General features: G+C 49.9%; 3 protein-coding genes across 4 annotated transcripts in view; 2 read left to right on the top strand and 1 right to left on the bottom strand.

Annotated features, from left to right (window-relative positions):
* Positions 1-23,629: 23,629 nt before the first annotated feature.
* Positions 23,630-105,170, top strand: SLC38A3 (solute carrier family 38 member 3). Of its 2 annotated transcripts, none has more exons than XM_040358771.1 (16): positions 23,630-23,733; positions 64,758-64,857; positions 66,180-66,258; positions 67,503-67,618; positions 77,544-77,617; positions 77,872-77,964; positions 79,898-79,979; positions 84,755-84,837; positions 87,185-87,243; positions 89,449-89,622; positions 91,221-91,300; positions 96,144-96,244; positions 97,794-97,918; positions 100,666-100,810; positions 100,958-101,061; positions 104,296-105,170. In XM_040358771.1, the coding sequence occupies exons 2-16, from the start codon at positions 64,769-64,771 to the stop codon at positions 104,398-104,400; spliced, it is 1,509 nt and encodes a 502-aa protein (XP_040214705.1). In that variant the 5' UTR covers positions 23,630-23,733; positions 64,758-64,768; the 3' UTR covers positions 104,401-105,170. The 2 variants fall into 2 exon arrangements, with proteins under 2 accessions (XP_040214705.1, XP_040214707.1); XM_040358773.1 differs by lacking the exon at positions 23,630-23,733 and adding an exon at positions 56,293-56,360.
* LOC120945940 (mucin-2-like) lies at positions 53,630-55,324 on the bottom strand. Its single transcript, XM_040360527.1, has one exon. It carries the CDS (start codon positions 55,322-55,324, stop codon positions 53,630-53,632), a length of 1,695 nt encoding a protein of 564 aa, XP_040216461.1.
* Positions 105,171-108,459: 3,289 nt separating the features above from the next.
* Positions 108,460-124,399, top strand: part of LOC120945933 (extensin-3-like) — a 38,069-nt gene continuing 22,129 nt past the window's right edge. Inside the window, exon 1 of the mRNA XM_040360516.1 lies at positions 108,460-108,573. Coding sequence (XP_040216450.1) covers positions 108,460-108,573 — 114 coding nt within the window. The remainder of the gene's footprint in view (positions 108,574-124,399) is intronic.

Below are 124,399 nucleotides of genomic sequence, written 5' to 3'. Positions count from 1 at the left end.
GGGCCCCACCGGCTGCCCAGCAACCCCAGTAAAAAATTGTGGAAAGTGACGGGTTAGAACTGCCCATGCCCAGTTTGCGGAAATCACAGAGAAGATCCGGTCCTCCACGAGTGCTGATGTAAGGGGGGAGTGAATGCAAAAATGTAAGGGGGCACTGATATAAAGGTTCCCCCTCCTATATTAGTGACCCCCCTTACCTTAGTGTATTTACTCTACGGAAGGTGGTCTCTGGTCACCAGAGTGCCCCTCACATCAGAGTTCCCCTTTATATCAGAGTCTGCAGGATTCCCCCTTACAATGCAAGGGGGAACTCAGTCTGCGGACCCTGATGTAAGTGGGAAAGAGAAAGCAGTGGACTCTGATATAAGGTGGTCTCTGGTCACCAGAGCCCCCCTCCACATCAGAGTTCCCCCCCTTAGCTCATGATCTGCAGCATTCCCCTTTACATAAGAGTTCCCTTTCATGGTAAGGGGGAATCCTGCAGACTCTGATGTAAGAGGAAACTCTGTGCTGGCTGGGTTATAGTTACCTGACCTTCATGTCAATGAAGACATTTTTTTTTTTACTTTTGTTTAACTTAAACACATTGCTAATAGCACTAGCTATATGTTTATAGTTTAAATACTGACATTTGCATTGTTCGGCACTGAAAACTGAAATTTTAGGTACTTTTTTTGCAGTGGCAGTAAAAAATGTGGTTCTGCCAGTAAATTTTATGATTTTTGTCAGTAAATTCTCGTGCATGATTGTGTAGACAGGGCCCCAGTGCACTGTATTGCCCGGGGGCCTATAATGCTCTTAAGATGACACTGGGTGTGGGTGTGTATACTGTGTGTGTGTGGGTGTATACAGGTGTGGGTGTGTATACTGTATGTGTGTGGGTGTATACAGTACTGTGTCCTCCCATCTTTCATCAATACACAGAATTTTCAAATCACAAACTTTATAAGACTTTCTATACAATGAACAAATATCATCGGTATTTCCAATGTCCTCCTCTCTATTTCTGAGATGGGAAAGAGGGACACAATGTAGCAACAAAGGATGTAGGGAAGGGCAGGCGCAGGCCCCTCCCACATCCCCAATTTTATGGACCGCGAAGAGGTAGAATGCAAAAAATGATTGCTTGTCAACCCGGGTGACAGTTCACTGAGACGCACGGTGGCTGTACTTACTCTTTACACTAGATGGCAGCAGAGAACCTACACATTATTTTGCAGGCAACATTTAAAACAAGCGCAGAACATAGAACAAGGTGTGCTCATGTATTATATAGTTCCGACATATACCGCAGCGCTGTACAGAGAACACTAAGCCAGTCACATCCGTCTCCGTACCCGGGGAGCTTACACTCTAATGTCCCCCCCCCACAGTCTCACACTATTATTATTATTATTATTATTATATATAGCTCTGACATATACCGCAGCGCCAGGGCCGCCATCAGGAATTATGGGGCCCCTTACACAGCTTCAGGCATGGGCCCTCCTGGAGCAGAGAACCTGGGGGCCCTTTACAAAAAAAGAAGAAATAAAGAAAAATATATATAAAAAAAAGGGGGGTTGCCATCTGGGGCCCTTTAATAAAAAATAAATAAATAATATATATATATATATATATATATATATATATAAAAAATCAAAAAATAAAAATATATATAAAAAAAAGATTTTTTTTTTTATTAAAAAAAAAGGGGGGTTGTTATCCGGGGCCCTGGGGACCTCCGAACCCCTAAAAAAAAAAAAATTGTCCCTTTAATAAAAAATAAAATAAAAATATATTAAAAAAATATATATATTTTTTTATGAAAAATAAATAAAAAAAGGGGGGGGGGTTGCCATCCGGGGCCCCTGGGGACCTCCGAACCCCTAAAAAAAATAAAAAATTGGTCCTTTAATAAAAAATAAAATAAAAATTTATTAAAAAAAAATATATATTTTTTATAAAAAATAAATAAAAAAGGGGGGGGTTGCCATATGGGGCCCTGTGGGCCTCCGGGCCCCTTACAGGCGTACTGCCTGTACCCCCCTGATGGCGGCCCTGCGCAGCGCTGTACAGAGAACACTGAGCCAGTCCTATCAGTCTCTGTACCAAAAGAGCTTACACTCTAATGTCCCCCCTCCCCCACAGTCACGCACTATTATTATACATATATATAGATCTGACATATACCGCAGTGCTGTACAGAGATCACTGACCAGGCTGGTACCTGCACTGTCTATACTGGTGGGAAGATCTTTGCCCTCCATGGTGTGGTCTTGGCACTCGGCGCCCCCCGGTGAGTTGCCCTCCATGGTGTGGTCTTGGCAGTCGGCGCCCCCCGGTGAGTTGCCCTCCATGGTGTGGTCTTGGCACTCAGGGCCCCCCAGTGAGTTGCCCCCCATGGTGTGGTCTTGGCACTCGGCGCCCCCCCCCCGATGAGTTGCCCTCCATGGTGTGGTCTTGGCACTCGGCGCCCCCCGGTGAGTTGCCCTCCATGGCGTGGTCTTGGCACTCGGCGCCCCCCGGTGAGTTGCCCCTCATGGTGTGGTCTTGGCACTCGGCGCCCCCCGGTGAGTTGCCCTCCATGGTGTGGTCTTGGCACTCGGCGCCCCCCGGTGAGTTGCCCCCCATGGTGTGGTCTTGGCACTCGGCGCCCCCCGGTGAGTTGCCCTCCATGGTGTGGTCTTGGCACTCGGCGCCCCCCGGTGAGTTGCCCTCCATGGTGTGGTCTTGGCACTCGGCGCCCCCCCGGTGAGTTGCCCTCCATGGTGTGGTCTTGGCACTCGGCGCCCCCCCCGGTGAGTTGCCCTCCATGGTGTGGTCTTGGCACGCGGCGCCCCCCCGGTGAGTTGCCCTCCATGGTGTGGTCTTGGCACTCAGGGCCCCCCCGGTGAGTTGCCCTCCATGGTGTGGTCTTGGCACTCGGCGCCCCCCCGGTGAGTTGCCCTCCATGGCGTGGTCTTGGCACTCGGCGCCCCCCCCGGTGAGTTGCCCTCCATGGCGTGGTCTTGGCACTCGGCGCCCCCCGGTGAGTTGCCCTCCATGGTGTGGTCTTGGCACTCGGCGCCCCCCGGTGAGTTGCCCTCCATGGTGTGGTCTTGGCACTCGGCGCCCCCCGGTGAGTTGCCCTCCATGGTGTGGTCTTGGCACTCGGCGCCCCCCCGGTGAGTTGCCCTCCATGGTGTGGTCTTGGCACTCGGCGCCCCCCCCGGTGAGTTGCCCTCCATGGCGTGGTCTTGGCACTCGGCGCCCCCCCCCCGGTGAGTTGCCCTCTATATCACCCGGCAAACAGCTTATGGGATAAAATATCTCAGTGAGCCTGAAAATCCCCCATCAGCACTCAGAGTGATAATTAGAAGATTTGCTGTAATTATTGCTTTAGGACTGGCTGAGCTCCGCCCCCTGGTGAGGTCACAGTGGGGGTTTTGCTCTTTCTATGTCACAAATATACATTACAAGTCATCAGAGCGTAAAGAGTGCAACGCAGCACCAGAGGGTGCGAAGGTCCTTGAGATCGGGGTCCCCCACCGGGACTGCTCCGCCCTCTATGATCACACACTGTACCTCCTTTACTGATCGTATCAAACCCAGATATTACCTTGTAAAAATAGCAGTGACATCATCACTCTGCTGTACATAGCCTGAGCAGAGAGCAGAGCTTTGGGAGGGGCTCAGAAGGGGCCCAGAAGTCTCCTCCCACTACAGAAGGGGCGGAGACAAGACCAGTCATCCTGCACAAGGAGAGAGAGAGAGCAGAGAAGGCTCCACCCACTACAGAAAACTACAGGAGGGGGCGGAGACAAAACCAGGGGCCCTGTACAAGGAGAGAGAGCAGAGCTGTGGGCGGGTCCCAGAAGGCTCCACCCACTACAGAAAACTAAATGAGGGGGCGGAGACAAAACCAGGGGCCCTGTACAAGGAGAGAGAGAGAGCAGAGCTGTGGGTGGGGCCCAGAAGGCTCCTCCCACTACAGAAAACTACAGGAGGGGCGGAGACAAGACCAGTGGCCCTACACAAGGAGACAGAGCAGAGCTGTGGGCGGAGCCCAGAAGGCTCCTCCCTCTACAGAAAATTACAGGAGGGGGCGGAGACAAGACCAGCCCCCTGCACAAGAAGAGAGAGAGCAGCAGTGGGCTTATCACAGAATTCAGCTGTAAAAAAACAATAACAAATATTCAAATGTTTTATATACAAATGTATTATGTCTGGTCGAACGTTCTTAGGGTATTTTCTCTTAGGATCGAATGTTCTTGGGGTATTTTTCTCTCCTAGTTGAACGTTCTTAGGGTATTTTCTCTTAGGATAGAATGTTCTTTGGGTATTCTGTTTTCTAATTGAATATTTTTTTAGGATATTTTCTTTTAGGATCGAATGTTCTAGGGGTATTTCCTTTCCTGATTGAATGTTCTGGTGCTATTTTCCCTTAGGATCGAATGTTCTTGGTGTATTTTCTCTCCCGAGTGAATGTTCTTGGTGTATTTTCTCTTAAGATCGAATGTTCCCTGGGTATTTTCTCTCCTGACTGAATGTGTTATGGGTATCCTCTCTTAGGATCGAATATTCTTGGGGGTATTTTCTTTCCTGATTGAATGTTCTTGGGGGATATTTTCTCTTAGGACTGAATGTTCCCCATGTTTATGATTGAATGTGGGTATTATTTCTCTAAAGGAATCTTCTTAGGGGATTATCTCTACTAATCAAATGTTCTCATGGGATTTTCTCATCTGATCGAATGTTCTTATGGGATTTTCTCATTTGATCGAATGTTCTTAAGTTAGTTTCTCTTCTGATCGAATGTTCTTATGGGATTTTCTCATTTGATCGAATGTTCTTAGGTTAGTTTCTCTTCTGATCGAATGTTCTTTGGGGATTTTTTCATCTGATCGAATGGTCTTAGGTAAGTTTCTCTTCTGATCGAATGTTTTTAGGTTAGTTTCTCTTCTGATCGAATGTTCTTAGTGGATTTCCTCATGTGATCGAATGTTCTTAGGTCAGTTTCTCTTTCTGATCGAATGTTCTTAGAATATGTTGCTCCCTGGAGAATACAATAACCTGTATAAAGTCACCGCAGTCTAATAACATTCGATCTGACAACAATGAAACAAACGATACAAAGAAGTAACATTTGGCGGTGATAGTGACACATTATTTGCAGATCGCCCCCTCTGGGCGTCACGTGGAAATCATTACAGTAGGAAAGTTATTCGCTGTGTTTGTGGGAGGGGCAGTTTGTGGGGGGCAGTTTACATACTACCCCCCCCCCCCCCGCTGGGAACTCGGCCATGAGAATCCGGCTTCATATCCAGATCTGGAAGGTGACATGGGAGGCTGTGCCAGGTCAGGGACACGGTGTGATCAGCCAATCAGAGTGCAGGATTGAGGGGAGTGCAGGGGGCCAGGACAGTGCACGGGACAAGGGGGAGGGGATGGGGGGGGACAAGGGGGAGGGGCCACAATGTATATCAACACACTCAGTATTTATAGACAGGGAGTGTAAACCTGCGAGTGACAAGGACACCTCAATGGCCTCATAAACAGAGAGCGCCATGTGACTCCGCCCCCCCCGCCGCCCAAACATGTGACTGTCACACCCAACCAAGGGTTAACAGTGCGATAACCTGGAAGAGACCAGGTGAGAGGGGGGGGGGGGGAGTGGGAAAAACGCGCGCCTGCCGAGAGGGACGAAAATTTCAAGAGATTCGGGAAATTTCGCCAACATTTTATAAAAAAAATGCATGAAGGCCGCGCTCACACCTGTGGGGGGGGGCGCTTCCGAAACGCGTGCAGCCGCAGAAAAAGGCGCGCTTGAGAAACTGCACTGCAGCAAAGCCCGCGTCACACTTGGCGGTGGCCAAGACGTCGGTCGCTGACGCGCGTTTTGGTTGCGTCGGCTAATTCGCCGAAACGCTCAGTGGGAAAAAAAGAGCTGTTTACAGAGCTCAATAGCTGAAGCTCAGTTTACACACACACAGCTGAACAAGTCATATGAATACATCAGAGGCTCAGCAGCACATGTGGGCGTTACCTATGCAAATACAGCATAGCCTAGGAACGCCCACTCCCTCCAGACTGACACCCTCCCATCAAGGCAATTTTATATTTGCATAACTCCTCCCACTGCTTGCATTAGGGCTGAGCAGCCCCTCCCCCCAGCCATGATCTGCCTGCTTTGCAAATATCAAAATGCCCTGATTGGGGGGGGGGGGGGGAATCGTCAATCTGAAGGAGTGGGCATTCCTTCGCAGATTGTATTTGCATGGGCAATGCCCATATGTGGAGCTGAGCCTCGGTCATGATACCAGCAGTGGGCTGGCTCTTGGGAGGAGTTATGCAAGCAGTGGGCTGGCTCTTGGGAGGAGTTATGCAAGCAGTGGGCTGGCACTTGGGAGGAGTTATGCAAGCAGTGGGCTGGCTCTTGGGAGGAGTTATGCAAGCAGTGGGCTGGCTCTTGGGAGGAGTTATGCAAGCAGTGGGCTGGCTCTTGGGAGGAGTTATGCAAGCAGTGGGCTGGCTCTTGGGAGGAGTTATGCAAGCAGTGGGCTGGCTCTTGGGAGGAGTTATGCAAGCAGTGGGCTGGCTCTTGGGAGGGGTTATGCAAGCAGCGGGCACTTGGGAGGGGTTATGCAAGCAGTGGGCTGGCTCTTGGGAGGAGTTATGCAAGCAGTGGGCTGGCTCTTGGGAGGAGTTATGCAAGCAGTGGGCTGGCACTTGGGAGGAGTTATGCAAGCAGTGGGCTGGCTCTTGGGAGGAGTTATGCAAGCAGTGGGCTGGCTCTTGGGAGGAGTTATGCAAGCAGTGGGCTGGCTCTTGGGAGGAGTTATGCAAGCAGTGGGCTGGCTCTTGGGAGGAGTTATGCAAGCAGTGGGCTGGCTCTTGGGAGGGGTTATGCAAGCAGCGGGCACTTGGGAGGGGTTATGCAAGCAGTGGGCTGGCTCTTGGGAGGAGTTATGCAAGCAGTGGGCTGGCTCTTGGGAGGGGTTATGCAAGCAGTGGGCTGGCTCTTGGGAGGAGTTATGCAAGCAGTGGGCTGGCTCTTGGGAGGGGTTATGCAAGCAGCGGGCTGGCACTTGGGAGGGGTTATGCAAGCAGCGGGCTGGCTCTTGGGAGGGGTTATGCAAGCAGCGGGCACTTGGGAGGGGTTATGCAAGCAGCGGGCTGGCTCTTGGGAGGGGTTATGCAAGCAGCGGGCTGGCACTTGGGAGGGGATATGCAAGCAGCGGGCTGGCTCTTGGGAGGAGTTATGCAAGCAGTGGGCTGGCTCTTGGGAGGAATTATGCAAGCAGTGGGCTGGCTCTTGGGAGGAGTTATGCAAGCAGCGGGCTGGCTCTTGGGAGGTGTTATACAAGCAGTGGGCTGGCTCTTGGGAGGAGTTATGCAAGCAGCGGGCTGGCACTTGGGAGGAGTTATGCAAGCAGCGGGCTGGCACTTGGGAGGAGTTATGCAAGCAGCGGGCTGGCTCTTGGGAGGAATTATGCAAGCAGCGGGCTGGCACTTGGGAGGGGTTATGCAAGCAGTGGGCTGGCACTTGGGAGGGGTTATGTAAACAGCGGGCTGGCTCTTGGGAGGAGTTATACAAGCAACGGGCTGGCACTTGGGAGGGGTTATGCAAGCAGTGGGCTGGCTCTTGGGAGGAGATATGCAAGCAGTGGGCTGGCTCTTGGGAGGAGTTATACAAGCAGTGGGCTACCACTTGGGAGGGGTTATGTAAGCAGTGGGCTAGCTCTTGGGAGGAGTTATGCAAGCAGTGGGCTGGCTCTTGGGAGGGGTTATGCAAGCAGCGGGCACTTGGGAGGGGTTATGTAAGCAGTGGGCTGGCTCTTGGGAGGAGTTATGCAAGCAGCGGGCTGGCTCTTGGGAGGAGTTATGCAAGTAGTGGGCTGGCTCTTGGGAGGAGTTATACAAGCAGCGGGCTGGCACTTGGGAGGGGTTATGCAAGCAGTGGGCTGGCACTTGGGAGGAGTTATGTAAGCAGTGGGCTGGCTCTTGGGAGGAGTTATACAAGCAGCGGGCTGGCACTTGGGAGGGGTTATGCAAGCAGTGGGCTGGCACTTGGGAGGGGTTATGCAAGCAGTGGGCTGGCTCTTGGGAGGAGTTATGCAAGCAGTGGGCTGGCTCTTGGGAGGAGTTATGCAAATAGCAAATTGCTTTGATGGGAGGGGTGTCTATCTTAAGGAGTGGGCGGTTCTAGGCAGGCTGTAGTTGCAAGCGATGCCCACATGTGATGCCAAACCTTCATGATCGACAGAACTGAAATCCTATGAATGGAAGAGGCGGGGCCAGGGACAGTCAGGCTGGTGGAGGAAAGGGCTAGATGATGCCGGACGTCCTCCAGCCAGGAAACCGTATACACTCTCCAGGTCTCTAATCACGTGAAACACTCACAAGGCTCCTGCTATCTGGGTACCAGGTGACCTTTTGCCAAAGATTTCGGTCACACGAGGGAGCCTGGCATCAGTTTCGGCTTCTATAAAATGATTTCCCGCTGACTTGCGCCGGAGGGATTTGTGAAATTTTAATGATCGGTTCTCTTTAAAGATCTCAGCTGCAGTTTGCTGTAATCCCGGCGGTGCATATAGCTGACCTGGAGGAGGGGGGGTCACACTATAGAACAATGTCCCCTCTGATCTGGTGTTCCTAGAATCTGTCAGTGGACTTAACCCTTCCCACCCCTCCGGGGAAAGGGGGTGCCCGTCATTCCCGGGCCACGCTCACGCCCGGCGCGCAACGGGTGCCTCATTGCGCTTTAATCCCGGGATTAGAGGGGCCCGGATAAGCAGCTTTCTGGAATGAAGTGGGTTCAGTGGATTACCGCGGACACTCCGAGGGTTTCAAAGCCGCAATTCCATTTTTCTGTGGCCGCCATCGTCGCCCACCGAAACGCATTCCGCGCCGCTGATCGGCACAACCGGGAAAATGAAATCCTTTCTTATAATCCGTTTTGCAACAATGTAAAGCAGGTATAAAAAAAATAATAATAATTCGCTCTTCCGGATGATGAGTTTCAACCACTTTATCTAACGCATTGCGACCAACGGGGTCAACCCCCTTCGTCTACCGAGTGATGCGTTTATAAACGTCCCGCGAGTCACAGCTGCTGCTGCTGTGGTATTAAATCTTTCAGCCGACTCACAATCGCCACGTACAAGTGCTCCAGGATGCAGCGCCGCTCAACCGCTTTCAGTACATTGAGAGCCCATTCATACCGGGCGTGGTGGGATTGCGTTGGGCGGCGATTCCATCTCAGTCCCACCACAAGACAAGGCTTGGCCTCCTACGTGGCGGGTCCACCACACCCCCCCCCCCCTCACGTTGCGCTAAATAAAATGAAAAAAGGTACAGCAGGCCATACTTCCTTCGAGCGCAGCACAGATTGCGAAGCGATTCGCCGCCTCGCACCGCACAGCGGCCAATAGAAATTAACGGAATGTCACTGTGTAAAATTTCAACAAAGCTTGTTCAACCACTTCAATGCCGGGCACTTTCGCCCCTTCCTGTCCAGGACAATGTTGTTTTCCCCTTCACTGACGGGCACTGATGAGGCGGCACTGATTGGCACTGATGAGGCAGCATTGATGGGCACTGATGAGTTGGCACTGATAGGCACTGATGAGGAGGCACTGATATGTAGAATTGATGGGCACTGATAGGCGGCACTGATGGGCACCAATAGGTGGCACTGATATGCAGCACTGATAGGTGGCACTGATGGGCACTGACAGGCTGGACTGATGGGCACTGACAGGCGGCTGTGATGGGCACTGACAGGTGGCCCTGATTGGCACTGATAGGTGGCACTGATGGGCACCAATAGGCGGCACTGATATGCAGCACTGATAGGTGGCACTGATGGGCACTGACAGGTGGCACTTAAAAAAAAATCGCAGAGGTGATCAAATACCACCAAAAGAAAGCTCTATTTGTGGGGGAAAAAGGGCGCCAATTTTGTTTGGGTACAGTGTAGCATGACCGCGCAATTGCCATTCAAATTGCGACAGCGCTGAAAGCTGAAAATTGGCCTGGGCGGGAAGGTGCGTAAGTGCCCCCCGGTATGGAAGTGGTTAAGAGGACCTGTCTTCAGTTTTGGGGTCCATTTGAGGACCAAAGTTTGTGAGTACGCTGGTCGTTTAAGGATGCGGCAATGTGACGTGGCGGGGCACCTGGTCACCCTGATTGGCCTCCGCTTGGAGGGGGGGCGGGGCACCTGATCACCCTGATTGGCCTCCGCTTGGAGGGGGGGGGGCACCTGATCAACCTGATTGGCCTCCGCTTGGAGGGGGAGGGGCACCTGATCACCCTGATTGGCCTCCGCTTGGAGGGGTGGGGGCACCTGGTCACCCTGATTGGCCTCCGCTTGGAGGGCGGGGGGGCACCTGATCACCCTGATTGGCCTCCGCTTGGAGGGGGGGGGGCACCTGGTCACCCTGATTGGCCTCTGCTTGGAGGGGCGGGGCACCTGATCACCCTGATTTGCCTCCGCTTGGAGGGGGGGGCACCTGATCACCCTGATTGGCCTCTGCTTGGAGGGGGGGGCACCTTGTCACCCTGATTGGCCTCCGCTTGGAGGGGGGGGCACCTGATCACCCTGATTGGCCTGCGCTTGGAGGGGGGGCACCTGATCACCCTGATTGGCCTCTGCTTGGAGGGGGGGGCACCTGATCACCCTGATTGGCCTCCGCTTGGAGGGGGGGGCACCTGGTCACCCTGATTGGCCTTCGCTTGGAGGGGGGGGACCTGATCACCCTGATTGGCCTCCGCTTGGAGGGGGGGGCACCTGATCACCCTGATTGGCCTCCGCTTGGAGGGGGCGGGGCACCTGATCACCCTGATTGGCCTCCGCTTGGAGACACCTGGATGAGGATCCTTATGTTCAAGGAAGTGACAGTTATTTTCTGCTGATTCCAATGAGATTTGGACATGAGAGTCACAAGACTAAAGATCATAATCCTCGTGGGAAACATTTGTCCAAGTTTTTAAAATATTAAAATGTCTTATCCAATCCTGTGAATTTAGAGACTGAATGATCTGTGAGTACGCTGGGCATTTAACGATGGGGCAAGGGGACATGGCGGAGCGCCGGATCACCCTGACTGGCCTCCCCTTGAACACCCCACCGACTGCTTTATGAAATGTGGTCAAAAGACTTATTTATTCCACTACACTTTTGTATACGTCTGCATTTCGTTTGCAATTGGACACCTTCAGGACCTGTCCCCCGAGGACGTCCTACTGCAGACGAAACGCATATGGCGGGGTTTGTGACTTCATCACGCCAGTGTACAACGGCGGAGTGTTTTATGCTTTTTTTTTTTTAAGCTGAGATGGAAAGAGTATGGCACAACTGCAAACCTACCAAAACATGGCCGTCCACCTAAACTGACCGGGCCGGGCAAGGAGAGCATCCATCAGAGAAGCAGCCAAGAGGTCCATGGTAACTCTGGAGGAGCTGCACAGCTCAGGGGGGAGAATCTGTCCACAGGACAACTATTAGTGGTCTCTCCACAAATCTGCCTGTCAAATCTGACAGGGAGAAAGACATTGGAGAAAGAAAGACATAAGAAGTCCTGTCTGCAGTTTGTGAGAAGCCATGTGGGGGAGGGGAAACAGCAAACATGTGGGGGAGGGGACACAGCAAACATGTGGAAGAAGGTGCTCTGGTCTCGTGACACCAACATTCAACTTTTAGGCCTAAAAACAAAACGTTATGGCCCGGATTCACGTAGAGCGGCGTATATTTGTGCGGGCGTAGCGCATCCCATATGCGCTACGCCGACGTAACATTGAGAGGCAAGTACTGTATTCACAAAGCACTCGCTCCCAACGTTGCGCCAGCGTAACGTAAATTGTCCGACGTAAGCCCGACTAATTCAAAGTAGGAAGGAAGTGGGCGTGATCCATTTAAATGAACCTTGACCCCATGCAAATGATGGGCCGAACGTGAACGTAACCTAAGCCCAGCCCCATTCACGTACGACTTACGTAAACGACGTAAAATCCGACGGCTGTTCCGTCGGCCATACCTTTGCATGGGATGCGCCACCTATAGGTGGAATAACTTTACGCCGGACGTACGCCTTACGTAAACGGCGTAGACTACAGCGACGTGCGGCAAGTACATTCCTGAATCGGCGTATCTCGGTCATTTGCATATTCAACGCCTAAATCAATGGAAGCGCCCCTTGTGGCCAGCGTAAATATGCGCCCAAGATACGATGGCGTAGGAGACTTACGTCGGTCGGATGAAGCCACATTTTAGGCGTATCTGGCATTAAGAATCAGGCGAATAGATACGACGGCGCATCCGTGCACTTACGCGGCGTATATAAAGATACGTCGGCGTAAGTGCTTGAAGAATCCGGGCCAATGTGTGGGGAAAACTAACACTGCACATCCCCCTGAACACACCATCCCCACTGTGAAACATGGTGGTGGCAGCATCATGTGGTGGGGATGCTTTTCTTCAGCAGGGACAGGGAAGCTGGTCAGAGTTGATGTGAAGATGGATGGAGACAAATACAGGACAATCTTAGAAGAAAACCTGGGAGAGTCGGCAAAAGACTTGAGACCGGGGGGGGGGGGGGAGTTTCACCTTCCAGCAGGACAACGACCCTAAAGTACAGCCAGAGCTACAATGGAATGGTTTAGATGAAAGCCTATTCATGTGTTAGAATGGCCCAGTCACAGTCCAGACCTAAATCCCATTGAGAATCTGTGGCGAGACTTGAAAATTGCTGATCACAGACGCTCTCCATCCAATCTGACAGAGCTTGAGATATTTTACAGAGAAGAAGAAGAATGGAGGAGAAATGTCCCTCTCTAGATGTGCAAAGCTGGTAGAGACACCCCCAAAAAGACTTGTAGAGAAAGGGGGTTCTACAAAGTATTGACTCCGGGGGGCGCCATACAAATGCCCCTCCCCACACACACTTTTCACATATTTATTTGTATTGTTTTCCTTCCACTTCACAATTATGTGACACTTTTAGCCAGATTCAGGTAGAGTTACCCCGGCGTATCAGTAGATACGCCGTCGTAACTCTGAATCTGCGCCGTCGTACATTTAAGTGTATTCTCAAATTGAGATACACTTAAATCTAGCTAAGATACGACCGCCGGCGCCGTCGTATCTTAACTGCATATTTACGCCGGCCGCTAGGGGCGTGTACGCTGATTTACGCCTAGAATGCGTAAATCAGCGAGATACGCCTATTCGCGAACGTACGCTTGCCCGTCGCAGTAAAGATACGCCGTTTACGTAAGGCGTTTTCAGGCGTAAAGATAATCCACAAAAAAGATGGCGCAGCCAATGTTAAGTATGGACGTCGGAACCGCGTCGAATTTAAAAAAAATTACGTCGTTTGCGTGAGTCGTCCTTGAATGGGGCTGGGCGTAATTTACGTTCACGTCGAAAGCAATGAGTCTTTGTGGCGTAATTTGGAGCAATGCACACTGGGTTACGTCCACGGACGGCGCATGCGCCGTTCGTTAAAAACATCATTTACGTGGGGTCACGCTATATTTACATAAAACACGTCCACCTCCTCACAATTTGAATTCGGCGCGCTTACGCCGGCACATTTACGCTACGCCGCCGTAACTTAGGACGCAAGTGCTTTGTGAATACAGCACTTGCCTCTCTAACTTACGGCGGCATAGCGTCTATGAGATACGCTACGCCTGCCTAACGATAGGCACATCTACGTGAATCTGGCTATTGGTGTTGGTCTGTCACATAAAATCCCAATAAAATACATTTATGTTTTTGGGTGTAACATGAGCAGATGTGGGAAATTTCGAGGGGTATGAATACTTTTTCAAGGCACTCTCTCTACAATATCCGGGGCTCTTAAGTGCTGATTTTCCACTGCTACTTACTCAGCAACAGCAATTTAAAAAGTATACAAGTTCAACCAATGTGTGCAATGTTTCTGGTTTGATCGGATCTTCCTAGGACGGATCGGCTCATGGTATGATTGAAGGAACATTGCTGCTGCCGCTGACGCCGTCACGTGAATGTCACGTGCTTCGCCTGGGACTCGGAGTAATGAGAACATTAAGTTACTGAGATTCTGTTTAAGCATCAATATTATTACATACGCTGTGGAAATACTGGTTCTGTCAGCTGTAGGAAACCTTTCCCCTGACGGCGCCAAGGACGGCGGGTGAACCCGGACTGAGGGTAAAGGACGAATGTTTAAGGGAGCCAAAGAAAACCTGGTTGGTTCTCATAGGCTTCTTCTGCGCTTTGCATTGCCTAAGAATCCTGCAGAGGTGAAATGCTCTGCCTTACATGTCAGGATTGTGATCCAGGCACCTCTGCCAGACAACACAGCAAGGTCCTGGACCTCCACTGGACTGGAGTTACAGTAATAATCTTCAGTTATTCAATTATAGTTCATCACCAATACCGAATCCTCTGCAGAAGTGGCACTGTGGCGGTGCGTCCATTAAGGGTGCACGGGCGCCGCCCGTCCCTCTCTCCAGCCACCCCCTCTATGACCAATGGATAGATTCTTTCTTTCTTTCCACCTATCCCTCTTTCTTTCTTTCTTTCTTTCTTTCTTTCTTTCTTTCTTTCTTTCTTTCTTAGGTAGAAAGAAAGAAGAAAGAAAGAAAGAAAGAAAGAAAGAAAGAAGAAAGAAAGAAAGAAAGAAAGAAAGAAAGAAAGAAAGAAAGAAAGAAAGAAAGAGGGATAGGTGGAAAGATAGGGAAATAAATAACTAAAGAGGGAAAGAAAGAAAGAAAGAAAGAAAGAAGGAAAGAAAGAAAGAAAGAAAGAAAGAAAGAAAGAAAGAAAGAAAGAAAGAAAGAAAGAAAGAAAGAAAGAAAGAAAGAAAGAAAGAGTGATAGGTGGAAAGATAAGGAAATAAATAAATAAAGAGGGAAAGAAAGAAAGAAAGAAAGAAAGAAAGAAAGAAAGAAAGAAAGAAAGAAAGAAAGAAAGAAAGAAAGAAAGAAAGAAAAAAGAAGGAAAGAAAGAAAAAAGAAGGAAAGAAAGAAAGAAAGAAAGAAAGAAAGAAAGAAAGAAAGAAAGAAAGAGGGAAAGGTGGAAGGATAGGGAAAGAAATATAGAAAGAAATAGGGATAGGTGGAGAAATAGGGAAAGATAAAAAAATGAAAGAAAGAAAGAGGTATAGGTGGAAATAAAGAAAGAAATAAGAAACATAGATGGAAAGATAGGGAAAGAAAGAAAGAAATAAAGAGGAAAGAGGAATAGGTGGAAAGAAAGAGGGATAGGTGCAAAGATAGGAAAAGAAAGAAAGAAAGAAAGAAAGAAAGAAAGAAAGAAAGAAAGAAAGAAAGAAAGAAAGAAAGAAAGAAAGAAAGAAAGAAAGAAAGAAAGAAAGAAAGAGGGATAGGTGGAAAGATAGGAAAAGAAAGAGAGAAAGAGGAATAGGTGGAAAAATAGGAAAAGAAAAAAAAAGAAAGAAAGAGGCATAGATGGAAAGAAAGAAAGAAATAAAGAAACATAGATGGAAAGATAGGGAAATAAATAAATAAAGAGGGATAGGTGGAAAGATAGGAAAAGAAAGAAAGAAATAAAGAAACATAGGCCCAGATTCTGAAAGGACTTACGACGGTGCAGCGCCAGATACGCCGTCGTAAGTCCTAATCCGAGCCGTCGTATCTATGCGCCTGATTCTTAGAATCAGTTACGCATAGATATCCATTAGATCCGACAAGCGTAAGTCTCTTACGCCGTCGGATCGTAACTGCATTTTTCCGCTGGCCGCTAGGGACGTGTAGGCTGATTTATGCGTCGAAATATGTAAATTAGCTAGATACGCAAATTCCCGAATGTACGCGCGGCCGACGCAGTAAAGATACGCCGTTTACGTTAGGCTTTTCCTGCCATAATGTTACCCCTGCTATATGAGGCATAACTGCGGCGTACCAATGTTAAGTATGGCCGTCGTTCCCGCGTCTAAATTTGAAAATTTTACGTTGTTTGCGTAAGTCGTCCGTGAACAGGGCTGGACGTCATTTACGTACACGTCGAAACCAATACGTCCCTGCGGCGTACTTTGACGCAAAGCACACTGGGATATTCCACGGACGGCGCATGCGCCGTAAGTGCAAAACGTCAATCACGTCGGGTCACAGCACATTAACCTAAAACACGCCCCCCCCTGATCCAAATTTGAATTAGGCGGGCTTACGCTACGCCGCCGCAACTTACGGAGCAAGTGCTTTGAGAATACAGCACTTGCCCGTCTAAGTTGCGGAGGCGTAACGTAAAGCGGATACGTTACGCCCGCACAAAATTACGCCGCTGGACGAGAATCTGGCCCATAGATGGAAAGATAGGGAAATAAATAAATAAAGAGGGATAGGTGGAAAGAATGAAAGAAAGAAAGAAAGAAAGAAAGAAAGAAAGAAAGAAAGAAAGAAAGAAAGAAAGAAAGAAAGAAAGAAAGGTAGGGAAATAAATAAATAAAGAGGGAAAGAAAGACAGAAAGAGGGAAAGGTGGAAGGATAGGGAAAGAAAGAGGGATAGGTGGAGAAATAGGGAAAGATAAAACATGAAAGAAAGGAAGAGGTATAGGTGTAAATAAAGAAAGAAACATAGATGGAAAGATAAGGAAATAAATAAATAAAGAGGAATAGGTGGAAAGATAGGAAAAGAAAGAAAGAAAGAAAGAAAGAAAGAAAGAAAGAAAGAAAGAAAGAAAGAAAGAAAGAAAGAAAGAAAGAAAGAAAGAAAGAAAGAAAGAAAGAAAGAAAGAAAGAAAGAAGGAAAGAGGAATAATGGTGGAAAAATAGGAAAAGAAAAAAATGAAAGAAAGAGGCATAGGTGGAAAGAAACAAAGAAATAAAGAAACATAGATGGAAAGATAGGGAAATAAATAAATAAAGAGCAATAGGTGGAAACATAGGAAAAGTAAGAAAGAAAAAAGGAAAGAAAGAAACAAAGAAAGAAAGAAAGAGGGAAAGGTGGAAGGATAGGGAAAGAAAGAAAGAAAAAAAGAAAAAAGGAAAGAGAGATAGATGGAAAGATAGGGAGAGAAAGAAATTTCCCGTCACACTTTGTGTGGTTTGTGGTCCTCGGAGACGCGGTGGGAGGAGTCGGCAGTGACGATGACGTGGAAAGGACGGGACGCGGTGAAGTCAGATATGGAGAGTTGCGGACCTTTCACCCACACATTCTCCTCCTGTGAATCCGCCTCTCTCTTTGCTCTCTTCCTTGTATTGACACGCAATGTTCCAGTCCGGTTCGCGCCGCCATCGGATTAGCTGTCCTTGTCCTCGTGCTCTTCACATTTTATCTCACAATAGAAGTTTGGTTAATGCTAAACTTTAATTATCCGGCAATAAAGACGGCGGGAACAATGCAGGGGGGGGAGATTGGAGATTTCTGAGATTGAAACTATTAAGTTTTATGTTTCCCGTCATTGACCAGAACCGACATTCCTAAAGAAGAATCCCAGGTGTGGATATTTTATACATAGTTATCTTGGACAAGATTTCACCAACTACACTCACCGGACTCTTTATTAGGTACTCCTTATATGCCATTTACCGACCCCTTCCCTTTCTGAATGAACATGGGGTTTGGGGTGCACACGCTATTGCTAAAGGCTGCGCACACCTACTACTCTACGACTACATTGCTACTATGCCGTTACTACATCATCACTACACAGTTACTACACCATTACTAAATGAAGTAGGAATGAGGCGCGAACTGATGCGTCTCTGACCATTTCCTGTACTATGTCTGCAGTCTCTGACCATCTCCTGCATCATGTCTGTAGTATGTCTGGGGGTCTTTCTAACAGACTCTCTAACAGAAGCCCTCTCTGTGTCCATCAGAGAGCCCCCCCCCCCCTCCAGGTCCCAATAAAGTACTCTGCTTCTCGTCCTGTATTTTGTTTATTGTTAGGAGATCATGTAAGGATCCCGGGGTAATGAAGACTTTGTGGGGGAGCATCTCTGTGGTTGAGTCATTGCCATAGAAACATTTGTAAAGGGGGGGGGGGTTAGAAAAATGACCACGCCCATGTGGGGGCGCCAGAAATATTTCTGCACCCAGGCGCCTGTGACCCTAGAATCGGCCCTGCCCGCTAGCCTGGAGCCGCAGCCCGAACTCTGCACCTGCTAGCCTGGAAACGCTGCCTAGACCCCGCACCCTGCAGTCTGGAGCCGCTGCCCGGACCCCGAACCGGCTAGCCTGTAGCCGCTGCCCAAACCCTGCACCGGCTAGCCTGGAGCCGCTGCCTAGACCCTGCACTCGTAGTCTGGAGCCGCTGCCCGGACCCCAAACCCGCAAACCAGGTGGGGCTACCCAGACCCTGCACCCGCTAGCCTGGAATTTTGAGCACCAGCCACCACTGGACACGGTGATTGGGGAAACTGATGTAAGGAGACATTGTGATGGAGACACTTGATGTACAGTATATGGGCACAGTGATGGGGAAACCTGAAGTATATGGGCACAGTGATGGGGAAACCTGAAGTATATGGGCACTGTGATGGGGGAACATGATATAAGGGGGCACTGTGATGGGGGAACATGATATAAGGGGGCACTGTGATGGGGGAACATGATATAAGGGGGGCATTGTGATGGGGGAACATGATATAAGGGGGGCATTGTGATAGGGGAACATGATATAAGGGGGCACTGTAATAGGGGAACATGATATAAGGGGGGTACTGTGATGGACACACCTGATGTATATGGACACTGTGATAGGGGAATATGATATAAGGGGGGCACTGTGATGGGGGAACATGATATAAGGGGGGCATTGTGATAGGGGAACATGATATAAGGGGGCACTGTAATAGGGGAACATGATATAAGGGGGGTACTGTGATGGACACACCTGATGTATATGGACACTGTGATAGGGGAATATGATATAAGGGGGGCATTGTGATGGGGGAACATGATATAAGGGGGGCATTGTGATAGGGGAACATGATATAAGGGGGCACTGTAATAGGGGAACATGATATAAGGGGGGTACTGTGATGGACACACCTGATGTATATGGACACTGTGATAGGGGAACATGATATAAGGGGGGCACTGTGATAGGGGAACATGATATAAGGGGGGCACGGTGACAGGGGAACATGATATAAGGGGACACTGTGATGGGGGAACATGATATAAGGGGGGCATTGTGATAGGGGAACATGATATAAGGGGGCACTGGGATAGGGAAACATGATATAAGGGGTCACTGTGATAGGGGAACATGATATAAGGGGGGCATTGTGATGGACACACCTGATGTATATGGGCAATGTGATAGGGGAACATGATATAAGGGGGGCACGGTGATAGGGGAACATGATATAAGGGGGCACTGTGATAGGGGAACATGATATAAGGGGGCACTGTGATAGGGAAACATGATATAAGGGGGGTACTGTGATGGACACACCTGATGTATATGGGCACTGTGATAGAGGAACATGATATAAGGGGGGCACTGCGATAGGGGAACATGATATAAGGGGGGCACGGTGATAGGGGAACATGATATAAGGGGGCACTGTGATAGGGGAACATGATATAAGGGGGGCCCTGCGATAGGGGAACATGATATAAGGGGGGCACTGCGATAGGGGAACATGATATAAGGGAGGCATGGTGATAGGGGAACATGATATGAGGGGGCACTGTGATGGACACACCTGATTCTATATGGGCACTGTGATAGGGGAACACAGGGCTGGACTGGGACAAAAATTCGGCCCTGGACTTCATCCAGACCGGCCCACTTTAATTGAATAAAATGCTGCCCCCACCCCCCCGAAAAATCACGCCCACCAAAAGGCCCCTACATCCATTATTGTATATCTTGAGAGGATGAGAGAGAGGGTGGGTTGAGGGAAAGGGGGTGAGTGTAAGAAAAAGAGAGTGAGTGTAAAAGAGAGGGGGTGAGTGTAGGACTCCTTTTTACACTGAGGCGTTTTTAGGCGCTTTTGGGCACTTGTAAAGTGACTGAAAAACGCTTCCGCTGCAGTCCCAGTGTGAAAGCCTGAGTGCTTTCACACTGGGGCGCTGCCAGGGCGTTAAAAAAAATCTCCAAGCAGCATCTCTGTTTTAAAAAACGGCCCACTGAGCCATCGGCCCACCGGGAAACTCCCTGTAGTCCCTATGGCCAGTCCATCCCTGGGGGAACATGATATAAGGGGAGCACTGTGATAGGGGAACATGATATAAGGGGGGCACTGCGATAGGGGAACATGATATAAGGGGGGCACGGTGATAGGGGAACATGATATAAGGGGGCACTGTGATAGGGGAATATGATATAAGGGGGGCACTGTGATAGGGGAACATGATATAAGGGGGGCACTGTGATAGGGGAACATGATATAAGGGGGGCATTGCGATGGACACACCTGACGCAGGCTTATAGGGGTCTCAGTGCATGGCCTTGCCCAGGGGCCCATGATGCTATTAGAATGGCACTGGGCTGCCTAACCTGCAGAAACACAGAGAAAGAAGTCTCTGATCCTTTTTTTGTTATTTTTATTTTTTAATTGAGTGGCTTGGCCTGCACAAAAACACAGTGCTGGTCCTGATGTGTGGGGGTCTGGGGATGACATCAATAGCTAATAGCACCCCCATGCGTCTGCTAAAAAGAAGCGCGTTTTCCTGATTTAATCATCTGCTGAAGGTGCTTTATAAAACCAGAGGGTGTAATATCACTTTCCTGTTAGTTATTGGATGTTATTAATTGTTAGCAGTTCTCCTTTTTCCAACAAAAAAACTAAATGTTTGTAAATTCCAATACAACTTCGTACAACAAACAAATCCAGTTTCTTCAAAGCAAACAAAAGCTCATTGCTACTGCCTGGCCACTGGAGGGCGCTGTGACATTGACTAATCTAATCCCCTTGGAGCAAATAAAAGATAGGCATAAAATTGATATTATACAGGCTAAAGGGACATGGGGGGCCAATCAAAGGGTCCAGACCAGAGAGGACAAGTGGCCCCTCTTCTCCCCCCACCACAACAACAGCCACTTTAGCATTGTAATGGGATTCAGCAGAGCATGTGTGGCACTTTAATTATTTCCTCTATTCAATAATAAAGGAAAGGATGGGCCCCTTGAAGAAGAAAGGTTTCTGTGTTATCACAAATATCTGAGACCATGGGGGGGGGGCTCATTATCACCCCCTGGAAAATCAAACATGCACAAGGCTGACTGCAAGGTATAATGTTTGTTAATATTGTAGAATTGCCCAATAACTTCAAATGATTGATGAATCTGAGATCAATTACTGAGCCTTACATGACACCAATAGAGAGAGGCACTATAGAAGAGGTGCTGGAAAAGGGAGCCTGTCTTGTGAAGGGGGATAGAGGGGTCTGTATTGTGAAGGGGGATAGAGGGGTCTGTATTGAGGGAAAGGGGAATAAATAGGAGTAGTAAGAGGAGGATAGAGGGGTCTGTATTAAGGAAAAGTGTAATAAGTAGGAGTAGTAAGGGGAGGATAGAGGGGTCTGTATTGAGGGAAAGGGTAATAGGTAGGGATAGTAAGGGGAGGATAGAGGGGTGTGTATTGAGGGAAATGGTAATAAGTAGGGGTAGTAAGGGGAGGATAGAGGGGTCTGTATTGAGGGAAATGGTAATAGGTAGGGGTAGTAAGGGGAGGATAGAGGGGTCTGTATTGAGGGAAAGGGTAATAAGTAGGGGTAGTAAGGGGAGGATAGAGGGGTGTGTATTGAGGGAAATGGTAATAGGTAGGGGTAGTAAGGGAGGATAGAGGGGTCTGTATCGAGGGAAAGGGTAATAGGTGGGGGTAGTAAGGGGAGGATAAAGGGGTCTGTATTGAGGGAAATGGTAATAGGTAGGGGTAGTAAGGGGAGGATAGAGGGGTCTGTATTGAGGGAAAGGGTAATAGGTAGGGGTAGTAAGGGGAGGATAGAGGGGTCTGTATTGAGGGAAAGGGTAATAGGTAGGAGTAGTAGTGAGGTCTGTAGCGAGGGCCAGGATAAAGGGGTCTGTAGTGAGAATTAAAGGATCTGTAGAGAAGGGCTAGATATGTTTTTTTTTTTTTTTAGCAATGTGCAGTATAGAGGTCTGTAGTGAGAAGGGTGGTGAGGTCTGTAGACAAAAGCCAAATATAGGGGTCTGTAGCTATTGACAGGGTGGGGGTCTGTAGCTATTGACAGGGTGGGGGTCTGTAGTGAGAAGGATACAAGATGGTGGGTGTGAGGTGGGTCTGTAGTGAGGAAGGTGGTGTTGGTCTATACTGAGGGTCAGGGTAGAGGGTCTATAGAGAAGGGCCGCATATGGGGGTCTGTAGTGATGGACAAGATGGGGGTCTGTAGAAAGGGGTAGGACATAAGAGTCTGTAGTGAGGAAGGTGGTGGGGTCTGTAGTGAGGGAGATGGTGGGGTCTGTAGTGAAGAGGGTGGTTGGGGTCTGCAGTGAGGAGGATGGTGGGGTCTGTAGTGAGGGAGTGGTGGGATCTGTAATGAGGAGGGTGGTGGGGTCTGTAGAGAAGAGTCAGATTTGGGGGTCTGTAGTGAGGAGGGTGGTGGGGTCTGTAATGAGGAGGATGTTGGGTCTGTATTGTAATGAGGAGGGGGTGGGGACTATAGTGAGGGGGGTGGGGGGCAGCGGGGTCTGTAGTAAGGGGGTGGTGGGGTCTGTAGTGGGATCTGTAGTGAGGGGGGTGGTTGGGGTCTGTAATGAGAAGGGTGGAGGGGTCTGTAGTGGGGGGGGGTCTGTAGTGAGGGGGGTGGTGGGATCTGTAGTGAGGGGGGTGGTTGGGGTCTGTAGTGAGGGGGGGGTCTGTAGTGAGGGGGGTGGTGGGATCTGTAGTGAGGGGGTGGTTGGGGTCTGTAATGAGAAGGGTGGAGTGGTCTGTAGTGGGGGGGGGGTCTGTAGTGAGGGGGGTGGTGGGATCTGTAGTGAGGGGGGTGGTTGGGGTCTGTAGTGGGGGGGGGGGTCTGTAGTGAGGGGGGTGGTGGGATCTGTAGTGAGGGGGGTGGTTGGGGTCTGTAGTGAGGGGGGGGTGGTGGGATCTGTAGTGAGGGGGGGGGTCTGTAGTGAGGGGGGGTCTGTAGTGAGGGGGGTGGTGGGATCTGTAGTGAGGGGGGTGGTTGGGGTCTGTAGTGAGGGGGGGTCTGTAGTGAGGGGGGTGGTGGGATCTGTAGTGAGGGGGTGGTTGGGGTCTGTAATGGGGGGGGGGGGGCTGTAGTGAGGGGGGTGGTGGGATCTGTAGTGAGGGGGGTGGTTGGGGTCTGTAGTGAGGGGGGGGTGGTGGGATCTGTAGTGAGGGGGGGGGTCTGTAGTGAGGGGGGGGGGTGGTGGGGTCTGTAATGAGAAAGGTGGTGGGGTCTGTACTGAGGGGGGGGGGTGGTGAGTTCTGTAGTGAGGGGGGTGGTGGGATCTGTAGTGAGGGGGGTGGTTAGGATCTGTAGTAAGGGGGGGTCTGTAGCGTGTGGGGGGGGGGGGGGGGGGGTCTGTAGTGATGGACATGATGGGGGTCTGTGAAGTTGGAAGTAATGGAGGGGGCTCTGTGGGAATATACTGAGCACGTGTGGGGGGGGGGGGGGTGAGAAGAATAAGAGATTCTTTCATGCTTCCTCCCCACCTCTCTGTGTACAGGGGGCGGGGCTCACACAGAGGGACGGACCTTTAAATCCTCTAACATTCAGCCACCGGAGTGAAGCTCATCGCCTCTCCTCTCCTCTCCTCTCTTCTCTTCTCTTCTCTGAGGTCTGGTATATTTTTTTCCTCAAGTTTGGAGAACAGAAAGCAACTTTGTAACCAGGTAAGACTCCATTCCTGTGTGACCTGTCAGTGCTGGAGGGAGGGGGGAGGGGTAGAGATATTTAGATTGTAATAAAGTTATAATGTATCTCTCTGTGTATTGGAGACCCTGAAGAAGAAGAGTTTACAATTTAAAAAGAATCATCTTCAGATCTCATCACATATCTGATGTTTTATGTATATAGGAGTATATAGGTCAATATCAGCGAGTATAGGGGTATATATGGGGTATATAAGAGTATATATGGGGTATATAAGAGTATATAGGGGTATATAAATGTATATATGGGGTATATAAGAGTATATAGGGGTATATACATGTATATATGGGGTATATAAGAGTATATATGGGGTATATAAGAGTATATAGGGGTATATACATGTATATATGGGGTATATAAGAGTATATAGGGGTATATAAGAATATATAGGGGTATATAGGGGTATATATAGGAATATATAGGGGTATATATAGGGGTATATATGGGGTATATAGGAATATATAGGGGTATATATCGGAGTATATCACATCCGCAGAAGCACATGTTGCTGTGTGAGTGACATGTTCCATGTATGAGGGTTGGAGGTTGGAGAATGTATGGCGGGATAATAACAGGAACTCGAAGTGTATGGAACTATCTGTTAGTTGTAGATCTGGATATACAAGAATCTCATATCTCATTGGTGACTTGTATACAATGCTGTAGACATGGAGGAGAGAAGTCCTCGCACATTACCGACAATCAATACAATTCTGCAAAAGTCATTCCGTCTATTTCTGGTGGTGAAGTTCAGGTTATACTGGAAGTCTCGCTTTGGCTGTATTTATGTTGGTGGATCTGATTGTGTCTTCCTTACAGTAACCTTTTACATTTCTAAAACATTTGTAGAGTAGAACTCTCCCCATCACCTCTCTATTTATATTTATACCTCTCTATTGTGTCTCTATCTCCTTCTCTCTCTTTGTCTATTTCTATCGCTCTTTCTATCTGCCTTTTTTATCTTTATTTTTCTCACATTTTAAACCCCTTCTCTATTTCTATGCCTCTCCCCCCCCCAATATCACTCTATTTATGTCTCTTTTAATGCCCATCTTTTTATCTCACTCTTTCTGTCTTTTTTCCTCTCTCTCTTTTTTTATATCTCCTTCTCTCTCTTTCTTTTTCTCTCTCTGTTTCTCTTTCTCTATCTATCTATCTATCTATCTATCTATCTATCTATCTATCTATCTATCTATCTATCTATCTATCTATCTATCTATCTATCTATCTATCTATCTATCTTGCTCTCCATTTCTATCTCCCTCTTTCCACCTCTCTCTTTCTCTCTCTCTTCCCCACTATCTTTCTACCTATGTCTCTTTCTTTCTATGAACATATTCTCTTTCTATCTATAACTCTTTCTCTCTCTTTCCCAACTCTTTCTATCTATCTCTCTTTCCATATCTCTTTATCTATCTATCTATCTATCTATCTATCTATCTATCTATCTATCTATCTATCTATCTATCTATCTATCTATCTATCTATCTATCTATCTATCTATCTGTCTCTCGCTCTCTCTCTCTCCAATTCTATCTTCTTTATTTTTCTCTTTCTTTCTATCTATCTCTCTTTCTATTTCTATTTATCTTTCCCATCTCTCTCTTTATCTATCTATCTATCTATCTATCTATCTATCTATCTATCTATCTATCTATCTATCTATCTATCTATCTATCTATCTATCTCTCCCATCTCTCTTTTTATCTATCTATCTATCTATCTATCTATCTATCTATCTATCTATCTATCTATCTATCTATCTATCTATCTATCTATCTTCTCACGCTCTCCCTCTCTCTCTCTCTCTCGCTATTTCTTGTTTTCTTTCTTTCTTTCTTTCTCTCTGTTCATATATATCTCTCTTTCTATATCTATTTATCTATTTCTCCCTCTCTCTCTTTCTATCTATCTATTTATCTGTTTATCTCTCCTCTCCCTCTCTCTTTAGCTATCTATCTATCTATCTATCTATCTATCTATCTATCTATCTATCTATCTATCTATCTATCCCTCTCTCTCCCCATTTCTATCTTCTTTCTTTCTTTCTTTCTTTCTTTCTTTCTTTCTTTCTTTCTTTCTTTCTTTCTTTCTTTTTAGATATCTCTCTCTCTTCCTAAAGCTATTTATCTCTCCCTCTCTCTCTCTTTCTATCTATGTATCTATCCCCTCTATCTATCTATCTATCTATCTATCTATCTATCTATCTATCTATCTATCTATCTATCTATCTATCTATCTATCTATCTATCTATATATCTGTCTATCTATCTATCTATCTATATATCTGTCTATCTATCTATCTATCTATCTATCTATCTATCTATCTATCCATCTCTCGCTCTCCCTCTCTCTCCCCATTTCTTGTTTTCTTTCTTTCTCTCTGTTCATATATATCTCTCTTTCTATATCTATTTATCTCTTTCTCCCTCTCTTTCTATCTATCTATTTATCTCTCCCCTCTCTCTCTCTCTTTAGCTCTCTATCTATCTATCTATCTATCTATCTATCTATCTATCTATCTATCTATCTATCTATCTATCTATCTATCTATCCCTCTCTCTCCCCATTTCTATCTTTCTTTCTTTCTTTCTTTCTTTCTTTCTTTCTTTCTTTCTTTCTTTCTTTCTTTCTTTCTTTCTTTCTCTTTAGATATCTCTCTCTCTTCCTAAAGCTATTTATCTCTCCCTCTCTCTCTCTCTTTATCTATCTATCTATCTATCTATCTATCTATCTATCTATCTATCTATCTATCTATCTATCTATCTATCTATCTATCTATCTATCTCTATCTCTCTTGCTCTCCCTCTCTCTCTCCCATTTCTATCTTCTTTCTCTCTTTCTCTTCCTCCCATACTTCCCCATACACTAAATTTTCATAACATTTCTTTACTGGTATTGGTGTCTTGCTGAGATATTTTAGTTTTGAAAATATTCTAAGAATTTGTGATGTAAGAAAGTGTCAATACCGATAATTGACAAAATTGACAAATACAACTGTCAATCATTAATCATTATTCTGGGCAGTCCTCCATGGGGTCCTCTGTGTGTGATCGGAACATTTCTCAATCTGTCACTTCAATAACTGGATTTTTGGACATTGGGCAAAGATATAATCTAATTATTGGAATATGAAGGAGATTATCTCCCTGTAATCTCCAGGACAGATTATCAGGTTGTTGGAACTGAAAATTCTTTGATGGGTTTATTCTCCTCCGCAGTCTGAGCTCAGTGATGGCGACAGAATTCCTCATCAGACGGCTGAGACAATTATAAAAATAGGTCGTTCTTCCTGAAGTGGGATTTCTTTTATTTCTGTGGCAATTTTTTCCCATCATACGGAATCATTGTTCCAAAGTAGTCCTGTGATTTCAGAGATCTTCTGATATTTTCAGGTAATAGGTATCTATGTGGAGGCCGTCACTTTCCATTCATTTGTGATTCAATATATTGTTGTGTGTATGGGATCTTGGCTCAGTGTGGGGGGGTATATAGCTATCTCAGCAATGGCGGCTGGTGCTCAAATTTTTTTTGGGGGGGTGCAAACAAAACTGAAAAAAAACACATCAATTGCAGCCTCACTGTGCCCATCAAACGCAGCTACTGTACCAATTATTCGCCGCCACTGTGCCCATCAATTGCGGCCACTGTGCCCAACAATTGCCGCCACTGTGCCATCAAACGCAGCCACTGTGCCCATCAATTGCGACCACTGTGCCCATCAAACGCAGCCACTGTGCCCATCAATTCCCGCCACTGTGCCCATCAAAAGCAGCCACTGTGCCCATCAATTGCTGCTACTGTGCTATCAAACTCAGCCACTGTGCCCATGAATTGCCGCCAGTTTGCCCCATCAATTGCCGCCAGTTTGCCCCATCAATTGCCGCCAGTTTGCCCCATCAAATGCCGCCAGTTCGCCCCTTCAAATGCTGCCAGTTTTCCCCATGAAATGTGGCCAGTTTCCCCCATCAAATGCTGCCAGTTTGCCCCATCAAATGCTGCCAGTTTGCCCCATCAAATGCTGCCAGTTTTCCCCATGAAATGTGGCCAGTTTGCCCCATCAAACGCTGCCAGTTTTCCCCATCAAACGCAGCCAGTTTGCCCCATCAAATGCAGCCAGTTTGCCACATCAAATGCTGCCAGTTTGACCCATCAAACACCGCCAGTTTGCCCCATCAAATGCTGCCAGTTTTCCCCATCAAACGCTGGCAGTTTTCCCCATCAAATGCAGCCAGTTTGCCCCCCTGCCCGGCACTTACCTTTCTCGGGTCAGTGCCGTCCTCCATGCTCCCTCTGAGTCCTCGATGTCTTCTCCCGTCCTCTTCATGTCATCTCTGTCATCTCTGCTATGATTGGATTGAATGCCTGATAGCAGCGCACCCGCTCCTTACCAATTTGGAAGCCTATTAGAGCCCACAGGCTCTTATCAGAAAGCCTAGTAGAGCCGATGGCTCTAATCAGGCACTTCCAAAACACCCCCACCGCTGTAATTCAGATGGCCGGCGCTCAACAAGGACCATGGTGAGGGGCAACTCCATATTGATGGCCATGGTGAGGGACAACTCTATACTGATAGCCATGGTGAGGGGCAACTCCATATTGATGGCCATGGTGAGGGGCAACTCTATACTGATAGTCATGGTGAGGGGCAACTCTATACTGATAGCCATGGTGAGGGGCAACTCTATACTGATAGCCATGGTGAGGGGCAACTCTATACTGATAGCCATGGTGAGGGGCAACTCTATACTGATAGTCATGGTGAGGGGCAGCTCCATACTGATAGCCATGGTGAGGGGAAGCTCTATAATGATAGCCATGGTGAGGGGCAACTCCATATTGATGACCATGGTGAGAGGCAACTCCATACTGATGGCCATGGTGAGGGGAAACTCCATATTGATGGCCATGGAGAGGGGCAACTCCATACTGATATCCGTGGTGAGAGGCAACTCCATATTGATAGCCATGGTGAGGGGCAACTCCATACTGATAGCCATGGTGAGAAGCAACTCCATATTGATAGCCATGGTGAGGGGCAACTCCATACTGATGACCATGGTGAGGTGCAGCTCCATATTGATGGGCATGGTTTTGGGACGGGATGTCCAATGGGCTCCTATAGGTGTAATTTCCGGTATTCACAGACTGTTGGCCATAGTGTATCAGACAACGAAATCATTACTGAAGGACATACCAAGAGAGGAACAATAAAGCACAATCACTGTACTAAGCACTCAGTGTATAGCCTGCCTGGCCCTGTACACATATAGAATTACACTATACAGAGAACACATCAGTAATCTTCCCTTTATAAGGTGGAGGCTCAATAATAAGATGTCAATGTGCGCACCTCAGGAAACCACAGCAACTAATCTGCCATCACCATCAGTGACGTGACTTCTGATTGGTTGCTGTGACACAGAAGAGTTTATGGAGTATATTACAAAGCGGTGAAAAAAATGACTATATCTACAACTCATAATACATTAATGTGATGGGGGAATAATGTTCCTTACATTGGTGATCAGTAAGAAGAATGTCCCTTACATTGGTGATCAGTGAGAAGAATGTCCCTTACATTGGTGATCAGTGGGAAGAATGTCCCTTACATTGGTGATCAGTGGGAAGAATGTCCCTTACATTGGTGATCAGTGAGAAGAATGTCCCTTACATTGGTGATCAGTGAGAAGAATGTCCCTTACATTGGTGATCAGTGAGAAGAATGTCCCTTACATTGGTGATCAGTGAGAAGAATGTCCCTTACATTGGTGATCAGTGGGAAGAATGTCCCTTACATTGGTGATCAGTGAGAAGAATGTCCCTTACATTGGTGATCAGTGAGAAGAATGTCCCTTACATTGGTGATCAGTGGGAAGAATGTCCCTTACATTGGTGATCAGTGGGAAGAATGTCCCTTACATTGGTGATCAGTGGGAAGAATGTCCCTTACATTGGTGATCAGTGGGAAGAATGTCCCTTACATTGGTGATCAGTGAGAAGAATGTTCCTTACATTGGTGATCAGTGGGAAGAATGTCCCTTACATTGGTGATCAGTGAGAAGAATGTTCCTTACATTGGTGATCAGTGGGAAGAATGTCCCTTACATTGGTGATCAGTGGGAAGAATGTCCCTTACATTGGTGATCAGTGAGAAGAATGTCCCTTACATTGGTGATCAGTGAGAAGAATGTTCCTTACATTGGTGATCAGTGAGAAGAATGTCCCTTACATTGGTGATCAGTGAGAAGAATGTTCCTTACATTGGTGATCAGTGAGAAGAATGTCCCTTACATTGGTGATCAGTGAGAAGAATGTCCCTTACATTGGTGATCAGTGAGAAGAATGTCCCTTACATTGGTGATCAGTGGGAAGAATGTCCCTTACATTGGTGATCAGTGGGAAGAATGTTCCTTACATTGGTGATCAGTGAGAAGAATGTCCCTTACATTGGTGATCAGTGAGAAGAATGTCCCTTACATTGGTGATCAGTGGGAAGAATGTCCCTTACATTGGTGATCAGTGAGAAGAATGTTCCTTACATTGGTGATCAGTGAGAAGAATGTCCCTTACATTGGTGATCAGTGAGAAGAATGTCCCTTACATTGGTGATCAGTGAGAAGAATGTCCCTTACATTGGTGATCAGTGAGAAGAATGTCCCTTACATTGGTGATCAGTGGGAAGAATGTTCCTTACATTGGTGATCAGTGAGAAGAATGTCCCTTACATTGGTGATCAGTGAGAAGAATGTCCCTTACATTGGTGATCAGTGGGAAGAATGTTCCTTACATTGGTGATCAGTGAGAAGAATGTCCCTTACATTGGTGATCAGTGAGAAGAATGTTCCTTACATTGGTGATCAGTGAGAAGAATGTCCCTTACATTGGTGATCAGTGAGAAGAATGTCCCTTACATTGGTGATCAGTGAGAAGAATGTCCCTTACATTGGTGATCAGTGGGAAGAATGTCCCTTACATTGGTGATCAGTGGGAAGAATGTTCCTTACATTGGTGATCAGTGAGAAGAATGTCCCTTACATTGGTGATCAGTGAGAAGAATGTCCCTTACATTGGTGATCAGTGGGAAGAATGTTCCTTACATTGGTGATCAGTGAGAAGAATGTCCCTTACATTGGTGATCAGTGGGAAGAATGTCCCTTACATTGGTGATCAGTGGGAAGAAGGAGGAGGACACACCCAAGGAGCTCTCTGAGAGATCCAACCTTTTTTCAAGCCTGGGCCTTGCCTGCTAGCTTGGCCCAGGAATAATGCCTGATCCTGGGGGAGGCCCTGGGACGGATGCCCCTGATGATACGGGGCCTAGTGAGGAGGAGGAGGTGGTGCAGGATCTGACTGTGGGTCCAGGCCCTGGTGAGAATACGGATGTATTCAGACAAAAGGTAATTGATCGTTTTCGGGCGATCGGAAGAGCGGAGGAGAAACTTAAAAGTTTGAAAGCTGAACATAAAAACTTCAAAACTAAGTACTTCCAGGCCTGGAGTAAGAACCGTTCAGCCATGAAGCCTGAGCTACAAGAGATGGAGGAGAAAGTGAAGGTACAATCTTTACTATTGGAGAAGTTAAAAGATAAAAGTGGAGCTTTTTCAGAAAAATTTAAAAATGAGAGGAGATTTGCCAGCCAGACCTCTGTGGATCAGCGGCAGTCGCAAGTTACAGACAACCCGGGTCCATCTGCCTCTGCGCCTCTCCCCCCATGTCAGGCTGGGGAATCGCCAGCGGCAACCAGCCAGGGGGTTGAGGGTCAACATGGCACCTTACGTTTCATCCAGCAGATGGAGTCACCCCTAAGGGCAGACAGGTCTGCTGGTGAGGCATCAGAAGTCGCTGTGGAGTCGCAGAGGGGTCGCAGACCAGCACTGGTGGAGAAATCCCAGTGTACTGTGCAGCCGCTTTCCAACATGTCTGCCCCTCCAGCTGCAGTGAGTGGTGTCCCGGCTAAAGTGGACGGTGTCCCGGCTAAAGTGAGTGGTGTTTCTGCTGTGGAGAAATCCTCTGCAGACATGAAGGGAAAACCCCTGGCAGAGGTGTCACCAGCCCACCAGAGCAGTATGGATGGATCTACATCATGTGCCCTGCAAATGGATTCTGTTGTGACTGCTGGGATCTGTGGTTCTACAACCAAGATGGCTGCCAGCTCCAAAGTGCCAGTTTCAGCCTCACCTGGGCTGACTGATGCAGGTGGGGGAGGGGAGCAGCACAGTGCAGCAAGTGGAGTGGAAGCAGCGATGGAAGCCTCCTGCACTGGTTCTCCTGTTGCTGGATTACAACAACCTTCACCCTGCTCAGTTGACAATCCTGCCCTGATGGAGAAGAGTCTGCCTGGAGGTGAAGTATGTGTGGATACCGCTGTGAATGTGGACACGGCAGGAATTATTAATGTGCCAGGAAATAATGACCGTAATATTATTGATGAAGCAATGGATGTGGTGGGTGGTGGTGAAGGGGTTAACAATGACATTTTTCCTCCTGCTCAGCAGAGGAAAGACTCAGCTGTGCAATCATCTGCCAAACGCACAACTGGACCCTCTGCAGGGAGGTTTGTGAACAACGGCAGCTATGCAGCAGTTTTGGGGAATCGCACCAAGGAGGGTGGGGGGAATGGTGCAAATGTTGGTGGTCACAACTTGGGGGGGTTTAGTGGTGGGATGGTTGGTGGGTATAAGAGAAGAAACGTGGTCCAGTTGAAGTGGGAGGGGGAGGGGACCCCACCAGTAAGGGGGAGGGTGGCAGAGTTGATCCTGGAAATGGGGTTCAAAGTCGCTGACATTTTTGCTTTGATTTGTCCCGTTGGGAGTTGGGAATTTGATTTATCCTTTGTAAAGCCTGAGGGTCTGGATTTATTTTGGGAACGTTTTAGGGGGCGCAGGGACCTTCCGCAGTGGAATGGTTGGATGCCAAAGGTGGTTTCCAGGCAGCCTCTAATAAAATCAGTGACGATCCTCGTGCGTAATGAATCCATCCCAGAGGCTGATTTGTTAGTATGGTTACGCCGATATGGTGAGGTCCTCGCTCCACTGCGGAAGGTCCTTGATCAGCATGGGATATGGACAGGGGCCTGGACAGTGTCACTAAAATTGGGGGTACAGGGAAATGTTGTTCAACATCTGCCCTGTTCAGCCTTTCTGGGGAGGGATAGGCTGACCATTTTTTACCAGGGTCAGCCTAAGGTGTGCAATAAATGTGGTGACAAGGGCCATTTTGCCTCCACCTGCACTCGCAAGAAATGCTCTTTGTGCCAGGAGCTCGGCCATTTGGCTAAAGACTGTACTGACATTCGGTGCAATTTGTGCCAAAAACTTGGTCACCCCTACAGTCAATGCCCGGAGGCATTACATAACCTGCCAGGGTTGGAGGCTGAGCTGCAGAGGCTGGATAAGGAGGATGAGGCCACTGAAACTCTTGTTGTCCCTCCTGTGTCTGTGACACCTGTTTCTGTTCCCCCTAGTGATGTGGTCCCTGAGTCTGTTCCTTCTGTGTCTGTGACATCTGTTTCTGTTCCCCCTAGTGATGTGGTCCCTGAGTCTGTTCCTTCTGTGTCTGTGACATCTGTTTCTGTTCCCCCTAGAGATGTGGTCCCTAAATCTGTCCCTCCTGTGCCTAATCCATCTATTCGTAGATCCTCCAGACTGGCGGAGGCTGCTGGGGGGGCAGGTTTAGCGGATCTTCCCACTCAGCCTCCAGTCCCTGCCCCTCGGCAGCGCAAGCGTGGTCAGGGGAATGTGGGGGTGCTGGATGGGGGTGGGGCTGATGGAGGGGTGTCCATACCCCATGTCTCACATTCAGTTGATGGGGATTCAGATGAGGAGGGGTGGGAGACGATCAGGAGGAAGAAAAAAAAGAAGAGAAAGGCTAGAAAACCAGTCATCTCTTCCTCAGAGTCGGATCCAAGAGGGGTTCCCCTTGGTAACACCTTTTCTGTGTTGTCGGGTGATGAGATGTCTTTGTCTTCCTCTTTTTCATCTATGGATGAGGGGGAGTCACGTAGTTTGAAGAGAGCTGTTTCTGGTGATGAGAGTGTGGTGAAGGTCAAGAAACGACTACCCCAATCATCCTGATGGCAGTTCCCCCTCCGATAAAGGTGGCGACCATTAATGTCGCCAGCATTAAATCTGCAAGAGCTCGTGATATGGCCTTATTTTTGCTCAGCGAGTTTGATGCCGAGATTTTATTTTTGCAAGAGACCTGGCTCCATACTTTGGCCGATGTCCATCTGGCAAAAAGGGAGTGGAGATGCGGTCCCTCCTTTTGGTCTCTTGCGGCTGAGCCCTGCAGCGGAGTTGCGGTACTTTTTAAAACCGATATGGTAACGTGCCGGCGGGTAATTGAGGTAGAAATAGGTAGATGCATGGTGTTGGACGTTTCTGTTAGGGGGCATGACCTGCGCCTGATCAATATCTATGGGCCGCAGTCAAGGTGGGGCAGGAAATGCCTCCTCACAGAGATCAAGCCCTTCCTTTTTACGTCCCAGCAGGTTGTCTTTGGAGGTGACTTTAACACCATCATTAGGCCTGAAGACAGGAGAGGCTCCATAGACAGGCTGGGATACGATAGCGTTTTTCTTAGAGATATGGTGAGACAAGCAGGCCTGGTAGATGTGCATATTAAGCACTGCCCTGGCAGCACGGGATTCACATTTCAGAGAGGGAATAGTCAGAGTAGGATAGATAGGTTTTTTTTAAAGGAGAACTCTGCTTTCTCGGCTCCTGAGTTGAGGGCGGTGGAGTTCTCTGACCACTGTATGCTGTCTGTGACTCTGAATGCCTCGGACACTCCACCCAGGGGAAGGGGTACCTGGAAACTGAATTCGGCTCTCCTGGAAGATGTAGAGGTAAGACAATCCTTTGAGGATTTTTTTCAGGCACAGGTTTCTATTCTGGACTTTTGCAGCAGTAAGTCAGAGTGGTGGGAGCTTGTGAAACAAAGGGCAATTGGACTTTTCAAGGCCATAGGTAAGAAGAAGCAGCTTGGTATGTACATTGCCTACCAGCATTTGCGGAGGAAGCTTGATCGTCTTGTCTCATATGGAGGAGATCCAGGGGAGATCTCTGAGGTGAAGTTTCTTCTTAGGAAGTGTCAATACGACCGGCGTGCCTCCTTGGTTCTGGAGAGGGATTATGGAAAATATCACTCGCCTGATCCTTACCAGAACTGTAAGCAAGGCATAGCAGTTAAGACGGTCATAGGCCTGAGGGATGGTACGGGTTCCCTGGTGAAGTCCAGATCAGGGATCCTGGAGATCTTCAGATCATATTACGCTGACCTTCTGGGAAGAAAGGACCTTTGTCGGGACAAGATGGAAAGCTTTCTGGATTCTACTCCAGGATTGGGAAATGGTACATTGCCTTTGATGGATTTGACAGAACCAATTTCAGCGGATGAGGTAGTTCATGCTATAGACAAGCTGGCTACCAAAAAATCGCCTGGGCCAGATGGGTTGACAGCTGAATTCTACAAGTGTTTTAAGTCCATTCTGGCTCCTTTTTTAGCAGAGGTTTATAACAGCTGTCTAGAAGAGGGTTCGCTCCCTCCCTCCATGAGGCAATCCGCTGTGATTCTTCTGTCAAAAGGTAAAGACCCCTCAATGATTGAGAACTGGCGCCCCATCAGTCTTCTCAATGTTGATAGAAAGATCTTGGCGAAGATTCTTTTTTGGCGCTTGTCGTCAGTGGCAGGCGATTTGTTGTCCAGTCATCAGCACTGCTCAGTCCAAGGTAGAAGCACCTTTTCAGCGATTTTAGCTGTCCGGGAGGCTTTGGAACGATGCAGGGCTGCTGGATGGAGAAAGTACTTGCTGGCACTTGATCAGGCGAAGGCTTTTGATAGAGTCAATCACGAGTACCTGTATTTGCTACTTGGTAGATACGGCCTGCAGGGGAGGTTTATAGATTGGCTGAAGACATTATATAGAGGGGCTGAGAGCTTCCCACTGGTTAATGGTTGGGTTGGACGGCCTTTTGAGGTTGGCTCTGGTGTGCGCCAGGGATGTCCTCTGAGCCCCCTGCTATATGTATTCGCAATTGACCCCTTCATAAAAAGGCTAGAGTGTGGATCGTTGTGTGGGGTGCCTTTGGGCATTGCTGGTGTGCCGCCCTTGAAGGTCGTGGCCTACGCCGATGATGTGTCTGTTATTGTCTCTGGGACGGAGGAGGCGCAGGAGGTGGTCTCTATGATAGAGCAGTACACGGAGGCCTCTGGTTCTAAAGTCAACCATGAAAAGAGTGAAGTTTTCTGGATGGGTGAGGAGGGTGAAAGCTTCGAACTTCCGGATGCCTTCCCAGAGCCCCAGCAGGAAATTAAAGTGTTGGGCATCAAATTTGGTCCTGGTGACTATGGTCATCGAAATTGGGAAAGCAGGTTGGTGTGTGCCAATGCCAAAGTAGCAAGCTGGAAGAAATGGAGGCTTTCCTTGAGGGAGAGGGTTGACTTGATCAAAACGTACCTGGTCCCAATCTTTTTATATGTCAGCTTCGTCTGTATCTTGCCATCATCTCTCTATGCAAGGGTGTACAGCTGTTTTTTCCAACTGTTATGGGGAAATAGGCTGAACCTGATCAAACGCAATGTAACTTACCTGTCTAGGCGGGAGGGTGGCCTAGGAATGGTCAACCCAATAGTTTTCTTTTCTCTGCTCTTTTTAAAGTACAATCTTGGTAACATGCTAGCAGAGAACCCGCCAGAATGGGTGGGTATTTTTCAGTCTTGTTTTAGGCCTTTTCTGCGATGCTGGGAAAATGGCGGGCCAGTGAAAAGTCTGAGAGTCCAACATGGCAAGCTCCCGGCTTATGTTGCCCCGTGTCTGAAAATACTTCGGCAGTGGCAGGTGACAGCGGAGGATATCAAGTCCCTCCCCAGGAAGCTTCTGGAGAAGAGAATTTTGAGCTCGGCTTTCAGTGTGTCACTGGCCTTAAGGGATTGCCCAGGCTCTGTAATGAGGGAGGGATTGCGTTTAATCAATTTAGAAAGAATCCCTCTGAAGTTTAGGGATCAAGCTTGGCTCGCTTTCCATGGAAGGCTCTATGTGAGAGGGAACCTGAAGAATCGCTCTGTAGATGATCGGGATTGTCCTAGAGCGGAGTGTGTTGGTAAAGTGGAGTCTATGGACCACTTTTTGCTGCAGTGTCCCTTTAACATAGAGGTGTATAAAAGGGTGGGGAGGGCTCTAGGCATTCCCTTTTTCTATCGCATGAGTTATGCGGAGTGGGTGTACGGGGCATTCCCGACTTGCTGGGATTTTGATTTCAATACACTTTTTCTAGTTAGTATAGTTGTCCGTTACTTCACATGGAATGCACGGTGCCAGATTACCCTGCGGAAGAAAGTCCTCTCTGTCGAGGTGGTGGTGCACGATATTCTGGGTGAGGTTGGGAAAATTCGGGGTCTTGAGAAGGGCAGGGAACCTCGGGCGGTCTGGAAGAGGGCGTGGAGGAATATCAGACCTGCCTTTGGTGAGCTGCCCGTCTCTGAGTGAGGAGTTCTTTTCCTTTTCTGTCTCTTTCACTCCCTTAGCTTTTGTTGGTTAGTATCTTTTTGAAGAAGGGCTGCATGCATAATGGGTGCGGGTTTGTTTCTTGACCTTGTAGGTTTGTCTGGTGTAGTGGTGTGAGTTGTAGTAGGATTTATTTCACCAGTGGTTACATAATTTTTGCTTTGCTGTAAAGTCTTTTGTTTGGGAGCAGATTTGCTATATTTATTTTCATTTATGTAAATATGTATATATTTATGTATTTTTTATATATAGTGATTTTATGCTTTTTGTTTGCAAGACTTTTAATAAACAAAATTGGGAAGAATGTCCCTTACATTGGTGATCAGTGAGAAGAATGTCCCTTACATTGGTGATCAGTGGGAAGAATGTCCCTTACATTGGTGATCAGTGGGAAGAATGTCCCTTACATTGGTGATCAGTGAGGAGAATGCTCCTTACATTGGTGATCAGTGAGAAGAATGTCCCTTACATTGGTGATCAGTGGGAAGAATGTCCCTTACATTGGTGATCAGTGAGAAGAATGTTCCTTACATTGGTGATCAGTGGGAAGAATGTCCTTACATTGGTGATCAGTGAGAAGAATGTTCCTTACATTGATGATCAGTGAGAAGAATGTTCCTTACATTGGTGATCAGTGAGAAGAATGTCCCTTACATTGGTGATCAGTGAGAAGAACGTTCCTTAGAAACCGCAGTTTTCGTAAATCTCCCCCGAAGCGTAATGCTGGATTCACACAGGATCGCGTGCAGAATCGCCACAATTCCGCCACAGCGATTTCAAATGGCTGCAAAACGCCGGGCGTTTTTTTTGATGCCATTACTTCTGGTGCCACGCGATTTTTTCCCGCGATTCTCATGGGATAAATCGCGCTTGCGATCACAACATGAGCTTCTTTTTGGGGCGGCAGTGTCACGCGTTACAATTTTCCTGGATCGCGGTAAAAATTACGGTAGGGGTGCCATAAGAAGTAAGTAATGCGTCTCGTGTTTTGCAGCCATTTGAAATTGAGGGGGCACCATCGCGGCGATTCCACCCCCTGATCGCGTGTGAATACAGCCTAATAGAAGCGAGTTCTGGGTAACGTTCTACAAACTGATGATAAAGGATTCAGAAATGGAAACAATGTTACTACTTCGTGGAGATGATTGGAAACATGAAGATAAAATCACAATGAAAGGATACAGAGTCCGGATATCGGGACAATGTTTATAAACGTTTCATGCTGTCACTCCCCCCTCTCCCTATAGTTGATAATGACCCCCCCACCCCTCCCCTCCCCCGCACCCTGGGCTGTATATCCTGGGAATGTGAACACTGTAGTCGCCCTCAATGAGGCTCCTTTAAATGGCGTTACGTGTAGCGAAGGCATCATGCGGTCGGGATGGATTACAATATTTCTATTTATCCAAAATCAACACACCAGGAGCTCCAGTAACGGAATGTGCGCCCCTCTGGTATAGAATTTGCACCCCTCTGGTATAGAACGTGCGCCCCTCTGGTATAGAACGTGCGCCCCTCTGGTATAGAACGTGCGCCCCTCTGGTATAGAATGTGCGCCCCTCTGGTATAGAATGTGCGCCCCTCTGGTATAGAATGTGCGCCCCTCTGGTATAGAACGTGCGCCCCTCTGGTATAGAACGTGCGCCCCTCTGGTATAGAATGTGCGCCCCTCTGGTATAGAATGTGCGCCCCTCTGGTATAGAATGTGCGCCCCTCTGGTATAGAATGTGCGCCCCTCTGGTATAGAACGTGCGCCCCTCTGGTATAGAACGTGCGCCCCTCTGGTATAGAACGTGCGCCCCTCTGGTATAGAACGTGCGCCCCTCTGGTATAGAACGTGCGCCCCTCTGGTATAGAATGTGCGCCCCTCTGGTATAGAATGTGCGCCCCTCTGGTATAGAATGTGCGCCCCTCTGGTATAGAATAGAATGGTTAAAAGAAAAATCGCAATAAGCCTTTATTGATTGGTTTACGCAAAAGTTAAAGCATCTACAAAATAGGGGAAAGTTTTATGGCATTTTTATTAATATTTTTATTTTTTTACTAGTAATGGCGACGATCAGCGATTTTGCTATAATAAATATCCCCATTTTTAATTTTTTTTCAAAAAGCGATTTTTTTCCTCGTTTAGGCCGATACGTATTCTTCTACATATTTTTGGTAAAAAGAAAAATCGCAATAAGCGTTTATTAATTGGTTTAAGCAAAAGTTATGGCGTCTACAAAATAGGGGATTGATTTATGGCATTTTTTTTTTTTGTTACTTGTTATGGCGGCAATCAGCGATTTTTATCGTGACTGCGACATCATGCCGGACACATCGGACACTTTTGACGTTATTTTGGGACCATTCACATTTATACAGCGATCAGAGCTATAAAAATGCATTGATTACTGTGTAAATGTGTCTGGCAGCGAAGGGGGTTAACCACTCGGGGGGGGGGCTGAAAGGGTTAAGTGTGTCCTAGGGAGTGATTCTAACTGTTAGGGGGGCGTGGCTATGAGTGACACGTCACTGATCGCTGCTCCCGATGACATTCGATCAGGCAGAACGGGGAGATGCCTTGTTTATAAAGACTTCCCCCCCCCCCCCCCCGTTCTGATGTTCCGTGACACGATCGTGGGACAATGGCGGACATCCAGTTCGTGGGTCCCGCGGGCACGGTCACAGAGATCGCGGCGGCCGTGCATGTACCCCCCCCCCCCCATGTGTTTACGTTTTCACTCTGCCACTCTGACCCTGGCGGAACGACCCCCGGGGGGGGGGGTGCAATGCAACCTTGTACTATAAGCTGGGTTCAAGTGGTAATAAGCAAATAAGCATTGCTGTGCCACCCTGCCAGCCAGACATTCCTCTCTACAGCAAGGTGGTGTCTCTCTATGTTTATAAACAATGTCATGTGATCCTTACACACCTCTCAACTTTTTTTGGGATGGCAATGAGGGACACCTATCAGCAAAAGTATGCATAGGCATAGGACACACCCCCTGCCACGCCCCCTTAAAGGAGAACTCTAAAAAACATATTAGTTAAACCCACAAGTGTTTTTTTGTTTTTTTTATCATTTTTATTCCTTTTTATTGGCTTTTAAAATGTACAAATTAACCAATTTAGAAATCAGATGAAAGGTTTAGCGCGGGGAAAAAACGTTTTGATAGATAAAAAGTGCATTTTATATACAACTATAGGGATCAGACCGAAATGAGGGACAAATGAGGAGGAAAGAGGGACAGAGAGGGACATTTCTCCGAATCAGGGACAGTCCCTCGAAATCCGGGACTTTGTGACAAAAAGTTCCCCGGCGCCAAAAACACGAATTGTCCGCGTAGTTTTTGCTCGTTTTCCAAAAAGACGTTTCTGTTCATGTTGTGTAGGTGACGGGTTCTCTTCACTCCTCCGCCCTTCAATGAAATGCGTACAGATGGCGTTTGATGAATGTACATCTTTATTTATTATTATAACTGCGAATCACCTTCCCCCGCTGAGCGCCGTGTTGCTCTTACCCCCACACGTGTAGCACAAGAAAATCACCCCCCACAGTTTGTACCCAGAATGCACCTCTCCTGGCCCCGAGGGCTCTGCCCGTGTAAACTCAGCTATGTACATATATGTGACATACATCCGCTGTGCGTGCGACCTCCACCCCTCCCCCTCCGCTAAATAAATGGCAGAATTTGTTACTGAAGCGAATGATCTGTGACACCCCATCACCCCACACCTGCCTTCCCCCCATCACCCCACACCCGCCTTCCCCCCATCACCCAGCACCCGCCTTCTCCCCATCACCCCAAACCCGCCTTCCCCCTATCACCCCACACCCACCTTCCCCCTTTCACCCTACACCCGCCTTCCCCCTATCACCCCACACCCGCCATCCCCCATCACTCCACACCCGCCTTCCCCCTATCACCCCACACCCGCCACCCCCCATCACCCCACACCCACCTTCCCCCTTTCACCCTACACCCGCCTTCCCCCTATCACCCCACACCCGCCTTCCCCCTATCACCCCACACCCGCCATCACCCCACACCCGCCTTCCCCCTATCACCCCACACCCACCTTCCCCCTATCACCCCACACCCGCCTTCCCCCTATCACCCTACACCCGCCATTACCCCACACCCGCCTTCCCCCTTTCACCCTACACCCGCCATTACCCCACACCCGCCTTCCCCCTATCACCCCACACCCACCTTCCCTCTATCACCCCACACCTGCCTTCCCTCTATCACCCCACACCCGCCTTCCCCCTATCACACCACACCTGCCATCCCCCCACACCCGCCTTCACCCCACACCCGCCTTCCCCCTATCACCCCACACCTGCCATCCCCCCACACCCGCCTTCACCCCACACCCGCCTTCCCCCTATCACCCCACACCCGCCATCCCCCCATCACCCCACACCCGCCTTCCCCCTTTCACCCTACACCCGCCATTACCCCACACCCGCCATCCCCCCATCACCCCACACCCGCCTTCCCCCTATCACCCCACACCCGCCATCCCCCCATCACCCCACACCCGCCTTCCCCCTATCACCCCACACCCGCCATCCCCCCCATCACCCCACACCCGCCTTCCCCCTATCACCCCACACCTGCCATCACCTCACCCACCATCACCCCACTCCATCAACTTGTGACTCCACCATTGTGTCACCCCATCACCCCACACCCGCTATCCCCCCCATCACCTCATCCGCCATCCCCCCACCCGCCACCTTGTGACTCTACCATTGGGTCACCCCATCACATTGTGACTCCACCATCGTGTCACCCCACCCGCCACCACCCCATCATCCCACCCACCACCACCCCACCCCCCAACACTCCACCCGCCACCACCCCATCACCCCACCCGATCACATTGTGACTCCACCATCATATCACCCCACCAACCACCACCACCCCACCCGCCATCTCCCAAACCGCCACCACCCCATCACCCCACCCCATCACCTTGTGACTCCACCATCGTGTCACCCCATCACCCCACCCGCCACCACCCCATCACCCCACCCGCCACCACCCCATTACCTCACCCGCCATTACCCCACCCCATCACATTGTGACTCCACCACCGTGTCACCTCATCACCCCATCAGCCACCACTCCACCCCACCCGCCATCACCCCACCCTATCACCTTGTGACTCCACCATCGTGTCACCGCATCACCCCATTACCCCACCCGCCATCACCCCACCCTATCACCTTGTGACTTTACCATCGTGTCACCCCATCACCCCACCCACCACCACCCCATTACCTTGTGACTCCACCATCGTGTCACCCCATCACCCCACCCAACACCAACCCACCTGCCATCACCCCACCCAACACCACCCTATCACCCCACCCACCACCCCCTTACCCCGTGACAGGTTCTCTTGACTCCTCCACCCTTAAATTAAATGCGCACAGGTGGAGACCCCATCACCCCACCAGCCACCACCCCATCACCCTGTGACTCCATCATCATGTCACCCCAGCACCTCGCTACAGGCCCAACAAAGTATACCAGATCTCCTATACAAAATATTATTATAGGGATCTTTATCACCCCCCCCCCCCCCACCATAGACACAGCACTATGGTATATGTCAGAGCTATATAATTGTATAATAGTGTGTGACTGTGGAGGGGACATTAGAGTGTAAGCTCCTCTGGTACAGAGACTGATGTGATTGGCTCAGTGTTCTCTGTACAGCACTGCGGTATATGTCAGAGCTATATACTGTAAATGTTTAATAATAATAGTGTGTGACCGTAGGGCGACCCTGTCTGTGGTGACTCTCATGTGGTCACCCTGGCTGCGGTTCTGCTCGGTGTCCCTCACATTCTGGTGGTGGGTACACCCTGCGGACGGGCGGGCGGGTGAGTCAGTGTGTGGAATGAGAGGCCGGCGGTATCTTATCACTCCTGGTGAAGTGTTTTTCCATTGTGGCCTTCTGAAGGTTTGTTGCCCTAATTAGACTCAAGGCGGAATTCACATAAAAAGTTCAACAACTTCTGCTGTGTTCAGATAAATAGCGAGCACAGTACCTGTGTGCTATATACTGCGTACTATATACTGCGTGCCGTATACTGTGTGCTATATACTGTGTGCTATATACTGCGTGCCGTATACTGTGTGCTATATACTGTGTGCTATATACTGCGTGCCGTATACTGTGTGCTATATACTGTGTGCTATATACTGCGTGCCGTATACTGTGTGCTATATACTGTGTGCTATATACTGCGTGCCGTATACTGTGTGCTATATACTGTGTGCTATATACTGCGTGCCGTATACTGTGTGCTATATACTGTGTGCTATATACTGCGTGCTGTATACTGTGTGCTATATACTGTGTGCTATATACTGCGTGCTATATACTGCGTGCCGTATACTGTGTGCTATATACTGTGTGCTATATACTGCGTGCCGTATACTGTGTGCTATATACTGTGTGCTATATACTGCGTGCCGTATACTGTGTGCTATATACTGTGTGCTATATACTGCGTGCTGTATACTGTGTGCTATATACTGTGTGCTATATACTGCGTGCTATATACTGTGTACTATAAACTGCGTGCCGTATACTGTGTACTATATACTGCGTGCCGTATACTGCGTGCCGTATACTGTGTACTATATACTGTGTACTATATACTGCGTACTATATACTGCGTACTATATACTGCGTGCCGTATACTGTGTACTATATACTGCGTACTATATACTGCGTGCCGTATACTGTGTACTATATACTGCGTACTATATACTGCGTGCCGTATACTGTGTACTATATACTGCGTACTATATACTGCGTGCCGTATACTGTGTACTATATACTGCGTACTATATACTGCGTGCCGTATACTGTGTACTATATACTGCGTGCTATATACTGCGTACTATATACTGTGTACTGTATACTGCGTGCCGCATACTGTGTACTATATACTGTGTGCCGTATACTGCGTGCCGTATACTGTGTACTATATACTGTGTGCCGTATACTGCGTACTATATACTGTGTGCTATATACTGTGTGCCGTATACTGCGTACTATATACTGTGTGCTATATACTGTGTGCCGTATACTGTGTACTATATACTGCGTGCCGTATACTGCGTACTATATACTGTGTGCTATATACTGTGTGCCATATACTGCGTACTATATACTGTGTACTATATACTGCGTACTATATACTGCGTGCCGTATACTGTGTACTATATACTGCGTGCCGTATACTGAGTACTATATACTGTGTGCCGTATACTGAGTACTATATACTGCGTGTCGTATACTGTGTGCTATATAATGCGTGCCGTATACTGTGTACTATATACTGCATACTATATACTGTGTACTATATACTGCGTACTATATACTGTGTACTATATACTGTGTGCCGTATACTGTGTTCTATATACTGCGTGCCGTATACTGTGTACTATATACTGTGTGCCGTATACTGTGTACTATATACTGCGTGCCGTATACTGTGTACTATATACTGCGTGCTGTATACTGCGTACTATATACTGCATGCCGTATACTGTGTACTATATACTGCATACTATATACTGCGTGCCGTATACTGTGTACTATATACTGTGTGCTGTATACTGCGTACTATATACTGCATGCCGTATACTGTGTACTATATACTGCATACTATATACTGCGTGCCGTATACTGTGTACTATATACTGCATGCCATATACTGTGTTATATACTTTGTGCTGTATACTCTGTTCCATATGCTCTATGTCATATACTGAGCCATCTCTGCCCCGCCGGTGTCCCCTGGAGGTGAAGCAGAGAACTGTAATATGGAGATATCAGATAATTGGCTGTGCTGCCCTCTCTCCCGCCCCGCATGGCACGCTGGGTATTCTGCTCCTGGCCACCTCTCGGGCAGGATCCAAAGTTCCATGAAGATGACCTCCGACCCTCGGCTCGCAGAATGTTTAAATATATCCGCGGTCCGGCCCCCCCCTGATCAAACAGTGGACAGGATGAGAGCCAAGTGACCCCAATCACGAGCCTCGGAGGTGGCAGCCGATGTGCCAAAAATCACTGTTCAGAGAGTATGAACGTCCTTCACCACGTTTAGCCCAAATGCTGTGTACTGCGCTACTGCCGCTGCCTGCTCTCCAAGTGGACTTGTCAGCAGGGCTGGACTGGGACAAAAATATGGCCCTGGACTTCATCCAGACCGGCCCAGGGCACAGCACATCAGGGCATGGTACAGAGCACAGCACATCAGGGTACAGGGCACATGGCACATCAGGACACATGGCACATCAAAGCACAGGGCACATCAGGGACTGGGGCACATCAGGGCATGGGGCACATAGCACATTAGGGCTCAGGGCACGGGGCACATCAGGGCATGGGGCACATCAGGGCACGGGCCACATGGCACATCAGGGCACGGGGGACATCAGGGCACAGGGCACATCAGGGACTGGGGCACATCAGGGCATGGGGCACATAGCACATTAGGGCACAGGGCACATTATGGTGCACATCGTTTACCAGCCAGCATGCAGAGTAGCGCAGGAAGCGTGTGTAATATGTTCTCTCTCCTGTCACGGCACTCCATTGGCTCCCCGGCGGCTCCTCCTCTCTTCTCGTCCATCCCAGATGATGTCACAAGCAAATGGGGATGGACGAGAAGAGAGGGAAGGGGCCGCCGGGGAGCAGCGTGAGTGCCGTCACAGGAGAGAGAACATATTACACACGCTTCCTGCGCTACTCTGCATGCTCGCTAAATCTCGATCTACCCGTCAGGCGCCAGCTGTCTGCGATTGACGGAGTAGATCGCCGCGGACCTCCAACCGGCCCACTGAGCCATCGGTCCACCGGGAATCTACCGCTAGTCCCGATGGCCATCCCTGCTTGTAAGTAACTTTACAGGGAGGTCTCCATGAATAAATCCCGGACATGTCCCAATATACAGCAACAGAGTCATTGTTCAGAAAAACGCCACCTTTTATCATTAAACAAAGGGGGCTTGAGCTCCACTCAGTGACTTTGCCTAGGCTGAGGTGAGGTCACCAGTCAGTGGCGTTGCCTAGGCTGAGGTGAGGTCACCAGTCAGTGACGTTGCCTAGGCTAAGATGAGGTCACCAGTCGGTGGCGTTGCATAGACTAAGATGAGGTCACCAGTCAGTGAAGTTGCCTAGGTTGAGGTGAGGTCACCAATCAATGACGTTGCCTAGGCTGAGGTGAGGTCCCCAATCAATGACGTTGCCTAGGCTGAGGTGAGGTCACCAGTCAGTGACGTTGCCTAGGTTGAGGTGAGGTCACCAGTCAGTGACGTTGCCTAGGTTGAGGTGAGGTCACCAGTCAGTGACGTTGCCTAGGCTGAGGTGAGGTCACCAGTCAGTGAAGTTGCCTAGGTTGAGGTGAGGTCACCAGTCAGTGACGTTGCCTAGGTTGAGGGGAGGTCACCAATCAATGACGTTGCCTAGGCTGAGGTGAGGTCACCAATCAATGACTTTGCCTAGGCTGAGGTGAGGTCACCAATCAATGACGTTGCCTAGGCTGAGGTGAGGTCACCAGTCAGTGGTGTTGCCTAGGCTGAGGTGAGGTCGCCAGTCAGTGACTTTCCCTAGGCTGAGGTGAAGTCACCACTCAGTGAAGTTGCCTAGGCTAAGGTGAGGTCACCACTCAGTAAACACAACCATGAACTGCATCAGGATTGACAAAATGGTGTCATCTCTGAGCCAACAGGAAGTCCAGAAAGTAGATGGCGACCCTGGATAATTCCTGAACAAAGATGGCGCCGTTCTTCTGAGGGAAAGTTGTCGCGGGGAGAAGTGTTGCCCTCCCAGGCTGCTGTACAAAATACGTTTTCGAAACTTCAACAAACGTCACAATCTGAATGGAACACGTAGAGAAAAAGGTTACATTTTATTATGGCGCCAAAAATTTAAATCCCGGAACATTTTGTTGGACAGAATCCGGTGGACACGCCCCTTTCCGATCCCCTGGACCCGCCCCTCTCACCGACATCATATATAGAAGATATATACATGGCGTATATGCTGATATACAATGGAAGCGTCTGCAATGTGCACATCGCCCCGTCTCTGTGTGTGTTTTATGGGTGGAAAGAATTGAGGCGACAGACGTAAACATGCGCGCCCCGTAGCCAGGCCTTCTCTCCGATGACTCTGCGTCATCGCACAACGCATGGAGGACGGCGCTCAGCATCCCCCCCATCCTCTATATACAGAATGGGGTCACTTCTGAGCCGGGAGAGCTAACATTCCACTTTTCAGCCGGCGGGGGCAGGAGGGGGTTAAATGAGGTCATGGAAGGGGGGGGGGCGGCCATGTGTCTGGAGGTGTCACATATCTCTGTACGAATGTGATCTCTCCAAAGACTGCAACGTACACAATCCGTACATCGCGTCCTGATCACGGCGGAGGCTGAGAGAGCAAATCCACTGTTCAAACACCATGGACACCGATCTAATTCCCCCCCCCCCCCGCACGCGGGCGAGTCCACGTTTTCTGCGTCACTTTATATTGGCGCCCCTTCTTCTCGGTACGTTTCATTGATTTCTTGGTCTGCAGTCTCTGACCATCTCCTGTAGTGTGTCTGCAGTCTCTGAACATCTCCTGTAGCATGTCTCCAGTCTCTGACCATCTCCTGTACTATGTCTGCAGTCTCTGACCCTCTCCTGTAGGATCTCTGCAGTCTCTGAACATCTCCTGTAGGATCTCTGCAGTCTCTGACCCTCTCCTGTAGTATGTCTGCAGTCTCTGAACATCTCCTGTAGCATGTCTGCAGTCTCTGAACATCTCCTGTAGCATGTCTGCAGTCTCTGACCGTCTCCTGTAGCATGTCTTTAGTCTCTGACCGTCTCCTGTAGCATGTCTTTAGTCTCTGACCGTCTCCTGTAGCATGTCTTTAGTCTCTGACCATCTCCTGTAGCATGTCTGCAGTCTCTGAACATCTCCTGTAGCATGTCTGCAGTCTCTGACCATCTCCTGTAGTATGTCTGCAGTCTCTGACCATCTCCTGTAGCGTGTCTGCAGTCTCTGACCATCTCCTGTAGTATGTCTGCAGTCTCTGACCATCTCCTGTAGGATGTTTGCAGTCTCTGACCATCTCCTGTAGGATCTCTGCAGTCTCTGACCGTCTCCTGTAGGATCTCTGCAGTCTCTGACCGTCTCCTGTAGTATGTCTCCAGTCTCTGACCGTCTCCTGTAGTATGTCTGCAGTCTCTGACCGTCTCCTGTAGTATGTCTGCAGTCTCTGACCATCTTCTGTAGTATGTCTGCAGTCTCTGACCGTCTCCTGTAGGATCTCTGCAGTCTCTGACCGTCTCCTGTAGTATGTCTCCAGTCTCTGACCATCTCCTGTACTATGTCTGCAGTCTCTGACCATCTCCTGTAGCATGTCTGCAGTCTCTGAACATCTCCTGTAGCATGTCTGCCGTCTCTGACCGTCTCTTGTAGCATGTCTGCAGTCTCTGACCGTCTCCTGTAGCATGTCTGCTGTCTCTGACCATCTCCTGTAGCATGTCTGCAGTCTCTGACCATCTCCTGTAGCATGTCTGCAGTCTCTGACCATCTCCTGTAGCATGTCTGCAGTCTCTGAACATCTCCTGTAGCATGTCTGCCGTCTCTGACCGTCTCTTGTAGCATGTCTGCAGTCTCTGACCGTCTCCTGTAGCATGTCTGCAGTCTCTGACCATCTCCTGTAGTATGTTTGAAGTCTAGTGATGTCAGAAGTCGCACTGATGGTCCCGTACAGTTGCGGGACCAACTTCCCAACGGAAGTTGGGAGAACTGCCCCGGGTCAGGTTGTAGTTTTTGCCCTCTGGTTGGAATGTGGGAAGTGTCCATGTGACCTCTGTCGGCCAATCACATTGCAGCTTTGGTTGCAGGTTGGAGAATGAATGATCTCCTATGGAGGTGAGGGCGCTCTTCTCTATCCTGATCTCCTCACCTCTCCCCATACTCCTCTCCTCCCGGCCTCTCCACCGATATTGTCATTGTTGCGTCATCCTCTCTGGCCTGCCGCTGAGGGGGGGGGGGGGGGGGCGGGGCACGCCGCCAAAATTCGCAATTGATTAGTGTGAAGCTGATAACGTTGGCGTCGCTCGTGTTTGGCCGACGACGTTTGATTGACAAGCGGAGTGACATCTATTGCGGAATCTCTGGAAATGTTTCGGAACGCAGCACGGGACTCAACACCGGAATCATGGGAACGATCGGCGATGATGCGAGTTTATCAATCGCAATAATTATAGTGGATCTTCACTCTCCCAATCAACATTTATTTCTAATCCTCATGCTGCTACCATTAGGACATAGATAGGAAAGGATGTCATATTTAATTGTTTTAAAATGTATTTTTTTGCATTTCTTCCGTTACTTCCTGGTTCCTTGCCTAGGCACATGATGTCATACATCCCAGGAGTCTCCAGGAGGGAAAGGGGCTGTTGCTTCCTGGTTTCTGGCCTAGGCCAAAATGATGTCATACATCCCAGGAGTCTTCATGGGAGGAGGAGCTTTATCAGCTAAGCACAACCCCGCCCCCCCCCCCCACTTGCACGCCTGAACTAAGGGCAGATGGATTCCAGGAAGTAAATTCTACATAAATCACCTGCCCTTAGGCAAGATGGCCGCAGCTGGAACTAATAAGGGGGCGTTTTTGATCTTCTGGAATTTGGGGACACGGTACTGGCCGGCCGTAGGTCCTCTGGACCCCAAACTTGGCACACATGTAGCCCCACTCTTCCTCTACAGGTGTGCAAAGTTTGTTGTCCGGAGTACCTGTGGCTGGGGAGCACCGATTTTTCAAAGCCGGGCACCCCTTCCATAGACTCCTATGTTAAACGGTCATTTCTCTGGTGAGTTTGGGGACCTGGTACCGGCCGGTCGTAGGTCCCCTTGACCCGGAACTTGGCACACATTTAGCTCTATTTCTCCTCTACAAGTGTGCAAAGTTCGTTGTCTGGGGGACATACGGCTGAGGAGCAACGATTTTTCAAAGCCAGGCACCCCTTCCATAGACTCCCATGTTAATTGTCAGTCTAGTCATGGGCACAGTGAGGCATGGGCACAGTGAGGCATGGGCACTGTGAGGCATGGGAACAGTGTGCAAAAATTCTTGACGCGCTTAACGCTAGACGCGTTTAGGCACGTTTGAGCATTAATGCATTCCAATGACCAAAGTAAAAAAGTATGGGCCAGATCCACAAAAGAGATACGACGGAGTAACTGCTGTTACTCCATCGTATCCCTTGTCCTAACTTTGGAACTGATCCACAGAAGCAGTTTTCCAAAGTTAGGCAGAAGATCCGGCATGTGTAATTGAATTACACTGCCGAATCTTAGGATGCAGTACCGCATCCGCCGCTGGGGGCATTTTGAGTCGAAATGCCGCTTCTGGTATGCAAATTAGCACTTAAGGCGATCCACAAAGCTTTTCAGCCTCGTTTTTTCGCCGTAAGTTTTAGTTTGCAAGTGTAAAACTAGGGCTGGTGTTACAAAGTGTAAACTAGTAACACCAAGCGACGGCATTTGGTATGCATTCCCGAGGGAGAACTCCACGGCAATTTGTAAAAACAAAACCGGCATGGGTTCCCCCCCAGGAGCATACCAGGCCCTTAGGTCTGGTATGGGTTGTAAGGAGACCCCCCTACGCCGAAAAATCGACGTAGGGGGTCCCCCTACAATCCATACCATACCAATCCATACCAGACCCGTATCCAAAGCACGCTACCCGGCCGGTCAGGAAAGGGAGTGGGGACGAGCGAGCGCCCCCCCCCCCTCCTGAGCCGTGCCAGGCCGCATTCCCTCAACATGGGGGGGTTGGGTGCTCTGGGGCAGGGGGGCGCACTGCGGGCCCCCAAACCCCAAAGCACCCTGTCCCCATGTTGATGAGGACAGGACCTCTTCCCGACAACCCTTGCCGTTGGTTGTCGGGGTCTGCGGGCGGGGGCTTATCGGAATCTGGGAGTCCCCTCAAATAAGGGGGCCCCCAGATACCGGCCCCCCACCCTAAGTGAATGGATATGGGCCTACCCATTCACCTGGAGGCAAAAAGTTAAAGTTATTAAACACACAACACAAGGGTTTTTAAAATAATTTATTATTCTGCTCCGGAGGCCCCCCCTGTCTTCTTTAGCTCTAATACCAGGGGGGGTTTCTTCTTCCGCTCTCCGGGGGGGGTCTTCTTCCGCTCTCCGGGGGTCTTCTTCTATCTCCGCCGCTCTCCGCTGTTGACTCGGCGAACCCCGGTTCTTCTGCAGCTGTCCGGTGCCTTCTCCTTCAGCGCTGGCTGCCTGCTATCTTCGTGTGTTAGCTCAATTACTAGCAGGCAGCCAGCGCGGTCTTCTGTGACGTCAGGTTCTTCTCTTCTGTTCTTCTCCCCTCTTCCGATGTTGACTCGTCGCCTCTTGTCACTGTAATGATGGAAGCGCGCCTTGCATCCCATTTATATAGGCATCACCGTCCCATCATGCTCCGGCAGGTACCCACGTGGTAGGTGCCTACCCACGTGCACCCACCACGTGGGTACCTACCGGAGCATGATGGGACGGTGATGCCTATATAAATGGGATGCAAGGCGCGCTTCCATCATTACAGTGACAAGAGGCGACGAGTCAACATCGGAAGAGGGGAGAAGAAGAACCTGACGTCACAGAAGACCGCGCTGGCTGCCTGTTACTAATTGAGCTAACACACGAAGATAGCAGGCAGCCAGCGCTGAAGAAGAAGGCACCGGACAGCTGCAGAAGAACCGGGGTTCGCCGAGTCAACAGCGGAGAGCGGTGGAGATAGAAGAAGACCCCCCCCGGAGAGCGGAAGAAGACCCCCCCCGGAGAGCGGAAGAAGAAACCCCCCCCGGAGAGTGGAAGAAGACCCCCGGAGAGTGGAAGAAGAAGCCCCCCCCGGTATTAGAGCTAATAAAGAAGACAGGGGGGGCCTCCGGAGCAGACTAATAAAATATTTTAAAAACCCTTGTGTTGTGTGTTTAATAACTTTAACTTTTTGCCTACAGGTGAATGGATAGGGGTACGATGTACCCCATATCCATTCACTTAGGGTGGGGGGCCGGTATCTGGGGGCCCCCTTATTTGAGGGGACTCCCAGATTCCGATAAGCCCCCGCCCGCAGACCCCGACAACCAACGGCAAGGGTTGTCGGGAAGAGGTCCTGTCCTCATCAACATGGGGACAGGGTGCTCTGGGGTGGGGGGGCCCGCAGTGCGCCCCCCTGCCCCAGAGCACCCAACCCCCCCATGTTGAGGGCATGCGGCCTGGCACGGCTCAGGAGGGGGGGGCGCTCGCTCGTCCCCACTCCCATCCTGACCGGCCGGGTAGCGTGCTTTGGATACGGGTCTGGTATGGATTGTAGGGGGACCCCCTACGTCGATTTTTCGGCGTAGGGGGGTCCCCTTACAACCCATACCAGACCTAAGGGCCTGGTATGCTCCTGGGGGGTGAACCCATGCCGGTTTTTTCTTTGAAAATTGGCATGGAGTTCTCCCTCAGGAATGCATGCCGAGCGACGCTGTCAATTGTTTTTTTTTTTTTCCCCCGACGCAACTTTTTTAAGCCGGCGCGATCCACAAAACTCGGCGTAACGTAACTTCGCGCATGCGCAGTACGGCCGGCGCGGGAGCGCGCCTCATTTAAATGGGACTCGCCCCATTTGAATAGGAACGCCTTGCGCCGGCGGAATTTTAGTTACACGGCCTGAAATTTCTAGGTAAGTGCTTTGTGGATCGGGCACTTAGGTAGAAATTTTAAGGCAGTGTAACTTAAATGGGATTTTTTAAGTTGCGCCAGGTTTTTGTGGATCTGGCCCAATATTCTGGCCAATGGAATCAGCTTACGCTCAAATATTTGAAACGCTTAACCACTTAAGGACCGAGCCTCTTTCTGAGATTTGTCGTTTACAAGTTAAAAACTGTTTGGTTTTTTTTGCTAGAAAATTACTTAGAACCCCCCCAAACATTATACTAACATCCTAGAGAATAAAATGGCGGTCGTTGCAATACTTTATGTCACACCGTATTTGCGCAGCGGTCTTACAAGCGCACCTTTTTTGGGAAAAAAATACACTTTTGGAGTTAAAAAATAAGACAACAGTAAAGTTAGCCCAATTTTTTTTTTTTTTTATATTGTGAAAGATAATGTTTCGCTGAGTAAATTGATACCCAACATGTCACGCTTCAAAATTGCGCCCGCTCGTGGAATGGCAACAAACTTTTACCCTTAAAAATCTCCATAGGAGACGTTTAAAAAATTGTACAGGTTGCATGTTTTGAGTTACAGAAGAGGTCTAGTGCTAGAATTAAAAAATATGTTACTCTTGCTGATCAGTAAGAAGATGAGATGTGCCAATGATCCCAAAGAGCAGGTAGTCGAGATGTGCTGGTGGTGGAGCCTTGGAACCGAGAGGGGGTAGTTGAGATGTGTTGGTGGTGGAGTCCTGGACCTCAGAGCGGGTAGTTGAGATGAGTTGGTAGTAAAGTGCTGGACCCCAGAGTGGGTAGTTGAGATGAGTTGGTAGTAAAGTGCTGGACCCCAGAGTGGGTAGTTGAGATGAGTTGGTGGTGGAACTCTGGACCCCAGAGTGGGTAGTTGAGAAGAGTTGGTGGTGGAACGCTGGACCCCAGAGTGGGTAGTTGAGATGAGTTGGTGGTGGAACTCTGGACCCCAGAGTGGGTAGTTGAGATGAGTTGGTGGTGGAACTCTGGACCCCAGAGTGGGTAGTTGAGATGAGGTGGTGGTGGAACTCTGGACCCCAGAGAGGGTAGTTGAGATGAGTTGGTGGTGGAACTCTGGACCCCAGAGTGGGTAGTTGAGATGAGTTGGTGGTGGAACTCTGGACTCCAGAGTGGGTAGTTGAGATGAGTTGGTGGTGGAACTCTGGACCCCAGAGTGGGTAGTTGAGATGAGTTGGTGGTGGAACTCTGGACTCCAGAGTGGGTAGTTGAGAGGAGTTGGTGGTGGAACTCTGGACCCCAGAGTGGGTAGTTGAGATGAGTTGGTGGTGGAACTCTGGACTCCAGAGTGGGTAGTTGAGAGGAGTTGGTGGTGGAACTCTGGACCCCAGAGTGGGTAGTTGAGATGAGTTGGTGGTGGAACTCTGGACTCCATGGGTAGTTGAGATGAGTTGGTGGTGGAACTCTGGACCCCAGAGTGGGTAGTTGAGATGAGTTAGTGGTGGAACTCTGGACCCCAGAGTGGGTAGTTGAGGTGAGTTGGTGGTGGAACTCTGGACTCCAGAATGGGTAGTTGAGATGAGTTGGTGGTGGAACTCTGGACCCCAGAGTGGGTAGTTGAGATGAGTTGGTGGTGGAACTCTGGACTCCATGGGTATTTGAGATGAGTTGGTGGTGGAACTCTGGACCCCAGAGTGGTTAGTTGAGATAAGTTGGTGGTGGAACTCTGGACTCCAGAATGGGTAGTTGAGAGGAGTTGGTGGTGGAACTCTGGACCCAAAAATGGGTAGTTGAGATGAGTTGGTGGTGGAACTCTGGACCCCAGAATGGGTAGTTGAGATGAGTTGGTAGTAAAGTGCTGGACCCCAGAGTGGGTAGTTGAGATGTGCCCAAGGTGGAGTGCTGGACCCCAGAGTGGGTAGTTGAGATGAGTTGGTGGTGGAACTCTGGACCCCAGAGTGGGTAGTTGAGATGAGTTGGTGGTGGAACTCTGGACCCCAGAGTGGGAAGTTGAGATGAGTTGGTGGTGGAACTCTGGACCCCAGAGTGGGTGGTTGAGATGAGTTGGTGGTGGAACTCTGCACCCCAGAATGGGTAGTTGAGATGAGTTGGTGGTGGAACTCTGGACTCCAGAGTGGGTAGTTGAGATGAGTTGGTGGTGGAACTCTGGACCCCAGAGTGGGAAGTTGAGATGAGTTGGTGGTGGAACTCTGGACTCCAGAATGGGTAGTTGAGATGAGTTGGTGGTGGAGTGCTGGACCCCAGAGTGGGTAGTTGAGATGAGTTGGTGGTGGAACGCTGGACCCCAGAGTGGGTAGTTGAGATGTGCCCATGGTGGAGTGCTGGACCCCAGAGTGGGTAGTTGAGATGAGTTGGTGGTGGAACTCTGGACCCCAGAGTGGGTAGTTGACATGTGCCCATGGTGGGAGGATATAGGTAGATATGTACTGTATGGATAACCTAAACATGTGCTGATTCAGATGATTGAAAGCGTTTTATGTGTAATTTAAAAATGCATCAACAACAAAAGATTGTGTAGCCATTCTGCGTGTTTTTTAGCTGTTATTGTGACCCTTTGTTTCCCGTTCCCGTGTGTTATTTGTGAGTTAGAGGTGTAATAATTAATAGAGGACATGGTGTACAGTTTATATGGAGAACACCGAATGATAACATCTGTCCATTTATACAGAATTAAAGTAGATCTAAAGGTAACCAGTGCACAAAGCAAGGCCCATAAAGACATCGAGGAGCGAGTTCGGGGTGGAGGAACTTGACTGGGCCTGCACAGAGTCCTGACCTCAAGTCGATAGAACACCTTTGGGATGCACTTCTGGAAGAACGGTCAAAAGTTCCCATAGGCACCCTCCTAAACCTTGTGGGCGGCCTTCCCAGAAGAGGTGAAGCTGTTATAGCTGCAGAGGGCGGGGCCAACTCAATATTGAACCCTCCGGACTAAGACTGGGACGCCATTAAAGTTCATGTGCGTGTAAAGGCAGGCGTCCCAATACTTTTGGTAATACAGTGTATTTGGGGGTATTCGGTTGTGTCCCATGTGACAACCTTGCAGAGATTGCAGCGTTGGTCACATGTGCGGTGACACCTGGTTTTCCGGATTCAGGTGGTTGTAGGGGGGGTGAGGGGGGGGGGGGGGCGGAGGCGGTCGGGCAGAGTTCAGGGTTGATCGGAGCTTTCACAATTCCGAATTATTTTGTCAGGCACTGGAACATTGCGTTCTGCCGCGATGGTGACATCATGGGAGGGGAGGTGGGGCCGCCGCTACGAAATATCATCGTGCTGTTACTTTATAACATTCTGCGCTGATCCTGGTAATGTCACTTTAAACTCGGAGGGGATCACCGCGCATCGAATGTAAGTAGCACCATTGGTGGTTAGTACATAGCAACGAATCTCATTATTCTGTGATTCAGTCCAGGGAGAAGATCTGAATGTTGGGGGTGTGGAGGGTGGGGGTGGGGGGTGGTATGGGCGGGGGATAATCAGAGTTTGTACAGGACGGGGGCACAGCCTGGCACAGATTAATTATTACAATTATATGCAGAAGACTACTTACAGCCGATCCAGGTATACCAATTGTGTACCAACAATGTGCCTCAGGGTATCCGGAGCTCTGTATACCAGCCCATGGCTATCTCTATACCAGCCTGTGCCCACCTTTATATCAGCCTGTGTCTACCTCAATGCCAGCCTATCACCACCTTTATACCAACCTGTGCCAACCTATCACCACCTTTATACCAACCTGTGCCAACCTCTATACCAGCCTATCGCCACCTCTTTACCAGCCTATCACCACCACTATACCAGCGTATCGCCACCTCTATACCAGCCTATCTCCACCTCTATACCCACCTATCACCACCTCTATACCAACCTGTGCCAACCTCTACACCAACCTATCACCACCTTTATACCAACCTGTGCCAACCTCTATACCAGCCTATCGCCGCCTCTATACCAGCCTATCGCCACCTCTATACCAGACTATCGCCACCTCTATACCAGCCTATCGCCACCACTATACCAGCCTATCGCTACCTCTATACCAGCCTGTGCCTACCTCTATATCAGCCTATCACCGCCTCTATACCAGTTTGTCGCCACCTCTATACCATTACTAGCCTGTGCCTACCTCTAAACCAGCCTGTGCCTACCTCTAAACCAGCCTGTTCCTACAACTAAACCAGCTCTGCTAACCTCTATACCACCCTGTGCCTACCTCTTTACCACCCTATGCCTACCTCTATATTAGCATATCACCACCTATATACAAGCCTGTGCATACCTCTCAACCAGCCCATGCCTACATCTAAACCAGCTGTGCCAAGCTCTATACCACCCTGTGCCTACCTCTTTACCAGCCGATTGCCACCTATATACAAGTCTGTGCGTACCTCTATACCAACCTTGTACCACCTCTATACCAGCCTGTGCCTACCTCTTTACCAGCCTATGCCTACCTCTGAACCAGCATGTGCCTACCTTTATACCAGCCTATTGCCACCTCTATACCAGTCTGTCACCCCCTCTATATCAGCATGTGCCTACCTCTAAACCAGCTCTGCTAACCTCTATACCACCCTGTGCCTACCTCTTTACCACCCTATGCCTACCTCTATATTAGCCTATCACCACCTATATACAAGCTTGTGCCTACCTCTCAACCAGCCCATACCTACATCTAAATCAGCTGTGCCAACCTCTATACCATGCTGTGCCTACCTGTATACCAGCCTATTGCCACCTATATACAAGCCTGAGCCTACCTCTGAACCAGCATATGCCTACCTTTATACCAGCCTATTGCCACCTCTATACCAGTCTGTCACCCCCTCTATACCAGCATGTGCCAAACTCTATACCAGCCTGTGCCTACCTCTGTACCAGCCTATTGCCACCTCTATACCAGCCTATCACCACCTCCATACCAGTCATTACAGAAATGTTCAAGTCTTGCCACAGATTTTCAATGGGATTTAGGTCTGGACAGTGACTGGGCCATTCTAACACATGAATAGGCTTTGATCTAAACCATTCCATTGTAGCTCTGGCTGTACTTTAGGGTCGTTGTCCTGCTGGAAGGTGAACCCCCCCGGTCTCAAGTCTTTTGCAGACTCTAATGCCCCGTACACACCATCACTTTATGTGATGAAAAAAAACGACACTTTCTGTGAAGTAAAAAACGACGTTTTTGAAACTTCAATTTTCAAAGACGAAGTTGCCTACACACCATCGTTTTCTCACAATGATCTTGCAAAGTGAGGTTACGTTCCACCACGTTTTTCCATTGAAGCTCCCTTCATAAGTAGCTTCTGGGCATGCGTGGATGAAAAAACGTCTTAGAAAACGAAGTTTTTTGCTACACACGGTCAATTTCTGTGAAGTAAAAAGTGCACTTTTGAAAAACGACACATAAAATTGAAGCATGCTTCAATTTTTTTTGGTCGTTTTTTACAAGACATAAAACGACGTTTTCCCCCACACAGTCAATTAAAGTGACGTTTTTAAAAACGTCATTTTTTTTCATCACATAAAGTGATGGTGTGTACGCGGCATTACAGGTTTTCTTCTAAGATTGTCCTGTATTTGGCTCCATCCATCTTCCCATCAATGCTTCCCTGTCCCTGCTGAAGAAAAGCATCCCCACCACATGATGCTGCCACCACCATGTTTCACGGTGGGGATGGTGTGTTCAGGGTGATGTGCAGTGTTACTTTTCCCCCCACACATAGCGGCCAAAAAGTTGAATTTTGGTGTCATGTGACCAGAGCAGCTTCTTCCACATGTTTGCTGTGTCCCCCTCCCCCACATGGCTTCTCACAAACTATAAACAGGACTTCTTATGTCTTTCTTTCTCCAATGTCTTTCTCCAAGTCACTCTTCCATAAAGGGCAGATTTGTGGAGAGACCACTAATAGTTGTCCTGTGGACAGATCCTCCCCCCTGAGCTGTGCAGCTCCTCCAGAGTTACCATGGACCTCTTGGCTGCTTCTCTGATGAATGCTCTCCTTGCCCGGCCCGGTCAGTTTAGGTGGACGGCCATGTCTTGGTAGGTTTGCGGTTGTGCCATACTCTTTCCATTTTCCGATGATGGATTGAACAGAAGCTCCGTGAGATCTTCAAAGCTTGGGAGATTTGTTTTTATAACCGAACCCTGCTTTATACTTCCCCACAACTTCATCCCTGACCGGTCTGGTGTGTTCCTTGGCCTTCATGATGCTGTTTGTTCACTAAGGTTCTCCAACAAACCTCTGAGGGCTTCACAGAACAGCTGTATTTATACTGAGATTCAATGACACACAGGTGGACTCTATTTAGGTGACTTCTGAAGGCAATTGGTTCCTCCAGATTTTAGTTATCAGAGTAAAGGGGGCGCCATACAAATGCCCCTCCCCCACACTTTTCACATATTTATTTGTATCATTTTCCTTCCACTTCACAATTATGTGACACTTTGGGCCAGATTCACAGAAAAAGTACGCCGGAGTATCTACTGATACTCTGGCGTACTTTCAAATTTGCCGCGTCGTATCTTAATTTGTGATTCACAAACAAGATACGACGGCATTTGGCTAAGATTTGGCTTACGCCTTCGCACGCCTTCGGATCTTAGGTTGCAATACTTCGGCGGCCGCTGGGTGGAGTTTGCGTCGTTTTCCAGCGTCGGGTATGCAAATGAGCTTTTACGGCAATCCACGAAGGTACGCTCGTTCGTTACGTCGTCGCTAGTTGGCTTTTCGCGTCGCAAAGTTATGGCTGCTATTGAGGTGGTGTAACAATAGACAGCCCATGTTAAAGTATGGCCGTCGTTCCCGCGTCAAATTTCGAAAAAAATTAAATTTTTGCGTAAGACGTCGGGAAACACGAAAGTACGTTACGCACGTCGCCGTTCAAAAAACACGTCGGGCGCCGTAATGTTGCGCAAAGCACAGCGGGAAATTTCCAAGTGGAGCATGAGCGGAACGTTCGGCGCGAGAACGCGCCTAATTTAAATGGTACACGCCCTATTTGAATTAGGCGGGCTTGCGCCGGACGGCTTTACGTTACACCGCCGTAAGTTTACACGCAAGTGCTTGGTGAATCAGGCACTTGCGCTGAAAACTTGCGGAGGTGTAACGTAAAGACGATACGTTACGCCACCGCGATTCTTTATGAATCTGGTCCTTTGTGTTGGTCTCTCACATAAAATCCCAATAAAATCCATTTACGTTTTTTGGTTGTAACATGACAAGATGTGGAAAATTTCAAGGGGTGTGAATACTTTTTCAAGCCACTGCTATAAGCCTGTGCCCACCTCTTTGCCCCATCTGGGCACAGATACAGGGGTATGTGGTGTACCTGTGTCTCTGTAACATTGAGAGAGGGTAGAAGATAGACCCTAGAAATAGGCACTAATATGGGAGAGAGAGAGATGGGGGAGGGGGCATTATTCCTGAATATATCCAGAACTGTTCTGGTCTCTAATTGGTTCCAGGTGGCCGGGGGGGGGGGAGGGGGCGGAGTAGAGGGTGTCAGGCAGCGAAGGTCGATCCTGGTGAGAATCGCCATTCCACAACAGCTGGACCTCCCGCACCGCCAAAACTTCCAGAAAGATGTCAAATCACCTTCTGTGAGAGATACCGTATTTATCGCGGTATACCGCGCTCCCGCGTATACCGCGCACCCCTAAAGTTGTCCCAATCCTGTGGGAAAAAAGTATTTTTTTGTACTTACAGTTTTGGTGTCTTGCGCGGCAACCATCGGCGGCCTCGTCGGGTCCGGTGTCCTTCTGCGGCTTCGGGTGTCCTGCGGCTTCGGGTGTCCTTCTGCGGCGGGTCCGGTGTCCTCTTCGGCGGGTCCGGCGTCCTTCTGCGGCATCCTCGCGTCGTCCCCGCTCGTTTTCCGCGCCGAGTTTGAATACTCCGCCGACATATACCGAGTGCAGTACACTCGAGTACATTCGGCTTAGCTCGGCTTAGCTCGCGCTCACGCTCTGTGACGTTTATGCGTGAGCACGAGCGAAGCCGAACCTGGCCGAATGTACCCGAGTGTACTGCACTCGGTATATGTCGGCGCAGGATTTCAAACAGAGAGCGGGAAGCTATCGGCGTATATCGCGCACCCACGATTTTCCCCTTATTTTAAGGGGAAAATAGTGCGCGATATACGCAGATAAATACGGTAATCTCTTAAAAAAAAGACGAGCGGATTGGCGGCAACCAATCAGATCGATCAGATTACTGGAGGAAGGACTCTGATTGGCTGCGCTCATCACTTTATTCCTCTGTTAGTAAATCCCGCTGGAAATTGTTCCCATTCTGCTTCATGGAAACAAAACACGACAACGCGGGACGCGGAAATGGCCCAACCCCCCCCCCCCCCCCCAGATTGCGCCAATCTCAGAGATGTGACATCAGCAACAATGTATCAGAATGAGCATTCCATACACGAGCCTGCAGGGCCTTCCATGGACCTCATTCATCCCATAGGATGGGCTCTTCTAGAGCCTGCGCGGATGTATCGAGAAGACGATTGAACCAGGAATGCCAACAATGTACTGTAACATACTGAAGCAGAGCACGATCCCCTCACTTCAGAGACTGGACCGCAGGGTAGTATTCCAACATGATAACCACCCCAAACACACCTCCAGGACCACCACTGCCTTGCTAACGAAGCTGAGGGTAAAGGTGATGGAGTGGCCAAGCATGTCTCCAAACCTAAACCCTATAGACCATCTGTGGGGGATCCTCAAACGGAAGGTGGAAGAGCACAAGGTCTCCAACATCCACCAGCTCTGTGATGCATGATTAATGAGAGGGCACACCTGGGCACTGCCCAGGGGCCCCAGCTGCATGGGGAGCCCCTTCACTTACCCCAAAGCAGCTGGTCCTTGAGCCCACGCTGACCCAAAATTGGGGGCCCCATGATGGCACTGAGAGTGATAGATACACAGGGGAGGGGGCAGTCTGCCTCCTACCTACTTGATGTCTGTTTACCTGCACTGTCATCATTGTAGGGGCCCCAGAGCATTACTTTGCCCAGGGGCCCATGATGCTATTAAGACGGCCCTGCTGTGATGTCATCATGGAGGAGGGGAAGAGGACTCCAGTGACAACCTGCGAAGCTCTGGTGACCTCCATGCCCAAGAGGGTGGCAGGCAGTGCTGGAAAATAATGGCGGCCGCACAAAATATTGACACTTTTTGTGCCCAATTTGGACATTTTCACTTAGGGGTGTACTAACTTTTGTTGCCAGCGGTTTAGACATTAATGGCTGTGTGTTGAGTTATTTTGAGGGGACGGCAAATTTACACCGTTATACAAGCTGTACACTCACTACACAACATTGTAGATACAAAGGGCCAGATTCTCAAAGGCGTTACGACGGCGCAACACCATTAGCGCCGTCGTAACACCTCATCTGGCCCCGGGTATCTATGCGACTGATTCTCAGAATCAGTTGCGCATAGGTACCCATTAGATCTGACAAGCGTAAGGCTGTTACGCTGTCAGATCTTAAAAGTAATTTTTTTTCCCGCCGCTAGGTGTCGCATCGTCGCTTTTCCCCGTCGTCTATGCAAATGAGGTAAGTACGGCGATTCCCGAACATACGCGAGGTCGACGCAGCGAATTAACGGCGTTTGCGTAGCGTACCCGACGCGTAAGGTTGCCCCTGCTAATTAGCAGGCGCAACCAATGTTAACTATGGCCGTCGTTCCCGCGTCTAATTCAATAAAAATTACGTCGTTTGCGTAAGACGTCCGTGAATGGCGCTGGACGCCATTTACGTATACATCTAGGCAAATGACGTCGGGGCGACAACATTTAGCGCAATGCACGTCGGGTAATTTACCCGACGGAGCATGCGCAGTACGCTCGGCGCGGGAGCGCGCCTAATTTAAATGGTGCCCGCCCCATTTGAATTGGGCAGGCTTGCGCCGAGCAATCTAACGCTACACCGCCGCAAGTTTACAGGTAAGTGTTCTGAGAATCAGGATTTAAACCTGTAGACCTGCGGCGGTGAAACGTAGAGCTCATACATTACGCTGCCCAGGAGCAACGCTAATGTATGAGAATCTGGGCCAAAGTGTCACCCGGGTGCGGCCCGCACCCCCCCCCCCCCCCCCCCCAGCAACGCCTCTCCACCTGCTGTGCCCATTATGAGGGGTTCCCACCATCCCTGTATTTATTAAGAGAACCCCCCACATGGGTCCCACCAGCCACAGTCCGCCCAGATCTATCCCTCCTTTCCTCTGACCTCTCTTGGCACACGTATGACCTCCGTATGTTCTATGTAGAAGGACGCAACTCAGCAGATTTGTTACAAGGTTTCCATTGTCGTGATTTACAATTCTCACGCCGGCAATAAACCGATTCACCCCGCGTGTAAAACCAGTTTATAGGACATTTTTGCTGTGTCTGCTGGCGGGAGGAAAGTCACATTCTGGGGGTCACACACTGGGACTGCTGGGCAGGGCTGCAAGTACAATCAGGGACAGGGCCGTCTTTAAGGCATGGGGCAAAAGGGGAAGCTGCCCTGGGCCCTGTCATTGTTGTGGGGCCCAAAGCAGCTGTCCCATATTTGCCAACTATCCCAGTTTAAATTCACTTGTCCCTTGAAGTTTTAGTCCTGTGCTGTGTCCTGATATCTCAGTGTGAAGTGCTGCTCCTAATGCTGCTCAGCTCTGCCCTATTGTTCTGTACAGATGACTCACCTGCAGACCCTGGCCCGGATTCAGAAAGAATGGCTTAAGTTTAGGCGGGCGTAGCGCATCTCATATACGCTACGCCGCCGTAACTTAGAGAGACGAGTACCGTATTCACAAAGAACTTGCGCCCTAAGTTACGGCGGCGTAGCGTAAATGGGTCGGCGTAAGCCCGCGTAATTCAAAGTAGGCTGATAGGGGGCGTGTTGTACGGAAATGAATCGTGACCCCCACGTAAATGACGCCCCTAACCAACGGCGCATGCGCGCGCATGCTCAGTATCACGTCAATATTTCTCCCTAAGTTACGCCCGCTCAATGCTTAGTCGACGTCAACGTAACCTACGCCCATTCACGTACGACTTACGCAAACGACGTAAAATACGGCGCTGTTCCGACGTTTTCCGACGTCCATACCTTAACATGACCTACCCCTGCTTTATGAGGGGTAAAGTTACCCCGGACCGACGCCTTACGTAAACGGCGTAGCTAAATCCGACGGGCGCAAGTACGTTTCTGAATCGGCGTATCTAGCTCATTTGCATATTCGACGCGGAAATATACGGAAGCGCCCCTAGCGGCCAGCGTAAATATGCACCCCCAGGATACGACGGCGTAGGAGACTTACGTCAGTCGTATCTTGGCCGAATTGAAGCGCAACTGATTCTATGAATCAGGCGCATAGATACGACGGCGCTCATTCGGACATACGACGGCGTATCTGGAGAGAACTAATCACTAATCAGTGAGTCATAATGTGTGCTGTAGCCTCTAGCAGCCAGTCAGAGTGGTAATGATATGCTGTAACCTCTGGCAACCAATCGCAATCACACGTGGTCACACGTGGTCTCGGTCGGTAGGTCCGGCTTCTCTCCCTGCCTGGCCCCTCCCGCTGCCGTTTGCTCTACTTATCTTATTTGTTTTCAGGGAGCAGAAAGCAGCGGAGGGGGCGGAGTGCAGAGGTGAGGAGTAAACACGCCGCGGATTGCGCACACGTTCGCCGTCTCTGTAAACACATCTGGGAGTTCACGCCGTCCTGTTTTGTGTTTTGTCTCTTTGCAGCGCCCCGGACCATGGACTTCCCGGCACCAACAGAAATGGTGGACATGAAGCTCGGAGAGAAACTCAACGGGACGCTGGGCGCCGAAAGCACGGATGCCAGGTACGGAGACGGGGGACTAGCGGGGGGGAGATACGGGATTCAGTGGTGGCTGGCGCTCAGAATTTTTGGGGGAGGCGCAAACTGAAAAAAAAAACATCAATTGCAGCCACTGTGCCCATCAAGCGCAGACACTGTGCCCATCAAACTCAGCCACTGTGCCAATCAAACGCTGCCACCGTGCCCATCAAACGCAGCCACTGTGCCCATCAAACGCAGCCACTGTGCCCATCAAACGCAGCCACTGTGCCCATCAAGCGCAGACACTGTGCCCATCAAACGCAGCCACTGTGCCAATCAAACGCAGCCACCGTGCCCATCAAACGCAGCCACCGTGCCCATCAAACGCAGCCACTGTGCCCATCAAACGCAGCCACCGTACCCATCAAACGCAGCCACTGTGCCCATCAAACGCAGTCACTGTGCCCATCAAACGCAGCGACCGTGCCCATCAAGCGCAGTCACTGTGCCCATCAAGCGCAGCCACTGTGCCCATCAAATGCAGCTGCTGTACCCATCAATTGCTTCCAGTGTGCCCATCAATTGCTGCCAGTGTGCCCATCAATTGCCGCTACTGTGCCCATCAATTGCTGCCAGTGTGCCCATGATTTGCCACTACTGTGCCCATCAATTGCTGCCAGTTTTCCAATCAATTGCTGACAGTGTACCCATCAAATGTAGTCACTGTGCCCATAAATAGCCACCACTGTGCCATCAAACGCAGCCACTGTGCAATCTAACGCAGCCACTGTGCCCATAAATAGCCACTACTGTGCTCATCAAACGCAGCCACTGTGCCCATAAATAGCCGCCACTGTGCCATCAAGCGCAGCCACTGTGCCCATCAATTGCCCCTACTGTGCCCATCAATTGCTGACACTGTGCCCATTAATTTCTGACACTGTGCCTACCAATTGCTGTCACTGTGCCATCAATTACCGCTACTGTGCCCCATCAAATGCTGCCAGTGTGCATCGCCCCGCACTTACCTGTCTTGCAGCGGGTCAGCGGCGGTGTCCTGCGCGTCCTCCATGTCTTCTCCCGTCCACTCTATCAGGCGTCCAATCACAGATCAACCTGCCATTAAATATGTGGGTACCACCCATCACACCCACTTTAAGAGTTGTTCCCGCCCAGAGCCTACCTCTAAGTGTTGACTGCCCGTCATGCCCACTTTACAGGTTGGTCCTGCCTCTAAATATGCAGGGACTGCCCATCATGCAAACTTTATGGGTTGGTCCCACCTAGATCCCGCCTCTGCCCCCTCCGGTCTCTCCTTCTGGGGGGGCTCCGCACTAACATCTGTTTTTATTTGGATTCCGCAGTTACACCGGAGCGGAGAATCAGGAGTTGGAAGAATTTCTGCCTCATGTCCCCGGGAAGGAGAAGCAGCGATTTACTGATGTGAGTATTGTCTGGTGGGGTCACCTGGTCAGGGGGTGATGAGCTCTGGGGGGGGTCACATGGTCAGGGGGGTGAGGATCTCTGGGGGGTCACATGGTCAGGGGGTGATGAGCTCTGGGGGGTCACATGGTCAGGGGGTGATGAACTCTGGGGGGTCCCATGGTCAGGGGGGGGGATGAGCTCTGGGGGGGGTTACATGATCAGGGGGGGATAAGCTCTGGGGGGTCACATGGTCAGGGGGGTGATGAGCTCTGGGGGGTCCCATGGTCAGGGGGGTGATGAGCTCTGGGGGGGTCACATGGTCAGGGGGTGATGAGCTCTGGGGGGGGGGGTCCCATGGTCAGGGGGGTGATGAGCTCTGGGGGGGGTCACATGGTCAAGGGGGTGATGAGCTCTGGGGGGGGGGGGCGTCACATGGTCAGGGGGGTGATGAGCTCTGGGGGGGGGGGTCCCATGGTCAGGGGGGGTGATGAGCTCTGGGGGGGTCCCATGGTCAGGGGGGTGATGAGCTCTGGGGGGGGTCACATGGTCAGGGGGGGTGATGAGCTCTGGGGGGGGTCCCATGGTCAGGGGGGTGATGAGCTCTGGGGGGGGGTCCCATGGTCAGGGGGGTGATGAGCTCTGGGGGGGGGGCACATGGTCAGGGGGGTGATGAGCTCTGGGGGGGGGGTCCCATGGTCAGGGGGGGTGATGAGCTGTGGGGGGGGTCACATGGTCAGGGGGGTGATGAGCTCTGGGGGGGGTCCCATGGTCAGGGGGGTGATGAGCTCTGGGGGGGGGGTCACATGGTCAGGGGGGTGATGAGCTCTGGGGGGGGGGTCCCATGGTCAGGGGGGTGATGAGCTGTGGGGGGGGGTCACATGGTCAGGGGGGTGATGAGCTCTGGGGGGGTCACCTGGTCAGGGGGTGATGAGCTCTGTCTGGTGGGGTCACATGGTCAGGGGGGTGATGAGCTCTGGGGGGGGGGGTCACATGGTCAGGGGGGTGATGAGCTCTGGGGGGGGGTCACATGGTCAGGGGGGTGATGAGCTCTGGGGGGTCACCTGGTCAGGGGGTGATGAGCTCTGGGGGGTCACCTGGTCAGGGGGTGATGAGCTCTGTCTGGTGGGGTCACCTGGTCAGGGGGGTGATGAGCTCTGGGGGGGGGGGGGTCACATGGTCAGGGGGGTGATGAGCTCTGGGGGGGGTCACATGGTTGGGGGGGGTGATAAGCTCCATTCTGATTGTATCTCCTCCTCCTGCAGTTCGAGGGGAAGACCTCCTTCGGGATGTCCGTATTTAATCTCAGCAACGCCATCATGGGGAGCGGCATCCTGGGCCTGGCATACGCCATGGCGAACACCGGAGTCCTCCTCTTCCTGTGAGTACCTCCCCCAAGGAACATCCGGCCAATCATCATCATCTGATCCGTGACGGGGCACCCTGCAGGAAATGCTGGGACTTGTAGTGGACAATGCATTATTCACACCTGCCACTGCCGTCCCTTTTCTGAAAAATGCTAAATGACTGGCTTCAGTACTACAAGACTAGAGGTTCTGACTTCACTGGCAGCATGCTTGTTCCAGAAAGTCAGAGGATTAACATGCCAGCCAGGCAACCTGTATTTTCAACAGGGAGCCAAGGGTGGTGCTCTTCATATGTTCATATGCCTTGGCCACAGTCTATGCCGCCGATATGCGGGACACGCCCCTCCCACTCGCTGCCACCATAGATGAGTAAATAGTTAATGATTCCAATTCACTGCCGGCCAATCAGAGATGAGTTTGGAGGATGGAAATCCCGCCCCCTATATACAGAAAGGGAGTTTTTAATACATTACAGATGGTGACATTCTTCACATTAAAGAGGACCTGTCATGTCAGCCGGATCATTCCTCAGAAAAGCTCCGCCCTCAGAAAAGCTCCGCCTTTTACCGTCTTTGAGCTCCAATCAGTTACTTTGCCTAGGCTGAGAAGATGTCATCTATCTGCTGCAGGCAGGAGGAAGCATTTTCTCAGTCTCCCCCGCCTGTTCCGGGATGGTGGCACCGCTCCTGCCATCCCAGCCTATGCCCGGGACACCCGATGCGCCCGTTCCGGGATGGTGGCACTGCTCCTGCCTTCCAAGCCTATGCCCGGGACACCCGATCCGCCTGTTCCGGGATGGTGGCACCGCTCCTGCCATCCCAGCCTATGCCCGGGACACCCGATGCGCCCGTTCCGGGATGGTGGCACTGCTCCTGCCTTCCAAGCCTATGCCCGGGACACCCGATCCACCCGTTCCGGGATGGTGGCACCGCTCCTGCCTTCCAAGCCTATGCCCGGGACATCTGATCCGCCCGTTCCGGGATGGTGGCACCGCTCCTGCCATCCCAGCCTATGCCCGGGACATCTGATCCGCCCGTTCCGGGATGGTGGCACCGCTCCTGCCATCCCAGCCTATGCCCGGGACACCCGCCCATTCTGGGATGGTGGCACCGCTCCTGCCATCCCAGCCTATGCCCGGGACACCCGCCCATTCTGGGATGGTGGCACCGCTCCTGCCATCCCAGCCTATGCCCAGAACACCCGCCCGTTCTGGAAAGGTGGCACCGCTCCTGCCATCCCAGCCTATGCCCGGGACACCCGATCCGACCCTTCCGGGATGGTGGCACCGCTCCTGCCATCCCAGCCTATGCCCGGGACACCCGCCCGTTCTGGGATGGTGGCACGGCTCCTGCCATCCCAGCCTATGCCCGGGACACCCGATCCGCCCGTTCCGGGGATGGTGGCACCGCTCCTGCCATCCCAGCCTATGCCCGGGACACCCGCCTGTTCTGGGATGGTGGCACCGCTCCTGCCATCCCAGCCTATGCCCGGGACACCCGATCCGCCTGTTCCCGGGACGGTGGCACAGCTCCTGCCATACCAGCCTATGCCCGGGACACCCGATCCGCCCGTTCCGGGATGGTGGCACCACTCCTGCCATCCCAGCTTCAGAGGCCAGGTCGCCCGTTCTGGGGCAGTTCACGGCCGGCGTATCGGAAGAGGTTGGCGATGCCGCAGAGGCTCTGCGCGGCCTTTGTCTGGCTCCGGAATAATCGGCCTCTTGTACCGCGGCGGCGCTGGGAATGCAGAGAGCCGCCGGTGTCAGGTTCTCCCGCTCTGGTGACCACATGGAGGATGTGACTCGATACCCCCGTGACCCCTCACCTTCTATAAATAGGAGCTGCACTGTTGTAGGTTCAAAACCCCGCCCCCCTGCCAGCAGGAAATAGGGCGAGACAAATATAGAGCAGCAGTAACCCTAAACCGGGCGACGTTTCGTTTCGCTGCAGATCATAAACAAGGGACATTTTTTTTTTTAAATAGAATAAAATATTTTTACAATTTTTTTTTGTTACATCTCAGTGCTGCAGCTCTCCTGTCGCCTCTTTCCAGCCACTTCCTGTCTCCGTGGACTCCGGCGATGGCTGCGCGGCATTTCTCAGGGCGGGTTTCCTGATCGTGTCTGCGTGATGTGCGCTGAAACCGTCACTTGTAGCCTCTTTTAGTGGGTGTAACAGGGTGACAACCCAGGAGCACAATTGGGAGACAGGGAGAGAGCGTTGTCACCCCATACCAGGAAGTGCCTCAACAAGACTGACAGGGTGACAACCCAGGAGCACAATTCGGAGACAAGGAGAGTGTTGTCACCCTATAACAGGAAGTGCCTGAACAAGACTGACAGGGTGACAACGCAGGAGCACAATTGGGAGACAAGGAGAGCGTTGTCACCCCATACCAGGAAGTGCCTGAATAAGAATGACAGGGTGACAACACAGGAGCACAATTGGGAGACAAGGAGAGAGCGTTGTCACCCTATAAGAGGAAGTGCCTGAGCAAGGTTGACAGGGTGACAACGCAGGCGCACAATTGGGAGACAGGGAGAGCGTTGTCACACTATAAGAGGATGTGCCTGAGGAAGGATGACAGGGTGACAACACATTAGCACAATTGGGGGACAGGGAGAGAGCGTTGTCATCCTATAACAGGAAGTGCCTGAGCAAGGTTGACAGGGTGACAACGCAGGCGCACAATTGGGAGACAGGGAGAGCGTTGTCACCCTACAACAGGAAGTGCCTGAGGAAGATTGACAGGGTGACAACGCAGGGGCACAATTGGGAGACAGGGACAGCGTTGTCACCCTACAACAGGAAGTGCCTGAGGAAGAATGACAGGGTGGCAACCCAGGAACACAATTGGGGGACAGGGACACAGCGTTGTCACCCCATAACAGGGAGTGCCTGAATAAGGATGACAGGGTGACAACGCAGGGGCACAATTGGGAGACAGGGACACAGCGTTGTCACCCTATAACAGGAAGTGCCTGAGGAAGAATGACAGGGTGACAACGCAGGGGCACAATTGGGAGACAGGGACAGCGTTGTCACCCTATAACAGGAAGTGCCTGAGGAAGAATGACAGGGTGACAACGCAGAGGCACAATTGGGAGACAAGGAGAGAGCGTCGTCACCCTATAACAGTAAGAGCCTGAAGAAGAATGACAGGGTGACAACGCAGGAGCACAATTGGGGGACAGGGACACAGCGTTGTCACCCCATAACAGGAAGTGCCTGAATAAAGATGACAGGGTGACAACGCAGGGGCACAATTGGGGGACAGGGACACAGCGTTGTCACCCTATAACAGGAAGTGCCTCAACAAGACTGACAGGGTGACAACCCAGGAGCACAATTCGGAGACAAGGAGAGTGTTGTCACCCTATAACAGGAAGTGCCTGAACAAGACTGACAGGGTGACAACGCAGGAGCACAATTGGGAGACAAGGAGAGCGTTGTCACCCCATACCAGGAAGTGCCTGAATAAGAATGACAGGGTGACAAAACAGGAGCACAATTGGGAGACAAGGAGAGAGCGTTGTCACCCTATAAGAGGAAGTGCCTGAGCAAGGTTGACAGGGTGACAACGCAGGCGCACAATTGGGAGACAGGGAGAGCGTTGTCACACTATAAGAGGATGTGCCTGAGGAAGGATGACAGGGTGACAACACATTAGCACAATTGGGGGACAGGGAGAGAGCGTTGTCATCCTATAACAGGAAGTGCCTGAGCAAGGTTGACAGGGTGACAACGCAGGCGCACAATTGGGAGACAGGGAGAGCGTTGTCACCCTACAACAGGAAGTGCCTGAGGAAGATTGACAGGGTGACAACGCAGGGGCACAATTGGGAGACAGGGACACAGCGTTGTCACCCTATAACAGGAAGTGCCTGAGGAAGAATGACAGGGTGACAACGCAGGGGCACAATTGGGAGACAGGGACAGCGTTGTCACCCTATAACAGGAAGTGCCTGAGGAAGAATGACAGGGTGACAACGCAGAGGCACAATTGGGAGACAAGGAGAGAGCGTCGTCACCCTATAACAGTAAGAGCCTGAAGAAGAATGACAAGGTGACAACGCAGGAGCACAATTGGGGGACAGGGACACAGCGTTGTCACCCCATAACAGGAAGTGCCTGAATAAAGATGACAGGGTGACAACGCAGGGGCACAATTGGGGGACAGGGACACAGCGTTGTCACCCTATAACAGGAAGTGCCTGAGGAAGAATGACAGGGTGACAACGCAGGGGCACAATTGGGGGACAGGGACACAGCGTTGTCACCCTATAACAGGAAGTGCCTGAGGAAGAATGACAGGGTGACAACGCAGGGGCACAATTGGGAGACAGGGACAGAGCGTTGTCACCTTATAACAGGAAATGGATGTAATTATAACCTTACGTGTGAATAAGCACCAAAGATGTGTCTATAATGAGAAACATCCTCTGCCACCCCTCCCCCTTGCTGTGGGAGGGCGGATCTGTGCATGTGACCTCACCCAGCCAATCAGCTGTGAGAGCGGCGAGCACCTGTCAGCCGGCGGAATGTTCTCACCCTCCTCAGTCTAGAATATAAAAATTTACATCAAGCCCGGAATACGCGTGACGGTGAGCTGTCCCGAGTATTTCCGAGGCTCTCCAGCGCCCCCCCCCCATCTCTGGCCACATGCGGTATTGCATGCCATAGAAGTCAATGCGGAATGAATTATCTTTGTTTCCATTGGGGTAGATTCAGAAACGAATTACGCCGGCGTATCCATAGATACGCCGCGTAATTCAAAAGCTGCGCCGGCGGATCTACTTTCTGTATTCAGAAAGCTCGATACGCCGACTGTAGGATAAGATACGACTGGCATAAGTCTCTTACGCTGTCGTATCTTAGGGTGCATTCTGCCGCTGGCCGCTAGGTGGCGTTCCCGTAGTTGTCAGCGTAGAGTATGCAAATTGCATACTCACGCCGATTCACGAACGTACGCGCGCCCGGCGGTAGTTTTTTTTACGTCGTTTGCGTAAGTCGGTTTCGTCGTAAGGCTGCTCCTGCTATTAGGAGGCGCAGCCAATGGTAAGTATGGACGTCGTTCCCGCGTCGCGATATTCAAATTTTACGTTGTTTGCGTAAGTCGTCCGTGAATGGCGCTGGACGCCATTCACGTCGAAGCCAATGACGTCCTTGCGACGTCATTTGCCGCAATGCACGTCGGGAAAATTTAGGGGCGGCGCATGCGCGGTACGTTCACGTTGAAGCCAATGACGTCCTTGCGACGTCATTTACCGCAATGCACGTCGGGAAAATTTAGGGGCGGCGCGTGCGCGGTACGTTCGGCGCAGGAAAACGCGCCTAATTTAAATGATCCACGCCCCCTACGGGATCATTTGAATTACGCGCGCTTACGCCGGCCCCTTTTTCGCTACGCCGCCGCAAATTACGGAAGCAAGTGCTTCGTGAATACAGCGCTTGCTCCTGTAATTTACGGCAGCGTAGCGTAAAGACGATACGCTGCGCTGCCGCATCAGTGCGCGCCCCTACCTGAATCTGGCCCATTGACTTCTATGGGGAAACTCGCTTTGATATGCGAGTGCTTTGGATGACAAGCATTCTCCTGGAACGGATTATACTCGTAATCCGAAGTTCCGCTGTATTTTCGTTATCTTGCAAACCTGGCCTGTTAGTGGCCCCCGAGGACGGGGCCGATGGCCACTGCAGCAGAGTACAATCATCGGCGCCAATATTTATCAGGAAGCAAATGGTCTGTATGTAGGAAGTAGCCCCTCCCCCTCCCCCATACATTACTATAAGTAGAAGCAAGGTTGTAAAAACATTACCACTGACTGATAACGATATTTACATTGCAGTAAACCTGTCCAAACAATCCGGGTTTTCCTCCTCCTCTGTGTGCCTCTCTGCTACTAGTTTTCCTTGGAACCTATGAAAGCCGACTCCAGGACTAAGCTCCACCCACCACCCCTTCCCCTGTCCAATGAGAGCGCCACAGCGGCCACTACCTGTCATTGGACAAAGGCATGGAAGGTGTTCCGGGCCCACCCCATAAAACTAGTTTCAGAGAGGCACACGGGAGGCTGTCAGACAGTTAAAAAATCCCCACCGTGAAACATGGCGGTGGCAGCATCATGTGGTGGGGATGCTTTTCTTCAGCAGGGACAGGGAAGCCGGTCAGAGGTGATGGGAAGATGGATGGAGACAAATACAGGACAATCTTAGAAGAAAACCTGCAAAAGACTTGAGACCGGGGGGGGGGGGGGGGGGGGGGGGGGGGGGGCGGAGGTTCGCCTTCTCTGTCTCTCTCTCTCCCTGTGTCTCTCTGTCTGTCTGTCTGTCTCTCTCTCTCTCTCTCTCTGTCTTTCTCTCTCTCTCTCTCTCTGTCTTTCTCTCTCTCTCTCTCTCTGTCTGTCTCTCTCTGTCTGTCTTTCTCTCTCTCTGTCTCTCTCTCTCTCTGTCTGTCTTTCTCTCTCTCTGTCTGTCTCTCTCTCTGTCTGTCTCTCTGTCTCTCTCTGTCTGTCTCTGTGTGTGTGTGTGTGTGTCTCTCTCTCTCCCTGTGTCTCTCTGTCTCTGTGCGTGTCTCTCTCTGTGTCTCTCTCTCTCTGCCTCTGTCTGTCTCTCTGTCTCTCTCTCTCTGTGTGTCTTTCTCTCTATATCTCTCTCTGTCCCTCTCTCTCTCTCTCTGCCTCTGTCTGTCTCTCTCTCTCTCTCTCTGTATGTCTGTCTCTCTCTCTCTCTCTGTGTCTTTCTCTCTATATCTCTCTCTGTCCCTCTCTCTCTCTCTCTCTGCCTCTGTCTCTCTCTCTCTCTCTCTGTCCCTCTCTATCTCTCTCTCTATCTGCTTCTGTCTCTCTCTCTCTGTCCCTCTCTATCTCTCTCTGTCTCTCTCTCTGTCTCTCTCTCTCTGTCCCTCTCTCTCTCTCCCTGTGTCTCTCTGTCTCTGTGTGTGTCTCTCTCTCGGTGTGTGTGTGTGTGTGTGTGTGGGTGTCTCTCTCTCTGTCTCTCTCTCTGTGTGTCTCTCTCTCTCTCCCTGTGTCTCTCTGTCTCTGTGTGTGTCTCTCTCTCTCCCTCTCTCTCTCTCTCTCTGCCTGTCTCTTTCTCTCTGTCTGTCTCCCTCTCTCTCTCTCTGCCTCTGCCTGTCTCTCTCTCTCTGTCTGTCTCTCTGTCTCTCTCTGCCTCTGCCTGTCTCTCTCTCTCTGTCTGTCTCTCTGTCTCTGTCTATCTCTCTCTCTCTCTCTCTCTCTCTCTCCGTCTCTCTATATTTATAATTGATCTTGCTATGTACAGTATGTAGGTATGTATCTATGGTAGGTTCCATGTACAGAGAGGAGAATATGGGGAAAACATACAACAGACCGGAAACGTCAGGCAGTAACAATGTATCAGGAGATGATGGGGGGGGTCCCTGTAGTGGCGGAGGAAGAGTTCCGCTCTTTATTTTGGGAGCGCTCACACCTGCCGCCCAGAACGGGATTGGCGATCCTTTCTTCTCCTGCCCCCCCCCCCCCCACATACCAGCTGCCCATTCCCATGACTCAGGGTCGGTAAGAGGATACGAACGCCGTCCCCTGCCAATCCCGGCCGCTCCGCCATGTGTAGCCGCGTTTTTTACCCAACCCCCCCATTATAAACACGTTGCCGAGTCTCATGCCTGACATGGAGCGCAAGCGACCAGTCCCAACACGCTCCATGTATGTTCTGCGAACAATCGATCAGCGGGACGCCTGAAGACGATCCCTGTGACCCTCTCCCTCTTTTACAGCTATAATTTTACACGGAAAGACGTAGAAATCCCTATTAGAATGTAAGCTCTTGGGAGCGAGGCCCGGCGGCTCTGCCGATATTCCCGGTGTTATAAAAATTAGTCGTTTTGCCCACCGGCACCTGGGTGTAGTTAGATTTCAATGCACAGCCCAGGTAGGGTTAGAATGGGTTTTCAGGGGTTAATTTAGTGCTGGGGGGGCAAAGTGGTCGAGAAAATTACCTGTGTGGGGTAAAATCTTTATTGCGTTTATATTGTGTGACCTCAGTAAGCAATAAAAAGAAAAAAAAATCAGCATAGCAGTTAAGATTAGCCTAGTAAAGGTAAAAAGGAGCCAATAGCGCCACCTGCCAATTGGTAAACCTATGACATTTTCTTATGCGTTATTACATTTTTTGGACACAGCCGGGGGGGGGGGGGGGGAATTTCCAAGTCAGTAAGGCTCAAGTTCACACCTGTCCGGTGCGAATTTCCCCTCCATCCTCCAAAAGCAGCTGTTTAGCCGTTCAGATGCGATTTAGATACGGTTCAGATGCGTCTTTAACAATAGCTGGTTGTTAAGGAGTGGGACGGGAAGCTGGCCGCCATGTCCTTAGCAACTGATGTTTAATCAGCTGTCAGCAGGTTTCCTCGATGACTCATCAGCTGTCAGCGGGTTTCCTCGATGACTCATCAGCTGTCAGCGGGTTTCCTCAATGACTCATCAGCTGTCAGCGGGTTTCCTCAATGACTCATCAGCTGTCAGCTGGTTTCCTCAATGACTCGTCAGCTGTCAGCAGGTTTCCTCAATGACTCGTCAGCTGTCAGCGGGTTTCCTCAATGACTCGTCAGCTGTCAGCAGGTTTCCTCAATGACTCATCAGCTGTCAGCTGGTTTCCTCAATGACTCGTCAGCTGTCAGCAGGTTTCCTCAATGACTCGTCAGCTGTCAGCGGGTTTCCTCAATGACTCGTCAGCTGTCAGCGGGTTTCCTCAATGACTCATCAGCTGTCTGTGGGTTTCCCTGATGACTCATCAGCTAAATGTAAAAAAAAAAACATTCCTGGCAATAAAATGTATTTATTTTTTATTTCGTTTTTTCATTCCCTCTCTATACGTGCTTGGGTTTTATGTTGTTATTGTTGTCTATGATGTTTTCTATATAAAAGAAATAAAACAATTATTTGATTTAAAAAAAAAAAAGAACGGCGAAAAAGAACGGCAATCCATACCAGGCCCTTTTGCATCTGGTACAAATTTTAAGAGGGACCCCATGCCAAAATTAAGAAGAAAACAGAGTGGGGTACCCCCCCCCCCAATGGGGTACCCCCCCCCCAATCTATACCAGACCCTTAGGACCGGTATGGATTTTTGAGGGAAACCTACATGGCAATTTTTTTTTTTTAAATGGTGTTGGGTCCCCTTCAAAATCTATACCAGATTCTTATTCAAGCATGCAGTCCAGGAAACGGGGGGGGGGGGGCCAGAAAGCACCCCCCCTCCCCAAACCATACCAGGCCACATGCCCTCAACATGCTTCGGGGCTCTCCCCCCACCCCGAAGCACCTTGTCCCCGTGTTGATGGAGAGACAATGGCCTCCTCTCGACAACCCTGGCCGGTGGTTGTGGTTTTCTGCATGCAGGGCCCCCAGATCCTGCCCCCCCCCACCTATGTGAATGAGTATGGAGTACAGTGTATATTGTGCCCCTCCCACAATGGTAATCCATCGTCAATCACGATGAACGCAGCCTCTGACCCCCTCCCCCCCCCCCCCAAAAAAAAAGCTATGCACCAGTTGCTGGCTCCTGTTGTCAGCCTGCTACGCCATCTGGCAGTTCTTAAAATTCCCAAGGGGCGAGGCCACCCTTAGATTTCACTAAATGATTTCCCCCCCCCCCGTGACATCACCGACCCAGCATGCACCAGTCTTTGACGTCACCAGGGGGGCGGCGCTGGTGACGTTGACGGGTGGCTCCGCCCCTTAGCTATTTAAAGAGCTGTCAGACAGCCAAATGGGTTTTATAGGTTCCTGTCATGTGAATCAGATGCGTTTCAAATCGCGTCCAATTCGCATGTGTGAACGGAGCCTGAAGGCAATTCACCGGTGGTGAATCAATCACCTGCTCCAGGATGATTCACCCGCAGTGAATGTTTGGTGAATGTACATTTGTGATTTGTAACCTCCGTTGTGTTCTTTGGGTTCAGGTTCCTCCTGACGGCCGTCGCCCTTCTGTCCACCTACTCCATCCACCTGCTGCTGAAGTCTTCTGGAATTGTCGGTGAGTGTCCCGAGACATCCTGTCATGTGACAGCGAGAGTTCCCCTCACCCGGGAGCCAGCGCTCAGAGGTCGCTGACTGTTCTGAAAAATGCTATTTCACTGGCTGTTGGGTTGATGCTCTGATCTGACTTTGAGTAAGCCAGGGACAGCCAGGGGGGTTGGCATTTTCATAATGAGATCAGTAATGGCCGTTGATGTAATCCTCCCCCCCCCTCCGTGTGTGTGTGGCTCAGTCTGTCGCTCCCCATTGCAGGGATTCGCGCCTATGAGCAGCTGGGGCAAAAAGCCTTCGGGACGCCCGGCAAGTTGGCGGCCGCCATTGCTATAACATTGCAGAACATCGGAGGTAATTTCTATTTTATTTTTATTAGCAAATTATATTGTGTAAAAAAATATCTAGATCTAGAGCAGTGGTTCTCAACCTTTCTAGTGTCGTGACCCCTTCATAACATTTCACAAATTGTGGGGACCCCTAACAGTAAAATTATTTTCGTAGCGTGGAACCCGTACTACAGTGGTGTCTCCCAGCCCCTTCAGCCCCTCCCACTTCACTTTCCTCACCAGTCAGCCGACTTCTAGTCTCTGTCCCTCAGCCATGCCGCGAACTGAACGGGCGGCTGCAAAGAGGCTGAGTGGGCGCCCGCGGGTTCCAGGAACAGCCCAGCTGGGCGGCCGAGAAAAGGCTGGGAGAGCGGTGCGGTCTTCAGAAAAAAAGCCAGGATTTGGGGACCCCTGGCAAATCATCATTCGACCCCAAGGGGGTCCCGACCCCCAGGTTGAGAACCACTGCCCCCCTGGCATCATTACTTGAATATTTTAAGGCCAACGCCACCCTAAGCCGATATTTTAGTTTTGCATGGAAGCGGGCGGGTTCAGGAGCTCAGGGAGGAGCCAAGTTATGCCAAAGACAATGCTGCGGCCATTACAAGGTGAAATTATGGTTTAACATCCCCCCCCAACCCCCCCCCCCCCCCGATTCTCTGCTAAAGAAAGTAGAGCTCTGAGAGAATGATACTTTCTTTATAGCCTTGTGGGAGGGGCAGAGACACTAATCTCACGATTGTGGGAGGGGCAGAGGCACAAATCTCCCCATTGTGGGAGGGGCAGAGATGCAAATCTCACCATTGTGGGAGGGGCAGAGGCACAAACCTCCCCATTGTGGGAGGGGCAGAGATGCAAATCTCACCATTGTGGGAGGGGCCGAGACACTAATCTCACCATTGTGGGAGGGGCAGAAATACACTTCTTACCATTGTGGGAGGGGCAGAGATGCAAATCTCACCATTGTGGGAGGGGCAGAAATACACTTCTTACCATTGTGGGAGGGGCAGAAATACACTTCTTACCATTGTGGGAGGGACAGAGACACACCTCACCATTGTGGGAGGGGCAGAGACACAAACCTCACCATTGTGGGAGGGGCAGAGACACAAACCTTACTATTGTGGGAGGGGCAGAGACACAAATCTCACCATTGTGGGAGGGGCGGAGACACACATCTCACCATTGTGGGAGGGGCAGAGACAGCATGTCACCATTGTGGGAGGAGCAGAGACACACACACCTCACCATTGTGGGAGGGGCAGAGACACAAACCTCACCATTGTGGGAGGGGCAGAAAGACACATCTCACCATTGTGGGAGGGGCAGAGAGAGACACACCTCACCATTGTGGGAGGGGCAGAGACACACACCTCACCATTGTGGGAGGGGCAGAGACACAAACCTCACCATTGTGGGAGGGGCAGAGAGACACACCTCACCATTGTGGGAGGGGCAGAGACACACACCTCACCATTGTGGGAGGGGCAGAGACACACACCTCACCATTGTGGGAGGGGCAGAGACACACACCTCACCATTGTGGGAGGGGCAGAGACACAAACCTCACCATTGTGGGAGGGGCAGAGACACACACCTCACCATTGTGGGAGGGGCAGAGACACACACCTCACCATTGTGGGAGGGGCAGAGACACACACCTCACCATTGTGGGAGGGGCAGAGACACAAACCTCACCATTGTGGGAGGGGCAGAGAGACACACCTCACCATTGTGGGAGGGGCAGAGACACACACCTCACCATTGTGGGAGGGGCAGAGACACACATTACCATTGTGGGAGGGGCAGAGACACACACCTCACCATTGTGGGAGGGGCAGAGACACACACCTCACCATTGTGGGAGGGGCAGAGACACACACCTCACCATTGTGGGAGGGGCAGAGACACAAGCAATTTTTGTGTGAGTTGACGGAACCCTTTTTCTGTGTCCTCAGCCATGTCCAGTTACTTGTACATTGTGAAGTCGGAGTTGCCTCTCGTCATTCAGACGTTCCTGAAACTCTCCGAAAAAACTTCGTAAGTGACCTTCATCGGCGTTCATGTCGCATTTTATTATTTATAGAGAACATCTGAGATTTGTATTGGAATTCCCTCTACGGTAGAATTGTATCATTTTGCACAGTTTGTATCTTTTGTCACTTCCTGTGGTTATAAACACCTCAAAATGATTCCACTGTATCCAAAATGTAACAAAAAAGTTCAGACCTCGGATATACTTAAATTTTGAAAAAAACACAATTGGCCCGGATTCACATACAGCGGCGCATAGTTATGCCGGCGTAGCATATCGAATATACGCTACACCGACGTGGCGCAGAGCGGCGAGCACAGTATTCACAAAGCACGTGGGCGTGAGCTATGCTAATGAGGCATGACCCCATGTAAATGATGGGCCGAGCACCATCAAGATACGAATAACGAGCGGCGCATGCGCCGGCTCATGGACGCATGATCAGAATCACGTCGGAACGAACGTCTAAGATACGTCGAATCACTGCCTACGACGTGAACATAACCTACGCCCAGCCCTATTCACGTACTACGTAAACGACGTAAAAAACGACGGCTTGTGTTCCCTGGTGCAGCCATTTGCATCGATGCTGCTGACTTACCCCTGCTTTATGAGGCTTAATTTTACACCGGACTTACGTAAACCGCGTATATTAATGCGCCGGGCGCAAGTACGTTCGTGAATCGGCGTATCTCACTCATTTGCATATTTAAATCGTAAATCAATGGGAGCGCCCCTTGCGGCCAGCGTAAATATACGCCCACGATACGACGGCATAGGAAACTTACGGATGAAGCCTAGTTTCAGGCGTATCTTGCGTTCAGAGTCAGGCGCATAGATACGATGGCGCATATGTGCACTTACGCGGCATATCTCGAGATACGTCGGCGTAAGTGCTACGTGAATCCGGGCCAATATTTGTTTACTGTTTGCTATAATAATATTCCAATTTAAAAAAAAAAAAAAAAATTCCGAGTTTAGGCCGATACGTATTCTTCTACATATTTTTGGTAAAAAACAAAATCGCAATAAGCGTTTATCGATTGGTTTGCGCAAAAGTTATAGCGTTTACAAAATAGGGGATAGATTTATGACATTTTTTTTTTTTTACTAGTAATGGCGGCGATCTGCGATTTTTATCAGGCCTGCGATATTGCGGTGGACACATCGGACACTTTTGACACTATTTTGGGACCATTCACATTTATACAGCGATCAGCGTTATAAATATGCACTGATTACTGTATAAATGTGACTGGCGGGGAAGGGGTTAACACTAGGGGGCGAGATCAAGGGGTTAAATGTGTTCCCTGGGAGTGATTCTAACTGTGGGGGGGAGGGGACTGACTGGGGGAGGTGACCGATCTGTGTCCCTATGTACAAGGGACACACCATCGGTCTCCTCTCTCCCTGACAGGACGTGGAGCTCTGTGTGTTTACACCCCATCATTACACACAGAGCTCCACGGTCCTGCCACTGTAACTGCCGATCGCGAGTGCCTGGCGGACATCGCGGCCGTCAGGCACGCGCATCAGCACCACGTGACACGGCGGGCACAGCTTTTCCCCGCTGCGCGCCCTCGGCGGCACGCGGGGGGGAGAATGTAAACAGGAAGATATCCAGGGATGTCCACCCGGCAGTTGAGAGCCGCGCTGTGGACGTCTTTCGTCTATAGCGCGCCTTTCAACTGGTTAATGCATAGGATCCAAAACACGAAGCTTCACAACCCCTTTAAGCTTTGGCAATAAAACTTGGAAGCTGCACCAGATTTTGCACGCTCCAGTTTTAGTAAATCTCTCCCCCTCCCCCCCATGAGTCCAATCAGATTTGAAATTGACAATCACGACGACTGTAAATAACGTTGATGGTCCCGGCGTGGAGCCGGTATATCTGTCCTGATCCCGGTCCGGTTATATTCCGCTCCATCTCCTGACACCTTCAGTAAAGCCGGAGAGCCGCAGAAATCTGGGCAGCGATGAACGCTCGGCCTGTCTCGCGCTCCGCTCCCTCCCCAAAAATAAACAGCCTGCAGCACGTCCACCGCTGTGAAAGGTTCCCTTATTGGAAGTGACGCGGAGCGGTGACCCCCCCCCCCCCCCCCGCTTCGCCCCCCCCCCCCCACCACCTCCTCGCCTCGCCTGTGCCCCCTGTCCAGTGGTGAAGCGTTCCTCTCCTTCCCTCGCTCTGCAGACGTGCGTCATCTCTCCATCCCCGTCCTCTCTCTTCCCTCCCAGTCCTACAATGGGGGGTCTATGTATGAAAACTTACCGGCTCAGATCCCGGCAACTCGTCACAGGCTTTCTTCATAACACCTGCAGGGGGGGCATCTGGTTGCTATGGGTTACAGCTCATCGCTCCTTCTGTTTTGTAGTTATATAGATTGAAAAAGGCACAAGTACATGTAAATATACCAAAAATACAAAAATGAAAGTCGCATTGAACATCCTCAGAGCCGGTAGGAGGAAGGTGGCAACCCTTTGTCATTGGTCCAAAAATGTTCATTCTGGATCCCCAACGCCAACCGGACGTTGCCCAGATCAACCAACTACAATGTTACTTCTTATAGATATCTCTTATCCTGTATTGGCATTTTCTGCCCCATTGGAAGCAATGTACTGAGTTGACCAGAAGCCGCTCCGCTCACATTTTCTACAGCTCTTACTATAAAGAACCCTTCCTGGAGAATAGGTAATCCTCTCCATCCCCCCACTGTACACCTCCCCCCACTCTCTCTCTCCATCACCCCCTCCCAATTTGCCTCCACTGAGTCCACTCTATTCCCCCCTCTCTCTATCCATCTCCCCTCCTAAATTCCCCCAGCTCTCTCTCCCCCTTCCTCTATCTCCATCTGTAATCCCCTCCACCCCCCCCCACTGTACACCCCCCCCCCCCCACTGTACACCTCCCCCACTCTCTCTCCATCACCCCCTTCCAATTTGCCTCTGCTCTAATCTCCCCTTTTTTCTCCCTCCATCTCTTACCCCCCCCCCCCATCCCCACTCTCTATCCATCTCCCTTCCCAAATTCCCCCAGCTCTCTCTCCCCCTTCCTCTATCTCCATCTATAATCCCCTCCATTCCCCCACTGTACACCCCCCACTCTCTCTCCATCACCCCTCCCAATTTACCCTCCTCTAATCTCCCCCTTTTTCTCCCTCCATCTCTTATCCCCCCCCCCCATCCCCACTCTCTATCCATCACCCCTCCCAATTTGCCTCCACTCTCCCCCCTTCCTCTATCTCCATCTGTAATACCCCCATCACCTTGTCTCACCCCACTCTATCTCCATCACCCCCTCCCAATTTGTCTCCACTCTTTTTCCCCCCTCTCCATCTCTACTCACCCCCTAATCCCACTCTATCCATCACCCCCTCCCAATTTGCCCCCGCTCTAATCTCCCCCATCTTCTCCCTCCATCTCTAATCCCCCCCCCCCCAATCCCCACTCTCTATCCATCTCACCTCCCAATATTCCCCTGCTCCTCTCTCTATCTGTAATCCCCCCCATCCCCCCAGTGTAACCCCCACCCCCACTCTATCTCCATCACCCCCTCCCAATTTGCCTCCACTATATACCCCCCTCTCCATCTCTACTCACCCCCTAATCCCACTCTATCTCCATCACCCCCCCCCCACTTTGCCTCTGCTCCACCCCCTCCATCTCTAATCACCCTTCAATCCCCACTCTCTCTTCATCACCCCCTCCCAATTCTGATCCTCTCTATCCCCTCCCCTTCCTTCTATATCTCCATTTTTATATACACCCCCACCCCCTATAAACCCTCCCTACATATTCTCTCTCCCCCCCCCCCCCCATATTTTCCCCTCTTTTTCTCTCTCTCTAGTCATTTCTCCCCCTTGCCTCTTCATCTCCCATTCTTCATTTCCATATCCCCCCCCATATACACTCTGTCAATCTCTGCCCCCCCCCCCCCTAATTTTAACCTTCCTCCATTCTCTCCCTCACCTCTCCACCCCCCCCCCCTATCTCTATGCCCCCAGTTTCCCCTCTCTACCACCCCCCCCCCATACTTTTCCATTCAGTGCTCTTATACTGTTTCTCTGTACATGTCTCTGTCCCCTGTGGATATCCACATCTCCTAATAGAGATACAGCCGGCCCTTCCAGCCCCGTATGAACTCACAGCTCCTAAAAATACCGCACAGAGCCGAGCGGGAGAAGTGGAAAAACACAGCAGAGCTGGCAGCACGTGGGGGTGTGCACCGGAGAACGCCCCCTCTGACACTTCCCTGGGCCCTCTCCCCACCCCTGGATCGGGCTCTGGGCCCCCTGAGGAACCACAAGTCACAGTATGCCCTACAGCATGCTGGGACTAGTAGTTCATCAGCAAATGAAGTGTTAAAATGTAAAGGCAAAAGGGAACTAATGCCCCAAAAAAATATTTTGGATGGATTGGAGAAGGGTTAGAACCTCTGTCAGGTCTCATCACTCTTTCTTCATTTGTGAGATTTTCCCTTTGCCATTGCCCTTTTGCCAGGAGAGGAAGTGAAGGAAATTCTACCAAACGGGGTCACACATGTCAATGACACCTCAGAGATAATCTAACCCTCCCCCATTCTGTCCACAACTAGCAAAAAAAGTTCTGTCCGGAGTTCCACTTTAAAGGTGTGTTGGCGATTTTGCTGGTGAGAAGGGGAAGAAATGGCGCAGGGTTTAGGAAACATTTGTTAAAAAATTTAATTTTCACAATATTGATCCCCATTGTGCTGCACTCGGCCCTTTTAGGACCTCTGATTAACCCTTGTGTGTCCCCCTTCCAGGGACTGGTACCTAAACGGCAATTACTTGGTCATCATGGTGTCGATCAGCATCATCCTGCCGCTGGCGATGATGAAGCAGCTGGGTGAGTAATGCAGAGATTTGTCTTCTACATTTAATATGATGGATACAAAAAAGGCCGAAAATCCCGACGGACACAGATCACTGCTGACGGGGTCCGGAGGATTCAGTGCAGATACAAAGTGACAGCCACCGGAGCTATTTACATAGAGAATGGCAGGCAGAGCATCATCTTCTAAAGATAGGACCAGATTTATCAATGTGGGTACCACCGCCAGCCAGATCACTGGTGAGGATACAGACCTAGGGGCCCCAGTGCAATTGCTTCACCTGGACTCTAGTTGGACCCCATTGCTGTTCCCTTAATTACATTTATTTGCTCCTCTGAGTTATTTCTGTTTTTTCACTGCAGCAGTGTAAATAGCCCTTCATGGAGAATGCTGAGCACCCTCCAAGTTTTCTGTGCACTCTCCAGGTGCTGTGTGCATCCTATAGGAGGTATGTGCATCCTCCAGGAGGTATGCGCACCCTCCAGGTGGTCTGTGCACCCTACAGGAGGTATGTGCATCCTTTAGGTGGTCTGTGCACCCTACAGGAGGTATGTGCATCCTCCAGGTGGCCAGTGCACCCTACATGAGGTATGTGCATCCTCCAGGTAGTCTATGCATCCCCCAGGTGGCCAGTGCACCCTACAGGAGGTATGTGAGCCCCCCAAAAGGTCTGTGCATCCTCCAGGGGATCTGTGCACTCTCCAGGGGGTCTGTGCACCCTCCAGATGGTCTTTTCACCCTCCTGTTGGTATGTGCCACCTCCAGGTGGTCTGTGCACCCTTAAGATAGTCTGTGTATCCTCCAGGTGGTTTGTGCACCCTCCACATGGTCTGTGCATCCTCCACGTGGTCTGTGCATCCTCCAGGTGATCTGTGCATCCTCCAAATGGTCTTTGCATCCTTCAGGTGGTATGTGCACCCTCCAGGAGGTATGTGAACCCCCCAAAAGGTCTGTGCACTCTCCAGTGGGTCTGTGCACCCTCCAGATGGTCTTTTCACCCTCCAGATGGTCTTTTTACCCTCCAGTTGGTATGTGCTACCTCCAGGTGGTTTGTGCACACTCCATGTGGTCTGTGCATCCTCCAGATGGTCTTTGCACCCTCCAGGTAGTCTGTGCATCCTCCAGATGGTCTTTTCACCCTCCTGTTGGTATGTGCCACCTCCAGGTGGTCTGTGCATCCTCCAGATAGTCTGTGTATCCTCCAGGTGGTTTGTGCACCCTCCACGTGGTCTGTGAATCCTCCAGGTGATCTGTGCATCCTCTAAATGGTCTTTGCACTCTCCAGGTGGTGTATGCACCATCTAGGTGGTCTGTGCACCCTACAGGTGGCCTGTACACTCTCCATGTGGTCTGTGCTCCCTCCAGGTGTCTGTGCATCCTCTGAATGGTCGGTGCACCTTCCAGGTGGTCTGTGTGTCAGATCTTGGGGTTGTGTCACACACAAGGTGTTGTAGCAGTGATTTGTGGCAGCCACAGAATTGCATTGTATTGCTAGGAATGAATTGCAGCCAATCATGGTCTGTGTCAAAGCAAGTGCAGCCAATCATGGTCTGTGTCACATCGGCTGTAGCCAATTAAGGTCTGTGTCATGGTAATTGCAGCCAATCATGGTCTGTGTCACAGTGATTGCAGTCCATTATGGTCTGTGTTGTGGAAACTGCAGCCAATCATGGTCTGTGAAATAGCGATTGCAACCAATCATGGTCTGTGTCATGGTGGTTGCAGCCAATCATGGGTCAGTATCATGCTGTCACGGTGGTTGCAGCCAATTATGGTCTCTGTCATGGTGATTGCAGCCAATCGTGGTCTGTGTTACGTCATTGTGGCGATTTGTGGCTCAGTCACAGAGCAACATTTTTAATGGCATTTAAAGCTACAGAATCACCAGAGAAATGAATGGAGAGATTTGTAGCTGCTACAAAGTGACTCTGACTGTTGCCCAGCACAGACGCAGCACGTTGCCCAGCACAGACGCAGCACGCTGCCCAGCACAGACGCAGCACGCTGCCCAGCACAGACGCAGCACGCTGCCCAGCACAGACGCAGCACGTTGCCCAGCACAGACGCAGCACGCTGCCCAGCACAGACGCAGCACGCTGCCCAGCACTGACGCAGCACGCTGCCCAGCACTGACGCAGCACGCTGCCCAGCACTGACGCAGCACGCTGCCCAGCACTGACGCAGCACGCTGCCCAGCACAGACGCAGCACGCTGCCCAGCACAGCCCGAGGACACAGTCATTTATCCAACTGCCACACAGCTGTTTCATACAATGCAATCTCATCAGTGTAAGATGTGAAGTGTTACTGTACTATCATAATTCCTGACAAGCTTCTAAATGTTTGTATTTCCTCTTTACAGGGTATTTGGGGTACACCAGCGGATTTTCACTAGGCTGTATGGTGTTCTTTCTGTGCTCGGTAAGTGACTGTTATATAGTATATAGAGTATGGGAGGGAGAGACAGGGGTGGGAAGAGATTCGGGGGGGGGGGAGGGACAGAAAGGGAGGAGATAGAGAGAGGGGGTGGAGATGGGAGAGAGGGGGGAGAGATAGAGAGAGGGGGTGGAGAGAGGGGGATGGAGAGAGGGCAGGAGAGAGAAGGAGGGGGAGGGAGAGAGAGAGGGCTGAGATGGAGAAAGAGAGAGGGCGGAGATGGAGAGAGAGGGGGGAGATGGGGAGAGAAAGAGAGGGGGAGATGGAGAGAGAGGGGGGAGATAGAGAGAGAGAGAGAGAGAGAGATAGATAGATAGAGAGGAGGGAGATGGAGATAGAAAGGGGAGAGAGGGGAATAGAGAGAGAGGGGGAGAGAAAAGGGGAAAATGAAGATAGAGGGGAGATGGAGAAAAAGAGGGGGTGAGAGAGGGAGGGTGGAGATGGGGTGAGAGAGGGGGAGAGATAGAGAAAGTGGGGGAGAGAGAGGGGGGAGGGAGTTAGAGAGGGTAGAGAAAGGGGGAGATGGAGAGAGAGGGCGGGCAGAGATGGAGAGAGAGGGGGAGAGGCAGTGAGGGGGAGAGAGAGTGGGGGGGGGGAGAGAGTGAGGGGGAGAGAGAGAGAGGGGGGAGAGAGATAGAGAGGTGATGGGATGAGAGAGGGGGATAGAGAGAGAGAGAGGAGAGAAAAGGGGGAGATGAAGATAGTGGGAGAGAGAGAGAGGTGTGGGAGAGAGAGGTGGAGAGAGAGAGGGGGGAGAGATAGAGAGGGGATGGGATGAGAGAGGGGGATAGAGAGAGGGGGGGAGAAAAGGGGGGAGATGAAGATAGAGGGGGAGGTGGAGAGAGAGAGAGGTGGGGGAGAGAGAGAAGGAGAGAGAGAGGGGGAGATAGAGATGGGAGAGATGGAGAGAGAGGGGGAGAGAGATAGAGAGGAGAGAGGGGGGAGAGTGAGGGGGGAGAGAAAGAGAGAGGGGGAGAGATAAAGTGAATGGGGGGAGAGAGAAAAGGAGAGAGAGAGGGGAGAGGGGGAAAGAGAGAGAGGGGGAGATGGAGAGGAGAGAGAGAAAGAGGGGGGTAGATGGAGAGGAGAGAGAGAAAGAGGGGGGTAGATGGAGAGGAGAGAGATGAGTGGAGATGAAGAGAAAGGAGGGAGAGATGGAGAGAGGGGGGAATGGAGAGGGGGTGAAAAGTGAGAGAGAAGAAGGGGGGGAGAAAGGAACAGAGAGATGGAGAGAGAGAGGAAAATAGAATGAGACAGAGAGAAGAGAGAAGGAAACGTTTTATATTTTATGAAACACTTCCTGTCTGGATATATAAACATATATGTTACATGTAAATATTTACACAATGAAAGAATTGGATCCACAACTAACATCACTCTTGAAAATGCGCCATGATTCTCACTCTGCGTCACACTTGAGTAACGTGTGGAAATGCGCGCAAAATCGTCTGGTTTTCTGCATGCGCACAAAAGCGTGCGTTGCTCTTGCACCCCAGCCAAGCAGCACGCAGTTTAAATGATCCCGTAGGGGGCGGGAATCATTTAAATTAGGCGCGTTCCCACGGCGATCATAGAGCGCATGCTCCGTCGGGAAACTTTCCCAACGTGCATTGCGGCAAATGACTAAGTGAACGTAAATGGCGTCCAGCACCATTCACGATTCACTTACGCAAACGACGTAAAATTTAAACTTCGCGACGCAGGAACGACGGGTATACGTAACATTGGCTGCCCATGCTAATAGAAGGAGCAGCCTTACGCGAAACCCGACGGACGGAAACGACGTAAACTGCGTACGCAGGGCTCGCGTAACGTTGTGAATCGGCGTTAGTATGCAATTTGCATACTATACGCTGACCACAATGGGAACGCCCCCTAGCGGCCATCGCAAGAATGCAGCCTAAGATATGCGGGCATAAGAGCCTTATGCCACGCATATCTTAGGCTGCCGTCGGCGTAACGAGGTTCCTGAATCAGGAGCATTCGTAACGCCGGCGCAAGTAAGCAATTGCTCTGCGTAACTATGGTTACGCAGACGCAATTGCTTCTTGAATCTAGGCCAATGTCGCATTTGTTGCGTTTCTCAGCTATTGGAGGGCCACAGCATGCTGGGACTTGTAGTTCAGAAAAAAAAGTGACCTTGATATTTGGTATTCCCAATTCAATGTGCCGTCTCTGTTTGACTTTCAGGTGATGTATAAGAAGTTTCAGATCCCGTGCCCGCTGCCGACGGACAGCCTCAACCAGACTTTGATAGAAAACTTCACCCTGCCCAGCGGGTACGCCTACCAGAACGGGCACGCCGCCACCGTGGAGTCAGACGTGGGACAATGCGCCCCCAAAATGTTCACCCTGAACTCCCAGGTATGTCTTCCACAATGTATCCATTCCACCACTTATTATATATAACGATAGAAGAGACGTCGCTCCGCACCGCAACATTTCTACAAAGAAGACTTTCACTTTGTTTCTGAAATTCCCGCCCCAAATTTTTCCCGGGATTTTAACCCCTTGCCTACCGGGCACTTTCACCCCTCTTCCTGCCCAGGCCATTTTTTTTTCAGCTTTCAGTGCTGTCACACTTTGAATGACGATTGCGCGGTCATGCAACGTTGTACCCAAATGAAATGTTTAGAATTTTTTCCCCACAAGTAGAACTTTCTTTTGGCGCCATTTGATCACCTCTGCGGTATTTATTTTTTGCGCTATAAACAAAAAATAGGGACAAGTTTGAAAAGAAAACACAATGGCCCAGATTCACAGAGCATGGCGCACATTACGCCGCCGTAGAGTAACCCATATACGCTACGCCGACGCAGTGCAGAGAGGCAAGCATGGAATTCAGAAAGCCAGTGCTCCCATCGCTGCGCCAGCGTGGCGTGGGATTCAAAGGCGCACGCCGGCGTAGGTGGAAGTGGGCGTGACCCATACAAATGAGGCGTGACCCCATGCAAATGATGGGCCGAGCGCCAGACAAGTACTTATAACGAACTGCGCATGCACCATAACGTGGACGCATCCCCCTGCGCCTGCTCACAACCACGTCGGAACAACTGCCTAAGATATGCCGGATTACTGCGTACGGCGTGAACGTAACCTACGCCCAGCCAGACACACGTCCAACGTAAAATGCGCCGGCTTGTGTTCCCTGGTGCAGACCTTTGCATGCCTGCTGCTGGGTTGCGCCTCCTTTATGGGGAATAACTTTACGCCGGACGTACAATTTACGCGCACCTCTCATAGCCTGCGTCGGGCGCACGCAGGTTCGTGAATCGCTGTATTTCCCTCATTTGCATGTTTGAATAGCTAATCAATGGGAGCGGCACCATGCGCCCAGCCTAAATGTGCGCCCACTCTACGCCGGCGTAAGCAAGTTACGTCGGCGGGTTGAAGCCTATTTTTAGGCGCATATTAGTTTGTGGGTCTGGCGCACAGATACGACAGCGCACATTTGCACTTACGTCGGCGTAACTTGATTTGCTCCCACAACGAGAGGGTCATATGACGGCGGGCGGTGGACAAGTGGTTAAATAGTAAGACCAAGACTCTACAAAAAACATTTATTGCCGTCGGTAGTAGCTGTGAACCCGACCGCTAAAATTTCATAAAAAACGTCAACGTGTTCATTGTTTTTAATCTTTATAAATCTGCAGCTTTCATTAAAATAATCCCTGGTGATCCTGCCATGAAGATCCTTGTTCCGGCACTTCCTGTTTCAGGGTGACAACGCTCTGTCCCCGTCTACTAACTTTGCAGATGTGTTGTCACCCTGTCAGGCATGATCCACTGTAGTCACCAAAAGGAAAAGGTTGACAGCGTAAATGTCGGATTACAGTGCATGCCGACACACACACGGTGGTATTTCTCACTTGGACCTATATATATATATATATATATACCTATATACTGTATGTGTCCAGTATATGTTTTGTATGATGACGTGCCCCTCCCTCTCTCTGCAGACGGCCTACACGATTCCCATCATGGCGTTTGCCTTTGTCTGTCACCCGGAGGTCCTTCCTATATACACTGAGCTGAAGGAGTGAGTATACACGCATGGGGCAGCATTGTACATGTGGTGTCTCGTCAGTACGGACAGAGTCATTTCTGGATGAACAGGCAGGCAAAATTGCAGCAGCGTGTCCTTAACTGACCAATCAGAGTCCAGCGATTGAGCAGTATATAGTGGCAGGACAGTCAGTGAGCAGTATGTAGTGGCAGGGCGGTCAGTGAGCAGTATATAGTGACAGGGCGATCAGTGAGCAGTATATAGTGACAGGGCGATCAGTGAGCAGTATGTAGTGGCAGGGCGGTCAGTGAGCAGTATGTAGTGGCAGGGCGGTCAGTGATCAGTATGTAGTGGCAGGGTGGTCAGTGAGCAGTATGTAGTGGCAGAGCGGTCAGTGAGCAGTATGTAGTGGCAGAGCGGTCAGTGAGCAGTATGTAGTGGAAGGGCGGTCAGTGAGCAGTATGTAGTGGCAGGGTGGTCAGTGAGCAGTATGTAGTGGCAGGGCGGTAAGTGAGCAGTATGTAGTGGCAGAGCGGTCAGTGAGCAGTATGTAGTGGAAGGGCGGTCAGTGAGCAGTATGTAGTGGCAGGGCGGTCAGTGAGCAGTATGTAGTGGCAGAGCGGTCAGTGAGCAGTATGTAGTGGCAGGGTGGTCAGTGAGCAGTATGTAGTGGCAGGGTGGTCAGTGAGCAGTATGTAGTGGCAGGGCGGTCAGTGAGCAGTATGTAGTGGCAGGGTGGTCAGTGAGCAGTATGTAGTGTCAGGGTGGTCAGTGAGCAGTATGTAGTGCAGGGCAGTCAGTGAGCAGTATGTAGTGGCAGGGTGGTCAGTGAGCAGTATGTAGTGGCAGGGTGGTCAGTGAGCAGTATGTAGTGGCAGGGCGGTCAGTGAGCAGTATGTAGTGGCAGAGCGGTCAGTGAGCAGTATGTAGTGCAGGACGGTCAGTGAGCAGTATATAGTGGCAGAGCGGTCAGTGAGCAGTATGTAGTGGCAGGGTGGTCAGTGAGCAGTATGTAGTGGCAGGGCGGTCAGTGAGCAGTATGTAGTGGCAGGACGGTCAGTGAGCAGTATGTAGTGGCAGGGTGGTCAGTGAGCAGTATGTAGTGCAGGGTGGTCAGTGAGCAGTATGTAGTGGCAGAGCGGTCAGTGAGCAGTATGTAGTGGCAGGGTGGTCAGTGAGCAGTATGTAGTGCAGGGTGGTCAGTGAGCAGTATGTAGTGGCAGAGCGGTCAGTGAGCAGTATGTAGTGGCAGGGCGGTAAGTGAGCAGTATGTAGTGGCAGAGCGGTCAGTGAGCAGTATGTAGTGGAAGGGCGGTCAGTGAGCAGTATGTAGTGGCAGGGCGGTCAGTGAGCAGTATGTAGTGGCAGAGCGGTCAGTGAGCAGTATGTAGTGGCAGGGTGGTCAGTGAGCAGTATGTAGTGGCAGGGCGGTCAGTGAGCAGTATGTAGTGGCAGGGTGGTCAGTGAGCAGTATGTAGTGGCAGGGCGGTCAGTGAGCAGTATGTAGTGGCAGGGTGGTCAGTGAGCAGTATGTAGTGTCAGGGTGGTCAGTGAGCAGTATGTAGTGCAGGGCAGTCAGTGAGCAGTATGTAGTGGCAGGGTGGTCAGTGAGCAGTATGTAGTGGCAGGGTGGTCAGTGAGCAGTATGTAGTGGCAGGGTGGTCAGTGAGCAGTATGTAGTGGCAGGGCGGTCAGTGAGCAGTATGTAGTGGCAGGGCGGTCAGTGAGCAGTATGTAGTGCAGGACGGTCAGTGAGCAGTATATAGTGGCAGAGCGGTCAGTGAGCAGTATGTAGTGGCAGGACGGTCAGTGAGCAGTATGTAGTGGCAGGGTGGTCAGTGAGCAGTATGTAGTGCAGGGTGGTCAGTGAGCAGTATGTAGTGGCAGAGCGGTCAGTGAGCAGTATGTAGTGGCAGGGCGGTCAGTGAGCAGTATGTAATAGCAGGATGGTCAGTGAGCAGTATGTAGTGGCAGGGCGTGCTGGGACTTGTGGTTGTAGGGCATGCTGGGACTTGTGGTGGTAGGGCATGCTGGGACTTGTGGTTGTAGGGCGTGCTGGGACTTGTGGTGGTAGGGCATGCTGGGACTTGTGGTGGTAGGGCTTGCTGGGACTTGTGGTTGTAGGGCATGCTGGGACTTGTGGTTGTAGGGCATGCTGGGACTTGTGGTTGTAGGGCGTGCTGGGACTTGTGGTTGTAGGGCGTGCTGGGACTTGTGGTGGTAGGGCATGCTGGGACTTGTGGTTGTAGGGCGTGCTGGGACTTGTGGTGGTAGGGCATGCTGGGACTTGTGGTGGTAGGACGTGCTGGGACTTGTGGTTGTAGGGCATGCTGGGACTTGTGGTTGTAGGGCGTGCTGGGACTTGTGGTGGTAGGGCATGCTGGGACTTGTGGTTGTAGGGCATGCTGGGACTTGTGGTGGTAGGGCTTGCTGGGACTTGTGGTTGTAGGGCATGCTGGGACTTGTGGTTGTAAGGCATGCTGGGACTTGTGGTGGTAGGGCATGCTGGGACTTGTGGTTGTAGGGCATGCTGGGACTTGTGGTGGTAGGGCATGCTGGGGCTTGTGGTTGTAAGGCATGCTGGGACTTGTGGTGGTATGGCATGCTGGGACTTGTGGTGGTAGGGCATGCTGGGACTTGTGGTGGTAGGGCATGCTGGGATTTGTGGTGGTAGGGCATGCTGGGATTTGTGGTGGTAGGGCGTGCTGGGACTTGTGGTGGCAGGGCGTGCTGGGACTTGTGGTGGTAGGGCATGCTGGGATTTGTGGTGGTAGGGCGTGCTGGGACTTGTGGTGGTAGGGCATGCTGGGACTTGTGGTGGTAGGGCGTGCTGGGACTTGTGGTTGTAGGGCGTGCTGGGACTTGTGGTTGTAGGGCATGCTGGGACTTGTGGTGGTAGGGCGTGCTGGGACTTGTGGTGGTAGGACGTGCTGGGACTTGTGGTGGTAGGGCGTGCTGGGACTTGTGGTTGTAGGGCGTGCTGGGACTTGTGGTTGTAGGGCATGCTGGGACTTGTGGTGGTAGGGCGTGCTGGGGCTTGTGGTTGTAGGGCATGCTGGGACTTGTGGTTGTAGGGCATGCTGGGACTTGTGGCTGCAGGGCGTGCTGGGGCTTGTGGTTGTAGGGCATCCTGGGGCTTGTGGTTGTAGGGCATGCTGGGGCTTGTGGTTGTAGGGCATGCTGGGACTTGTGGTGGTAGGGCGTGCTGGGACTTGTGGTTGTAGGGCATGCTGGGGCTTGTGGTTGTAGGGCATGCTGGGACTTGTGGTGGTAGGGCGTGCTGGGACTTGTTGTTGTAGGGCGTGCTGGGACTTGTGGTTGTAGGGCATGCTGGGACTTGTGGTGGTAGGTCGTGCTGGGACTTGTGGTTGTAGGACATGCTGGGGCTTGTGGTGGTAGGGCATGCTGGGACTTGTGGCTGTAGGGCATGCTGGGACTTGTGGTTGTAGGGCGTGCTGGGGCTTGTGGTTGTAGGGCATGTTGGGACTTGTGGTGGTAGGACGTGCTGGGACTTGTGGTGGTAGGGCATGCTGGGACTTGTGGTTGTAGGGCATGCTGGGACTTGTGGTTGTAGGGCATGCTGGGACTTGTGGTTGTAGGGCATGTTGGGACTTGTGGTGGTAGGACGTGCTGGGACTTGTGGTGGTAGGGCGTGCTGGGACTTGTGGTTGTAGGGCGTGCTGGGACTTGTGGTTGTAGGGCATGCTGGGACTTGTGGTGGTAGGGCGTGCTGGGACTTGTGGTTGTAGGGCATGCTGGGACTTGTGGTGGTAGGGCGTGCTGGGACTTGTGGTTGTAGGGCATGCTGGGACTTGTGGTTGTAGGGCTTGCTGGGACTTGTGGTTGTAGGGCGTGCTGGGACTTGTGGTTGTAGGGCATGCTGGGACTTGTGGTGGTAGGGCATGCTGGGACTTGTTGTTGTAGGGCGTGCTGGGACTTGTGGTTGTAGGGCATGCTGGGACTTGTGGTGGTAGGACGTGCTGGGACTTGTGGTGGTAGGGCATGCTGGGACTTGTGGTGGTAGGACGTGCTGGGACTTGTGGTGGTAGGGCGTGCTGGGACTTGTGGTGGTAGGGCTTGCTGGGACTTGTGGTGGTAGGGCATGCTGGGACTTGTGGTGGTAGGGCGTGCTGGGACTTGTGGTGGTAGGGCGTGCTGGGACTTGTGGTTGTAGGGCATGCTGGGACTTGTGGTTGTAGGGCTTGCTGGGACTTGTGGTTGTAGGGCGTGCTGGGACTTGTGGTTGTAGGGCATGCTGGGACTTGTGGTTGTAGGGCATGCTGGGGCTTGTGGTTGTAGGGCGTGCTGGGACTTGTGGTTGTAGGGCGTGCTGGGACTTGTGGCTGTAGGGCATGCTGGGACTTGTGGTTGTAGGGCGTGCTGGGACTTGTGGTTGTAGGGCATGCTGGGACTTGTGGCTGTAGGGCATGCTGGGACTTGTGGTTGTAGGGCGTGCTGGGACTTGTGGTGGTAGGGCATGCTGGGACTTGTGGCTGTAGGGCATGCTGGGACTTGTGGTTGTAGGGCGTGCTGGGACTTGTGGTTGTAGGGCATGCTGGGACTTGTGGTTGTAGGGCATGCTGGGACTTGTGGCGGTAGGGCATGCTGGGATTTGTGGTGGTAGGGCGTGTTGGGACTTGTGGTTGTAGGGCGTGCTGGGACTTGTAGTTGTAGGGCATGCTGGGACTTGTGGCTGTAGGGCATGCTGGGATTTGTGGTTGTAAGGCATGCTGGGACTTGTGGTGGTAGGGCGTGCTGGGGCTTGTGGTGGTAGGGCGTGCTGCCCTGGAAAGGGATGTCCAATGCAGAACTGACAGTTGCCATTTTTTCTCATTGTACCGCCTGTGCTGATCATTGTTCTCCTCTCCGCCCGCAGCGCCTCGAAGCAGAAGATGCAGCGGGTGTCTAATATCTCCATCGCCGTCATGTACTGTATGTATTTCCTGGCCGCCCTCTTCGGATACCTCACCTTCTATGGTACGTTGTGCAGTGTGAGCCCGGGGGGGGGGGGGGGTCATGTCATCCCGGGAGACGTGTCTGGGATCACCGGCCTGCCTATCGTCATTTTAATAGCACCGGTTAGTCATTATCTCCATTTATTTTTATCCGGACGGTTTGTTTCCTCCCGGCGATGTCCCCGGATTCTGATTCCTCCCCATTAGTATCTCTTCTGCCCAATGCAACCCGATGAAGAAACAATGTATAGAAAATGTATCCTTCCCACTAATATGTAGCAATACACAAATGATAACACAGAGCTCTTCATCCCAGAAGACTCATCCTGTGCAAATGGTGCGAAAAATCAAATGTTATTAGGCTATTTCCTCTCCAGGTCGAATGTTCTTTATAGAATAAATCACTAAATGGCGCTAACGATCATAGTAATTAGGCTTTTATTTCCTATGATCATCAGCTTCATCTAATGGCCATAATGCAGTATTTCCCGTATATGTTTATTCTGTGCATATGGGGGCACAGTTGACTGTTATTAAGCTATTTCCTCTCCAGGTTGAATGTCCCTCCTAAATCGAATCAGGAAAATACCATATTATGGCCAATGGATAGAGATGAACTAAAAAAAAATGTTTTCATTACTTATGACCCTAATGCAGTATTTTTCATGTATCTAATTTCTCTCCAGGTTGAATGTTCTTCATGGAATGAATCAGTTAAATACTACTTCATGGCCACCAGATGGAGCGGAGAATCATAGTGAATACAGATTTATTACCTATGACCATCAGCTCCATCTAGTGGCCCTAATGCAGTACTTTCCATGTATCTGTGCATATGGGGGCACAATTGAATGTTATTAGGCGATTTTCTCTCCAGGTCGAATGTTCTTTTGTAGAATAAATCACTATTACTTGTGATCGTCAGATCCACCTAGTGACCCTCATGCAGTATTTTCCATATGAAAATGGGGGCAAATTCAAATGTTATTAGGCAATTTTCTCTCCAGTTCGAATGTTCTTCATAGTGTAAATGGGTTAAATACCACATTATGGCCACCAGGTGGAGCGGAGAATCATAGTGAATACAGATTTATTACCTATGGCCATCAGCGCCACCTAGTGACCCTCATGCAGTATTTTCCATATGAAAATGGGGGCAAATTCAAATGTTATTAGGCAATTTTCTCTCCAGTTCGAATGTTCTTCATAGAGTAAATGGGTTAAATACCACATTATGGCCACCAGATGGAGTTGACAATCAGCTCCATCTAGTGGCCCTTATTCAGTATTTTCCATGCGTCTTCATTCTGTGCAAATGGGGGCAAAATCAAATGTTATTAGGTTATTTTCTCTCCAGGTTGAATGTTCTTCATGTTGTACATTAGTCTATGGAGCTGACAATTGTAGTACATAGGTATTTATTTCCTATGATCATTATGGATTGTGGTTATATTCTTACAAGTAAAGGGCCTTCTTTCACCCCCCCCCCCCCCCAGTCCGGGCAGTTTTGTCTGGCAGGAGGGGGGTCACATCTGCTCGCCTGTCTCACCTGTTGCCTCGTCTCTTCTCAGGTGAAGTAGAGTCGGAGCTCCTCCATACGTTCAGCCGAGTGGACACCTTCGACACCCTGATCCTGTGTGTGCGGGTGGCTGTGCTCATTGCCGTCACTCTCACTGTGCCCATCGTCCTTTTCCCGGTAAGTCGTCTATCATATATACACTCTATTACCAAAAGTATTGGGACGCCGGCCTTTACATGCACATGAACTTTAATGCCATCCCAGTCTTAGGGCCAGATTCACAAAGAGATACGACGGTGTATTATCTACAGATACACCATCATATCTCTGACTTACACTGGTCCTATCTATGCACCTCATTCATAGAATCACATACGCATAGATAGGGCTGAGATCCGACAGTGTTACACTGTGTTACACTGTGGGATCTTTTTTTCAATTTAAAAATGGCGCCGGGGGCGTTCCCGCTGATTTACGATAAATAATATGTAAATCAGCGAGATACGCAAATTCACGAACGTACGCGGACCCGACGCAGTCTTCTTACGACGTTTCCTTAGCGGCGTACACTTACCCCTTCTTTTATCAGGCGCAGCCAATGTTAAGTATAGCCGGCGTTCCCGCGTCGAATTTGAATTTTTTAGCGTCGTTTGCGTAAGTCGTTCTCGAATACGGACGGACGTCGTTTACGTAAGCGTCGAAACCACTGACGTCCTAGCGACGTCAGTTGGAGCAATGCACGCCGGGAAATTTCGCGGACGGCGCATGCGCATTTAAATCGGCACGGGAACGCGCCTGATTTAAATAGTACACTCCCCTAGCCGCGGAATTTGAATTCCGCCGGGGGATTTAGGATCCGCCGCCGCAAGTTTGGAGGTAAGTGGTTTGTGAATTAGCCACTTGCCTCCTAAACTTGCGGGAGCGGATCTTAATTCACGTAGATCGAGCGGATCTATAGATCCGCTGCGCTACGTGAATCTGGCCCTTAGTCTGTAGGGTTCAATATTGAGTTTGAGTGTATATATATATATATATTAGTTAATGTACATAAATATATACTCATTATTAATTAATATTAAAATGTCATTTAAAATATATATATATATATATAAATCCTTCACTCTTCCTATTTATATAAAGAATTTTATTTATATATATATTGTACATTTTAGTTTATATTTTGTTTTATTATATGAAATATATATCTAAAATAAGTGTACAATGTGTATTACTACTAACTTCCTTTTATTGCTCACTCCGGCCCAGATTCACGTACGACTTACGCCGACGTATCTTCTGATACGCCGCGTAAGTTCTCGGATGCGCCGTCGTATCTGTGCGCCTAATTCTCAATTCTACTAGATTCTACTAGATACGCCTGAATTTTGGCTTGATACGACCGACGTAAGTCTCCTACGCCGTCGTATCTTGGGCGCATATTTACGCTGGCCGCTAGGGGGCGCTTCCGTTGATTTACGCATCGAATATGTAAATGACCGAGATACGCCGATTCACGAATGTACTTGCGCCCGTCACTGTAATCTACGCCGTTTGCGTAAGGCTTACGTCCGGCGTAAAGTTATTCCACCTAAAGCAGGGGTAAGTCATGTTAGGGTATGGAGGACGGAACAGCCGTCGTATTTTACGTCATTTACGTAAAGTCGTACGTGAATGGGGCTGGGCGTAGGTTGCGTTCACGTCGTAGGCATTGAGCCGACGTATCTTAGGGAGTAAATTCGACGTGATTCTGAGCATGCGCTTCATTTTAATAGATCACGCCCACTTCCTTGCTACTTTGAATTACGCGGGCTTACGCCGGCCAATTTACGTTACGCCGGCGTACATATGGGAGCGAGTGCTTTATGAATACTCAGCTTGCCTCTCAATGTTACGTCGGCGTAGCGCATATGAGATGCGCCGATGTACCTGAATCTGGCTATATATTTTTTATTTTATATCCATTTATAAATCTATATATATATAATAGGAATTTATAAACTTTGTTGCTGTAAATTAATGGTGCACTAATTTCACTCCTCGTTTCCTCGCTCGTGCTCCCGTTCCTCGCTCGTACTTCCCCGTTCCTCGCTCACGCTCTCCGTTGCTCGCTCACGCACCCTGTTCCTTGCTCACACTCCTCGTTGCTCGCTCACACTCCCCGCTCTTCGTTGCTTGCTCACGCTCCTCGTTGCTTGCTCACGCTCCCCATCGCTCGCTCACGCTCCTCGTTGCTCGCTCACGCTCCCCATTCCTCGCTCACGGTCCCAGCTCCTCGTTTCTCGCTCATGCTCCCCGTTGCTCGCTCACGCTCCTCGTTGCTCGCCCACGCTCCCCATTGCTCGCTCGCGCTCCTCGTTGCTCGCTCTCGCTCCCCGTTCCTCGCTCACGGTCCCCGCTCCTTGTTTCTCGCTCACGCTCCTCACTCGTGCTCCCCGTTCCTCGCTCGTGCTCCCCGTTCCTCGCTTACGCTCTCCATTGCTCGCTCACGCTCCCCGTTTCTCGCTCACGCTTCCCGTTCCTCACTCCCCGTCCCTCGCTTGCGCTCGCGCTCCTCGTTGCTCGCTCGCGCTCCTCGTTGCTTGCTCCCCGTTCCTCACTCACGCTCCTCGTTGCTTGCTCACGCTCCCCGTTCCTCGCTCACGGTCCCTGCTCCTCGTTTCTCGCTCCCCGTTGCTCGCTCGCGCTCCCCGTTGCTCGCTCGCGCTCCTCGTTGCTCGCTCACGCTCCTCGTTTCTCGCTCACGCTCCTCGTTGCTCGCTCGTGCTCCCTGTTCCTCGCTCACGCTCCCCGTTCCTCGCTCATGCTCCCCGTTCCTCGCTCGCACTCCTCGTTGCTCGCTCACGCTCCCCGCTCCTCGTTCCCCGTTCCTCGCTCGCGCTCCTCATTAGATGCGGCCACATGACCTCCTCTCTCTTGTCGGTTAGGTGCGGCGTGCCATCCAGCACATGCTCTTCCAGAACAAGGAGTTCAGCTGGATCCGCCACGTGATCATCGCCGTGGTGCTGCTGACGTTAATTAACCTTTTGGTGATTTTCGCCCCGACCATCCTGGGAATATTCGGCATTATTGGTGAGTTATTAATAATAACTTTTCCCTTCTAGTTTGTAACGAGAGTCGCGATGTCCGGCTCGGCGCTCCCAGAGATTGAACTCTTTGCGCTGACATCGGATCGTTCTGCGTCACTTTCTCCCGCTATTTGTGTCCCTCCTCCTCCAGGTGCCACCTCCGCTCCGTGTCTGATCTTCATCTTCCCCGCCATCTTCTATATCCGGATCATGCCCAAAGACAAGGAGCCCATGAAGTCCCCACCGAAGATCCTGGTAAGACGCCGAAATAAACCCAACACAGGAGGGTTATTATAAAGTCGTTTTTTTGTCTTATCTCTTGATTTTTGTACAATCGATCAAATGGATGGGCGCACAACCAAATGTTATTAGGCTATTTTCTCTCCAGGTCGAATGTTCTTATTCCAGTGAATCAGGAAAATACTGCATTATGGCCACTAGAGGGAGCTGACAATCATACTAAATAAGTATTTATTAGTCAACGATCATCAGCTCCACCTAGTGGCCATTATACAGTATTTTCGTATGTATATTCGTTCTGTGTGAATGGGGGAAAAATAGAATGGGGTGGATTCAGGTAGGGGCGCGCACTACTACGGAGGCGCAGCGTATCGTTTTTACGCTACGCCTCCGTAAATTACTTGAGCTACGCTTCATTCAAGAAGCATTTGCTCTGTAATTTGCGGGGGCGTTTCGTAAAAGTAATTTAAATGATCCCGTAGGGGGCGTGGATCATTTAAATTAGGCACGTTCCCGCGCCGAACGTAGTGTGCATGCTCCGTCGGGAAACTTTCCCGACGGGCATTGCGGTAAATGACGTCGCACGGACGTCATTTGCTTATACGGGAACGTAAATGGCGTCCAGCGCCATTCACGATCCACTTACGCAAACGGCGCAAATTTCGAAAAACGCGACGCGGGAACGACGTCCATACTTAGCATTGGCTGCGCCTCCTAATAGCAGGAGCAGCCTTACGACGGAAGCGCCGTACGCAAACGACGTAAAACTCGAATGCCGGGCGCGCGTACGTTTGTGAATTGGCGTGAGTATGCAATTTGCATACTCTACGCTGACCACTACGGGAACGCCACCTGGCGTCAGAATGCAGCCTAAGATACGACGGCATAAGAGCCTTATGCCAGTCGTATCTTAGGCTACAGTCGGCGTATCGAGCTTTCTGAATACAGAAAGTCGATACGCCGGCGCTACTTAGCAATTAAGCTGCGTATCTATGGATACGCAGGCGTAATTGCTACCTGAATCTGCCCCAAACGTACGCGCGCCCGGCGTTCGAGTTTTACGTCGTTTGCGTACGGCGCTTCCGTCGTAAGGCTGCTCCTGCTATTAAAAGGCGCAGCCAATGCTAAGTATGGACGTCGTTCCCGCGTTGCGTTTTTCTAAATTTGCGTCGTTTGCGTAAGTGAATCGTGAATGGCGCTGGACGACATTTACGTTCCCGTCGAAGCAAATGACGTCCTTGCGACGTCATTTACCGCAATGCACGTCGGGAAAGTTTCCCGACGGAGCATGCGCACTACGCTCGGCGCGAAAACGCGCCTAATTTAAATGATCCACGCCCCCTACGGGATCATTTAAATTACGCGTGCTTACGCCGGCCACGTTTACGAAACGCCCCCGCAAATTACAGAGCAAATGCTTCTTGAATGAAGCGTAGCTCAAGTAATTTACGGAAGCGTAGCGTAAAAACGGTACGCTGCGCCTCCGTAGTAGTTCGCGCCCCTACCTGAATCCACCCCAATGTTATTAGGCAATTTCCTCTCCAGGTTTAATGTTCTTTATAGAGTAAATCATTAGATGGAGCTGACAATCATTGTAAATAGGTATGTATTTCCTATGATCATCAGCTCCATATAATGGCCATAATGAAATATTTTCTATGTATATTCGTTCTGTGCTCATGGGCATACATTCAAATGTTATTAGGCTGTTTTCTCTCCAGGTTGAATGTTTTTTGAGTGAATCAGGAAAATACTACATTATGGCCACTAGATGGAGCTGACAATCACACTAAATAAGTATTTATTACCTACGATCATCAGCTCCACCTAGTGGCCATAATGCAGTATTTTCTATGTATATTCGTTCTGTGCCCATGGTCGCAGAATCAAATGCTATTAGGCAATTTCCTCTCCAGGTTGAATGTTCTTCAAAAACGGAATCAGGAAAATAGCTCATTACAACCACTAGATGGAGCTGACAATCGGAGTATGTAATAATTTCTTTCCTATGGCCATCGGCTCCACCTAACGGCCACAATGCAGTCGTTTTCGGATTCACTTTATTCCGTATGAATGACCAACATTCGACCTGGAGAGAAAATAACTAAACAAAAAGGGAGAGGACTGGAGAGAAAATAGCCTAGTAACATTCAATTTTTTTCCATAAATACACCCCAAGTGTATATGACGAGTTCCAAATAAAGCAACACACACAGGCCCAGATTCTTAAAGGACTTACGACGGCGCAGCGCCATGTACGCCGTCGTAAGTCCTAATCCCACCCGTCGTATCTATGCGTCTGATTCTTAGAATCAGTTACGCATAGATATCCATTAGATCCGACAGGCGTAAGTCTCTTACGCCGTCGGATCTAAACTGCATTTTTTTTTTACCGCTAGGTGGCGCTTCCGTCGAATTCCGCGTCGAGTATGCAAATTAGCTAGATACGCGAATTCCCGAACGTACGCGCGGCGGACGCAGTAAAGTTACGACGTTTACGTTAGGCTTTTCCCGGCGTAACGTTGCCCCTGCTATATGAGGCGCAGCCAATGTTAAGTATGGCCGTCGTTCCCGCGTCGAAATTTGAAAAAGGTACGTCGTTTGCGTAAGTTGTCCGTGAATGGGGCTGGACGTCATTTACGTTCACGTCGAAACCAATGACGTCCTTGCGGCGTACTTTGGAGCAACGCACACTGGTAAATTCCACGGACGGCGCATGCGCTGTTTCGCAAAAACGTCAATCACGTCGGGTCACAGTAGTTTAACATAAAACACGCCCCCCCCCCTTCCACCTTTGAATTAGGCGGGCTTACGCCGGCCGATTTACGCTACGCCGCCGCAACTTACGGAGCAAGTGCTTTGAGAATACAGCACTTGGCCGTGTAAGTTGCGGCGGCGTAACGTAAATCAGATACGTAACGCCGCACAATTTGACGCGGCTGTACGTGAATCTGCCCCACAGAGACTCCAACATTCTAATACAGGCATATGCAATTAGCGGACCTCCAGCTGTTGTAAAACTACAAGTCCCATCATGCCTCTGCCTCTGGGTGTCATGCTTGTGGCTGTCAGAATCTTGCAATGCCTCATGGGACTTGTAGTTCTGCAACAGCTGGAGGTCCGCTAATTGCATATCCCTGTTCTAATACATTTTTTGAAAATTTTCTATTGATTTCTGCGAGATTTTCACCCAATATTTTGGGGACCTTTGTCCTGTAAAATTCATGTTCTGTATCCTCTGATTTTCAGGCTGCCTGCTTTGCCGGGTTGGGCGTTCTCTTCATGGTCATGAGTCTCAGTTTTATCATCATCGATTGGGCGACCGGAAGCAGTAAAAGCAGCGGCAGCCACTAATCCCGCTGGAAAAACCTTCTACCGCAAGCCCCGCCCCCCCCATCACCCCAGGACTTAACAATGCAAACTGACAATGCTGCTGGCTCTTCAGTGACGTCAGGATGAGGACCTGTCACATGTTTCTATTTATCTTCATTGGGAGGGGGGGAGGGGGGGTCAATATTGGGGGGACCTTGTCACCTACTGTTGAGGTGGGCGAAGGTTCTCATCCAGCTGCTAGTTAGAATGGTACATATCCCCACAGCCCGACTCTGGGAGGGGCATACTCCGCGGATGTCTGGTCCCTCTCATTGGCCCGTAGGAGACGAGGGGCTGTACATGGTTCGGGTGGTTGGGTTATCATCAGTGTCTACTTGTATATAGAGGAGGGCGGGGCAGTTAGAATTGTTCACACTATTAGCTAAATGTTGCACATAAGCTATTCGTACATGGAAGGACTTGGCTCAGTTTTCTAATTGGACCCTTTAAGATGTCTCATACAACAATGTGGCCCTTCAACCTTTTGTGGGGGGCGGGGTTTGTCTGATGGAATCTTCCAGCTTACCCTCGTTTTGGGACAACTCAAGTTTTTGAAGTAAGCGATTCATAAATGGATGGACTTGACTCAGTTCTCGAATTACCCCCTTAAAGATATCTCACACAACAATATGGTCCTTCAACCTTTTGGTGGGGGGGTTTGTCTTTTGGAATCTTCCAGCTTACCCTCGTTTTGGGACAACTCAAGTTTTTGAAGTAAGATATTCATAAATGGAAGGACTTGACTCAGTTCTCGAATTACCCCCTTTAAGATATCTCACACAACAATATGGTCCTTCAACATTTTGGTGGGGGGGTTTGTCTTTTGGAATCTTCCAGTTTACCATCGTTTTGGGACAACTCAAGTTCTCGAATTACCCCCTTTAAGATATCTCACACAACAATATGGTCCTTCAACCGTTTGTGGGGGACAACTCAAGTTTTTGAAGTAAGCTATTCATAATTGGAAGGACTTGATGTTCTAATTGCACCCTTTAAGATGTCTCAAACAACAATATGGTCCTTCAACCTTTTGGTGGGGGGGTTTGTCTTTTGGAATCTTCCAGCTTACCCTCATTTTGGGACAACTCAAGTTTTTGAAGTAAGATATTCATAAATGGATGGACTTGACTCAGTTCTCTAATTGCACCCTTTACGATATCTCACACAACAATATGGTCCTTCAACCGTTTGTGCGGGACAACTCAAGTTCTTGAAGTAAGCTATTCATAAATGGATGGACTCGACTCTCTAATTTCACCCTTTAAGATATCTCACACAACAATATGGTCCTTCAACCTTTTTTTGGGGAGGGGGGGGTTGTCTTATGGAATCTTCCAGCTTACCCTCGTTTTGGGACAACTCAAGTTCTTGAAGTAAGCTATTCATAAATGGAAGGACTTGACTCAGTTCTCTAATTGCACCCTTTACGATATCTCATACAACAATATGGTCCTTCAACCGTTTGTGGGGGACAACTCAAGTTTTTGAAGTAAGCTATTCATAAATCGATGGACTTGACTTTCTAATTTCACCCTTTACGATATCTCACACAACAATATGGTCCTTCAACCTTTTGTGGGGGGGGGGGGGATGTTTGTCTTTTGGAATCTTCCAGCTTACCCTCGTTTTGGGACAACTCAAGTTTTTGAAGTAAGCTATTCATAAATGGATGGACTCGACTCTCTAATTTCACCCTTTAAGATATCTCATACAGCAATATGGTCCTTCAACCTTTTGGTGGGGGGGTTTGTCTGATGGAATCTTCCAGCTAACCCTCGTTTTGGGACAACTCAAGTTTTTGAAGTAAGCTATTCATAAATGGATGGACTTGACTCTCTTACTGCACCCTTTAAGATGTCTCATACAACAATATAGTCCTTCAACCTTTTGTGTGGGGTAGGGGGGGGGTTGTCTTATGGAATCTTCCAGCTTACCCTTGTTTTGGGACAACTCAAGTTCTCGAAGTAAGCTATTCATAAATTGATGGACTTGACTCTCTTACTGCACCCTTTAAGATATCTCATACAACAATATGGTCCTTCAACCCTCTCTTGTTTTTTTTATCAGCTTACCCTCGTTTTTGAGACAACTCAAGTTCTTGAAGGAAAAAAAAAAATCACAAAGTATCTTGACACAACATCAACCAACCAAAAATTTGATACATCGGCAGGAACAAGAACCATTATTCGCAGAGAAAATCTGTCAACAAGGGGGAAACCCCGTGCCCAAAAGCCATTTGTTTTCCCATGACTTACAAAGACCATTCCCACCATCCTAGGTTTAGGTGATGTCGTTATGAATGCTGCTTCTTTTCAAGCTGGAGTCCATTGCAGAGGGCAAAAGCCCCAGAGTGATGGACCATACTTGATTTGTGGAGAACACTGAGGGCTTCTTCTTGAAGAGAAACAAAGAGGAGGATAAGAAGAGGGAACCCCGGGAAGAAGGATGGACAGACAGGCAAAGTATCTTGAAACAACATCAACCAACCAAAAATTTGATACATCGCCAAGAACGTTCCAAGAACAAGAACCGTTATTCTTAGAGAAAATCTGTCAACAACGGGGAACCCTGTGCCTAAAAGCCATTTGTATTCCCATGACTTACAAAGGCCATTCCCACCATCCTAGGTTTAGGTGATGTTGTTATAAATGTTGCCCCTTTCAAAGCTGGGGTCCATTGCAGAGGGCAAATGCCCCAGAGTGATGGACCATACTTGATTTGTGGAGAACACTGAGGGCTTCTTCTAGAAGAGAAACAAAGAGGAGGAAAAGAGGAGGAAACCCCGGGAAGAAGGATGGACAGACAGGCAAAGCTTCAGTGAAAGGCCTGATAAAGCTGCAGCTTGGCAGACAAAAGGCTGGCACATACTGAATCAAGTCACGTCTATGATTGGTGACCGCCTCCCGGGAAGGGGGGCCCTGTGTGCTTCATTCCTCCTCTGGAACTGCATGTGACACGCACCTCTCAGCTGAAATTAAGAAAAACAATCAGGAACTTTACATTCTGTGCAAGTTTTCTGTAACCGTGCAACTAGTGGGGAATTTGGGCGGTGCGACATCATGGACACAAGTACTGGGGTGGGAATCACGGCTAGCCAAAACTCAGTAATCCCTTCATTGCTGGAAGAGACAGCAATGAAGGGCGGGAAGTTCTTCCAGAAGGGTTTTCTATATAGGTAGAATATGAAGGGTGAGAGCTGAGATGGCAAATTAAAAGAGCTTCCTTTATAACACACTGGAAATGAGTCATGTGAAGTAGACAATCGTCAATATATCTAATCTGCTAATAAATTGTAACTTTGTAACTTGTGGCTTTTCTTCCGATGACACCATTACCTTTCGGTGTCAGAAGGAAAACTGGCTACCCGTGTTGTTTTTATAGAGTGTTTCAGCTATGTTTCTTGACTACCGATGGTCTACAGATGGATTTCTGTAGCTCATACACATCAGAATGAACTTTATATAGAGATTATAAATTTTATTATGTATTTTTTTTTAGTCTTCAAGTGTTCTCAGATCTACATGAGATAAATGATTCCTAAATTGTTTAAGGCTATAAGCATATGGAGTGTTTGGACCCATCTGTCCCCCCATCACATTGTTGACAACAGACGAGAGTGGTGGGACGCAGATCCACCTGCTTAGAGGACACTATCAAGTTACGTTGCTCCTAGGCTTCTGGAGATCCTAGGACACATTTTATGGTTAAAAGTTGGGCTATGCTTCAATGGGCATTAAATGGGGTTAAATGTGGGTGTGATTAAGAACTGCCTGACCTTGTAAGCCTGCAGCCAATGAGTGCAGCCTATGGACAGAGGGAAGACAGACATGCAGGCATGATCTGATTACTGAAAGATCTTTCAACAAACGAATTGACCAAATGTACATGTTTCTATAAATAGAGAAACGAGGGGGGGGGGGCACCTTGTTAAACACCCCAGCATCAGTTTATCCGGGGGGCATCGGACAAAGCCAATTGTCTAGTAACAGCCATCTCTTCAGAAGGGATGGCTGGAGAGGTCGGGGGAACACCTACAGACTTATGTTTGATGGCCAATCTAGCAAGGTCGAAGATAACCTTGCTGCCACAAGAAGGTCATCTACTGACCTGCACCCTAGAGAAGAGGAAGGTGGCAGTCTCATCTTTAGGATGCAGGTACGTAGATGACCTTCTTGTGTCAGTTCCACTTTTTTATTCACAGGGGTAAGCATCCAGAGGTTGGGCCTATGTCCCATTCACCTGCATGACCCTTCAGAAGGAAAGAGTCAATGGGTTGCATGCTCCTAGACAATTGGTATTGTCTAGGAACATGCAACCCAGTAATTCTTTCCTTCAGAAGGGCCCGTTTAAGCCTGGCTGGAGAGATTGGGGATCACCTACAGACTTACAGTATGTTTGGTGGCCAATCTGGCTAGGACAAAGATCAACTTACTGCCACAAGAAGGTCATCTACTGACCTGCACCCTAGAGAAGAGGCAGATGACGGTCTCTTCTCTAGGATGCAGGTCAGTAAATGACCTTTTTGTAGTGGTTACATCTTTTGATTCCGAGGGGTAAAAAGCCAGAGAGTGGGCCTATGTCCCATTCCCCTGATGGCCCTTCTGAAGGGAAGAATCAACTGGTTATGTCTAGGAACATGCAACCCATTGATTCTTGCCTTCAGAAGGGCCATTTAAGCGATGGTTATCCTAGAGAACAGACAACCATCTGCCTCATCTCTAGGGTGTAGATCAGTAGTGGACCTTCTTGTGGCAGTAAGGTATAAGGGATGGCTAGAGAGGTCGGGGAGAACCTACAAACTTATGTTTGATGGCCAATCTGGCTAGGACAAAGATCAACTTACTGCCACAAGAAGGTCATCTACTGACCTGCACCCTAGAGAAGAGGCAGGTGACGGTCTCTTCTCTAGGATGCAGGTCAGTAGATGACCTTTTTGTAGAGGTTATATCTTTTGATTCAGAGGGGTAAAAAGCCAGAGAGTGGGCCTATGTCCCATTCCCCTGACGGCCCTTCTGAAGGGAAGAATCAACTGGCTCTGTCTAGGAACATGCAACCCATTGATTCTTGCCTTCAGAAGGGCCATTTAAGTGATGGTTATCCTAGAGAACAGACAGCCATCTGTCTCATCTCTATGGGGGGCAGGTCAGTAGTGGACCTTCTTGTGGCAGTAAGGTATAAGGGATGGCTGGAGAGGTTGGGAAGAACCTACAAACTTATGTTTGGTGGCCAATCTGGCTAGGACAAAGATCAACCTACTGCCACAAGAAGGTCATCTACTGACCTGCACCCTAGAGATGAGGCATGTGACGGTCTCTTCTCTAGGATGCAGGTCAGTAGATGACCTTTTTGGAGAGGTTACATCTTTTGATTCAGAGGGGTAAAAAGCCAGAGAGTGGGCCTATGTCCCATTCACCTGACGGCCCTTCTGAAGGGAAGTATAGACTGGTATGGTCTTGGAACATGCAACCAATTGATTCTTGCCTTCAGAAGGGCCATTTAAGCAATGGTTATATAGGTCGGGGAGAACCTACAAACTTATGTTTGATGGCCAATCTGGCAAGGTCAAAGATCACCTTACTGCCACAAGAAGGTCATTTACTTACCTGCACCCTAAAGAAGAGGCAGGTGGCTGCAGGTCAGTAGATGAGCTTCTTGTGTCAGTAAGTTGTAAGGCGATCTTTGACCTGACTAGACTGGCCACCAAACATAAGTCTGTAGGTTCTCCCCCACCTCTCCAGCCATCCCTTATACCTTACTGCCAGAAGAAGGTCCACTACTGACCTGCACCCCAGAGAAGAGGCAGGTGGCTGCAGGTCACTAGATGACCTTCTTGTTGCAGTCTTTGACCTGGCCACCAAACATAAGTCTGTAGGTTCTCCCCCACCTCTCCAGCCATCCCTTATACCTTACTGCCACAAGAAGGTCCACTACTGAACTGTCCCCCCATAGAGATGAGGCAGGTGGCTGTCTCTTCCCTAAGATGCAGGTCAGTAGATGACCTTCCTGTGGCAGTTCTAGCCTTTGATGCAGATGGGTAAGCAGCCAAAGGATGGGACTATGTCCCATTCACTGTCATAAGGAGGCAATATCCTGGTCTAATTTGTCACGGTGTTCTGTAGGGGCATCAAGTGGGGTGGGATAAGAACAGGAGATCCAGACTCTGGAGAGGGGTTGGTGGATACATGGTCAAGGTTCAGGGTAGCTGCTAGTAGCCAACACACCTAGAAACTCTGCTGCCTATCTATTCAGTTCCTCCAATGTCATTACCGTCCCCTCTGCTAATTCTGCACTGCAGCTTTGACCCATCTACCCCTGCCAAAAAAACATGATGGACATCTGGAGCTTCAGGGAAGATCCCTACGAGAAAGCAATTCTGCCAAGCTGCACCTGTTATGGGGAAGCCTTGAACCCGTCTGATCTGCAGAGCATTGCGCTCGGAGATGCGTTCTGTAACCTGAGTATGTGGGAGCAGTAGATGGGGGGGGGGGGGGCAGTTGTTGAAGTCCATCAAGGGATATTAACTGGAGACCGTCGCTGAGGATTGTGAGATCCCTAGTTACAAAAAATATGAAATATGTCAGGAATTTATGCGGAATATTTCCACTGCAGTCAGCAATGCGGGTGTAAAAACACCACGCGGAGTAAACTGGTAATAAAACGGAATTGCGCAGGATTGTACAAAGTGAAACAAGGGCTGAGGCAGGCGGACGCGGGCAAAGGAGGCGAATTACTGTAACACAGTCACACAAAAGTTCTCGAAACTTTAGACCAAGAACGCGGTAACGTACAACACTACGACGAGCCGAGAAAATTAAGTTCAATGCTTCCGAGCATGTGTCGAATTGTTTCCCAGCATGCATCGGAAATTTTGCGCGTCGGAATTGCTACCGACATTCGGAAATTCCGATTGGAATTTTTTCCTTCTTGTTGTCGGAAATTTCCGACAGGAAAAGTCCGATGGAGCCTACACACGGTCAAAATTTCCGACCAAAAGCTCACATCTGACTTTTCTTGTTGGAAATTCCGTGTGTGTGTACGGGGCATTAGGTGATAAAGGGTTTGCTTGTAAAGGGTCCCTGTCACCTCGCCCATTTAGGGCAAATGACAGGTTCTCTTTAAAGTCCCCACCCAGGTGAAAACCTAGCATCAAAGCGTTTCCCCCTCTGCTCCTTCCCCAGCCAATGTTGGAGCTTTCCTGAAAGCTAAGACCTAAGTCACGTGACCAAAAGGGGGCGACACCATTGCCGCTTTGGTCATGTGACTTAGGCATGAGCACTGCATCGTAGAAGGAGATCGCGCGCTCATGACACCCAGAAGGACCGAGGTTCTATTGGTTATAATGGAGGAAGGAGGGAGTGCTGCGATGGTGAGTATATGTCAGGGGTGGACTTTAAAGAGACCCTGTCATTTGAAAAGGTCAATAGAATTATTCTACAGTGACCCTTGCATTAGTGTCTCCCTAATGGCTAAGGAGAACCACAAGACTGGCTGAACAGTTACAGATTGTAATATTGCTGTCAGATACTAATTAGCAATGTCACCGTCAAATACAGAAAGTTGTCTTTTGTATTACGTTTTAATCTGCCATTTTCCTGAAATGCGTTGCCCCCGACTGCCCTACGACACAATGTATCTTTCTAGTCCCCACCCCCGCGGAGCAGAGCGATGCTTCCTGCGCCTCCTCCCTAGTGGGCGCTGACCGATCCCTTCATTGTGGGAGGATTGTTGTGGTATTCTTGTTTTTACTGTATTTTTAACTACTTTGTATTAAAATTGTCATAGATTAATATTATTGTCTCCCCCCCCGGCCTCCATGTACAGCCTGGCTGGGGAGGGGGGTGTAGTGTAAGTAGTTTAAATTATGAAGAAATTACTTATTTTTGGGAGAAGGGAACTGTTTATAGCAGAGAATTTAATAAATCTTTGTACTTGACAATAAAATGTGAACCGACCCAACGTGTTTGTGAGTGTGTGGTGACATGCCGGGGGGGGGGGGGATAACACAGAATACACCAATGGGAGAGAGTACACAAGGAATGGGGGGAGAGAGAGTACACCAGAAGAGAGAATCCATATTGGTAGGGAGAGAATACACTGGGGGTCAGAATATACTGGGGGGGGGGGGATACAGAGAGGGGGGAGAATACACCGGGTGGAAAGAGTAGACTGGAGGGAGAGAATACACTGAGGGGCGAGAATACACTGGGGGGATACAATGTGGGGGGAGAATACCCCAGGGAATGTGGGGAGAGAACACATGGGGAGAGAGAATACACCAGGGGGGGAGAATACACTGGGGGGAGGGAATATACCAGGGGGGAGAGAATACACTGGCAGGAGAGAGTAGACTGGGGGGGGAGAATACACTGGTGGGAGAGAATACATGGGGGGGGAATACACTGGGGGGGGCTGGAATATACCAGGGGGATAGAATACAAGAGAGAGAGAGAATACACCAGGGGAGAGAATACACCAAGGGAGGCAGAAAATACAATGGGGGCAGAGAATATACCGTGGGGGAGAGAATACACTGGGGGGAAAATACACTGGGGGGAGAGAATACACCGGGGGGGGGGGAATATACCAGGGGGAGAGAATACACAGGGGGGAGAGAATACCCCAGGGAACGTGGGGAGAGAACACACTGGGGGAGAGAATACACCGGGGGGGGAATATACCAGGGAGAGAGAATACACTGGGGGGACAGAATACACTTGGGGAGAGAATACATTGGGGGCAGAGAATATACCGGGGGCAGAAAATACACTGGGGGGAGAGAATACACAGGGGGCAGAGAATACACTGGGGAAGGCGGGGGAGATAATACATTGGGGGCAGAGAATATAGCGGGGGCAGAAAATACACTGGGGGGAGAGAATACACCGGGGGGGAGAGAATACACAGGGGGAGAGAATACACTGGGGGGAGAGAATACACAGGGGGGAGAGAATACACCGGTGGCAGAGAATACACTGGGGAAGGCGGGGGAGAGAATACACAGTGGGGGAGAGAATACACTGTGGGGGAGAGAATACATCGGGGGGAGAGAATACACTGGGGGGGGGAGAGAATACAATATGGGGAGAGAATACCCCAGGAAACGTGGGGAGAGAATACACTGGAGGGAGAGAATACACCGGGGGGGAGGGAATATACCAGGGGGAGAGAATATACTGGGGGGACAGAATACACAGGGGGGAGAGAATACATTGGGGGCAGAGAATACACTGGGGGGAGAGAATACACAGGGGGGAGAGAATACACTGGGGGGAGAGAATACACAGGGGGAGAGAATACACTGGGGAAGGCGGGGGAGAGAATACACTGGGGAAGGCGGGGGAGAGAATACACTAGGAGGAGAAAATACACCGGGGGGGGGGGCGAATAACAGATTCTTCCGAAAGGTAAGTGACTAGTGGGAGTTTGTGAAAGTTTGTGAAAGCTCCTTTCAGGCAAGGGGGGCGCCAGGAAGTGTGTGCTAGGAGGAACTCGTCGCAGTCCCTTCAGGACCTTCAACACTGTGGCTGGGACGTGAGGCAGAACCTGGAGGACACCAAGAGGCACCTGAAAGGACACTTTGAGGAGGAATCCAAGCACATCGCCTCTCATTCTGTTAGTGGTAGATGTAATAAAGTCTGTTGTTCTTGGTTAGAGGCCGCCACATTTCAGGGTCTTAGAACTCTCTTCTTCAGGGCTAAAAACACGTATTGTAAACAATGATTTCCTAAAAGCCAAGTGAGAATTAAACTGTCTGGAAATGTGGGTGTCAATGGGGTGAGAATCAAGAGGTCCACCTCAACTGAAACACGAGGGAGGCCGGAGGAGAAGAACACTCGATTATCATGCTGTTCCTGTTCTTTGGTCTTCTGTTCTCTCATAAGAGGTTTATTAGCACTTTTACTGTAGTTACCGTATTATACCTGAGCGAATTGCACATTTTTATACATGGACACAAAATATCTGCAAGGTTGGTGTCACAGAGAAGATTTTGGGGCTGTTATAGGCTAAACATTGGAACAGAATATCAAAGACTTCATGTTGTTAGGGTTAGGATTGGGGGTTAGAGTTTAGGTTAGCGGGTTAGTACCGGGTCTAACCCTCTATAGCCCTAACTAACCCTCTAACCTCCTAATCCTAACTCTAACCCTCTTTTTCTGACCATAACCTACCAACCCTTTATTTCTAACCCAAACCCTAACCCTCTACCCTAGACTTATCTAAATATCTGCAAGGCTGGTATCATGGAAAAGACTTCGGGGTTGTTATAGGCTGAACATTGGAACAGAACACCAAAGGCTTCATGTAAAACCAGTACTAACCCGCTAACCTGAACTCTAACCCCCCCAATCCTAACACTCTAACCCTCTAACTTAAACTCTAGCCCCCTCGTCCTAATACTAACCCAAGTCCTCTAAGCCTAACTCTGATCCTCACTGCCTAACCCTAACCCTTAAATTCTAACCCTAACCCTCTTACCCTAGACTTATCTAATTATATGTAAGGCTGGTGTCATGGAGAATAGTTTGGGGTTGTTGTAGGCTGAAAAATGTGACAGAACATCAAGCACTCATGTAGACCCAATACTAACCCTCTAACCTAAACTCTAGCTCCCTGCACCTAAACCTCTCTTTCTAACCTTAACTCACCAACCCTTTATTTCTGACCGCAACTCTAACCCTAACCTTCTAACCCTAGACTTATCTAAATATCTGTAAGGCTGGTGTCACAGAGAAGATTTTGGGGTTGGTATAGGCTGAAAATGGGAACAGAACATCAATGACCCCATGTAGACCCAGTACTAACCCTTTAATCCTAACTCAAACCTTCTCTCCCTAACCATAACCCACTAACCCTTTAAATCAAACCCTACCCATAACCCTCTACCCTAGACTTATCTAAATATCTGTAAGGCTAGTGCCACAGAGAAGATTTTAGGGTTGTTATAGGCTAAAGATTGGAACGGAACATCAAAGACATCATGTAGACCCGATACTAACCCTCTAGCCCTAACAATAACCCTCTAACGTAAACTCTAACCCCCTAACGCTAACTCTAACTGTAACCATAACCCTCTACCTAAGACCTATCTATATATCTGGTGTCACAGAGAAGATTCTGGGGTTGAACATTGGGACGGAACATCAAAGACCCCATCCATGTAGACCCAGTACTAGCCCTCTAATCCTAAATCAAACCCTCTAATCCTAACTCTAACCCTCTAACTCTAACCATCTCTCCCTAACCATAACCCAGTAATCCTTTAGGTTTAACCCTAACCATGACCCTCTACCCTAGACTTATCTAAATATCTGCAAGGTTGGTGTCACGGAGAAGATTTTGGGGTTGTTATAGGCTAAACATGGGAACAGAACATCAAAGACTCCATGTAGACCCGATACTAACCCTAACTCTAACTCTCTCTCCCTAACCATAACCCACTTACCCTTTAAATCGAAACCTTCCCCATAACCCTCTACCCTAGACTTATCTAAATATCTGCAAGGTTGGTGTCACAGAGCAGATTTTGGGGTTGTTATAGGCTGAACATTGGAACGGAACATCAAAGACTTCATGTAGACCCCATACTAACCCTCTAGTCCTAACACTTACCCTCTAACCTAAACTCTAACCCTCTAACGCTAACTCTAACCATAACCCTCTACCTTAGACCTATCTATATATCTGTAGGGCTGGTGTCACAGAGAAGATTATGGGGTTGGTATAGGCTGAACATTGAGACAGAACATCAAATACCCCATGTAGACCCAGTACTAACCCTCTAATCCTAACTCTAACCCTCTAATGCTAACTCTAACCCTCTCTCCCTAACCATAACCCACTAACCCTTTAAATCAAACCCTACCTAATAACCCTCTATCCTAGACTTGTCTAAATATCTGTAAGGCTGGTGTCACAGAGAAGATTTTGGGGTTGTTATAGGCTGAACATTGGAACAGAACACCAAAGACCCCATGTAGACCCAATACTAACCCTCTAGACCTAACTCTAACCCTCTAGCCCTAACTCTAACCCTCTAGCCCTAACTCTAACCCTCTAATCCTAACTCTAACCCTCTAGCCCTAACTCTAACCCTCTAATCCTAACTCTAACCCTCTGTCCCTCACCATAACCCAGAAATCCTTTAGGTTTAACCCTAACCATAACCCTCTACCCTAGACTTATCTAAATATCTGCAGGGTTGGTGTCACGGAAAAGATTTTGGGGTTGTTATAGGCTAAACATGGGAACAGAACATCAAAGACTCCATGTAGACCCGATACTAACCCTAACTCTAACTCTCTCTCCCTAACCATAACCCACTTACCCTTTAAATCGAAACCTTCCCCATAACCCTCTACCCTAAACGTATCTAAATATCTGTAAGGCTGGTGTCACAGAGCAGATTTTGGGGTTGTTATAGGCTTAACATTGGAACGGAACTTTAAAGACTTCATGTAGACCCCATACTAACCCTCTAGCCCTAACACTTACCCTCTAACCTAAACGCTAACCCTCTAAAGCTAACTCTAACCATAACCATAACCCTCTAACCTAGACCTATCTATATATCTGTAAGGCTGGTGTCACAGAGAAGATTTTGGGGTTGGTATAGGTTGAACATGGTAACAGAACATCAATGACCTCATGTAGACCCAGTACTAACCCTCTAATCCTAACTCTAGCCCTCTAAACCTTAACTCTAACCCTCTCTTTCTAACCATAACCCACTAACCCTTTAAATCAAAACCTACCCATAACCCACTATCCTAAACGTATCTAAATATCTGTAAGGCTGGTGTCATAGAGAAGATTTTGGGGTTGTTATAGGCTGATCATTGGAACGGAACATCAAAGACTTTATGCAGACCCGATACTAGCCCTCTAGCCCTAACACTAACCCTCTAACCTAAACTCTAACCCTCTAAAGCTAACTCTAACCATAATCCTCTAACCTAGACCTATCTATATATCTGTAAGGCTGGTGTCACAGAGATGATTTTGGGGTTGGTATAGGTTGAACATTGGAACAGAACATCAATGACCCCATGTAGACCCAGTACTAACCCTCTAGCCCTAACTCTAACACTCTAATGCTAACTCTAACCCTCTAATGCTAACTCTAACCCTCTCTTCCTAACCATAACCCACTAACCCTTTAAATCAAACCCTACATAATAACCCTCTACCCTAGACTTATCTAAATATCTGTAAGGCTAGTGTCACAGAGAAGATTTGGGGGTTGTTATAGGCTGAACATTGGAACAGAACACCAAAGACCCCATGTAGACCCAGTACTAACCCTCTAGCCCCAACTCTAACCCTCTAGCCCCAACTCTAACCCTCTAATCCTAACTCTAACCCTCTGATCCTAACTCTAACCCTCTGATCCTAACTCTAACCCTCTAATCCTAACTCTAACCCTCTAGCCCTAACTCTAACCCTCTAATCCTAACTCTAACCCTCTAATCCTAACTCTAACCCTCTAATCCTAACTCTAACCCTCTAATCCTAAGTCTAACCCTCTAGCCCTAACTCTAACCCTCTAATCCTAACTCTAACCCTCTAATCATAACTCTAACCCTCTAGCCCTAACTCTAACCCTCTAATCCTAACTCTAACCCTCTAATCCTAACTCTAACCCTCTAATCCTAACTCTAACCCTCTAATCATAACTCTAACCCTCTAATCCTAACTCTAACCCTCTAGCCCTAACTCTAACCCTCTAATCCTAACTCTAACCCTCTAATCCTAACTCTAACCCTCTAGCCCTAACTCTAACCCTCTAGCCCTAACTCTAACCCTCTAATCCTAACTCTAACCCTCTAATCCTAACTCTAACCCTCTAATCCTAACTCTAACCCTCTAGCCCTAACTCTAACCCTCTAATCCCAACTCTAACCCTCTAGCCCTAACTCTAACCCTCTAGCCCTAACTCTAACCCTCTAATCCCAACTCTAACCCTCTAGCCCTAACTCTAACCCTCTAATCCTAACTCTAACCCTCTGTCCCTCACCATAACCCAGAAATCCTTTAGGTTTAACCCGAACCATAACCCTCTACCCTAGACTTATCTAAATATCTGCAAGGTTGGTGTCACGGAGAAGATTCTGGGGCTGTTATAAGCTGAAAATGGGAACAGATCTTTATTCCGTCCCCACCAAGCCTCAAAGCCTCCACGTAGACCCAGATAAACAAACCATCTCACAGCATATTTATCCTGAATGTCGTGTTTTGTCTGCGTCTTTCATACATCACTGAGCAGAGAGGAAAAGCCAGCGATGGGACAATCCAGGACACCCTGACACACTACCCCATTATGTGGCTGCGCACGTGCTGCATGTAGGTCGCTCATAAGCGTCTCCCTGTCCTCAGCACTCATCGCATTTCTACATCTTTGGCAGGCGAGCCCCGTGATGGGCGGCATTCCCATAATCCCCCTCTCTGGATTTTGTACTGTCCTTCGTTCCAGTGACCTGACATCTCTGATGTTTCCTAATAGCGAGATAAGGGGGCAAATTTACCAGTTCGGGCAAATTAATGATTAATTACACAGAAGAACAACTAGACATAGGAAGGATCCTAGCCCGCTGAGCTGACATTCTAATCACTTAATAATGCCGAATGGCAGTGGCAGGTGGTGCTTAAAATTTTTGAGGGGTGCAAACAAACTGAAAAAAAACCCCATCAATTGCAGCCACTGTGCCCATCAAACGCAGCTACTGCGCCATCAAGCGCAGTCACTGTACCCATAAATTGCCGCCACTGTGCCATCAAATTCAGCCCCTGTACCCATCAATTGCTGACACTGTGCCTATCAATTGCCACTAGTGTGCCCCATCAAACTCTACCAATGTGCCGATCAATTGCTGCTACGGTGCCCCATCAAATGCTGCCAGTGTGCCGATCAATTGCCGCTACTGTGCCCCATAAAAATGCTGCCAGTGTGCCCAATTGCCGCTACTGTGCCCCATCAGATGCTGCCAGTGTGCCAATCAATTGCCACCACTGTGCCCCATCAGATGCTGCCAGTGTGCCCATCAATTGCCGCTACTGTGCCCCATCAGATTCTGCCAGTGTGCCCATCAATTGCCGCTACTGTGCCCCATCAGATTCTGCCAGTGTGCCGATCAATTGCCCCTACTGTGCCCCATCAGATGCTGCCAGTGTGCCGATCAATTGCCGCTACTGTGCCCCATCAGATGCTGCCAGTGTGCCGATCAATTGCCGCTACTGTGCCCCATCAGATGCTGCCAGTGTGCCGATCAATTGCCGCTACTGTGCCCCATAAGATGCTGCCAGTGTGTCGATCAATTGCTGCTACTGTGCCCCATCAGATGCTGCCAGTGTGCCAATCAATTGCCACTACTGTGCCCCATCAGATGCTGCCAGTGTGCCGATCAATTCCCGCTACTGTGCCCGATCAGATGCTGCCAGTGTGCCGATCAATTGCCGCTACTGTGCCCCATCAGATGCTGCCAGTGTGCCGATCAATTGCCGCTACTGTGCCCCATCAGATGCTGCCTGGCACTTACCTGTCTCGTAGGGGTCATCGGCGGTCTCTTGCATGTCCTCCATGCCTTCTTCCGTCCTCTCTCAGGCATCCAATCACAGGTGACCGGTAACAGACCCAGCAATGAAACCAGGCGGTTCAGTGTTAGCGAAGCATGACACCCGCTGTTCACTGTTTTGGGCGCCTATTAGAGCCTATGGCTCCAATAAGGTGCTTCCAAAAAACACCCCCGCCGCTGTAATTCAGGTGCCCTGTGCCCAAAAATGGGCCGGGCACCTGAATAGGGGGTGTCAGCAGCGACCATAGATAGATTCATGCATTGCATGAACCTATCTATGATGATAGAGCGGTACCAGAAGAGAGGGGGCGCCGCCCATGCACGCTTTATGGACGCACCGCCACTGCCGAATGGGGAACAACCTGTGAGATTAGAGCTGCGAATCATCATTTGTCTGGGAGGATATAGGGGTCCGGTAGGAGAGTACTGCCAGTACCCCCTATAGTTGGCCCTGGCCTCCAGTGCAAACAGAGAGAGTGAAACTCCCTAACAGGGACACAGACAGAAGTAAAAACTTGACAGGGGTTCTAACCCCTCGCCGTCTATCCCACAAGCAAAATTAAAAGGGCCAGATTCACAAAGAGATACACCATCGTATCTCTGACTTACACTGGTCCTATCTATGCGCCTGATTAATTTCATTCATTTAAATTTAAAAATGGCGCCGGGGGCGTTCCTGCTGATTTACGATAAATAATATGTAAATCAGCGAGATACGCAAATTCACGAACGTACGCGGACCCGTCGCAGTGTTCTTACGTCGTTTCCGTAGCGGTTTTCCGTCGTATACTTACCCCTTCTTTTATCAGGCGCAGCCAATGTTAAGTATAGCCGGCGTTCCCGCGTCGAATTTGAATTTTCCTACGTCGTTTGCGTACGCCGATTCACGAACACGCGCGTCGCAAGTCCCGCTCACGTCGCAACCACTGACGTCCTAGTGACGTCAGTGGGAGCAATGCACGCCGGGAAATTCCCCGGACGGCGCCTGCGCATTTAAATCGGCGCTGGAACGCGCCTGATTTAAATATGACACTCCCCTAGCCAGGGCCATCTTTTCCATTGGGCACGCTGGGCAGTTGCCCGGGGGCCCCGCTTGCCTGGGGGGCCCCACCGGCTGCCCAGCAACCCCAGTAAAAAATTATGGAGAGTGACGGGTTAGAACTGCCCATGCCCAGTTCGCGGAAATCACAGAGAAGATCCGGTCCTCCACGAGTGCGGGGGGTTGCTGATGTAAGGGGGGAGTGAATGCAAAAATGTAAGGGGGCACTGATATAAAGGTTCCCCCTCCTATATTAGTGATCCCCCTTACCTTAGTGTATTTACTCTACGGAAGGTGGTCTCTGGTCACCAGAGTACCCCCCACATCAGAGTCTGCAGGATTCCCCCTTACAATGCAAGGGGGAACTCAGTCTGCGGACCCTGATGTAAGTGGGAAAGAGAAAGCAGTGGACTCTGATATAAGGTTGTCTCTGGTCACCATAGCCCCCTCTCCACATCAGAGTTCCCCCCTTAGATCATGATCTGCAGCGTTCCCCTTTACATAAGAGTTCCCTTTCACTGTAAGGGGGAATCCTGCAGACTCTGATGTAAGAGGAAACTCTGTGCTGGCTGGGTTATAGTAACCTGACCTTCATGTCAATGAAGACATTTTTTTTTTTTTACTTTTGTTTAACTTAAACACATTTCTAATAGCACTAGCTATATGTTTATAGTTTAAATACTGACATTTGCATTGTTCGGCACTGAAAACTGTAATTTTAGGTACTTTTTTTGCACTGGCAGTAAAAAATGTGGTTCTGCCAGTAAATTTTATGATTTTTGTCAGTAATTCTCGTGCGTGATTGTGTAGACAGGGCCCCAGTGCACTGTATTGCCCGGGGGCCTATAATGCTCTTAAGATGACACTGCCCCTAGCCGCGGAATTTGAATTCCGCCGGGGGATTTAGGATCCGCCGTCGCAAGTTTGGAGGTAAGTTGTTTGTGAATTAGCCACTTGCCTCCTAAACTTGCGGGAGCGGATCTTAATTCACGTAGATCGAGCGGATCTATAGATCCGCTGCGCTACGTGAATCTGGCCCAAAGTCTTTAGATACACTTTTCTCTTGTCATTACAATCAGTGATCTGTGTGTAGAGGGAGCACACTGCCCCCTGCAGGACACTTACCAGAGCTGCTCTCTACAAAGAAAATAACCTTACAGAGGGGCCCGCCACACTTTCAAGCAAAAAAAAAAAAACCGAAATACTTAAAAAAAGAAGATTCAGTTGGTGCATTACAGCTAAATGTGGAGGCCACGCTGCGGTGTCAAGGCACCTCTACAAAGTGTGGCCCCTAACTGCATATTTCCCAGCTACGGTGTGCGGCCGAGCCTGAGGGAATGAGACCCAAAAGTATACAAAATCGCAAAGGAGCGAAAGGTCAGTTATACCTTTTTTTTTTTAAGGACAAATTTGGCCTTCATTTAGGGATAAATGTTAATAAATAGCAACACATTTGAGGACCGGTTCACACTGCTGCGTCTACGCTCCTCAACGTTACCCAACCCCTGCGTCTACGCTTCTCAACGTTACCCAACCACTGCGTCTACGCTCCTCAACGTTACCCAACCACTGCGTCTACGCTCCTCAACGTTACCCAACCACTGTGTCCATGCTCCTCAACGTTACCCAACCACTGCGTCAACGCTCCTCAAGGTTACCTAAACACTGCGTCTACGCTCCTCAACGTTACCCAACCACTGTGTCCATGCTCCTCAACGTTACCCAACCACTGCGTCAACGCTCCTCAAGGTTACCTAAACACTGCGTCTACGCTCCTCAACGTTACCCAACCACTGCGTCTACGCTCCTCAACGTTACCTGACCACTGTGTCTACGCTCCTCAACGTTACCCGACCACTGTGTCCATGCTCCTCAACGTTAGCTGACCACTGTGTCTACGCTCCTCAACGTTACCCAACCACTGCGTCTACGCTCCTCAACGTTACCCAACCACTGCGTCTACGCTCCTCAACGTTACCCAACCACTGCGTCTACGCTCCTCAACGTTACCCAACCACTGCGTCTACGCTCCTCAACGTTACCCAACCACTGCGTCTACGCTCCTCAATGTTACCCAACCACTGTGTCTACGCTCCTCAACGTTACACAACCATTGCGTCTACGCTCCTCAACGTTACCCAACCACTGCGTCTACGCTCCTCAACGTTACCCAACCACTGCGTCTACGCTCCTCAACGCTACCCAACCACTATGTCTACGCTCCTCAACGTTACCCAACCACTGCGTCTACGCTCCTCAACGCTACCCAACCACTGCGTCTACGCTCCTCAATGTTACCCAACCACTGTGTCCATGCTCCTCAACGTTACCCAACCACTGCGTCTACCCTCCTCAACCTTACCCAACCACTGCGTCTACCCTCCTCAACGCTACCCAACCACTGCGTCTACGCTCCTCAATGTTACCCAACCACTATGTCTACGCTCCTCAACGTTACCCAACCACTACGTCTACGCTCCTCAACCTTACCCAACCACTGCGTCTACGCTCCTCAACATTACCTGACCACTGTGTCTACGCTCCTCAACGTTACCCAACCACTGCGTCTACGCTCCTCAACGTTACCCAACCACTGCGTCTACGCTCCTCAACGTTACCCAACCACTGCGTCTACGCTCCTCAACGTTACCCAACCACTGCGTCTACGCTCCTCAACGTTACCCAACCACTGCGTCTACGCTCCTCAACGTTACCCAACCACTGCGTCTACGTTCCTCAACGTTACCCAATGACTGCGTCTACGCTCAACGTTACCCAACCACTGCATCTACGCTCCTCAACGTTACCCAACCATGTGTCCATGCTCCTCAACCTTACCCAACCACTGCGTCTACGCTCCTCAACATTACCTGACCACTGTGTCTACGCTCCTCAACGTTACCCAACCACTGCGTCTACGCTCCTCAACGTTACCCAACCACTGCGTCTACGCTCCTCAACGTTACCCAACCACTGTGTCCATGCTCCTCAACGTTACCCAACCACTGCGTCTACGCTCCTCAACCTTACCCAACCACTGCGTCTACGCTCCTCAACGTTACCCAACCACTGCGTCTACGCTCCTCAACGTTACCCAACCACTGCGTCTACGCTCCTCAACGTTACCCAACCACTGCTTCTATGCTCCTCAACGTTACCCATCCACTGCGTCTACGCTTCTCAACGTTACCCAACCACTGCGTCTACGCTCCTAAACGTTACCCAACCACTGCGTCTACGTTCCTCAACGTTACCCAACCACTGCGTCTACGCTCCTCAACGTTACCCAACCACTGCGTCTACGCTCCTCAACGTTACCCAACCACTGCGTCTACGCTCCTCAACGTTACCCAACCACTGCGTCTACGCTCCT

The sequence above is a fragment of the Rana temporaria genome, chromosome 7 (assembly GCF_905171775.1).
Source record: "Rana temporaria chromosome 7, aRanTem1.1, whole genome shotgun sequence".
Classification (NCBI taxonomy): domain Eukaryota; kingdom Metazoa; phylum Chordata; class Amphibia; order Anura; family Ranidae; genus Rana; species Rana temporaria.
This window is presented reverse-complemented; position numbering and strand designations above follow the sequence as displayed.

Bases quoted from the DNA above. Each gene is read 5' to 3' on its own strand.
- LOC120945940 (XM_040360527.1), bottom strand. From the start codon at position 55,324: ATGGGCACATCTCAACTACCCACTCTGGGGTCCAGCGTTCCACCACCA.
- SLC38A3 (XM_040358771.1), top strand. From the start codon at position 64,769: ATGGACTTCCCGGCACCAACAGAAATGGTGGACATGAAGCTCGGAGAG. The intron at 67,619-77,543 runs GTGAGTACCTCC...CTTTGGGTTCAG, and splicing joins ACCGGAGTCCTCCTCTTCCT to GTTCCTCCTGACGGCCGTCG. The intron at 91,301-96,143 runs GTGAGTATACAC...CTCCGCCCGCAG, and splicing joins ATATACACTGAGCTGAAGGA to CGCCTCGAAGCAGAAGATGC.